Genomic DNA, 143491 nt, shown 5'->3' on the forward strand with positions numbered 1-143491 from the left:
TTGGTGAGTTCAATCAAGACCTCGATCTATAGGTTTCTCCAACAATTAACTAAAATTAAAACTAATTTTTTTATTTAATTTTTCATGAGCAATGCTATATGCAATATTTATGAGTAATGCTATTCGTACATATTAAAAATTATTTTCACCTAATTACAACCAAAAGACTAATTAGAGAGTTCACATATCTCAAAACATGGGATGCTCTGCACTCCTAAAAGAGAGATTGTAAAACCATTAAAATCAACAATAATCGCATAGATAGAGCAATGAGAGATTACAAAGAACAACTTAATGGATCTAAAACAGATTATTTAAATTTGGAAATAGATAGAACCTAAATAAATAGTAACAGTGCTTCCCTTCACTACGAAGAGATGCTGAAATGTCTTTCACTGGTGCGTTTGACACATCTCGCAAGTTACGTTTTCCCAGGAGTTGGCAGATCACAATTCCAATGCTATTTGAAAGTTTGCACCTCTGATAGGCCATTCTCTAATGCTCTAACCAGCTTCTCAAAGTAATTTTTAGTAATTCCTGTTAAGCTCTTCAGCCTTAACTCGAACTCTTCGAAATTTACTGATCCCTCAGGATCTGTGAGAAACTGCCTCACTTCCTTCTCAGCATATCCATGAAGCCTTTCAAGACCAGCTTCTGCTTCCCCTTGCAAAAACTCGAAAAGCAGCTTCTTAGCCTTCTCACCCCTAGGCAGATAGAACCCATATGCATAGGTCCACTTCAACACCCTTCTACATTCAACTATTTGTTGCCAAGCCTCTAATATGAACCCAAGCTGAGATTGGGTTTTGCCATGTATCTCACCAAGCTTCTCAATCTGCTCGGTTAGCACTGTACGCAAGTCTGAAACAGCTTTTTGCCTTGACAAGTTATTAGCTGCCCATCTTTCATAGTAATGATTGTATTTCTTTACATGTCTCTTAGCCTTTTTTACCTCTTTTTCCTTATCTTCCTTATAACCATTACATTTCCTATGATTACGCCAATCACCAAGACATATCCAGCAAAACTGATGATTACAAGGTGGATTGCATGTCATGTGCATACACCCTGCGTTTTTTTCAATTGGTTTTGCACACTTGGGACAAGGCTTTGTTTGAGCCAATAGCCAAGTCTTGGTTTCGGACTCATCATGGTTCTTCGCTATCCAATTAGCCACAGTTTCACAATCCACAGGTCGATGAGCATCCTCAACACAATTCCAACAAAAACTAAAACCACAAGCACAAGTCACATCCCAACCTCGATTATCATCGAACTCAATTGCGAACTCGCAACCCGGACCAGGACACCACTTGATCTTCTTATTCTCCTCGACATAAGACCTGTAAAGATAAGTCGAATACTTCTGCTTATCCTCCTCAAAAACCAAACTATTCACCATGTCTCGATCAACAACCGCAGAACAAGACATGTCGGGGCATCTCAGCATCAAACATCCAGGACCATCGTTGATCGAAGTCCTGATATAATCACGAAAACATTCGACACAATAAGGATGGCCACATGCGGCAGAGACAATTTCATCACGTGTTGGGAACGAATCGAAACATATTCCACATGTGACTTCAGTACTGTCAAATGGAAATTCGATGATGGGTAATAAACCAAGGTTTTTTCTGACTCGATTTTCGTCAGAAAACCATGCCTCGTGAACCTCACCGGCACTCCAATTATAGTGACGGAGCAAAACTGTTGCGACGGCTTTTGATACAGAGAGAACCGTGGCAACTTCTGCAATAGTGTTCTCTTGGCGTTCACGTATATCTGATTGCTTCAACACCGTGTAGTTTTGGTCTGGAGGACCTTCAAGACGAGGCCTTTTAGCAACAGGACTATCGGAATCAGAATCCACGAAGTCCTCTTCTTTGATCAACGAGTCATAGTTACAGTCAGTGTTGTCTGCATCTTCGCCGTAATAATCGTTGACCTCATTATCGCTATAGATGTTGATCTCGTCGCCGGAGTCCATGGCTGAAAAAACAAAGCTTTGAGTGAAAATCGAAAACCCTAACAAAAGAGAGAGTAAAGGTGGGTTTGCGTTTTGGTGTTTTTTTTTTTTTTTTGAGTGTTTGGGCAGTTTGGGCGTGCTTTGTTGAAGAACACTTTACTGATCAACATCACAAAGATAGCAATCCAATAAAAATGAGTTTAGATGCTAATTAGCATCTAAACTCATTAGCATCTAAACTCATTTTGGATTATTGCTACATTACTTATTGGATTATTGCTACATTACTTTTTTGACTAATAAAAATGAGTAAAGTGGCATATTATAAAAATGAGTAAAGTGGCATAATATGGCATATTATAATATGCCACATTATGGATTATTGATTATGATTCCTTTATTAGTCCAAAAAGAATAATAAAAGGTGTCTGTGTCTTAAGAGCTTTACAAGTTGTTGATGATGGCATGTGGAATTGGAGTACTTGGGCAACATTAGGTCAATCACTTGGTTCTATGTTTTCTCAACACATCAATGATTCCTTATGCCTATCTAGTTAAACTCCTAACTACTTTTTGAGGGAGACAAACTTAGTCTCCCTGCTAGATTCAAAACGATGAGCATGATGAGGGACAGCATGTGGAGGCACCTTACTCCACATGATGCCCCAAGGCCATGACGGGCAAAGATGGTTTTGATGATGTTGGGCAAGAACAGGTGGTTTTGACCCAATGAGACAGTGCATGACATTTGTGGCTTGGCTAATGGTTGCTTTGTGTATAGGCTCAGTGGCTAGAGTGCAAGGCAATGCTAGGCTGCTGTAATGATGATATGTTGTGCAAGGCATTGGGCTGGTTGGTGCTGGTAGAATGCATGGACTTGTGTGAGTGGGCTGATAGCAGTTACTTGAGGTGCTGGATATGGGCATACTATGTAGGCTGTGATGCTGATAAGAAGGGCTTGGGCGGGGGCCAAGCTTCTAAAACATGATGGAGCAATTATGTGTGGGCTGCTGGATCATGGGCGAAAGCCCCATGATGTGCTAAGACATGGGCTGACATGTGCAAAGTGTGCAATGGCAGTTATCAATAGTTACTAAGCAATTCCTAGTTTGCTGGATGTTTAGACATGTTGAGTAGGGGCTGGAAACGTGGAGAGCAGGCCAAGACAACATTAGTTGAAGGTGTCCTAAGTTAGAACACATGTGGCAGCAAGTTCTAAACAAGAGGACAGTTACTTGGTAGTAACTGCTGCGACAGTTATTTTTGTGCATATATCATCGGTTGTTGGGATTGTCAACAGCAAGTGTATGTATTTTGGCTTAGAAAATTCCGTGTGTATTCTCCAGACTTCTTTTGTACTTGATATTGAGTAATAAAGGTTGTGATTGGTGCCCTGTAAATACTGTGAGCTATGCGTGTGTGAATTCCCATGATAACTCTATTCTAAGTGTTCCTGCAGTGTGTGTGTGTGATGTATTGGATGAGACTAGGCAAGGCCGGTCCTTCCACTAGGCCAATTAGGTAATTGCCTAAGGCCCCCAAGTGGAAGGGGGCCCCAAAATTTTAAAAAAAAATGGGTAGTAGGGGTATAAAAAAATTATTTTTAGATAAAGTATTATTTTCAGCACATCCTTTTAATTAAAAAACAAAAATGTGGTAGATTCAGTTAAACATTGGTTTTAAACAAAATTATTACCCAAAAATAACATTATTATACTCTAGACAAACCAAAAATCAACAAAATAAACTACAAATCCGGTCTAAGAGATTAACCACAAAACAATCACAAATCAAAACAAATAAAACAACTCAAATCCCTAAAATTTTTAGTTTTACTGCTCCCTTAAATCCCTAAAATTCTCCACCTCTCTGATTCCTAATCCTTCTTAAGTTCTCATCTCAAGCAAGCTTGCCTACGCCTCTGCTCTAGCCTCTGCACCTCTGCTCTGCCTCTAGCCTCTAGCCTCTTCTCTCATCTTTGGTCTGCTATCAGGTATTATTTCTATTTGGGCACATGGCTTCTTTTTTCTTTTTTGATGAATGGGCGCTCGGTTTTAGTAAAGTTTCAAACTTTCTCTAAGATTCTACTTTTTATTTGCTTAATGCTTAGACTTGAGTCTTGACTTAAGATAAAAAAGATTGGGCCGTTGTCTCTGCCTAGATGTTTCATGTTGTTTGGGCCTTCATTTTTTTTTATAAAACCTCCGTTTTATTTTTTTTTTTGGGTTATACTGTTATAGATATTAGATTTGATTTGTTTTGTGTTTTTTTGTAGATGGGTCTTATTAATAAGCCTTGTATTATGGCTGTGCTTAAATTTTTGTTATGCTTGTGCTTAATTTTTTTTTTAATTTTAATCTTGTGTTTATATATATATATATATATATATATATATATATATATATATATTAGTTAGTGGTAATATATTGAATAAGTCTTTATTTATGCAAATTGAGATTGTTAAAAACTTGTTATTGTTCGGTGAAACTACAACAATACTTTTTATATAAATCAAGTTCTATTTCTCATTTGCTTTACACTTGAAAGTTATTTTTTATTTTACTCTTTATAAATATATTGTTTGATTAAAAATGTCTACTAGAAAATATTCATTTGAATATTAAAAAACTTAAAAAAAAAGAAGAAAAAAAAGAAGAAAAATCAATTGAGTCTCAAAAAGGATCAATGGATAAATTTGTTATTATTAATAAACAAAATATAACACAAAATTTAGATGAAAATATCACAAATGAGCAAGAAATTAACCAGAAAGAGTTAGAAGATTAAGTAGATTAGCTATATTATTTGAAAAATAGATGTTAGAAGAATTTGAATACAAAAATTTAATTAGTCAATTTGTATCTCAAAATGCAAAAAAAATAGATTTTAAATGAAATATATTATAATATAAAAATATTAAATAAATATTAATTTAATTAATATATAATTATAAAAAAAAGGCCCCAAAATGTCTAGGGCCAGCCCTAAGACTAGGTCAGGGACTGAGTGCCATCATAGGTAGAAAATTTAAAAGAAAAATTGACCATGTGACACCGTGGAATAAAACCAATAGTAAAAGGTAAAAAAATTTCATAAATATGTTTTTTTTTATAAAAAAGATTAATGCTAAGACCACCGAAATTGGCACAACTTTGTACCACAACTTGCCGCGTAGTAAGTTGTGATTGGTGAAAGTATGTCCTCACATGGCCCACTATCACACCTTTACTAATCACAACTCACCAAGTGGCATGTTGTGGTACAAAGTTGTGCCAATTTCGATGGTCTTAGCATTACTCTAAAAAAAAAAAACCACAATTTTTGTTACAATTGTATATATGGCAAATGGTGAGTGATAGAAAAAAAGTGATGGTTTATGCGAAAGTACAAATAGCTAATCATAGTCTACCACATAAGCTAATTGTGGCAAAAATTATAGTTTATTTATTTATTTAATGTGTACTAGAATTATTTGTAAAAATCATGTAATCCAAACAAACACATTTTACTTATAAATAAAAAAAAGAAGATTAAAGGTAGAGAAAATGTTCTAAAAAAATCTTAGGGTTTATTTAAGTTTTTCTTTTTTATTATAAATAGTTGCAGACCCCTGTGCTTGCCCAAAATATATAATTATTAGGTCATTCGGTATAATTTACAAGATCCTATTTATGGATGCTCTTAGGATAATTGTTAACAAATTATTTTTGAAAAATTTTTAAATTACATTTCTGGGTAATAGAACAAACTGTCAAAAATTAATTAGTTTTTTTTTCCCATAAAACTCTCTTAAAATGATTCAATAACAAATGACTCTAGGACATTCGTTAACATTTCCCTAATTTATATTTTGATATTTGAAAATTGTGAAATACAGGAATCTAATATATTAGGATTCATTGAATGTAATTAATTATTAATGTTAAAGGAATATTTTATGTTAGTTTTATTTTACAAAATTTTTTTTTTTTTTGAGAAGGTTTGATTTTGCAAAACTAATTGACCATAATTAGGTCAAAATTAAACAAAAAGTATTGAATTTAATAATTATATTGATTAACATCAAATGGTTGACTTAAGTTTCATGATATGAATGAGATTTTGGATTTAAAACCTCTTACCAATATCTTGAAGTCCTAAGTGAACATTCCTTGTAATAACTTGGTGTGTATGGGACGGAGGATTTGCATATATCTGTGAAAATAATACTCGAAGAGGTCTGAATACAATCGTTTGTCATATTGATTGACAAATTTTTTTATTATTGGAGAATTTGTTAATTTCTATTGTGAATGTTTAACCATAATATTTTTACTAATTTATACACTCTAAATCAATTGAACAAATATTGCATATTACATGTAATTCTTCATCTTTATTAGGGTAAAAGGGAATTCATGGAACTGTGCTCATTAGAAATGGTAGCCTTTGCTAATCAACTTGAAAAGATTGAATTATTTACTTTGATATTGACTTAGTAGTCCATTATATCATTTACTACAAATGGAAGACTTTAAGGGTCCATTTAGTTAGAGGGAAGAAAAAGTGAGCGGATAGAAAAAATTTATTTCTCTCATATGTATTTGGTTGAGAGAATGGAAAAGTGGAGAAATAGAAAACTATGTAAAATGAAGTTGATATAAATTTATAATTATGTCTCTATTAAATTAAACAAAAGACAACACAATTTTTTAAACACTTTTTATTTAAAAAATTATGTGGACACTTCATTTTTTTTAAGTTGTTATTTTAAAAGGCAGAAGCAGGATCCAAAATTGGTGAAAAAAAAAAAAGAACAAGAAGGTAACCATGGAAGAAATTGATAAAAACAAAAGATAGAAGAAGACAAAAAGTGAGATGAGCACCGAAAAAAAAAAAAAAACAACAACAACAACGAAGTGAACGAACAGTGAATAAAAGAAAGAGAAAAATAAAAAGATGAAAAAGACAAAAGGTGGGATGAAAACAAGAAGAAGAAAAAAGTGATGAACAATGTGAACCAAAAAACAAGAAAATATTATTAAGTTGGTTGAAACAAAGTCAAATGCTAATGGTTACCTGAGATTTTCATGTTCAACATTATAAAAAGAGAAGCAAAAATGTAATTGATTGGATTGAAATAAAATCCCCTAAGATTTCTCTACAAATTGGAGATATAGGATTTTAGTGGACCTCGGGAGAAAACACTTGAGCCCCACCAAAATTTCCTTCCACTCTACCTCTCAACCAAACACCTCTCCCACCTTTTTTTTATTCAAAATTTTTTTTCATCCTCCTATTTCACCTCCAATTAAACAAAGCCTAAAAGTAAAGTCTTTATTCAAAAATGACTTCATGCAGCCAAACTGAGACCAAAGTGTACTTTTTATGGTCCTTTGTATTGGAGTTATCAAGCACCAAGTTTTTCTTGTACCATTCCATGATTGAATGCGTTTGTATCAATGTAAAATATTTTTACTAGGTGAAAATTTTCTTTTATACATCAGGGTGTAGCTTAGTGGTTTGGAGGCTTGGGATGAGTTGTAGACTCAAATATTCTAGGTTCAATCCCCATAAAAAATTTCCTTGGATTAGCAAATACACAATTTTGGCATGTAGGGTCATGTCTTTGTGGTTTACTCTCTAAGCGTACCATCCAAAAGGCTTTACCTTAGTGAGGTTGATCAGTGTCATTAAAAAAAAAAAAAAAAAATCTGTTCTAGTGTTTGCTTGCTTCTTGTTCTTGAAAAGGTTATGGGAAACATTTTTAAGTGTTTGACTTGCATGAAAAATAAGAAAATTATAATAATAAATAACCTTGAAAATACAATAATCTCACAATACACAAAATCAACAGTAACATCAACATAGAATCTTACAAAATTTGAGCCAATTTGAAAACCTACTGATGATGGTGTAACTAGATTAGTGCGGCACATTGGTTTTTCAAACTTAAAACTCGACTTGTGTTCCTCATTTTGGTCTCCACTACATTACTCTCTCTTTTCTTACCCTTAAAACTTTTGTACATAAGCAAAGCCTTGCAAGTTTCACTAATAATTAAGATGATGATTTAATTTGGTGAGTTTAATTAAGACGCTTTCTCCAACAATTATCTAAAATTAAAACAAACCTTTTTAAAGTTTTTATTAAATTTTTCATGAGCAATGCTATATGCACTATTTATGAGTAATGCTATTTGCATATTTGTCCCATAATTGTACACATTATGAGTAATGCTATCTACTTATCTTCGTCCTCATTTCGAAAAATAAAGCTAGGGTCAGAATACTCAGAACAAACAACTTATTAAACAAAATTGTATAATCAGAGCATGGAGTAGATGAGATAAAAATTATTTTCACCAAAAACATATGGGACGATCTCCAAAAGATAAAGATTGTAAAACCATTAATATCAACGATAATCGGATAAATAGAGCAATGAGAGATTACAAAGATGAAAGAACAACTTAATGGATCTAAAATAGATTATTTAATTTGGAAATAGATAAAACCTAAATAAATAGTAATAGTGCTTCCCTTCGGCCTTCACCACAAAGAGATGCTGAAATATCTTTCACTGGTGCATTTGACACATCTCGCAAGTTACGTTTTCCCAGGAATTGGCAAAAGTACACAGATCACAATTCCAATACTCTTTGACAGTTTGCACCTCTGATAGGCCATTCTCTAATGCTCTAACCAGCTTCTCAAAGTAATTTTTAGTAATTCCCGTTAAGCTCTTCAGCTTTAACTCGAACTCTTCGAAATTTACTGATCCCTCAGGATCTTTGAGAAACTGCCTCACTTCCTTCTCAGCATATCCATGAAGCCTTTCAAGACCAGCTTCTGCCTTCCCTTGCAAAATCTCGAAAAGCCGCTTCTTAGCCTTCTCATCCTCAGGCAGATAGTACCCATATGCGTAAGACCACTTCAACACTCTTCTACATTCAACTATTTGTTGCCAAGCCTCTAATATGAACCCAAGCTGAAATTGGGCTTTGTCATGCATCTCACTAAGCTCCTCAATCTGCTTGGTTATCACTGTACGCAAGGTTGAAACAGCTTTTTGCCTTGACAAGTTATTAGCTGCCCATCTTTCATAGTAATGATTGTATTTCTTTATATCTCTCTTTGCCTTTTCTACCTCTTTTTTCTTATCTTCCTTATAACCATTACAGTTCCAATGATTATCCAAATCACCAAGACATATCCAGCAAAACTCATAATTACAAGGTGGATTGCAAGTCATGTGCATACACCCTCCTTTTTTGTCAATTGGTCTTGCACACTTGGGACAAGGCTTTGTTTTAGCCAATACCCAATTCATGGTTTCAGACTCATTATGGTCCTTCGCTATCCAATTAACCACAGTTTCACAATCTACAGGTCGATGAGCATCCTCAACACAATTCCAACAAAACATAAAACCACAAGTACAAGTCACGTCCCAAGCTTGATTATCATTGAACTCAATAGCGTACTCACATCCCGGACCAGGACACCACTTGATCTTCTTGTTCTCCTCGACATAAGACCTATAAAGATAGTTCGAATACTTATTCTTTTCCTCGTCTAAAACCAACTTATTCACCATGTCTCCATCTATAGCCGCACAACAAGTCATGTCGGGGCATCTCAGAATCAAACATCCAGGACCATCGTTGATCGAAGTGCTAATATAGCATCGAAAGCATTCGACACAATAAGGATGACCACATGCGGCTGAGACAATTTCACCACGTGGAAACAAATCGAAACATATTCCACACGTGATTTCACTGTCACACGGAATTTCGATCATGGGTTTATCAAATAAGCCCAGGTTTTTTCTGGCTCGGTCTTCGTCAGCAAACCATGCCTCGTGAACCTTACTAACACTCCAATTATAGTGACGGAGTAAAACTGTTGCGGCGGCTTCTGATACCGAGAGAACCGTGGAAACTTCTGCAATAGTGTTCTCTTGGCGTTCACGTATATCTGATTTCTTCAACACACTGTAGTTTTGGTCTTTAGGCCCTTCAAGACGAGTCTTTTTTGGTATAAGAACCATCGGAATCCATAGAGTCCTCTTCTGTGATCAAGGAGTCGTAGTTGCAGTCAGTGTTGTTTGCATCTTCGCCGTAATTATCGTTGACTTCATTGTCACAATAGATGTTGATTTCGTCGCCGGAGTCCATGGCCGAGAAAAGAAAGTAAAAAAACACTAGAGCGAAATAGAAAACCCTAATAAGAGAGATGGTTGGAGATCGTTTCTAGTTTGTACTAATCGATATCCCTTAAAAACAAGTGAGGGATTACTTCACAGAAATATCAAGCCAGTTAAAAAAGAGTTTAAATGCGATTAGGGTTATGGTTCCTTCACTAGTAAAAACAGAATAGTAAAATAAGGAAATTATTGTGTACTTTCGAAGTACTATAAATGTATATTCCCTCCTCTTACATAAATGATAGGTCTCACTAATTAAATGAATGGTGAGATCCATCATTCATGTGAGAGAAAGGAGTGTGTATTTATGGTACTCCAAGAGTACTTAATAATTTTTCAATAAAAGTTTAGTAAACAAGAACGTAAAAATAAAATTAAGGAGAATTACACTATCTTTTAAAAAAAAAATAATGGAGAAGAATTACACCGTTGATTTGCAATATTGGTCTTTTTTGAAGTTTAAATAGAGAGCACTATTTGAGCCTTATGTTGACTTCCATTAGTTTATTTACTTACCCATGTTTAACAGAAAAATGATATGATAATTTTTTTAAATTATTAAAAAAATTACACTTAAGCATAGGTTTAACCTGACCCAAACAAATGGGTTTTTCCCTTCTTCTCAAGTTGCTTGGGATACCCAACACTAACTACGCAACCCATCTCTGAAACTCAAATTTTAATCTGACCTAGATATCAGTCCAAGTCTTTCAACTTTCTTTACACAATATTTAATAAACCGTTGACATTGTGAAAGCCTTAAAGTAAATAAATAAATAAAAATTAATGAAATTCGTCACGACTCATTAGTCTCTTTTCTAAAACTTTATCTTAACCTTTTCTTGCACTTTCCTATGGTGAAATTGAAACAATGATAAGCGAGATGAACCCCAAAAATTTTGACTTGAAACAATGATAAGCGAGATGAACCCCAAAAATTTTGACTTGAAGGATTTGAAAAACTAAACAGAGGTTTGCAATTTGAAATCAGTTCTCATTTGGAGCTTGGAGGCTTGAAGTTGCGCAAGATCCTCTCTCTCTCTCTCTCTCTCTCTCTCTCTCTCTCTCTCTCTCTCTCTCTCTCTCTCTCTCTCTCTCTCTCTCTCTCTCTCTCTCTCTCTCTCTCTCTCTCTCTCTCTCTCTCTCTCTCTCTCTCTCTCTCTCTCTGTTGAGCCGGATTTGAAATCAAATTTTATTTGGCTTTTGTTGGGCATGTTCTTACTATTGCCATTTGTTACCTTTATGGACTTGAAATTAGATTTCATTTTGCTTTGGCTGAGTTTGTTCATATTATTGCCAATTTTTATCATTAGGGTCTATTTGGTTAGAGGGATGAAAAAGTGGGAGAATAGAAAATGGTGGAAGGATGGAAAAGTAAGAAGATAGAAAAGATTTTAATTTCTTTCCTTTTTATTTGGTTGGGTGTGGACTAGTGGAGAGATGAAAATTTTAAGTTTGGATAAATTTATTCATATACACCTGTTAAAAAATGATATCCAATTAAAACCAAAAAGTGAAAAAAAAAAAAAAAAGCTATCACCCAAATTTTTTTTTTTTTTAAATCATGTAAAAAAAATCACATCTAAACAAAAAAAAAACCAAGAAATCAAAAGAAAAGAAAAGAAAAAGGAAGAGACAACACCTAGGTAAAAAGAAAAAAAGAAGAGGCAACCTCGAACCAAAAAAAAAAAAAAAAAGAGCGACATACTGCCCATGAAATCAAAAGAATTAAAAAAAAAAAAAAAAAAAAAAAAAAAAAAAAAAAAGCAACGGACAAAGCAAGCACATGAGTATTTTTGTTATTTACCTATCAAATTCCTCCCACCCAATTTTCTCTCCACTTTGCTTTTTGGCAAGTCCGATGAGAAAACACCTGAACTCCACAATCATTTTTCCCTCTCCCCTCTTAACCAAACACTCTTCAAAAAGTTTTCTCTCCTCATTTTTTTTTCCATCCTTCCTAAAATCTACTCTCCCAAACACACCCTTAGAGTTGAATAAATAAATTTCATTAGAATGAAGTAAGATTTCAATAAATAGATTTCATTAGAATGAAATAAGATTTCTTCTTGCAACAGGGTAGTTGGTGGATTGAGATTGTTATTGTCCATTGTGTTTGGGCATGCCAAGCAACTAGAGAAGAAGGGAAAAACTCATTAGAACCCCTTTCTATTTGGGTTTGTGCTTACGTGTAATTTTTTAGTAATAGAAATTTGCCACATCTTTTTTATGTTAGACAAATAAAAAATAAAAAAAAAAAAAAAAAAAAAAACCCACCTAAAGTTAACTAAAGGACTAAAAGCGCTATCTTTTTATACTTAAAGGACCAATATCACTCATTTAAAAATAAGAGTGTTTGAAAAGTGCTTAGAGTTGTAGCTTAAACTTGATTTTAACTTATTTTTATTACTATTCATGAATTTCACTGTACTTTTTGATACTATTTATAGGTCTCATTATACTATTTAATTTTTAAAAAAAACTTTTTTTTCTACACTTTTGACAAAAAGTTTTTAACTTCAACTAAATAAACCGTTCTCAAACGGATACTAAAAGCAACAAATATACTTTAGGACCAATAAAGCAATTTCGCCTAAAATTTAAATCTTATGGATTAGTTTGACAATTGAATCAAGGGCCTAAACTGAATTTTAGCCTAAAAGAAAGGAAACAACCATGTCTAACTCGAAATCCAACAGAATGGTGGAAACAGCCAGATACATAAACACAAGAATATTATACAGTGCGATGTGAGAATTGTACACCAGTTTTATTTAACCTATACAGCCAGATAAAAGACACTTGAAAGGCCTGTCCCAAAATCAATTTATATAGAAAAATGGATTAAATGAATGATTACATCGGGCTAAAACACCTATCTACTAAAAACAAACTACTCAGGATTTTACAAAACACTCTACAAGTTGCCCAGAAGCTCTTTCATCTCAGCGACAGAGGGGATGTTCTCTGAGGGGTGGTAAATCTTGGCAACAAGTTGAACAAAACTTTCATACTTGTCTAGAAACTCCTTCTGGAAAAATATAAAACAACCTCCATTAGATATTAAAATCAACAAAAAAATGCTGAGCTCATTAATGGTGTACAGTGTATCCAAAATTTGGCTGTTAAAAACCGAATCCAAAACAGCATCTTAAGTTCAATGAACACCTTATATAGATTTAATTCCTTAAAATCCTTAAACAAATGAAGTGTAATCCAACATCAAAAACTACTTATGCGAATGTAGGATATCTACACTTTTTATAGGTAGATAGTGGGAGGGGAGATGTGGGATTGAAACCACAAATATATGACACCACAAAGAATGTCATTACCAAGGGGTCATTACCACTAGGCCATACTAAATGATCTAAAATATCTACTTAGCGATGATCTTATCCCTTCATGACTACTACATTTATTTTTTCTTAAAAATAAATTTGGACCTGAATCCCTCCATAACTACCTCAAATCATAAGAATCAGCAAAAAAAGGACTAGAAGCTTATTAGGGTTGAAAAACTAGATGAGCATAATAACTTAGCACAACCAAGGGAAGAAGTAAAGGAAATAAAAGTCATTTAGGAGATTCACCACAAAACATGGCTGTAAAACTATTACCATCAAGACAACAATGATTCCTACTTACGATTGAATGTATCTTTGATAGTGTATAGGTCACGAGATTAATGGTTATTGCTAGTAGAAATTTGGTTGGTCAGGAGGTTTTCTTTTGTTCCTTTGGGCCTTCCACATTTTTAGACCAATATTTCCATTTCAAAATTTGGTTCCTCTACACTTTGTCTTCCAGTCAATCAAAATATTAGAGTTTTGAAACATCCAAATATCTATCTGTCATAATGCCAAAGAACTCACAAAAGAGCCTTAAAATACTAAGCCCCGAACGTGCTTTAGAAAAGAAGACATCATTTACCTTGCATTTATCCCATAAAGAAGGCAACAGTTCCTCTGAAGTTAAATTCTTCTGCAACTTCTTATACATAGCACTGATGGACTTGTCAACCTGTATCAAAGAAGCCACAACATTATTACCAAAGCATGTTTGAAACTAAGGAAGGGATAATCTAACAGTAGCCACTTACCCCAGATAAAGTGGATTTTAACATTTTCCGGAGATCCATTTTTGACAACCCAAGCTGGAATGGGATCTGAAATTCATGCAGCCACATGATTTGAGCCATAATATCAGGGAAATTAGTAAACAAGTAGGTAATAGTAAAAATAAAATTTTAAAAAAAAAGCTACTGCCAATTAAAGGGCATAACAACCACCAGAAACAAACAGTTTTTAGTCATAACATCTCTATTTAAAAGAAAACTAGAACGATATTACCTTTGTGGTGGAGCAATAAGTGCTTTCTGATGTAAGTTTTAACATGGAGAATAGTACCATGGACAGTTTTGAAATTCCATTAAATAGAAGAATATGGCAGAAGTGTGTTGAATGACATTTATTACTAACAAGGTCATACCTAGTGCACAAAACACCCACTTTGTGGGATTTGTGAGAGGTGATTGATAGGCAGGCTTACCAGCATTTTTTTCTTTTTTTGGGGGAGATGCTGATTCTGGACTTGAACATGGGACTTGTTAATTTTGGTGGAAGGCACTCACTACCATTGCATCAAGGCCCAACCTTCTAATCTAATTCATGCAACGCTTTTTTTTTCCAGATAATTAAGGGGATTTGACCCCTTGAACTAAACCTTACATAAGGAGGCGAATGCCACTGGGCCATAAGGCCATTGGCATGCCAAACTTGCTCCATAATCCCCTACATTGAAACAATATTCTTGGAGACATGTAATACCCTTTTAAGTTAACTAAGGATCAACTGGTCAGGAAAATTGGATATATATTAACACCAAAAAAAAAGCTTTTAACTTAAACATCCCTTTTAAATTAAATTTATTTTTATAAAAAAGATAACATCACTCAGACCAAGGATTTAGTGGCATTCATATAGTGTTTTGCTTCTATGCAAAGAGCAAGGGATGTTCTACAAAGGAACTAAGAAGCTAACAGATTGAACACGCTTAACAAATTGTGAGCATAGGATGATACAATCACTAACACACTAACCTCTTCTGGCGTGATTGTGTACATCAAATCCTCGATTCTTCTAGCAAACTGGAAAAGGCGTTCAAATTGCTGCAGCATAACCCAAAAGTAAAATATTGCGGATGTGGACATTCCAAATAAAATGTCAAGGAATGCTCAAAAGTGGAAAAACTAGGAAATAAAGGTAATGTAGGCACACTCACAGTGTAAATAATCACGCTGATATGACGAGTGCAAGCTTGCTCATAAGCTTCACTCGCCTGGTGATAAAATTTGGCTAATGTGGGCACCACATTGGCTAGGTCATACAAGCTGCACATAACTGCTTCTAATCAGCTAAATGAACTTGCTAGTGATTCTAAGCATATATTTTGCCCTTGAGAAACACTAGAAGATCAAATTGTAACTGTGCTTGAGGAAAGGTAAACTACCTATTCTGAAAAGCTGCATAGTTTTCTAATAGAAAAATATCAGCATATTTTGGATCTGTTTGTGCAATCTTCTCCAATGTAACAAACATTATGCTAACCTGTAAAAAAAATGCCCAATGTAAGTGAGAACCAAAAATCCCTAACGCAAGAGTTCCATTAGAAAATTAAATCAACGAACCCAACATATTACATGCAATAATATAACAAAATCAAACCAACATGCAAAATATATCATCGGCAGTAATTATCACACAACCAGCAGCTCTAGTTACAGATTTGATTTGGAAAAATAAAAAATAATAAACACTGTATTTCTTGATACAAAAAAAGTCAGGTGGACCAAGGATATTAACAGCACAAAAATTCTTTCATCCATGTCACTTCTTGTCTGGGTGAAGACTTGCAAAGGATAGGTTCAACACCACCTCCCATCATCACTTATCAGCAGAAAGCCACACAAAAAAAAAAAGGGGAAGCCAACAGTTGATAATTAACGAATTAATAATTTAATTCATTACTGTTTTTACTATTATTATTATTTTTTAGCTATGTGATAAAATCAATCATTTTTTGATGCCCTGTAGCACTCTCTGCAACAATAACATGGGTACATGTCTGAGAAGAAAGCACTCACAAATTTTGTGTATGCTTGATCTACCAAATCCCTAGATTGTCCCTGGATGTACTGCTCCATACGCGTTGCAAGAGTTGCAAATCTATGCAAAATAATGAGAACAACATATTAATATAATGCCTCAAAATAATTATTTAATGTATATAAATTGAAAATTGAAATTTACAATGTTATTATACTGTACAGTCATACATGCAAAATCATTTTAATTTCCCCAATCTCTAGATTAATCAATCTGATATGAGCTTTTGGACCACAAGAAAATCCCGGACCCATCAAATAGTAAAGAAACTCGAAGAAACCTCATAACCTTATAAAGAAAGGGTTTTACACCCAAAAGGGAAAATTAATTATAAGTATGCAAAAGCCAAGGACAACTTAATGATCAAGGTAATAAGTCCAGGGGGATGAACAGTCACTTTTTCCAAATTGACACTGCATTCACAAACAGATAAAAGTGCGTCAACATCTAAGTGAACTGTTTTTTTTTTTTTTTTTTTTTTGAACTTCGTTTAATTCAAAGAATATTCATAGAGGGAAACCAATTTAACCTATGGTTTTCATTTTAGAAGCAAATTAACTTTCTTCTACAAAACCATTCTAGCAGGAGTAATATCTTTAATAATTATGTTACACTTTTTTATGTAAAAATTTCAAACTGAGCATCAATAACAATTTAGAACATCTACTTATATAAAAATAAATAAAAATTTAGAATATTTGGGAAATATTTCTGAATCCAGTATGTGCAACCTAAAATATTGACAGGCAACAGATTATTTGAAATAGTTTGGGCGAACATTACCACAAAACATTTCTGCTAAATAAGAATTCCTCACTACTTCATGTATCACGATCCACAGTCAATTAATATGCAGAGATTACCAACCTCAGTAACCATATGTTTTCAGGTTGTCAAATCAAGTTGCAAAGCATAGCTACTCTTAGCTCGTTACTTGGCAACTTTGTGACCTCTTGGTACAAGGATATGTACACAAAGCACACCAAAATTAAGCACAAATCAAGCATCTTGTACACAATAGCAAAAGAAAACAAAGAGTAAGCATTTATCCACTCAAATAACGATTTGAGGAAACAAAGCTTGAGATCTGGAATAGATTTTTCATGTCTCTCAAAAGTCCTATCATTTCGCTAACACCAAAGACACCACATGATACAGAGGGGAATCTTGTTCCAAATCACACTATTGCTGCTTCTACCAAACCTGCCTTGCCAACTGACTAGAAGCTCCTCCACACCCTTTGGCATAACCCACAAGACCCCAAACAAAACAAATAAAATACTCAAAAGTTCTTGATGGGGCAATTAAGAAGCAGGTGGTTTATAGTTTCCCCAGTTGATTTACATATTCAGTATCAGTCTATGACAAGTATGGGTCTCCACAAACTTTTCCAAGTGAAGGAAGACCAGGTCGATGGGTGTAAGAGTTTATAGTAGGATTTGTTACCTATCAAAAAAAAAAAAAGAGAGAGGAGTTTATTAAAGGATTTGACCTCAAAACACTTTTTACCTTTTTTTTTAAAGTAGTAATGTTTGATTGAAATAGAAGATTACTTCATGTTCACAATGATGAACACAAAGTATTTTTAAAAATTACAAGAAATAGAACAAAAATCGAATAGAGTTTGAAAACTCAAAAATGGAAGTACAATGTGTAAAACCCCATGTGCAAGACCAATCAAACAAGGTACGAATCAACAAGGACTTCAATTGACTTAGAGGTCTCACGATGTCCTCAAACATATGGCTATTCCGTTCCTTCCACACTATATCAAATACAATGGAGTAAGATTTCAAACATCCAGATAGTGTTTCCCAAACGAATTTCTCCATCCAAATAACAGGTCTGCTACATTCAATAGCATCCCCCACTGAACCTCAAACATCTTAAATACTTTACTCCACAAAGCATAAGCAATGTTACAATGGAGCAATAAATGATCAACCATTTCACCAATACACTGACACATACAGCATCGCCATCATTTGTAAGAATCTTACTCCAAGCTGATGTCCACACCAAAAAAAAGACACCCCCCTTGGAGCCTTGACATGCCATATACTCTTCCAAGGGAATGAATTTGCATTAGTACCACAAATAGCCTTGTAATAAGCGAAAACATGAAACATACCACTCCCATTCTATCCCACATGGCACTTGTGAGTAAATAAGGTCTAGAAAGGATTCCAATGATGTGTATCCACTCCACTCCGGTCTATCAGACTAGAATATATAAGATCCATAAAGGTTGCCATGAATTCCAGCTCCTAATCCTGAATTGTTTGGGCAAAACTTTTTTTTGATCGGTGAATTGTTTGGACAAAAATGATATCCTAGTGACGAGTTTAGTGGTCTGCCATTGATGCCTCTATATCAAATGCTATTCAAAATAAATAAGGAAACTTCTCCTTTAGCAGTTGTCCCCCACACCAGGAGTCACACCTCCTACAAGTTGACAGCTATTTGAAATCCTATCTTGGAGAAGTTGATCAGAGGCTGACAGGGTGGAGGAAACTCTAACTCTCTAAAGGAAGTCGGTTGACTTTATTGAAAAATATGCTTCTGAGCCTTCCTACTTATTAATCATCTTTGTATACTCTTCCTACAAGTGTGGCTAATAGGATTGAAAAGTTGCAAAGGGGTGTTTTATGGGGTGTTATGGGGGATGAGTTTAAGCATCATTTGATTGGATGGGATAGTGAATCCATCAGGACTGGGACCAGGACCATTAAGAATATTTTTATTAAAAAAAAAAACTTTATCTATCAGCTGAAAGTTACAGAATTTAAACAAATAAATTCAGTACACAGAAGACTGAAAGTTAAACAAATACAATGAAGATATTCCATTGCTTCTACATCTATCAGCTAACCAGAAAATGTAATGTACAAATTTCCAATTGCCATAATCACAAGAAGTTGTTAATTTGCATCAAACAAAATATGGATAAGCAAGATTTCTACTTTACCTTGGGATGTATGAGAGGACACCCATCTGCCTAACATTGCGCTCATTTCTTTCAATCTGGTGACAAGCTTCATCCACAAACTGCAACACAATTCACAAGTTATATAGGTAAAGATCATTCTCTTAATGTATATGGCGATAATCTGTTTCTCCTTGAAAGTTAAATCTTACACGGCTGAACTGCATGGAAATTCTTGACTCTAGGTCACCAAGCAAGAGACGCACAAATCCCGCTGCATCGGCTTTCTGACCTGAGAGATAGCGCTCAGTGATTCCATGCATTGATATGCAACGTAAAGGATCAATCTTGTAAGCCCAGTCTACCACAGCATAAAAGTCATCCTGAAATTCATATATATGGGCATCTTCAGTCAAAACAAAATTATCTTGCAACCTCCAAACAGTGCCAAGTACTAAACAGCAATTTTACAAGTAAAACATAGAAGACAGTAATGAAGAAGTGCAAGCCACTTAACAATCCTCATCCAACAACAACAAAGCCTTAGTCCCAAAACTTTGGGTTTAACAACATTCATCCATGTTATAGAATTTCAGCTTAGAAAAAGAAATATAAAATCTTAAAATTAAGGTGTTATAAAACACATGGGTTACTTCACTCTAATATATTTGGGTTCTTTGCAGTTTTGTCATTTTATATTTTTCTAGCACAGTTCAGAGAATACTCACTTGTCCAACCATCATCCCTTCATCACCCCTTCTATTAAGTTGACAACATGACTATCATATCCAAACATATGACCAGTAGTTAAAATTTGACCATATAAAACCCCCCTAGTGTTTAAACTTCAAAAATAGAATTGCTTATTGACCAAGATACAAAGAAGCATTTAACTTCCCTCCATACACTATTTTCATTACAATCCTAAGACCAACCAGGTACCACCTGTAAACTTAAAATCCCATTGCCAGCAGCAACAACCTTTGCCTGACATGGATCTCCACTGGACACCTATCAAAATTGTGCATATGATGACAAATCACCCTTCCAAAAGTAAGAGTAACCACCCGGGATTACATTCCACTTCTAAGCTCCACAGTGTTCAGTAATACATCAAGATCCTGAACCTGATTGGATGATAATAATAACAGATATAACAGGAAGATTGGCTTCAAGTTTTGGCCAAAGAACAGGATCTGAATTCTAACGTGGCATCCACAAATTAAGGAATTCTTCTCTTTCCAAAGATGCATGGAAGCTTTTTTGAGGGAGTCAACATGTTATAACATAACAAAGCAACTGCAAATAGCCAAAGGCACATGTGGGGACATGAACATAAATAAGCAGTATCTTGTGCACATTACCTGGATTCCATCAAGTAAATCCTGAAGAGATTCATTTAATGCCGCAAGCTCCGCTGAATTTTTACCTACAAAATCAAATAATTTATTTGAAGTCACAGTTTGAAAACTAAGAGCAGCAGATCTTCAGCATACATTAGACAAGCATAAACAGGAGCGACAGCAGATTGGGGGAAAATACCAGTTTTACTGTCGTTGTCATCAATATCCATAATTCCCAAATCATCATCGTTGGCATCATCATCGTTATATCCTGTTTTATTACCATTGACAAGACCTCCTGGAGGAACAAGTGCAGGAACTTCAAAGCACATGAAGTGCGCAAAAAAAGAACTCTGCAGTTTGCACCATAAAATGGATCTTTATACTAGTATAGTTTGGATTTCAAAACATGTGTACAAAATTAGGACTCTGACCTCATCTACAAGGAGTGGGATAAAAATTGTCAGCATTTTGGCATAAGCCTCAGAGACTGTAGAAGTGTCTGCAGCATTCACATTTTGACCAGAACCTGTGGAAGCTTCCAGCCAGACAGTTGGATTTCTCGACGCTTTTGTACTGGCACGAAGCTCATTGGCAAATTCACGAGCCTGTAAATAAATAAGAGAAATTCAAAACCATATATTTAGAACCAATTGAATGAATTAACTGTCAGCTAGTATCAAATCTTAGATCACAAGAAAAGTGTATTAACTTGTATAGAAAACAGTTGTGACCATAATGTCATCCTTTTCCCCATATAGTGTGAAGACAAAAAAGTCACCATATAGCATATCACACTGGTCTGGCTTTTAAATAATTAAGATACAGTAATAATACTGAGTGTACATAGAACCATCTTTTGATACAAACTCACACCAAGTTTCAGAGAAGTCAGTAAATAAACTAAAACCATAAAAGATGCAAGAGACAATTTGATCTGTAATCTTCCTGGTTCCCCAAATAGTAGAATGTTGAAGATAGCAAATGAACATAATAGATTTCTCTTTTCTCGAGGTGCGAGAAGGGAAAATATGGGTTTTTTCCTAAATAACTGTTCAGCTTCTTAAAAATGAATGATCGCCCAAAACACAAAGTTGCAGTTATCAAAGAACTCAGCAAAGTCACTAAACATAAAACCATGGTTACATAGTTGACACAAAAAACCATATCAATAAAGTGTTTATAGACTTATAGGGTATTCGGGAGCCAACTGACAAATTATCTACACAGATAGAGATAGTTGGAAACTTAATTTGCAGATGAGGTGTCTGCATTTGTGTGGAAACTAGCTAAACTTCCTTAACTCCCGCTCATATGCATAGACAGCATGGCAGTTGGAAAGAAGTACAACATACCAGACTACTGTAATATTGGTAGTTTTAAACACATGCAACATTAGCCCAGTTTAAACCATGTTTGATAAATGTTGGCCTGTCACCCAATTTTGTAGACAACATCCGTTACACTATTATACCATTATGGCCAGCCATACTGCACATGTCCTAAATTCTGATAGTGTATTGGTCACGGCATCCACAATAACCAATCCAGGCTATCCAGCTGCTAATATCTTCCTCTAGACAAGACAATACCCAATCTATCTAGTAGGGTTTTGTTTTGAGTAAGATGTTTTCTACAGGTGTATATTTTTTTCTTTCAAAAAACGTTGACATTAAAATCTGTCAGATAAGACTCTTCCAGTTGGGGCAAAGATAGAATAGGTGCAGCAAAGCAGGCAAAATTGTTCCAACATCCAAGGACAGTGTAACTGAAGTTTTGCAGCTGCAAACATAAAAGTTGAAACAACTCTACATGACCAAGCAAGGCTGCTAACTGAACCCAAGGAACCACACTTGGATAGGTTCAATTCTCAAATATTTCAATATTGAACCAGTTGACTGGTGCAGAAACCTAGCCTACCCATGATAAACCATAAGGATTACAAGAAATCATAGCATCTAAGCCTTCACTTGATGAAAAAACATGTCACTGAAACTTCGTTGTACAACCTTCGCACGGATAAATATTTTGATACTAAAAAAAGACAGTAAGATCAAGACGATGTTATAAAAGATTTGTGATCCCTCACCTCCCGACGAAGAAGCAAGTTAAGGGAGCCACAATAAGCTTTTCTCAGTGAACCCAGGCAATTCTTATCAAGACTCTGCACATTCAAACAGGTAAAATAATATGAAAGGAAAAAAAACACTTGACATGGCATTTGAAATTTACAGCAGTGTCTCAAAATGACCTTTAGATGTTGTAGAAGGCGAGCGTATGTCCTGCATTTGTACCTCAAGTCAGCATGATCGGGCCTCTTCAACTGTCCCCGCTGTTCAATAAATCATAGAAGCAATACTTATAATTCCAAATTAATGAAGATTTTGATCATTTCCAAGATTTAAACAACATGAGGGTGGGGGGAAAAAAGAGTACCTGAGAAAAGTAACTCTTGTCACTTATCATGAAATCCACCAAGCTGGCAAAGTAGTTGCTCAAGAACACAGAAGCTGTCCTGACAAATGTACTTTTCAACTTTTCAAGTTCTGCTCGCTTCTCTCTAACCTGTAAGAGTTTCAGCTACTATCATCAAAATGAGCCAGTTTTGCAGAATAAAGATATTCAAAAGACTTTCTATGCTAGAAGTCATAAAGAATGGCATTTACAACGAGAGTAAGAAATTAAGTCATAATTGCACCAATGGGTTCATTCTTGAATCCCACAATCGATATGGTCCATTTACCCGCTAGGCAGCTACTACAAATATGCTGCAAGATGCTAGCAATTGATGCAGGAACCAAGATTAGAGAGAAACTTGAAATAGGGTAAATATTCTTAACTAAAAATTTGAATGATGAAAAAAAAAAAGGTAGGAATTCCTGGGTCTATCTGATGTGGAGTACAGACTTTCTGTAGGTCTAATAAGTTGTCACAGTTTGCCATTCACATAAAGAGTAAACACTTTTTGTTTATAGGTAAATACAATCCATGCACCCATTGACATAAAACAAAGGTCTCTAATACTGAATGATTTCAAAGGGGATGGAAGTAAAGGGAAAGTTGTAGGTTGGGTTGCAGGATTCTCTTCGCAACATGTATCTATAGGACTTTTGACAGGCTAGGATTAGGATTTAATGGTGGAGAAAGATTGATCAAAGTTAGGGATTTAGGGTTTCCACCTAATCAAGGAAAGGGTTTTGGTTTGATGGCAAAACAAGGAACAGAACTAAAGTTTGGGTTTGATGGCAAGAGCTCCTAGGTTCGATCCCTATCTTTAATCAAATTCCCATTTAAAATGTTAAAAATCCCACTTGTTAGGCCCTCACTTATTACGGGTTATGCCAAGATGTGAGGGGGAGTGTTAAATTTTGATTAATTGATTAAATTCGCCATTTCCTAACAACTTAAGCTTTTGGAGGAATTGCTTATTTAACAAAGGGCTTGAGGTGGAGGCTGTCTACTAGTGGTAAGTTCAATGTTCAATTGTATTATGAAACCTTAAGAGGCTCCACTAGAGTAAATTTCCCATGAAAGAGCATTTGGTGCACTAAAACTCCAAAAAGAGTTACCTTTTTTATATGGATAGAGGCATGGGACAGAATTTTAACATGCAACAAGCCTTTTTTTATAGGTAATAAAAACTTTATTGATAAGAAAAGTACAATGAGTTTACAATAGTAAACTCACTGCAAAAAAGCGGATACAAACAAATCATAGGGAAAGGCTAACAGAATTTTAACATGCAACAAGCTTACGAAGAGAGGCGAAATTTTGGAAAATTAGTGTTGTATGTGCAAAAGAAGTGATGAAATGGATCGTTCACTGCTGCATTGTATAGTCACCCATAAGTTGCGGGTTTTTTTATTTTATATTTTTTGTGTTCGGGGTTAATTGAGTAATGCCTGAGAGAGTAGTGAATTTACTGTTTGAGTTGAGGAACTGGTTTGGAAATTACATTAATATTTTACTTGGAATATAGCTCCCTTGAACTTATTGAGGGTAATATGGAGGGAGCGGAACAATAGCATGTTCATTGCAGTGGAGACCTCAGTTATTGAGCTCAAATATGTGTTTTTGAGAATATTATTTGAGTGAGATATGAATGCAGCTGTAGACTTTATAAATTCTCTTTCTTTCATAGTGTAATTTTTAGGGGTGCTTGAGGTTTGTTACTCATATATGTAAATGGATAAACTACATATTTGGTCCCTAACCTTTATGCTATATTTCAATTTAGTCACTAACCTTTTAAATGTATCAATTTAGTCCCTAACCTTTTAGTATTGTGTCAAAGTGGTCCCCGCTATTAAGTGGTGGATGGAAAATACTAACATGGCTAATAGCTCAAATAAAAAAATTGATTTTTAAGCCACTTAGATGCCACATGGACTATTTATTCAAAAAAAAACAGGTTCGATTTCCCAATAGAACTAGATGGGTGTGAATTCATAACCAACAATATCAAGCAACGATCTTGACAAGAAGATCACACAGCTCATGGAGTGCAAGCCACTCTTAGAGCAACTTGTTCCATTCTATTAATTGTTTCTCTGTAAAAAAGAAAAGAAATTTAGGATTTGTTTGGTTACGGAGAAAATACAAGGCAAACGATAACAAATTAGAGTTCATTTGAATCGAAGCAAATTATTAGCAAGATTATAAATCTATGTCAAGATAATGGAAGAAAGCAATGTCCAGGTGGCAATGACTGTCCTTTCTCACACCTTATGGTTTGAAGCTTTTGCAGTGTTTGAGATCCAGTGGGCAATGCCGAGGTCAGTCGGCTCTTTTTTCTTTATCTAGAGAAACTGGTTTGGAAAGCATCTTGCAACCATTTGGAATTTTTTTTTTTTTTTTGATAAGTAACAAAAATTTTATTAAAAAATGAAGAATAGCCAACCCGAGTACATTGGGAATGTACTATGGGGGCATAAATCAATAACCAAGATTACAACGATCAAGTAAAACAGGAAGGGAAGAACAAGAAAAATGACAAAAAACCACACTCCAATCGAGGAGAGTGTGTAGGAAAAAAGACTTAATCTCTAGTATAGAGCGTTCACAGCCCTCGAAGCATCTCTCATTCCTTTCGCGCCAAATACACCATAACAAGCAATGAGGCACAATTCTCCACAACTCTATATTTCTATGTCTTCCAAACTTACCCTGCCAAGACTCAAACAACTCAATAACCTTCTGAGGCATAACCCAATGAATTCCAAAAAGGCAAAACACCAACGACCACAACTCACAAGCAATGGGGCAATGAAGAAGAAGATGATCCACTGACTCCCCACAATTCTTACACATATAGCACCAATCCAGAACTAGCACACGTCATTTGCGAAGATTATCTGTTGTTAAAATCTTACCTAAAAAAGCAGACCATGAAAAGAAAGCTACCCTTGGAGGAACCTTCGATTTCCAAACCAACTTCCAAGGGAAGGGTAAGGTGGTAGGAGGGTAGAAATAAAGATAGAATCCTCTAACCTCAAAACCTCTACTCCTTGCTGGCTTCCAACACAATCGATCCGGACCCAAACCCCGTACTGTCGAAGAGTAGACCATATCCATAAACCGATCAAAGGATTCTTGTTCCTAATCCTGTGGAGGACGACGAAATTTAGCATCCCAATGAATCCTCCCACCAGACCAACACATAACCTCCGCTACTGAAGAATCCTTTGTTCTACTAATACAATAGAGCTCCGGAAAAGCCTCTTGGAAAGTACGATCACCACACCATACATGCTTCCAAAACTTCACTCGAGTACCATCCCCCACATCATACATAAGAAGTTTAGAAAAACGTGTCCAACCACTCCTAATATGTCTCCACAAACTAACACCATAAGCACTGGTCACCTTTTTCGTGCACCAACCACCCCAATCATTCCCATATTTCACTACAATAACCCTCCTCCATAGAGCATCGGTCTCCATGCCATACCTCCATACAACCATTTGGAATATGGTCTTGGCATGTTTAATGTAGTTAGTATGGCAGGAACGCAATACCCGCATTTTTGAAGACAAGGAGAGAACATTAGGGGAGTCTTTGGTAGAGTAGTTTGAGACGAGATTTTTGTAGTTTGAGATAGGATTTTTGTAGTTTTTCCGAAATACGTGTAGGTGAAAAAGTGTGTGGAAATGTGTATACTGTTTTTAAAATGTGAAAATGTGAGTTTGGGATGGGGCACCAAACAAGCCCTAGATCATCTAAAATCTCTCCTCTTTGGTACTCTATTTCATTGGGCTTGTATTTGGAGGTGTACGAATTGTATTTATTTATCTGAATTCTTAGTCTCTATTTCCTTTAGTTCTTGATTATATTGTATTTTTTTTTTGTTCAAAGTGTTCGCCATCGTGAACATAATGTTCAATTTTTTTTTCCAATAAAAGTCTTATTACCTATCAAAAAAAAATGACTATCCTTGCTTTTCAAAACTTTTGCCAATTGTTTCTTTCATTGGCAGACTGTGTGGTGCCATTCTGATAATGCTACAGATCAGCAGTAGCATTGATGATGGGGATGAGCACAGGCAGTAAAGATGATTTTGGCCAAATGGAATTGACCTTCATTTTGTTTGTGACTCACGTGTGCATATCAAGTTATCAACCCAATTGAGTGGTAATGGCCGAGTTTGTGTCTCCTTGTGATTTCAAGGATTTGAATCCCAATTGTACAGGTTTAAATGGACTGAGTTTTTTTTTAATTTATTATTTTAGGTCATGTAGCATCCACGTGGCATCCTAAGCGGAAAAAAAAATTTATTTTTTTATTTTAGTAGTTGGCCACGTCAGCATTTTCGGTCCATCAGTTAACGGCAGAGACCATTTTGACACAATACTAAAATGTTATGGACCAAATTGACACATTTAAAAGGTCAAGAACTAAATTGAAATATAGTATAAAGGTTAGGGACCAAATACGTAATTTACCCTATATAAATCTAACCGTAATTGGACTTTGGACTTTACAGGCTTTGACTAAAAATTCTAAACTAGATAACTGTTTTTTTTTTTTAACTATTAGAAACAAAAAATATAACCTAATGACAAAACTACAACCCATCCAAGAAATCTTAAAATTAAAGAAATACTACATACTCATAAAATTAAATAAGACTAAATTAAAATAAAAGGAGCTTCTAATTACCTAACTCAGCTTATGTTGTTCACAGCCAGTCCCAAGCCCAAAAAAATGAGGGTAGTGGCAGGTTGATGGCTAACATAAAATTTAGTCACTCTATTATGAATGGATTCACAATTAGCCGCACCCAAAAAAAGTTGGGACTAAGGCCTCATTGTTATTGTTCTCATTACCTGCATCACCCATACAAGAGTGAACATGCAACCTCACCTCCACCTTGTTTTATGGGGGGAGGAGATGCCATTTGGTCTAGAGTCTAAAGACCCTTAGCAGCTAAAGTTACCTTTAATTCTAGATTATTACAAATTATTCTCAATATGGATCTTACCATTATATCAATAGCCATGAAAAGATAAAGGCCATCATGTACTAGGTCAATTTCAACTTGTGCATGTTGGAACAAGCATAAATATTAGAAGAATGTTAGTCCTACTTATCTAGAACAAAGTTCAACTGGCCCATAATTTTTTAAAAGAAAAGAGATGATAAACAAAGAAAATGGCAGAGTACATACAGCTCGCATGTTTGCATAGGTAGAATCCAAATTAGGCACTTCAAGGCCACGTAAAGCACCAGTTAACCACTCACATGCTTCAATATTTTGAAGCATGCGGGCTTCATCAAATGAATCTCCCTTCAAACATGCTGCATACTACAACCAAGGAAATGTCATTAGAAAGACCAAAAACAAGTTGTTCAAACTCAAACCAGTAATCCAATTGGAGAAAGTACCTCTGGAGGCACATGCAATCGTTCAAGAAGCTTATCAAGTTCCTCAATGAGAGCTTTGTTATTCACAGATTGCATCTCCAAATTGTTATTGCGGGTTTCTATCTGGACACGAGTTAACAATATTTTCGAAATCATACTAAATACATAAAATTGAGAAGTAAAAACAGAATTTAGGAAAATTAGCCATATAAGTAACATGGTATATAAAACAATCACTTTTTCAACAAACCCTAACAGAATAATAATTTAGCAGCATAACTGCTTTTTTTTATCAACAAAATTACCACCATCTAAGAGTTTTCTGCAACTATAATTGGGAAGTGAAAATAAACACGCATTGGACATAATTAATTTATATTGAGAGAGAGAGAGAGAGAGAGAGAGAGAGAGAAACTAGAAAACATGGAATGATCAACATCCTTATTATTATTTTATTTTTTTTTATAAGTAACGGAAGATATATAGTAGAGAAGAACACAGCCCCGTACATAGAAAATGTACTAGAGGGGCAAAAACATCAAGAAACCAAATTACAATAATCAAGCAAAACAGGAAAGGAAAAACAAGAAAAAGATGGTAAAACTAAACACCATTCGAGAAGAGTAAAAAAGGAAAAAGACTTAAACTCAAGAATGGACTGTTCGCGACCCTCAAAGCTTCTAGAATTTCGTTCCCGCCAAATACACCACAACAAACAATGCAGCACCATCCTCCAAATAACGAAATTATGATGACGCCGGAAATTGCAAGCCCAACAATCCAACAAATCCACTACCCTTAAGGGCATCACCCAACAAATACCAAACAAGCAAAAGACCATACTCCACATCTCATGTTATAGGACAGTGAAGAAGGAGATGATCTATAGATTCCCCACACCTTTTGCACATATAACACCACTCAAGGACAACAAAATTCTTCTTCCGAAGATTATCAATAGTTAGAATCTAGCCTAAAGCAGCAGTCCAAGAGAAAAAGGCAACTTGGGGGGGGGGGGGGAACCTTCAATTGCCACATCATTTTCCATGGGAAAGAAGAGGCAGTAGAGGGGGAAAGGAAGTGATAATACCCACTCACCTCAAAACCTCGACTTCTGGTTAGCTTCCAACAAAGCATGCCAGAACCAACACTCCGCACCTTTGTGGAATATATCAAAACCATACACAAGTCCAAAGATTGTAACTCTTGATCATTCACTAACCAGCGAAATTGTAAGTCCCAAAATATTCTCCCATTTGCAAAGCACATAACCTCAGAGACCGAAGCATCCCTTTTCCCATTGATATTGTATAAATCTGGAAACGCATCCTTAAGAGGGTGATCCCTACACCACACATCATCCCAAAACTTCACATGAGTACCATCACCCACATCATACCAAAGGAAGTTGGAGAAATTCAGCCAGCCACTTCTAATGGATTTCCACATGCAAACACCATATGCCCCAAACACAGATTTTGTACACCAAGCACCCCACTCATTCCCATAAAAACAGCTATATTTTCTGGGAAGAAAGGAGGGGAGGCAAGGAAACCTTTTTAAAAAAAAATAAATAATAAAACTTCATTGAATGAAACTAATCAACTACAAAGAGCCAAATCACACGGGAAGGGTGCTGAGGTAAACATGAAAACAAACAACACTAAGATACATGAAAAGTACAACTATCAAGTAAAGCAGGCAAGGAAGTAAAAGTGAAAACACTCAAAGCCATTGTCCACCCAAGCAAAGTATGGAAAAAGATAGTTTCAGGTCTTGAGTTGAACTTTTGGTTCCTCCATAAATTAGAGCATTCCTCTCCCGCCAAATACCCCACATTTCTATATTTACTTAACTTACCCGACCAGCTAGAGCAAGGAAACATTTTTATTTTTTTTTTATAGATAATCAGGAAATTTTTATAAAAGATAGAAAAAAGAGGAATACAAGAAGTTCATGATGATGAACTTTTTATAACATGTAACAACGAGCTAGACATATAAATAGTGGGCACAATAAGTATGTTGAAGTCCTTACCGATTCAATGTCCTCTCTCATGTGTCTAAGCTTCACATTAAAGATGCCTAACCATTCATCCATATCATCAACACAATTTGTGGCTGACTCAAGCCCGTGCAATACCTGCAAGACCCACAATCAAAATGTAAATCACAACACATATCTGTCACGTTAAAGGACTTAATAAAGGAAAAACATAAACAGCACAACCATTCATCAAATGCTCTAAAAATGAGTACAAAAATTACCTCATCTATCAAAGGTTCACTTTCCAAAATGGCATGCACATTTGCTGCTTCCAAAGCCAGAAGCTCTCGCTTCAGCCTTTCGGAAAATGCCTCCGCCTCACCAATTCCCATGACATAACTGCAAATCATTTTTTAAGAAATATAACTAAAAAGGTGGTGCCACGGTGGCAATTTGTCTTTCTTACTAGTACTAACCACAATTGGCATTTAAGGACAGAAAAGAGTAAAATAATAACACTAAACTCTCAAAAACTTCTTCATCAACCTAGAAAATTTGGTAGCAATCAACTGTTCCTTCTTCAACAAGAACATGAAGCCCAACTCAAGCCCTAGGTCTACCAAGCTTTTTAGACCTTAATGCAATTAAAAGAAAAGAAAATACGATCCTGCAAAGCTTCGATGGAAAAGAAAATGAGATAAAAAAGAATGTGGCCCACTTGGCATTTTCATTAAGTACAAAATGTCTTTGAAATGGATGCATTTTTTTTTATATATAAGAAAATGGATGCTTCTTTAAAACTGCAGGGTCAACCAATGCCAACAGAATCACAAGACAAATTCTATACAAAATCTCTATGGCTAACAATGATTATTCAAATAAAACCTTGCATTGAAAAGAAACATTGAACCCCAAAAATGATATCTGAATTTCAGTGGCCGAACCCCAAGAAATTAGTGCGAATCCATTACAAACAAGAAAGGATGGAGAGAATGCAATCGATGCAGTCTTCCTCCTTTCATGAGACCCTAGGTTGGTGTCAATGCAGACCTTGACTAGCTCACACATGTCTAACCCATTTCCATATATCAGTTGCACGAAATTGTCGAGGACCTTAAAACCTTTTTCTTCTCATATAATGGAATTTCAATAGTCTAATAAAATTAATATATATCTCAACTTGACCAAATAACAATCAATAATAGTCATTCTTTATCAAATATCAATGAGACATCCCAAATTAGCCAAACAACAATAAAGGCCACAATTAAATAGATGCAACTCAGAACAAAGAATGCAAGTAATACATACGTGCCCAAAAGAGCCTCCATATCCTCCTCCTCGGCCTGAGAAACAAGTTCTTTTTCAACGGTCACTTTCAAGTCACTTTCAGTCACTGTTGCCACAACAGGCCCGTCTGTTAGGTTCCTTTGAGTAGTAACTGAGGGTGTGTTTTCCTATTCAGCAAAAAATTATATGAAAGGGTTGTTAGATTGTGAATCCACATAAAAAAAATCTAACACGTAGAACATCATCATACGTACCTTTGCCCAAAGAGCCATCTCCACAACATCTATGCCAACTACTTTAGGAAGACGACCCAGTACATCTTTACAGATGTTTAAGATACAAAGTAAAAGGCGGTTCCTACAAGAAAAGGTCCAAATCAATGATTAGCTGCATTTTTTTCACAAACAGCATGAGAGCATATCAAATCAAAACCCTATGCTATAATTCCAAAATAGTGCAAGAAAATTAATACTTGCATTTTCTAAAGAGAGGGGGGGAAGTAGAGAAAGAGAGGGAATTCACACCTCAATCCAAATTCAAATATAAAATTTTACTATCAATCTATCTTTTTACAATGCATGTACATGGATATTTATAGCCTAGGAGTTAGCTATTGTTGATGACATCATCCATTACTAACTCACATTTATCACATGCTAGAATACAATTATAACATATTAATCACATGCAAGATCTAATAAAGCACATGACTTCTACTTCTAACAACTTCCTAAAATCTAGCTTGTGCTCGTGCCTTTAACTAATTTTCCCTCCAATTTTCAAATACCACAACAAACTTGGCACATGTGGATTTAGCTACACTATGGCACATGTGAAATTCAGCCCTTAGGCTTGGCTGGCCTTGTGCCATGTCACTCCCTCATGCCACATCACCATACCGCATCATCATCATCCATGTTACGAGTTATACTCCTACCTCAATATTTTTAAGAGTGCATTGCTCCCATGATATTTACCTGTCATCAATATTGCGCATGGTCCACTGAGGTGGAGTAACACTTTGGCTTCTGAGGTTATCAAAACCCTATAAGAAGTTTGGTTAGAAGCTAAAGGACAAAAGAATGTGCGTACATAATCAGAATCCAAATGCAATATAGAGCTCTCTCAAAAATACGTAAGAGATTTAACATTACCAGTGTAAACGTACATCCACTGGGATCGTTTGCTATAACCTCCACTTTTGATAGATGTTTTAACTTGTACAACTTTGCAGGCTGCAAATGAAAGAAATTTTTTCAAAAATTATAATAAAAAAGATCATTGGCAACAAAGCAAAATTTTACAGAAAATTATGAATCGGTAGGAAAAGATGCAACTCATTTTCAATAGTTCTATTAACCAACTCATTACTGGTGATTATATTTCCTATCTTTTTCTATTTATTTGAGTCAATCAGAATTGAAATTGCTTGCAAGATTTGTTAGATCACACAAGCCTAGAAATTTCCACAGCCAGCCTCATGTGCCTAAACATACAATCATGCCAGCCAACAAGTCATTGTGGCAATGTTCACACATATACTGGGCTTTGGTGGAGTTTGAGTTCCTATTACTGAATCTCCATTCACTCTTAACCTTATAAATTTTGAAAACATTTTGAAAAATTTCCAAATATAAGAAATTCAATGTTTACCTCAAGAACTCCTCCAGTTGAATACTTCATGACTCGAAGAAAAGCTTTTATCCGCTGACCTTTTGATTTTGCTGCACAAACCACTCACAGTCACTAACAATGCCGCACAAATTAAATACCAGAACCTAATCCTAGGAATCAATTTAATAAGCTGTTAATCATATATGAAAATGTACACCCATGTGGGGGTATATGTATATTACCTAAATCTATAACTTTTCATATATCTAGATAAATTTCAGACCATAACCAAATCTCACCTTAAAGTGCATTGGCAGTATTTAAAGTAACATTAAAGTGCTTTTGTTTAAACTAACCAGTGCCATCATGATCCTCATCAATACCAGCGTTGTGAAAAAATGTTCACTAAAACTTAAAATTTTATCTCTTTACAGAATCATCCAAACAATAAGAACCATGGAAATCTAAAAGAATTACAATCAGGAGTATAATAGTTTATTAATTAAACTCATTCTCGCTTTCGACATTCAAAAACTAATTGAATTTCAACGAATGAGACAATAGCATAGGTCAGAGGCTTTGATAGTATTAAAAGTAACTTTAAAGTGCTTCTGTTTAGTACAAACCGGGGACGATTTCGGTCCAATTCTTATGGTTCCCATTTTGATTAAAATTCTGCAACAAAAGTTACACCTTCACTTGTACACTACGTATATCTAACACTGGTATCGATGTGGAAACCAATCGAAGAGAGTGAGGAACCATAGAAATCTAAAAGAATTACAGCAATTGATAATTTTAACTTCATGATTTTAAGCTAGAGATGAAACTCGATTTCGCTTTTCGACATTCAAAAAACTAATTGAATTTTGGATGAATCAGAGAGAGAGAGAGAGAGAGAGAGAGATACGAACTTGAGAGAGCGAGAACCCTAGGTTTGGCCATTTGGCGGCCGAGTTTGCCGGATTTGCCCCAGATCCCTCGACTCTTGGCGACGCGGATCGACATCACGATCTTCTGCTTGGTGCCTTCGATTGCGGCCTCGCAAGCTCGCCTCAGCTCATCGTCGTCCGCGCTCGATTTCGCCATTTCCTGGTTTTGATTTCAACTTTTCTTCTTCTATATGATTCAGATTTCAGAGAGAGAGAGAGAGAGAGAGAGATAAGACACAACACAGATGATGAAGGTGGAAAATGTCGGTATGAATTTCGATAATGTAATTAACGGGTCGGTGTTTTGTGCCTACGGGTCGATCTATACGTATCAAACCCGGCTGAATTTGTTGCCAAGAAACGATTTTTTTTTTTTATATATAACGGATTAAAATATATATATATATATATATATTTAAAATACACTTTCCCCTTTTGGTTGTTTTTCATCTATATTCTCTTTTTAGGCTTTAAAATTTTTATTTTGATTATTTATGTTTAATTCTACTTTCAAATCATCTCTTCCTTACCTTTCATTTAATTTTTTTTTTTAATTTCATTTAATAAAAATAGGTCAGCTCAACCCTCCTAACCAATCCATTTTTTTTATAAATTTGAATTTAATTTTTTGTATTTTTTTTTTTTGCTCGCCGACACAAGTACAATCAATCTATATAAACAAATTTGTTAGATCGCATCGTTACATCGAAATAAAAGTATTTAATTAATCTAAGTTCATGTAATTTATTAATTATTAAAATTCTCTTCTAGTCCTATATAACAATGACGTAAAAGGGAAATGTTAAATTAAAAGGTTAGTTTTACTATTTTTAAATAGTTTAAAATTTTGATATAATTAATGATTTATTAATATTATAGTTTATTGTTCTTTTATTAAATATTATTTATTACAATATCTACTAAAAAATTATGCAAAAACAAGAAATTTAAAAAAAAAAAAATAGATTTTAGGTGAAAAATGTTAAGATCTAAAAAGTCAAATAAAATCAATATTTTAATATATTAGAATAACTTATTTTGATTGTCTTCAAAATGCATAGAGCATGTCCTCCTTGGCTCTTTTAAGAGGACAATACCTTCTCTCCGAATGACATAAATGGATTATGGAAAATGGACCAACTATTAAATTAAGGGCTAAAAATTGGATACCACCGGGACCAATATTTGGTTTTCATTGCCCCAACACCACCACATCCAAAAAATTTCTCTCTTCCAATCCACTCTTGGTGCAAATTAAATTCCTTTTCTAAATTCAATACTGAATACACCCCATCCCCATGGAGTACCATGTTTGATTTCACCATTTGGTTAGGACATAACTCCCTAGTTTTTAAGTGTCAAAATATCCCTCCTCATATCCTAAGAAATAACTCTCTGTCCCATGCAATCAAATTCTACTTCTTAAGTAATATCCCAGCACAATACATACACATCTAAACTCATATAGATATATTGGACACCAGTACAAATCCCTTTCATTAATATTAACATAGATGGAAGTTCTAAAGGTATAGCTACTATTGAAAATTTGGATTATGTGTAGTCAGTTTGTCTTTTGTTTTGTAAATAAGGGCATAGCAATTCTTGAAAATTTGGATCAAGTCCCATTTGTATTCTATTGTACTAGTGTTTTTTTTTTAATCTAATAAGCATCCCACTTTTATGCACACACATGAAAAAAAAAAAAAAAAAAAAAAGAAAAAGAAGAAGAAGAAGAAGAAGAAGTGGGCCTAACAGTAATTATCAGACCCAATGAGTCATATTGTCTCAACATGTATGTTGTACAAACAGGAATCAAACCTTCCTCTGAAAGAGTTTTTAAGTTCTGGACTTTCTCCTCTCAAGAAAGAACTACAATGTACTACAAACCAAAAAAATTAAAGCAAGGCAGTAACGTTTCCACGGTCAAGCAGAGAAGTATTTGGTATTATTCGGCCTCCAAGACACTGTCAGTCTCTCCTTTTTAAACAAAAAAAAAAAAATGAAAGAAAAGTCATCATGGTATTATCTGTGATCGATTAGGAAATCTAAGTTGAAGTTTTACGTGGTAAGTTGATGCATCCACATCAGTTGGTAATTGGGTATGATCAGCCTGTGCAAAAACAGCAAGCCCACGTGCAAAAGCAAAAGACCCAGTTCCACCAACCACGGTGAGTTCTTCTCTGTCCTTATGAGCAACATGCTTGGCCTCAACACTAAGGCTACCTGAATACTCTTTAGTGTCAAAGCTCAGATATATGATATTGAAAGCCGAGTGTGCAAACTGTTCCACAGGAACTATGAAGCCCTGGGCTTTTCCCACAACCCTGGAAGTGTTTTCTGGTCCCTCTGTTAGCATACGATGGAAAATAAAGGCTTCAGCATCTGATTTTTTCACGGGTTGAGTGCTGGAGCTTGCAACTTGTGGTTGTTGTATGTACAAAGACAAGGCTAGCCAAGGTGGTTTTGTGTTATTCTTTGACGGCTTTTTGTGGGACATGGGAGAGAGCAAAGCCAAGAGAATGACTGCCAGTATGGCTAAGGAAACTGTTGTGCAAAATATGACTCTAGGAAGCATCTTGCACCAACGAGATTGCAGTTGGGGTTTGAATTTGGTTTCTATAAAGATCGCTTTAATACTTCAATAGGTGAGATAAACTTGCTCCTCATTGTTAATGGTTTTGGCCACCTAATCCACTCTTCCAATACCAAAAACTGGTAAACCTAAACCAATTATGAATCTGCATGCTTTCCTGAAGAGTTAGTGGAACCTTATAGCTAAAATCCAAATGCTTTGCTCCTGATACCCACTTGTTATATTTGAACTTACAACTTATGTGGATTTCTCAAAACTATGTAGAATTCACATATTTTGAGATGAACAAAACATATCTGCTCATTTTTTGCCCATTAGAGAAAAACAAAGCAAAACCTCCCCTTAAAAGAAATCTCTCCATCATTATACTACCTTTGAATTCAGGGCACAAAACATTTGTGTTGGGATTCTCCACAGACAGCGTGTATTCTTGAGATTCCCCAGCACCTAAGAACAAATTAAAGATTAGCGTCAAATAATATAAAAAGGAAAAAAAAATGGTTTTTCCCCGTCATATACACTGCATATGTGATGTATAAGTTTTTGAAGAGCCTAACCTCAAGTGATCGATTGAATGGACTGATATGGTTAATCACTTTGCCCCTAGCAAAATCAAACGTCATGTAGAAAAGATTATCCAAAGTCGTGGAAGAAAGCAGCATTGAGACAACGGATGCATTTATCTATGAAATTAAAGTATGCCAATAGGCCATATATACACCCTTTTTTTTGGTGCCAAAATCCTAGCAAGGTAACACCTCAGAATTGCTGAATGAACACAAGGCTATACAAGCCATTTGCATGCCTCATTGATACACAAAGACTTCAAAACACAAGATATTTGACACAAACATTCTACAGTTCACAACTTATAATGAAATATAAAATGGCAGCATCTCGGTGCAAACTGGCACCTCCAGGTACAGGACCCTTTGGGACGTAAATCTTGCTGTGTCTTCTTCAAACTGGCAAGAGAGATTTTCATTAAATCAAACTTAGCCACTTAAGCTGCTAAGCAGCAAAAATAAAATAAAAAAGGTTCCTGAAGACGTGAAGAATAGATTTTTATCATGTGCTAAGAATGCAAAACAATTAATTGAAAAACTACAATATTTCAATGGAATCCAACAATTATAAAGATAAATTATTCGAACTCTGAAATCCCAAGTCCTCTCTATTGCCAAATATTAGGTGACAAGATCTCAATCAGCAACAATCCAAGTTCACAAATTATGACACAAAGTAAATTTATCTTAGAAGCTTGATAAGAAAGTATAAATAAATAAAAAATTCATTTATGCATATAGACCACAAAGTTTGATCAGAAACTATGTTTTTGTTTAAGCTACTTCAGGACACAAATTTTCTCAAGCTCATTAATTCAGGCCACATATTCTCCATACTCTATCCATTCAATAGATGGCTAATTATCACTTCGCACCATTGGTGTGATGGTCATTCCACAAGTACAAAGTTCTCGTGAGGTAGGAGAGTAGGGCAAGGGCCGGGTTCAAGTCTCCAAAAGGCTGCAAGAATCAGAAATAACCAATGAAGTACATGACACCAAGAATCAGAGCATAACTACTATCACATCATGCTTAGCCAAAGAAAGAAGCCTCAATTTAAGAATTCTACAAAAACATTACTATCAGTTAATATAGTAGAACCTAAAAGGAATCTGAAAATAGAAAAAGGAACACCAAATTAATCCTTATCGGACTGATAGTGTAAGAGCACCATTCAATGCAAAGGAGCATAAATCTTCAACCAAAGCAAGTAATTTATCCATGGGAACTGAGATATTATTAGTTCCCTACACTTCAAACAAATTTACACCATTTGCGCATAATGTTTCCTTTTATAATTCAATCTCATAGGACACATGGCACTTAAGTAAAGATCAACCCAACAACAAAATGGCGTCACTTTCCATGAGACTCCAAATGGGATATCCCCACGATCTGGATATATGCCCACCAAAAAAAAAAAAAAACACCAGAAAATAAATAAAGACCGGACAGGATAAAGCAAAAGCCTGTATTATTTTTCCCTGGCAACCATTGGCTACAAACTTCGTTAATTTACCTGTCTCGCAAAAATAAGAGGCATTACCATATTCAGATTGAATGAGCAAAAAATTAAACAAGACAAGACAGAGGAAAAATAAGTGTTAGGGAAATTTCAAACCCTCACCAATTGGGACATCGAATTTATGGCTGCCTAGAAAAGAAAAGCCTAACAAAAACAGGCCCAGGAATTATAAAGAATTAAAAGAGCCAAAAATTGTATAGTTCTTATGATTGCAAGAGAGAACGATGAAAGTGGGACGAAAAGAGAGCTTATCACTATATCAAACTCAGCCACTTTTGCTAAATACCCAAAAAGAAAACACCGGTTCCTGTAGACTTATGAGGAATAGATTTTTAACATGCACTAAGAATGTCAAAACAGCAAATAAAAAGAACTACTATATTTCGGCATAATCCAACAAATATAAAGATAAATATAACACTAAAAGCCTAGCTCTTCCCTATTGCCAGATTTTTGGTGACATGGAAATGAATCAACAACAATCCAACTTAACAAATTATGACGCAAATCCAGAAATATAAAGTGAATTCCATGTAACTCCCAAAAGGTCCAACTGCTGCTAAGAGAAGAGAAAGCAAAACCTGTATTGTTTTACCTCTATAACCAAATTCAGGTCACACATGGCTATATTACTACCCCACACCAATAAGAGGCATCACAGGATTAAACTGAGAATTCTTATAAAATCTATACTACTTTCTATCTGCTACTTTCTGAAACCAATGCCAAGAAATGCATTGTAGGTTGACGAAATTATTATAAAAAAAAAATAAACAAATTAAAAAAAAAAAAACACACACACACACAAGCAAAAATAATATCCTTCAATTTTAAGGATTAGAATGATTAATCAAAAGAGGAAAGAGGTTGCAATCCAGAATGTGCAGGTTAATGATATCAAGTCCTAACAATTTCTGACAAGTGCAAGTAAGAAGCAATAGAAAAAGGGAACAGGATGAACAAGCCAAGTAGTTCTCTAATTAGTTTAAACCATGCAAATGCTGCATCAAATACACCCTATTTCTTTCACAAGGTGAATTTAAATTTTCGGTGTCATAATTACCAAACCACCCAACAATAAGGGAAAGAAAAGTTTACATATTTGTGCTCGAGAGAACAAAATTGAACTAGAAAAACCGACTTTACAGCAACAGAAGCCTGAAAAATGCTCCCAAGGACCAAAACCTATAACATAAGTCAAACAAGCTATAGGAGGAAGTTTGAGGAAATGGTATATTAAAAGATTCATAAGGAAAATATGAGATCAAGAGATAAAGATAACAGTTTTCTTATCTTTGCGGTCAACAAAGCCAAATTATGAGAGAAATTTACAATTTCTCTTTCAATAGACATATCAAGATTTAAATTGTCTTTCTCCTCACCAGCATACAAAGAGCTGCAGGAACTATGAAAGTATTCATCACAAAAGCAAAAAATAAACATCATTCACACGTAAAGAAGCTATGTTACTAAGTGCTAAAATATGATATGAATCCAAAATAGCAAGAGCCTCAGACTAATGACAAAAACTAGTTGAACATGGTCAACATCTGCTCACTTACTTTCCATGGCTAGGAACAATAAGCAACAATCCAAGTAAAAATGAATCAGTGACACAACCAGCAATATTAATAGCCTAACATATATGTAATAATAAAGGGATAAAGAAACAATATGTGTGTTTACATTTTTCCAATGAAGATACTCACCGCCCAGGAAAAAAAAAAGAGAGACTTTAAAGGTGGGGTATTTAAGTAAATCTTTTTGTGGGGTCAATTTTATAATTAATATGATTAAGGGTGTTTTTAGAAAATTAGGTTGAAACCTTAGCTATATATAAGTTAATTAAGTTAGCATATAACTTTAGATATTTTTGAAAGAGGACTTCTCAGTATATTCATGTAGAGAAGGATTGACGGCACATTTGAGGTAAGAAATCTCATCCTTCATCAAATCTAAGCTTCATATGAAATTAGAATATTTTTAGGTGGGTATTTTGGGCCAGTAGTGAGACTGTCTAAATATCCAATGAGTTTCATGATGTAAACAAAGAAAGATTTAGATTAGATTTTCTATAATTTAAATGCTGAGTACCTATTACTGTCTCAGTAACTTAATATTTTTTCTATGCCCATTGTTGGGTGTAAGTGCAGATAGAATTGCAGATTGTTAGGCATGGTAAGTCCGATTTCTACATAGGTTCCTCTTTAAGAAGTACCAAAGTGTTGGATTGGTTGAGAAGAAAAAGTTTACTAGTGTAGGCTTGAAATCTGACAAGCAATCAAATGTAACAAATAGGGTTTTACTAACGTGTGCCCTTAGGGCATACATTAGTAAACCATTTTTAGAAACTTTTTTTTTTATAGGTAATAGATATCTTCATTAAAAAAAGTACGTCATGTTCATGATAATGAACAAAATGTACTAGAAACAAATACAAACAAATCAAACAGAGATAGAATGCACGAAATCAAAAATAGAAATACATTGTGTAAAACCCCAAACAATGTCCCAACTAGCAAGGACTTCAAAGAATCCACAGATTTCTCAATGTCTTCAAAAGTGCGGGTATTTCATTCCCTCCAAATTAGCCACATCAAACAGGCTGGAACCATATTCCAAACTGAAGAAGAGTGTAACCCCAAATAATTCTCCCATGCAAAAAGAAGATAAACAACTGTCTTTGGCATCACCTATTACAAACCAAACATCAAAAACACTTCACTCCATAAGGCGTGTGCGAACTTGCAATGAAGTAAAAGATGATCCACTGTTTCTCCATTGCAACGGCACAAGCAACACCAATTAACCAAAGACAAGTTCCTTTTTACAAGGTTGTCAATAGTAAGAATACTATCTCGAGCTACAGTCCACAAAAAGAAAGACACTCTTTTAGGTACCTTACCACTCCAAATACATTTCCACGAGAAAGGAAAGGTAGGAAGAACAGATAATGAATTATAGAAAGGGCGCACATCAAAAACACCATTCAGGATTAACTTCCAAAACAACCTATTAGTCCCCTCACCCTTCACCCCATAAAATATTTCCAAAAATAGATGATTAATGTGTGCCCTTAGCGCATACATTAACCGAACCCATATATATATTGACAAAATGATATAAATTTATGAGATCAAAATATTTCACATATGTCAAAGTTATAATATACTATGGGTTTTCAAAAAATAAACTTAAGACCTTCCCTTTTTCTTTTTCTTTTTGTTTGTTTTTGTTACATCTGATTGCTTGTCAGACTTCAAGCCTACACTAGTAAACTTTTCCTATTCAATCAATCCAACACTTCAATACAACTTTTAAGAGAGAAACCTGTGCAGAAACTGGACTTACCATGCCTAACAATCTACAATTCGATCTACACTTACACGCAACAATGGGCACAGAAAAAATACTAAATTACTGAGAAGGTGACAGATACTTAGCGTCCAAATTACAGAAAATCTAATCTAAATCTTTCCTGGTTTACATCATAAAACTCATTGGATATTTAGATAGTCTCACTACTGACCAAAAAAAACACATCTAAAAATATTCTAATTTCATATAAAACTTGAATCCAACGAAGGATGAGATTTTTGACCTCAAGTGTGCTGTCAATCCTTTTCTACATACTAAGAAGTCCTCCTTCAAAAATATCTATAGTTATACGCTGACTTAATAAGCTTATATATAGCTAGGCTTTCAACCTAATTTTCTAAAAACTCCCTTAATAATATTAATTATAAATTGACTCCACAAAAAGATTTACTTAAATAAATCACCTTTAAAGTCTCTCTCTTTTTTTTTTTTTCTGGGTGGTTAGTATCTTCGCTAGAAAAATGTGAACACACAGATTGTTCCTTTATCCCTTTATTATTACATATATGTTAGGCTATTACAATAAGTAACCATACTCAAGTCACAAGCACTATCTGATTACTGCTCCAAACAAATGCACAGCCAAATTAAAATCCAAATTGGATATGGGGTTGCCAATACAAGATGAAAAAGTGGCACTAAAAGAGCAAGAAAATAAAAAGAATGTACAAGCATGTATGGAAGTGCAAACCCACGGTGCAGGAACTGATTTCCAGTAAGAGCAAACTGAAAATACAAACAATCCAAGCTCCTACTTAGACAAGAATAAATTGCAAGAAGAAGGAAGAGTACTACAAAAAAGGATGTATGATTGAGAAGCAAGAAAAAATAAAAATCAGCCTAGTTTAAAAACCCAGAATTGCATCACATCATGCAAGGATGTAGGAATTATACGAAACCAAAAAATGTAACCTGACAAATCACAGACAATCCAAGCTTCTATTATAAAAATATAAATTAAAAAATAAGCAATTATTTGTTTAAAAATAAACAAGTGATTAAGGAGTAAGAAAGAACACAAAGAGAAAGAGAATATCAATGAATAAGCTCAAGCAATGGCAAAAAATACCAAACATCAGACGTTTACACTATGATTATAATTGTGGACTACAACAATAATAAGCATTGCCAGATTAAACAGTGAATTCATTATTGAGATTGCCAACACATAATGACCAAAAATAAAATAAGATAGTAAGACAAAGGAAGGAGAATTGCAATAGAAATTTCAAACCCTCACTTTGCAAGACTCGGAATTATAATCCTTCTCGAAAATGAAACCTAAGAAATTAAATCACAAACCCAAGTGTTAGACGGAATTAAAACAACAAAAATGTATCCTTAAAATTCTTATGCTTGAAGGAGAGAGAAACAAAAGGAAAGAAAAAGAGAGTTTATCGCCAAACTCAGATGCTTAAGCTGTGAAGCACCCAAAAAAGATTCCTGCTACTCAAATGCGTAAGCTGTGAAGCACCCAAAAAAGATTCTTGCTTCCTGCTTACAGACAATTCGAAACGGAAAGAAAAAGAGAGTTTATCGCCAAACTCAGATGCTTAAGCTGTGAAGCACCCAAAAAATATTCCTGCTACTCAAATGCTTAAGCCGTGAAGCACCCAGAAAAGATTATTGCTTCCTGCATACAGACAACGCAAAAATCCAAACTAGAAATAGAGCTGCTAACACAATATAACCAGGTTCCACTAGAAGCAAGAAAACATTAATAGAAACAAGACAAGAAGACAAACATACAAGAAAGCAAACTGAAAAACATAATTCCAGCTACATAGTTTAGGGTAACTTTAAATTATAAGATTATATTATAAAGAGCAATACTACTCAAAAACATGTTTCATCAAGAAGCAACAAAACAAAATCGCCCTAGCTAAAGTACCATAAATGCATCACCACTTAAATTTTTTTTTAAATGACAATGCAGACAAGCAAGACATCCAATCTCCAATACTAAAGATGTAGATTAAAATAATTAGTGTTTTTTTTTAAGATTACAAAGAAAGAAAATAAAATATATAGCAGAAAACCAAAAACCTCTGAAGGGTCAAGCAAGTAGTTAAGGATCAAAAGCATAAGCAATAGAAGTCTATTCTGAACCCAAAATGCCAGTCCAACAAATTGGTTTTCTAACTCATACATATCTTACTCCACTCCAGTGTTTAGCACAAACTAAAGAAACATTCAAGCATAAATTAACCACAATAGTCGGTTTGTGAACTCAGAGAGTGAGAGAGTCCCATAAATACTACTTCGTCTATATTTGTCAAAAACAATCAATGAAACAACTTATTTGATGAAAGAAACCCTAATAATTTGCAAAGGGATAAACAAAAATCCATCAATGTAACCCTAATTTTCTACAAGATAGCATGCACAAAATCAAATCATCAAACTCTGATTCGTTATCATTATCGTAATAGGTAACGGCATAAAATTTAAATGCATTAAAGAAAATCTTACCGTTGGGATCCTATCGAGAATTACCTGAGAAGAAGAAAGAAAAAAAAAAAAAAGAGCTAGTAATGAAATATGAGGAGGGTTGGGTATCTATTTCGATAAGAATGAAAAATTAAAATTATTTTACAGCTTATTTTTGTTATTATACTTTTTACTTTTATTTGTAGTGTTTTTAATAATAAGTTTTCAATTTCAGCAAAATAAACGTTATTCAAACAGAACTTAGGGAGGCCACAGAGTGGATCTTTTTTACGCTTTTCCGACTCGGACTCATTGGCTTAAAACCAACGCTAATTTAAAAATAAATTTTAAAAAGTTTTTAAATTATATTTATATATAATATTTTTTTTTTTTGCTGAACATATTTATATATCATAATTGTGTATTTTAATATAATATAAAACATGCTCACTTAATGTATTTTTTTCTATATTGGCTCATTAATTAAAAAAAATTATTAACATAGTTAACTTATTTTAGATAAAAGTCAGTAAAATTTTCAAGGGACTCATATAATTTTGATATTATTAAAAAAAATATTATATATTTTATTTACATTAGTTTAAATAATATTAATAAAATATTATCTTCATCTATATATATATAATTTGTAATTAATCTATGGCATACTATGGACATATTATCAAGAAACAAATAAAATTATTGAATACTAACCACATATTATCTCGGCTTTTTTTAGTACGTTCCCAAAAGCAATTGTTTAAACCAATAAATCAATATCCTTATAAAGAGTATTCCATTATAGTACATGTCTTGATTATTAGTATTACTATTGGTATTATATATTTTTTTGTATTTTTATATTGGTATTATTATTTTTGTTTTGTGCAGCAATTGTTTTTAGCAACATAAAAAGTTCCAATATTTCGTTTGAGATGCAATTTATTGTAGATTTCCTAAAGTCCGCTGAGGACAAGTGATGGAACTAAAGCCCACTTCCATATTCCCATTCTTGGGGAGATACACCTGAGTAAGAGCATCCACAGCAGTGGAGCTAAAAATTTAGCAATTTAGCTCTACCAAAAGTTACTTTATCTATTTTACCTACACACATGCTGCAGCAGTGGATCTATTTTAGCTTTCAACACAATAAAATAATATAAACATCACAATAAAATAATATATCTACCACAATAAAATAATATATCTCACTACAATAAAAATACCACAATAAAAAAGTAATGTGAATGCAAAATAAAAAATTAATTAATTTTTAGCTCTCATGAACAGTGCACATCTATCTATAGATGTGCACTGTAGCAATGAGCTAAAAAAAATAGATTTAGCTCCACTGCTGCATGCTTCTTTTTGGTGTTTTGGTAAAACTAAAATAGCTATATAGCTATTTAGCTCCACTGCTGCAAGTGCTCTAAGTATAAATAGTAAATACCCACAAGAAGAGGAACCAGAAAAATAGAGAGAGAAAGGATAGAAAAAAAGGAAGAATGTCCAACACTAGAAAAACCAAGGAACTGTGGGGAGAAGAAGGGACACAATAGATAAGTTGATTTTTTGAGTTCCTCACCCAGATCAAATTAAATTAATAGTACCTTTGAAGCACCAAAAATTAGAGAGAAAGGATAGAAAAAAGGAAGAATGTCCAACACTGGAAAAACAAGGAACTGTAGGGAGAAGAAGGGACACAATAGATAAGTTATTTTTTGAGTTTCTCACCCAAATCAAATTAAATTAACAGTACCTTTGAGTTTTTCTCAATTTTACCCACTACACTCACATTTAGTGGATTTTATATTCTTTTGAGTTGAAGCAAATCTTTATGTATAGGACATGGAGAAATAACAATTAAAATAAACCATTTATTGGTGTATAAACAAATGTGTGTGTATATATATATAAAATATAAAAGTATCTACGTTCATAATCACTGTGTATAAACAAATGTATACACCTTCATTTTGAGATGCATATGATTCTAAGGTGAATTTACTCTTTTCTTTTCTTTTTTCCTTTTTATTGGCATCTTTTGAGTTGTTCTGTCAAATTATTCACTTTTTGAAATGAAATTCATCATTTATTTTCTTCATTCATTACAATATCTTCCCTTTCATCAATTTTGTATTGATCCTCCATAAAAATACAAAAGGTCAAAGTTTACATACATAGACCCCCTAACATTTCTGCTCAGAAATATTAGTTAAGAAGCACATGATTTGTAACAATTGTGTGCATCCAAAGATTTGATAAGAGTGATGATAAAGTGGATTACACCTAGTGCAAACGTAGAAACCTAAAATTTTCGGGGGCCAATTTTTTACACCGTCGGCAAAATCCCTTGGTGCAGGACCAGTCAACAGTAGGTCCTCCATAAGAAGGAATTAAGCTGGATCCTTTTTTTCTCTAATGGCTGAATAAAATCTAGCCATTAACATGTCTGGACCCAAAAATAATAAACAGAAAGGAAAAAAAAAAAAAGCCCTCAAAACAGGGGGGAAATATAAACAGCAGTTGCAGACGAATGCCACCAATGCTTTCATTTGATAATGAATAAAAAGAATAGATACTGTTGATTGCCAATAGGCCCGAATGCTCTTAAGAATGAAGAAGATGAACTAATTTGTATAGCACAAAATCATCTTATCAAAGGCTTAGCCTTGCGTAAGTGGCCCATGCTATTGACAAGATCTTTGCGGATGCAGACAGGAAACAAATGGATGTTCTTGGGGACTTTCAGCCGCCATAAAACATATGGGAAGCTTAGCTGATCCCGAGAAGTGAAACGGACAACCTCATTAAACCATAGGCACATAAACAAATTCGACAATGGCGTATGCTCCCTCACGATGACAGAAGCCTCAGCTAGAGCTGTACAAGACAATAATTTGAGAAGTGAATGGGAAAATTAATTATCTATCAAATTTCCAAAGTCTAAAGTTCTGATCCCAAGAATTCAGAAATTGAATATGGTTTTCTCCCAGTCAATGTTCATGTCTTAGAGTAGGCCCCCATGCTAGGGTTTTAAAACTGTCTTTCATCAATTCTCAGATTATAGGAAAAGGAGAAAAGGGTGGAGGCAAGAAGACCAATAAAACTTCAAAAATTTTCTATAGAACCAACATCATGCCTATACAATGCATGTATTAATTAAAATTCATTTATAGATTAAAGAAAAGATCACAAATATCACCAAAGTCAAAAAATAAAAGTAAGATAAAAAAATTTGCCTTAGTTACATGACAAAGGCCTATCATGTAATATTAATTTTCCGCCTTATTTATTAGGTGAATAAATAAGGAAATTTAATTTCTTTTAAATTTTTTTACAAACTTTTAATAATGAAAATTTAAACTGATTGTAATTTAAATTATCGGAATTTTGGCAACAGATTTTTATCTAAAGTAGAATTAACATAATATTTTGATTAAGGAAATTATAGTGTGGTAACTAGTAAGGACTCTAGTTAGTCTAGTATAGCTCTCATATGTCGTAATTTTTTGTTATATATGCGACTTAAGTGGGAGGACATCCAGTTGTCACAATCATAACTTTTAAGACAACTTTTATTATATAGTAAGCATATGATATATCCCTACCATCTTCGGGAGCAGTTGTAAATACCCGTCATCTTTTAGAATATGGTATGTTGGTTATGATGTGGCCCTGTAAGAACAAAAACAAGAAATAGGAACACACCTTTCTTTCCATTAAATCTCTTGTCCTCTGGTAAGCCATCATGGCGGTACTGAGTCAACTGCACCTCAACTTCTTCTGGAGTGGCTTTATGTTTATTGACAACAGCCTTAGCCTCATCATAGACACTGCTGCGAGCTCCATGTTCTGAAATTGCAAGTACCGAATTTGAACGCCAAAGAAGGGCTTCCAGCACACCTAAAGGGTCCCTCCTAAATTGGGACTTTGAGTCTACCCAAATGGAGTACTTTGCATGAGGAAAAAGACGATGACTTAACATCTGAAGACAACAGAAATAAATAAATAAATAAATAAAAATTTAAGAAACAGACACAAAAATACATGCACGTGGAGGGAATTTCCTATAACCATATACCAGTAACAATGCAAGGCTAGGTGGTAGGCAATGGTGCAAACAGACAACTGTGAATTTATTCTTTGTATTTGCAGAAAATCATGCGAACAGAGAGAGGGCATATATTTCTAATTTATGGAAATAAATCTAAAGTAATACAGATAAAAATGAGGAAACAGGCACACACCTTCATGCAAAACCAATGGTAATCATGATGCTCAAAGGATTCTACTGACCAAAATTGAGATGCCCCAGACAACAGTTTAGCATTGTCACTAAAATCCTTCTATGGATTTTATCAAGACCCCATAATTATTGACCTATATCATTCTCACAAACCATTTATTAAGGAAATAAATATCAAAATTAAAAGAAACTTGAGATGAATTAACCATCATTGGCCAAACCAAGAAAGGGTATCAGTGAAATTTGAAATTGGACAAATCTCCTTTTTCCTTGGAAATCATTTATTCAACTTCATATGTTACAATCTAAATTAATTTTTAGAACCATTTCCATAAAAATTTATCAAAGTGTCTTGCAAGTTGCAGCTGATACAAAAGAATACACAGCCAACCAATGAGAGGGTTATCAAGATCAAAAAATGGAATTACCCAATCACTCAATGACTAAATTAACTAGATGATTGCCAGGCTACGAAAGCAAGAATGCATGATGAAATGGACTTAAACATTCGTATACAACTGCTTCTAGCAGGTGGGGTCAGTTGCCCGTAAGTTTTACTAGCTAGAGGCAAGTCCAAGTGGCTCTTCTTTAGAAAGGTTCCCTACGTTATCCAAAATAAATGTATAGCCACAAAATTGGTTCCTACTTAGCGACTACCACATAATTAGCCACATGAAAGTCAACTGATTAAACATACATATATCAGCTCTACAAATAGATAGGAAGGGAATAAAAGGCTTTACATGGAAAGAGATAATATGTAACACCTACAATAAGGAAGATAGCTATATGTAAATGTATGTGCATTTGTGTGTATCTGTGTCTTTGTGTGTATAGCCTAAAAACCCTAAGAAACAAAGAGATTTCAATTAAAACAGCTTGAGGGATAAGCACCTGGTCACAGGTAGTATCAACAAAGAATGCACCAATTTACACAATATTTTCAGTAAAAATTCAGGGCCAATGTTCGCAATTCCTACCTTTGGGATTTTACCATTCAATCTTTGATCTGTGAAAGGAAGTTCCTTAACAACCACAATACGCCATTTCCCAATAAATCCATCCTCACCAATTGTCTGCTTCGCATATTCCTGAGCACTCAGAGTGATATCATCCCAGAAAGCAACAAAGCAAACCTGCATCCATTCAAAACATTCTGCATATAAGTTAAATGAAATTGCAAGCTACATAGCTATTAATTAAGACTACTAGACAATAGATGTAACCTTTCTAACTGATGCTCCTGACATTCCAATAGGTTGATAAAGATCATCTCCACCACCAAATGCACAGGTAGAGACAACTACTTCACAACGTTCCATGTAATTTTTGTCTTCATTAGAAATTTTAAACCCTCCATTGTCACTGTAAAAACCACAATGTACCATAGCAGTTTCATTCACCTGTAAGTAACAAAATTCTAATGAAATGAGCAATGCCTAGCATACAAAGAAGCTAATTTCAGTGTAAGTATAGGGTTCAAAATTCATCAGTTTTATGGTTGAAGGAGTTTCCGCATAAAATTCAAGAGAGACCTATATTTCAAATTTTCAATTCAGATTTTAAATGAGAACGAGCACCTATTGCCCTAGACCAAGTCAAATATGTTAAGATGAAGCTTATAACCTCGAAACTTTTCTCTCTTTGATCAAGAGTTTGATTTCCAGTAAATAAATTAAATCTTGTAGTTTCTGTGAGCTGCGAAGACAGGACAGTGCTTCCTTCTAAATCCAATGAATCTCTCTCGGATATGTATAACACTTTATTCACAGGACCAGTGGAACCTTCATCCACAGGAATATCCAGATACTCAAGTTCTTCTTGAGGCAGGAGCTTTAAACAACCTGGTATGATGCACAAATTCATGTCATATGTAGAATTGCTTTTAACATTATGTTATATGGGGAATAAAATAAAGGATACCATAGAGAACTCATGTTCATTTCTAATAAGCAGTAAATTGATTGTCTCAATAGCGCCAACTGACCCAAGTCAAATTGTAATTTAGATGCTCCACACATTCAAAATTAATAATTTTAAAATATATATATATATATATATATATATATATATAAATATAAATTGAGGCAATCAAAACCCCAATAACAAATTGAGGAGGGAAAGGGGGAAAAAAGCTTCTGCTACTGGTTTCCACAACTTCTATTCACTGTACTAAGAGAAGATGCTCTTATCTTAGGTTTCTTCCTCAAATAATGAAAGTAGACAATAGACACCACTAGCTTCACTGTCCTCTCAGACCCTTTTGTGAACAAAACTCCTTTCCAAGTTTACTCTTGTCATCTCTCTGCCACTCATTTAACAAACAACTGGAACTCTGTGTGTGCATGTGCACACATTTTTGAGGAAGAAGTAACAAGTAAAATTTCACTAGATATTGAGCACTTTTCTTACAAGTCACAATTATATTAAAATGAGAACTTAAATCCAAGATGTCAATTAATGACTGGTAAACTTGTACTATGAAGGGATACTGGCAACATCGAGAAAAAACGAATAGTAGCCAGTTGTACAAAAACAATGCCACCCAGACCCAGTGTGCAAGCATTCCAACCTACAGTCATTGAATTTAAATGAACCAAAGAAAGAGGAAAGCACATATAACACTTAAAATGGGTCTAAGATAAAACACCCACATAGTTGATTTTAGTACAACACTTAAAAAATTGTACCTAAATTTGCACTTATTTTTAACGTTTAAAAAAAAAAAAAAACAAATTCCAAACAAAATAAATAGGTAAGAAATAAAATCTATTCAATCTATTTGATTTTCTGAGAGACTCTAAAGTTTATGCAAATCAAAGAAAAACATAAAATATTTCAAAATTTCAGAACCGACTTACGCTCTCTAACGCCATGAACGAACCGGTACTTAGGGTCAAGTCGATTCAAATTCATCATGGGTCTCCTCTCCACGCGTGAGCTGTGCTTCGAGTCGATTTCCGGACTCGTCTTCCTCCCAACCCTCGAGGCCTCGTATAGAAGCAACACGGTAGCCGGGACAAAGACCAGGAACAACCAGTACTTCACCAGCCACCGAATGACTCGCTGAGCCAACTCGCTCTTCGCTCGGTAACTCGGCTTCTTTCGCTTCCGCCTGACTCGGGCTCGCGTTCGGCCCAGCTCGTCGCACTCTTCCTCGTCGGAGACCGTGATTGATACGCCGTTGCTGCCGGCCATTGACATTTCAGAATAGCCGAAATCAATTTGGGAAATTAGGGTTTTTGATTTCAACGTAAAATTTTTTTTTCCTCAAAAGTTTGAAAGAGTGTATGTGGTGTCAGTTGCTATTATAAATTCTAATCTTGGGTTAAAAAATAAATATTTACTATATGTTTTTACTTCATATATTAAAAAAATTATTAAATAATATATTAATAATTAATTAATTATTAAGAATAAAACTAGCTTGAAATAGTAATGTGTAAAGATAGAGAGCACTTGAAAATTGTGATATGGTAGCTGACAAGTTCAAATGTGGCTATTTATAATGTTAGTCTTGAGACTGAAATTTCATCTAGAAGTGAAGGTTTTTGAAGATCAGATTTTGCCTTCGAAATATGATGTTTAAAAGTGAGATTTCAACCAAAGAAGAGTGAAATCTCATTTTCAAGATACAATTTCACACTGGTTTGAAAACTTCACAATATCTCCTTTTCTCTCTCTTTCCTTTTTTCTGGCACTGACTAATTAGCTCTATCTTAGCATATGACAATGACCTTCCTGCTTGTAATAAGTAGTAGTAAAATTGTGTATATCAAACTTTTTTGTGGTATTTTAGGATAAGCATGGAAGTGTACTCAATGTCCATTTGCCATGGAATTTTTTTTTTTTTTAAATCTTTTATCTGGATAAACTTATTCCATATTTGTTTATCGACAATTTTTTATAACCTCACTTTTTTTTTTTTTTTTTGAAAAACAAGTATAATTTAGCTAACTTTTAGCAAAATGTCAAATAAATTATGTCAAATGAAAACTGAGTTTAGAAAGAATCATATGCGGTAATTTTGTCAAGAATCTTGACGAAGTAAGATGCCCCATGTTCTAAGTATGTAAAAAACAGTTTTCGTCTCTTTTTAGTGTGTCTAAAATAATTATATTGTTTCATTTTTGTTTTAAATAATGTAAGAAGAAGTAGAAACTAAGGCGAATTGGTTAATTATCTTACCCTTAGCCCATAATGTCTGTAGCACCCGCTCAAATTGAAGGTAGAAACTTGATTATAGATGTAATTCTATTGCCAAAATGGCCCACTGTGAAATGGAATGTGTGAAATAGGTGTTGGCAAGATAGTTGTTGTGGCGAGAGACACTGTTTGACTTAAAAATGACCCACACCATTTTGTGCATATCTTTGTAAATTTACAAGGTTGATACAGTCAAATGATTAGCATTTAATTTCTACAAAAATATATTATTTTACCCTCTCAAAGGCTATTTTATATATTAATACCATACAATTTTACAACACATCTAACATTTTAACTTTTATATTTCTATACAACACATTAAAATAATATATTTACTCAATAAAATATATAACCCAAAACAATAAAAAACAATATTTTAATTTTGTGGTGAGTCAAGGAAAGAGAGAAAGAGGAGATGTTTTTGAGGTGAATAAATAAAAAATATTATTTTAATTTTGCAAGTGAACTATAATACCATCATAAATTTAGGATGGTACTGTAACACAATTGCACATTTGTTTACAATTGCAAGACTAGGTAATGGGCTATTGTTGTGCTTTGATGCTAAAATATAGCACATGCAAGACCGAGTATTGATGCTTATGTGTAAATTTACACTAACACTATTTATTCTGCATTTAGTTTTTTATTCTTTTTTTTACGTATCTTAAGAATGAAAGAAGATAGTAAATGGTAATTGTTATATGCGAAAAAGAGAAATAATTAAAAAAAAAAAAAAAAAATTTTAATGAAAAATATTACATTATCCTCTCCTCTCTTATGTGGCGTGCTTCCCCCACCAAAAAAATATAACACATTATTCTTTTTATATAAATTTAGGCCTCTTTGATCGTAATATCTCTAGGGCAGCCCCACCTTAAGACCAAGGTCGTCTCAGGACTATCCTGACTTGAAATTTTTTTTATTTTTTTATGTATAATAATTTAAAATTTTTTATTTATCTACCCTTCAAAAAAAAATTTGGGAACATCCTCAAAAATTTTTTTTATGCCAATAAAATTAAATTTTGCTCCATAATTTGTTCTACATTCAATGGATGAATGATTACTTGGTTGTGTACATTAAAAGAGATGTAACTTGTAACATTGATAATGAAATTATCATGCACAATTTCAAAATATAAAAACTCGTAGAAGGCAATTGTAAATTTTATATATTTGTGTGTATTTTTTATTGTTGTTGTTGTCAATATATGAATTTATCTTTTTATTAAATTGTATAATTTATGCTTCTTAAAGAACACCCTGAGAAAAATTTCTAGAGCCGTGATTGACAGGAGCGGTGCCGCCTTAAGACTAGGGTTGTCCCAAGACCACCCTAACCTAATGTAAATTTTTTATATTTGCGTGTAACATTGATAATGAAATTATCATGCACAATTTCAAAATATAAAAACTCGTAGAAGGCAATTGTAAATTTTATATATTTGCGTGTATTTTTTATTGTTGTTGTTGTCAATATATGAATTTATCTTTTTATTAAATCGTATAATTTATGCTTCTTAAAAAACACCCTGAAAAAAATTTCTAGAGCCGTGATTGACAGGAGCGATGCCGCCTTAAGGCTAGGGTTGTCCCAAGACCACCCTAACCTAATTTTTTTTTTTTTTATGTATAATAATTTAAAATTTTTTATTTGTCTACTCTTCAAAAAAAAATTTGAGAACACCCTCAGTTTTTTTTTTAATACCTACAAAATTAAATTTTGTTTCAAAATTTGTTCTACATTCAGTGGATGAATAATTGCTTAGTTGTGTACATTGAAAGAAATGTAACTTATAACATTAATAATGAGTCTATTATGCAACGATTTCAAAATATGAAAACTCGTAGAAGGTAACTGTAAATTTTAGTTTTTTTTTTTTTATTGTTATTGTTGTCAATATATGAATTTCTCTTTTTATTAAATTGTATAATTTATGCTTCTTAAGAAATACCACGAGAAAAATTCTTGAAGCCGCCACTGTTGATAATGTTACAAAAAAAAAAAATAGTCTAAGAATCTTTAGTCAACATAAAAAGTAAAAAGTAAGACTTATTTTTATAAATTATTTTTTACTAAATTTGTTGAAATACGACTCTATCTCACAACAATTTAAATAAGAAAAGTTGAAAGATTATTTTTAAACTCATTTAAGATTGTCACCAAACATAATAAAATGAGATAGTTTTATAAAAAAAATGTTTTTCTTTTTACAAAATGACTTATATTCTAGAAAATATTATCGCTAAAAAGCTAAAGGTCTGTTTGGTAACAATTTTCAAGTATTGTTGTTCAAAATGATGTGAATACTATGGTTTAAAAAGTATTGTGTAAATACGTGTTTCAAGTACTCGTAATACAAAAAATGTGTTTGGTACTATGTTTCAAACAACATAATTTAAAAGAAAAAACATATTTTCGTGTTTCATAAGTGTGTGTTTTTTTTAAGTGATGACATGCACAGCAAAATTACTCATTTTTTATTTGATGAGAGAGAAACTCTCACTCAATTCTGTTGCTCTTGTTATTTTCTAACTCTGTTATTTGAACTTATTTCCTTCTTCTCTATTATAGGTTCTTTTTTTCCCCTGTTTGTTGAGGTTCTTCAGGGTCTTCTTTGAAGAGGTCCCAGTTGAGAGCATAAAAAACCCAAAACCTTAGATCAATTGAAATAAACCTCATTTGAAATCAACCCAAAACCATAAATCAAGACCCACACACAACAGCAAAATCCCCAATTTCCATTTAGAAAAATAAACCTCATTTGAAATCAACCCAAAACCTTAAATCAAAACCCATACACAGCAGCAACAAAATCCCCACAAACCTATTTGAAATCAACCCCAAAACCTAAATCAAAACCCACACGCAACAACAAAATCCCCAATTTCCAAACCCACACAATAGAAATAGCAAAATCCCTATTTTCTAAACCCACACAAACCAATTTCAAAATCAAGCCCCAAACCCTAAATCAATCATATCAACAAAACAAAACAAGAAAACCTTCAGTGGGTGTTGCGAATAAAGAGGAAGATTAGAGCCGGTGAAGAGAGTGAGAGAGAGAGAGATGAGCATCAATAGAGGAGAGAGATGACTCCAGTCGGTGTCACGGTGGTTCTAATGGGAGCTTGCGGTGGTGGCTCGCAGTGGTGACTCACGATGGTGGCTCGTGGTGGATCAGGCGAAGAGACAGAGATGAGTTTTTGTTCTATTGTGAGAGACGAAAAGGATGAATTTGAGAGAGAGAGAGAGAGAGAGAGAACTGAAGAGAAAACGTGAAAGGGAGAGAGAATTTTAATTAATATTTGTCAAATCAGTGGGTAATGTTATTGGAAAATTGTAAACTGAAAACTAGTAAGAGAAGTTTTCTAAATTTAGTATTCAAACACCCTAAAATGAGAAATGTAACTCAGATACTCCTAAAAAAATCTCTTACCCGTGTTTTTTTTTTCTTTGGCCCACAATTTTTAGTGTTTAAACACTGAAAACTATTGTTTGGATTACCTTACCAAACAGGCTCTCAACTTCTCAAAAGAGAGGGAGATAATGTTGTTTTCAGGGCAGTCCTTGTTCTGTACTTAAATAATAATAAAAATAGCAGTAAATGGCTTTGATTTTAGCTGATAGATTTAAACCTCTTTTAACTATTTGGGTGGTTATTTTTGGTGTTGTACTGTTGTGCTTTAACTGATTGCAGATCTGTCTCTCTAGAAATAAAATTGCTCATTCATTAAAAAGAGAAAAAAAAAATTACATTAACCATTCTCACTCTCACTCCCCCATAAAGCAAATTGAAAATGTTCCAAAAAACAAATCTCCCCTGGACTGACTTATGCTGCAGATGAGGGTCAAAGGGTCATTAGGAGGGAGGATACTTGCTGTTTTATGAATTTTGAGTTATTTGCCAAATTAACCCTGGCAATGATTCTATGGACACAATTTTCACAACTTGCTAAGATGTCAAATATGATCAGAGTAACATCATTTTCTGATTTTCACAATGATCCATCATGACACTACTTTTATTATGAACCAATCATGCAATGCCACATTATCAGTTGTGAAAAAAATTCACTTCTTACTAGATTTATTGTTAACACGGCCAACCAAATCCAAAGGACATGTTAGTTGCAGCCAAACCTCATCAGTCATCACTAGTTTGAATCTCGCAGACACCCTTTCTATTTTCCTTGAGCCAAAACTCACTCATCCAAAAAACAAAAAAAAAATCCGGTCAACAAGATTTGGTCCCGACCAAATTTGCCAAAACCAGGTCTAGAAGCAATACAAACATTATATATCAGCACAATATATTGCCAAGACGTAAAGTTCTTCATAAATATGATGTGTAGCCCTATATGTATATAAGATATGACGTGTAGCCCTATTTATAAATTTTTGAACAAGAAGTATACACATCTTCCTGCTTATGAGCCACTTTATAGGATATGTACATTGATAAAGATAATTCAAAAAACTGTAAAAGATAGACAATGAGGTTAAAAATTATAACTCAGAGTGAAGAGAACACTGATTCTCATGGAAACAGGTCATCCAAAGTAATAAAAATGGATCAGTTAAAAGTTACAGATGCAGATATATAGGCCCCATAAGAAATTACCTCCTATCAGTAACATGAGCACAGGCGAGCTGAGATCAATGAGAAAGTTACCAAGAGTTAATTTTCTAGCATGCTTCTCAGAAGAGCGTCTGAATTCGAACTATCAAAGCCAGATGAAGGTTATTATTGAGATACCATTGTTCTTCCTACATATGTATGTGTCAATAGCTTTGGAAAAGCATTTTCGTCTTATTTATATCTTCCAATCCTCCTCCAGTAAAACTATAATTGAAAGAAAAATGTTAATAAAGAATAAATTATAACATAGATGAGATTATCACATAGGTTGTGATATATATTATAAATAAATAAAAATTGTTACCATGAGAGAGAATTGACATCCATTGCATTCAGGCCTCATTTTCCCAACAAATAGAAAGTTCTGATGCTTTCTCCACGCCCATTGACATGTAAGGAGCAATACTGTGATGAGCATGCTGGATGGAACCCAGCAAATCATTCTCAATGCATTCATACCTGCAAATAGAGAACACAAACAAAAGAGATATGAACAAACTTACAGTTTTTAGGATCATTCAACAGAAGAATTCAAGGTCTAAAGTAAACTTACAATTTTCTGCAGATTCCATCAATCATTACAGAAAGATTAATGACCTTCATTCTTAGCTCCTCAACTTTATTCTCTGGATATTTATCAAAAGGCTCGCCTATGAACAATGAAAGCTTCTCAACATTTGCATGAAGCTGCTGCTGCTGTTCCTCAAACAAGTTCTGTTTTATTTCTTTTTCTTTTTTTGTCATTTCATGTTTGAACAAGTCATCACCGAACATGTAATATGCAAATGGGTATGAATATGAAAGAACCCGCCTAGATCTGAAAAGTCTGCAGAGTCCATTTGTTACCCAACTGAAATCTTTAAATGTTGATTGGTTGTCTTCCAGAATTGATATCTTTTCTTGTATGGTTTCCTTCAACTCAGCTTCACGCTGAAAAGAATCTGTATGAGCTTTGAATGAGTTGTGGAAGTGAATGTATCGGAGTAGGTCCCTCTTTGCACGCTCAGTTTTCTTCTCCTGGTCTTCTTTGTATTGCCCACAACTGTGACCGCTGATGCTGGTCCACGTGTGTTCCCTACCAGTTGGGCCACCACAAAGCCAACTACATAGCAACAAAAAAAAAAACTACTATTAATTGATTTAATTACATATATTTCATGAGTAATGCAACAGGCACAATAGTTTTCACAGTTGACAAGTTGTCAGGTTATTATTGAGAGAGAGAGAGAGAGAGAGAGAGAAGGCACCAATGGGAAATCAGAACTGCAGCTAGGGCTGTCCATACACCCGCCAAACCCAAGCCACGTGATTGACAGGACTACCCAGACAGCTCCAAATGTCCAGGCAGTTGAGTAGTGGGTCTTTAAGTATAATAACAATAATAATAAATTATAAATGTTTTCAGTTTGAGTTTGGGTCCCATGATTTCTGACTTGTCGAGACTGACCCAACCAGACATAATTTTTTTTTTAAAAAAACAAATTACATTTTTTTTTTGGCACTCTCTCTCTCTCTCTCTCTCTCTCTCAAATCCCTAACCCTAGCCTCCGTCTTACTATTGCCATCACCAAGTTCATCCTACTACCGTCACTGCCTCCGGCGCTGACTCACAGTCATCATTGCACTCGCCATCATGGGTCTAGTCTTGCTCAAACCCCACTCTCTTGAAGCCCCCTCTGATCATAATAGCTTTGAGTTCTTGAAAGCAAACTAGATGAGTTCAAATCTTCTGCAATTCGCAAGGTATGATTTTTGTTTGATTCACCTCTCTCTCTCTCTCTCTCAACTTGAAATGTTGTTGTTGCAAAACCAACAACTTCGACCCACCCAACCTAAGACCCAAAAGATCTAGTTTCAACCGACCATTTGGTCGACTGTAGGTCAGAGATCCAGTCACCCTACTTGATCAGGTCAGGTGACTGGTTGACCCCAAACCCAATCCAAACTGTGGACAGCCCTAACTGCAGCCCGAAGGACATGGAAGGTATTAACATCAATTCATTATCCCCATACACTAGATAGTTTGGCAACATATGTCTATTCTGCCAAATTCATGTTCATGGCATTTATTAAGCCCAAAAGAAAGGGGAAGAAAATGATAAAGATTTTAGAGCGAGGCCAATTGAACTTCAAGTATGAATAAAAATTATTTACAAGTCCAATGGAAATGAAGTTGGTCCATTTGTTTTTGTTATTATATTGCAGATGCAATTCACCCCCTACAGAGTTGCAAATACAAGGCAGACAAAAATGAAAAACCTAGAATAATTTGCAGTGATACGAAAATATGATATGTTTTTAGAACATTTCATCTCTCAAGATCCTAAAACTGATGAAATCTAAACATGGAAAAAAGTCGTTCCAGAAAAGCTACAGGAAAAATAGATTAACATTAAATAAAGTTATTGTAGCATAATTAAATGAAATCAATTAAAGGACACATCCAAAAGAGCCCCTAAGTGAAGAAGTTGGTCATCCACATAAGTAAGAAAACATGCAATGTGTCTGCCCCAGAATATTACCATTAATCCAAGATTCCTAAGATTGCGCACAATAAGTTGAAGCCAAAAAAAAAACTACTAGCTTGCAATAGGCTATAAGTTTTTACAAGTACCACCTAGGTTGTAGAGATTTAGGATCCATTAGAGTTCTTAGGGTAACTCAACCATATAATTCCTAAAATCATATCCATCCATTGTGATATCAGTGAATCAGATTGCACATATCAATCTACATTTAAACAAATATTGACTAGTACTATTTTGATATTTATTTAAATTATTGAAGTCATGGCAAAATCCAATCCACTCATATCATAATGAACGGAAATAATATTAAGAAATCAGTGGTGGAGTTACCCTTAGAGCTCTAGAGGATCTTACTCTGGCAGTAGACATGATCAAATATCATTTGCTCTCATATTTGACAATCCATTTATGCAGAAAAGACTGACTGAATAAAATTACTTATAAAATGATTAAAATTTTTAAAAAGACTGACAAAAGTAAAAAGAACACCCCTAAGTTCTAACAGGAAAATAGAGTTCACTAGAAAATAGATGACCTATTGTACACAATTAACACATTGTCTTTGAAAACAATTTTAGCTTTAAATGACATCCAAGACTCATGTTTCATACAAACTTGTGTTATATTGTTGTTCTCTTAGGACTCAATGTTATAACTACTAAGGGTCAAGTATAGAGAATTCATATTGCTATTCTATCTTTATCAAAAGCTACTTAAAAGTTCAATTAAGAGATAATATGTAAAATCTCTTCCTACCGTTTCTATTCATAGTCATAGACATCCACTCTCCTCCACCCCGTTAAGCACCTTAAAACCACACTAACTCTTCTTCGTTCTAGTTATCAACATTGTGATATTTGTAAATCTTTACCCCTTTAAAATCAATTATGACATTTTGAGTTGAATACAGAACAAACACAAATATATGAATATCCTTCCAGGAAATATATGAGACCACAATCTGTTTAAACAACATAGCGCAATATCTAGTTTACAATATCTCAAATCCCCTTCAACTTAATAACCGTGTATTATCGACAAAGTAACCACAGACACTTACAGCATTCAACATGCAAATAACTTTACATTAAAAATGAGACCTGCTTGGGACTATTGGCATCATGCGCTGATTGATTTAGACACATACATGGGCTACAGCATGTGCAATTGATGATCCCGGCTGGAGACATGTGGCCTAATCAGTCAGTGACATTGTTAAGTGCAACTCGCCATAGCATTTTCCAACCTATCATAAACAAGGATTTTCCCTGTATGCTTTTTGATTGTCTTAAAATCAAACTCCAGATGGGCTTCAGTGCATACAGATTTTAAAATACTATGGATCCATTCCCAACAGCTCCGTCAGCTCAGAAATGATCAAATCACAGCAAAAGCTGGTGTTTCTAGAGAATAGATTCTTCCGATACAGTCACATGACATTAATTGCAAACTGGTACCAAAACGTATTTACCAAAACAAGCCAATGAGAGATATAGCTCAACTGGCACCTCCTCCCCTTATAAAGGGTAGGTGGAGGGTGAGGTCATGGGTTCAAGATCCAATGTTTACGTATGTGATTTACCAATAAATAAATATATAAATGTATTCACCAAAAGAAGAAAATCTTCAATGATAAATGTAATACCTTACCAGCCAGTCAACAATTTAACATATATTCCAACCAGCCCTCAGGAAACAGCAAGCTAAATAAACAGGACAAGCAGAAGTACAAATGAATAACCACGAAAAGGTCAAAAACTAATTATTGACTGAAAAAATGTATTAAACAAACAACTATCAAGTGAAATCTACATCCAAATAGATGTAAGTTATGCTTTCTACCTGCCAAGAAGAAAATCCAAGAATAAAGCCTAAAAACAGCTAATATAAAGACATGCAGATTAGAAAACTCACCAAAATGCTTGCCCACAAATACAGCATACTAAGTTGCATCCTCCACTCTTCTCAACCAGCTTGTGACATTTGGGGCATGGCTTTGTGTGGACTGTCATCCAATTAACTGTCTCTGATTCATCGTGGCATTTCTTGGTCCAGAGTTCCCACATTAGACATGAGCAAGGTGAGTGTGCTTCAGATAAGCAACTAAAACAAAATTGTAGACCACAGGTACATTCAACCTCACATAACTCATCATACTTAATTCGTATGGCATTTCCACAGTGGGGAACACTTGGGCACCACTTAACCTGTTTATTATCTTCAATATATGATTCCAATAGAAAACGATCAAATTTCTCTGACAGGTTAGGATCCCTTGCACTAACTAGACTTCTGATTTTTGCTTCATCACAAATAGCATGGCACTGGTGTGCCATGCATCTAATACGCCTACTCAGACCGTCATTTATCTTCACAATAAAATGCTCTGTCCAACCTAGGCACAAAGGAACTCAACTGTCACAATATTTCCAACAATTGGAGCAGAGTTACATTAGTGACACACTATTGCTATATATCTAAACAATATAACAAGAGGGGAACATCTTGTATAACAACAAAGATTCCAACCATGGATGCAAGACTCAAATTAACCACCCATTAGAGAAGTCAACAAAAATTACTAAATTGTTCACCATGTTAATCTCTCCATTTTACTCCATACTTATGCAAACCATCAATGTCAAGTCCATGGTGCCATCATGGTCACTACCTATTAAGAAAATAAAAGAAACATACCCCAAGAAAGGATCTCATTTATAGCTCCAATAATGTTTTAACAAAATCATTGAGGACAATAGCAGTGCAAGTAGGTTTTTAACTTCTTTTCATGGGTTCTCTCTTGTACGGTGCAAGATTTTCTTTTAAGTTGGTGGAATTGGTTGGGAAAGCATTCATCTTACATTTGGAACCTAGCTCCGCTGTGTTTGATGTAGTGTATTTGGAGGAACGCAATCGGCGGACGTTTGAGGATTTGGATAGATCTAAGGACCAATTGCTTGCTCTCTTTTTTGGTTCCCTGTTTGACTGGGATAGGGCTTGGAAACTCACATCTAGTAACTCTATTCCTTTATTCCTTAGCTCTCTTCTTCCTTGTATTTAATTTTTTTTGTCTTTGTTTTTTCTTCTTTCTTTGTATTGTTCTCTTTTCTTTTTCAATGAAGTTATTTACTTATAAAACAAAAAACAAAAGGAAGAAGTACTGACACAGTTAGATGAGAACATATATTCTGCTAATAGCCGCTAGATCCTTCAATAGTCTTTTATTATTATTATTATTATTATTATTATTATTATTACAAATGACTGGCCAATAAAGAAAAATAATAATGAAGTGTATCTAAATATTTAGGTAAGTTAAAAATTTATTAGGTAACATGCTAGCCCCTCATTTGTGATCAAGAAAATCCACCTCGTCTTTCACGATTTTAATCCAACCACTGATCCAACTGTCTATATTAAGTCCACGGGAGGCATCATGGTTGTTACCAAGTAATAAAATAAAACAATAGTATCCAAACAGATAACTGTAAGAACCTTATTTAGGCATCCAACAGTTTTGTAAGTCCCTTTCTTTTTCTTTCAATTGGCAAGTGGAGAAATAATAGTTCAGACAAACAAGAAAAATCAGTTTGCTTATCCATGCTATATTCATCAATAATACTTTTCTTTTTTTCGAATTTCATATGAAATGTCAGGGCATGAAAGAAAAATCAAATAAAATGAAGTGTTCCTATCATAGTCAACAAGAGTTGCAAGACACACCATCTGTTTTCTAAGAATGCCATTGGATTTGTTGTTCTTGTTTGCATAATCACAAAAGTTAGTAACAACGAATCTTTACTTAAGCAGAAAAAACTGAATGAATGTAAAAGTGGATCATGATATCACATTTCAAAGTGTTAAGTGGACCATCTTAAACCAATTTGGTTCCATTTTGGACCAATTTAGAGGCGAGGGAAAAAGGTTCGATTATTCTTCAATTTCAAAAAGATCAGAATGATTAACTAAATAAACTTCTTTACCTGTGTTTATGCATTCAAGTGGGATACAGATTATTTTAAAGTGTTTTGGCCAACCCCAAGAAAAGAGAAATTTAATATTTGTGCAGTCAAATTTAGAACATGAACAAAATCACCCAAATGGTACTCACAAGGGTTGCAAAAGTGGTGACCACAATCCATGGTTGTCACGTCACTTGCAGATACTTCCTCCATGCAAATAAGGCACATAACTGTTGATGAAAGCTCAGATGATAGATTGTCGTGTTCCAAAACTGTCAGACCTGCTGCCGCATACAATTTATCTTTCCCCTTCTCTACAAACACCGCAATCACCTTGTCAACATCCCAACGATAATGAATGAGTAGGGTCCGTGCATGGTGTTCCTTCAATGAAAGGACATCCATTATCCTGCGCAAGTCCCCTCTCTACACCATTCAATACCACCAATTTCCATTAAAGCGCATCATTCATAAACAAATACTTAAAATAAGAAAAAGAATGTAACAAACTGTTACTATTACAATCACAGTAACTATACCTGCGCAATCAAAAGGGATTCTTTTGTGATTACCTGCACACACAGGTTAAAAACCATAAATTTTGCCAGAAAATATACCCTTTGAATCTCAAAGCATAATGAATTGAGCTAGATTTTAACAGAAAAATTGTTGATGAAAAATTCACTAAAGACTTCACAATAATTTACCACAAAGAATTATCAAAGCAGATTACTGGCAGTTTTTCACTGTTCACTTCAATAAAAACAAAAAAAATCTGGACTCCAAAATCTCAAACAGCATTACAACAACCATATAATTATCAAAACGTAAACAAATCAAAACAAGTATTGAGCTAGATTTTGACAGAAATTGTTGATGAAAACTCACCAACAATTAGCAAAGTACATTACTGACACTGTTTTCACTGTTTATACTGTTCACTCAAACAAAAACCAACAATTTTCTGAAACTTCACAAGAGCATTACTGCTAAATATTTATCAAAACATAAACAAAGCAAAACTATTCAAAACCAGCAAATTCTATCAGCCCACAACACAACATCACACAGTTGTCCCAAACAAAAATTCTAGAAATCACAACAACAAAAAAAAACTTTTTTTTTTCCTTTAAATTTCTCATAATTGTTTTGTCCACCCCAAAAAAAAAAGGATTTTTTTTTCTGGGTTCTCATTATTTGTGCCATAAAACTCGTTACAGTTCCGCAGCCAAACAAAGTGGTAGTAAAGAAAAAAAAAACTTTTGTTAGTGAAAACCGAGACGCAAAAATCAAAGCTACACTTTAGTTTTAGTTTTACCTCACTGGACGGAGACTTAGTAGAAGGCAGTGAGACCTCAGTTTCAAGGTCTGGTAAGCCATCGGAAGCGTCTTGATCATCATCGTCGTCGTAATAGTAGCGTTCCTCGTCGCTACTATAATAGTCCCCCATTGCCAATTACCACTCAGAATTACAGACACAGTTTTGATCAACGATGATTTCAGATATATACTAAAAAAAATACTATATATATATCTGGGAAAGTAAAAACCCAAAAAGTCGGGTTTTTTTTTTTTTTTTTTTTGGGTTTCCGAGGTTGTGAGAGACAGAGAGAGTACAGTCTTAGTAAAGTGGTCTTATGCGATGGAGGTTAAACAGAAACTCTGGATTAACGGCGATAAGTCCGACTACCACTCCTCTTTTTCCTTTCTTTTTTTCTTTTTTTGCTGAGAGAGTACCACTCTATTGTATTGTGTGTGTCTATATATATATATATATATATATATATATAAAAGAGATAGTAACACTCTATTGTATTGTGTGTGTCTCTATATATATACATATATATATATATATATATATTAGTTTAAATAATAATAATAAAAAATATTCTTCCTAAACTAGTTTTCCTCGTAGAGAAAGTTTCCTTAAAACTCTAGGTCAAAATCAACTCGTAAAGTCTCTTATAGTTAAAAATAAGAGATTCGAGATTAGATATGCAATTCTCGCCTATTAGTATCTTGATATAATGATAAAAAACTATTAGAAGAACTGGACATCGTTAATCTTAGGATCGTTGAAACTATCTCAAAAACATTAAAAAAAAAAAAAAAAAAAACTCAAAACAAATTTAATAATAAACCCTAGGATTGAGAACTGTTTTTTTAGTAAAACTTAACGAATGGACTTAAGGCGTTGGTTTAATAAAATATTTTTAGAAACTTTTTATATAAGAAAAAAATAGATATACACGTATAATCCTTGAAGTTTACCCAATGATTTTAGTTATTAAAAATTAAAGTTGTCACTTTTAGGCCTTATCTAAGGTTGTTTGTTCCATACTTGTCACTTGTAGATAGGTATGGAAATTTTTTTATTCTTTTAGGATGGATGTGGTGTAAAATCCATATCTATACTACCTAATAAGAGAATGTCACATCAATTTTTTATTTAAAAATTAATACATTCTACCATACATAATAACATTATAATAAACTCATAGTTAACTTGGATTTCAAATTGATATTATAATTGATTGGGTGTAGTTGTGTCTGTTTTTCAATATGTAATATGGTAATATGTCATGTTAGGATTTGAAGGTATAAAACTTGAATTTTACACCACATTTTTATAGAATTTAATCTCCTAGTCAAATAGTTACAACAATATGAGAATTAACTAGACTTGAATTATGATTCCCCTCGTATAAAAAGAAGAGGTAACGTTATTGACTTTCAGAACTCTTAACAATTATTATGTTAAAACCTTAAACTTTATAAAATGTGACGATTTACTACATTTTTATATGTTAAAATCACTAATTATTCAATTTATTTTATTGGGAGAAAAATTTTCAACTCAATTGTCAATAGATAGAACAATATTGGTAGAGAGATAATTTTTATAAAAAAAAAAAAAAAGAATGAAAACAATATTTAGAAGAGAGGAATTAAATATTGATAATTTTGACTGTCATGAATTATAAAGTTTTTGGATTAAAAACTATTCAAAATTTTATTAGTAGCTTTTGACTTTTGAGGGGTTTTATTCGGGAATTTCTCTTCTTCTTCTTTTTTACTATTAAGGAGGGGTGAGTAGAGCTCAAGTGTGGAATTAAAGAGGAGAGAGAAAATAAAGTGACGGGTAGGTGAGGATGAGCTTGAGTATTGCTACTGTTTTGTCGACTTGTCATGTGGACACTGGACACAATAGTATACTGGTTCAGCGGTTTGGTTTGAAAGTCAAATAGTCTTTGTCGTACTATGTTAAACGACAGAACTGGTACGATATTGGATTCTGACTGTTTTTTTTTTGTTGCTAGAAATGAACAGCACAATTCAAAGAAACCAACACGTGGCTCAAAAGCACTGGTTTATATGTCAGGCCCGGTGTTGTGTCTTGCATGCGAGTCCAAATCTTCTGTCCCACTTTTCTTGCTCTACTCTATACTCTACCAATAAAAACTTTTCATGTGTTTACCTAATTAATTAAATACTATTATTATTAACTTACTAATGCTACCGTTATTAATTAATAGTAGTATTTAATTAATTAGGTGAACACGTGACAAAGTTTTATTGGTGGAATATAAAGTGGAGCAGGAAAAATGGGACAGAAAATTTAGACTCCATGGCGCTTGCATTTTACTATTTTAGGCTTCAAATATTATCGTTTAGTGTGAGTTTAGATTTTTTTATTTATTTAAAGTTTAAGCATACTTTGCCCTTTTTTTTTTTCAGTCTTACCATTTTCTTAATCATAATTAATTAATTATACTTTCAGAAAAAAATAAATAAACAAAAAAAATTTCAAAAAACAAAATATCTGAACAAACACAAGCATTCTTTCCATTTAATTTTTCATTGAACATGTAAACTTAGGATGAATTTTACTTCTTCTTTTTTTTATTTAGAGTTTTAACATATAACATCTACTCTTGATAATAGCATTCTAGTATTGTTTTTTTTTTTTTAAATTGATAGTTTGAGTTGATATGAAATTATGGTTTATTTAAATTTTATTAAATAGTATAAAAAATTAAATAAAAAATACTATTATGCATTTATTTTTTCTAATTGTAAGATTTATTTATTTATTTATTTATAATTCAATAATTACAATAACGAGCAATGAGATATTTGATAGAATTTTTATGCCATTAAGTTATAAGACTCTTGACAATCATAAGATAAATTGTTCTATATATATATATATATATAAAAGCTCATGGATTGATAGTGTGGTCTTATGGTGGATGAAACTTGAGGTCTCTATACTTTAAATTTATTAAGCCCACCACCTAAGTATCCCTAAAATAACACTTTTATTATCACATTAATATAGAGAGATGCCATTTTGTTATAAATCTAACGAGATGTTGTTAATGTGGGGAGTAAAAAGATTCTGATGGGAACGTGGGCCTTTTGGGCCGTGTTAAGGAAGGCCGACCTGACCCTGGGTTTAGAAGTTGTTAGTACTATGGGTCGGCCCATACGCCGAGGATCCGAGGATCCAGCCGAGGGTGAACTTACCCTCGGATGAGCACCGAAAAACTTGGGATTTCATAGTAAAGGTTAGGGGATGACACAATTAAGGCCAATGGTTAAAAGGGGTGAACCCTAGAACGCCCCAGAAGCACCAGTGTTGAAGAAATGTCAAAGATAAAGGCTGCTACCTCCACATTAAAAACCCTGCACCTACCACCCTGGCCGCATTTATGGGGAAGTTGACACCGAACAAGGAAGAGAAACTTCTGGTTACTATTTAAAGGCACTGAGAAAAGAAATATCTAGTCTAAGGGGGACGTGAGGCAACACGTGTACAAAGCATTCAAAAGAGTAATATATAAAGAGCAATTTAAGACAGAAAGAGGGGACGGACTTTTGTAACCTAAAAAGAAAAGAAACAAGGAGAGAGATAATATAAGAACAACTCGTGGCTTATGTCCGAGGAGGCTGATTGACTATACTCCTTGTTGTTTCCAAGCATTTGCAATCTTTAGTTTGTCATTTAATCCTCATACGCTTCTAACCTGGGTTTCAAGCCCACACTCTACAAATTCATATTGTTTAAGGCTCACGCCTCGAGCCCATAATCGTTCTTCGGGATCGTGCGGTGCGCTTACAATTGGTGCCGTCTGTGGGAAATCTAGTCTAGAAGAAGTAGGGATATTATGGCAGGCTTAGGCTCTCACCATGCAGAGTCACAAGGATCACAACCGGAAGATCACTTTGAACGTCTTGAACATCGTAGGGATCGTGAGGGAAGCGTCCATACAATACCCTGTGGGCTAGCCATACTCATGGAGGAGGTAGCACTACTCACGATGCAGGGTTCTAAATCCATGCAGAAGGAAATCAATCGTTTGAAGAGGAAGTTACGCCGTGCTAAACGTAAGGTTTCCCGTCCTCGGTCTAGTTCTTCCTCGTAGAAAGATAGGGGGTTGTCTACGCTCAAGGTCACGTTCCCCCACCCGCCGCAACATCCTCCGGTGAAGAGGACGATCAACCAACAAGCGTACGTAAGAAGTTTCGTTCTAGGGGCTTAGGCAACGATACCATGAGTAGGCGTTGCACCAACTTCTAAATCTCCGTTTTCACTCGAGGATCGAGGGGGAGGCTTCCTGTGAGGTTCACCCACCCACGTTTACCATCTATAATGGCCGACTGATCCGTGAGCACGTGAGTCACTTCAACCAAAGGATGGCAAGCGTGCACTCTCACAACGAGCCTTTGATGTGTAAAGTCTTCCCCTCCAAACTGGGACCCGTGGCTAGCGAGATGGTTTAATCTGCCTCAAATCGATCCGTAGGCTCATTCGGGGAGCTAACCTGTGGCATTTGCTTCGCGGTTCATTACGTGTAGCAGAGAGTCCCCCGCCATTGGACTCGTTACTATCCATGGCCATGAAGGAAGCGGGAGACACCGAAAGCATACTCCGACCGATACTAGGAGATGTTTAATGAAATAGATGGCGACTTTGATGAGGTGGCGCTTAATACCTTTAAGGTGGGTCTCCCTACTGATCACGACCTAAGAAAGTCTTTGACGAAAAAGCCCGTCCGTAACGTACGCCGTCTTATGGATCGTATTGATGAATACAAGAGGGTAGAGGAAGACCAGCAACAGGGAAAAGGAAAGGAGAAGGTTATCCCACAGAGAGAAGCGGATTTCAGGCCTGACAGATATCACAACAACAAACCGAGGAGGATTACTTCGACAATCCGGTTCCTCAAGAAGCACTGAAGTCGTAAATACTATCTTCCGGAACCAAGGCATCGCTATTAGAAAAAGTTCGTAAAGAGCCCTTCTTCGATGGCCCGCAAGCATGGCAGGGACCCCGCGAGAAGAAATCAAAACTCGTTTTGTCGCATCATCAGATGTGGGTCACACTACCGAGAAATGCCTGACTGTGGGAACCATCTGAGTACTGTCCGTTGAGGGAAAGTTGAAGAAGATTTGTGTCACCCCCACCGCAGGTGTCACTAAGTCAGGTCAAACAACCAGAGGAATGGGGCTCATCTCGGCCAAAGATTGGGAACACAATTAATGTTATCTTCGCCGCACCTCGGTAGGACCGGCTCAGTCCCACCAGGTGATGGCGGTTTCCCATCCGCAAAGCCGAGGATGTAGGTAGTGTGGCCGAAGAGATTAAAGTGTACTTTACCCGTTCTTGGGTTTCTCTTAGGAGGATAAAGTAGGGACTATCCAGCCCCATGACGATGCTCTTGTGGTTACCCTCGTGATAGGGAACTGGGCGATGTGAAGAGGGGTGATGATAGATCGTGGCCAAGTGCGTATATCATGTACCCCGATCTATTTAAAGGGCTGAGATTGGAGTTGGAAGATTTAACCCCTTACGACTCCCCACTTATAAGCTTCGAAGGGAGGGGCCGTTGTGCCGAAGGGACATCCGTTACCCGTCCAATCCGGCACGTAAACGGCCGAGGTGGATTTCATTGTGGCTGACGCGTACTCTCCATATACAGCCATCCTCGCCAGCCATGGCCGCACGCTCTCGGGAGCCGTCTCCTCTACCTTACATGTTAAAGTGAAATTCCCTCGGGAGCATGTCGAGGAAATCCTCGGCAGCCGTGCAAGTGGCTAGGCAATGCATATCGGCCGCGGTGCTTCGTCGGGCCGGAAATCGAGTCATCAACCTTGCCCATCCGAGTCATAGCAATTAACAGCTCCGGAGGCACCCGGAGCGATGACAGGAGACGAGGCTATTTGTGAGGAGTTAGAGAAGTTTGTCATAATAGATGATCCAGAGAGGTTCTTCCAAGTTGGCATACTTTTGCCACCCCAAAAGAAGATAGAATTGTTGAAATTTCTGAAGGATAATTTAGATGTCTTTGCGTGGGACCCCTATGAGGCTCCAGGCGTAGATCCGAACTTTATTTGTCATCGTCTAAACGTCAATCCTGCCGTTGTTCCGAGGAGGCAGCCACCTCGGCGATCTTCCCGAGAACATTCTGAGGCTGTGAAGGAAGAGGTTCTTAAACTCAAAAGGGCGGGGGCTATCAAAGAAGTTTTCTACCCTGAATGGTTGGCTCATACTGTTGTTGTTAAAAAGAAGAGCGGTAATTGGAGAGTATGTGTGGACTTTACTGATCTGAACAAGGCCTGTCCTAAAGATTCGTTCCCAATGCCACGGATTGATCAACCGGTAGATGCTACTCGTTGGACATCCCTCGGATGAGTTTCTTGGACGCCTTCCGTGGTTACCACCAAATTCCCTTGGCGTTGGAGGATCAGAGAAGATCGCTTTCATTACTCCAACCGGAACTATCATTATAAGGTCATGCCATTTGATTAAAAAACGCCGGGGCTACTTATCAAAGAATGATGACCCGAATGTTTGAACAAGAATCGGGGAAAACCATCGAAGTGTACGTGGATGATATGGTGGTGAAGAGTAAGGCAAGACCATCACACATGACAGATCCGGGCCGACACCTTCCGCATGCTAAGGAAGTATAAGTTGCGCCTTAACGCCTCCAAGTGTTCTTTTGGCGTGGGATCCTGAAAGTTCTTGGGATATATGATTACTCATAGGGCACAGAGGTAAACCTTGTGGCAAGTTAAGGCTATTCGAATTTGTACCGCCTAGGAACCCAAAAGAGATTCAAATTGACCGGAATGGTGGCTGCGTTGAATAGATTTATTTCTGGCCACCGACCTGCCGTCCTTTCTTTCAACTTGTTCACGCGGAAAGGGTTTCAATGGACCGAGGACTACGAGTTAGCTTTCCAATGCCTTAAGCAATATCTTTCTCGGCCACCTATTTTATCTCGCCCCGAGGTGGACGAGGTTTTATTCGCTTATCCGGCCGTGGCTATTCACGCGGTGAGCTTAGTCCTTATAAGGAATGAAAGCGGAGTACGTAGACCGATCTACTACGTTAGTAAGTCCTTGAATGATGCCGAGGTGCGCTATCTCGCCCTTGGAAAAGGCACTTCTCCGTCGTAGTCCACGCCACGCGCAAACTTCCCCATTATTTCCAATCTCATACCGTGGTTGTTTTGACGTCTGCCTCTTAAGGCCGTGCCGCGTAGTGCCGATTATTCTCGTGGGTGGCAAAATGGGGAACCATTTTTGGGAGCCTTTGATGTTAAATACAAGCCTCGCACTTCGGAGAAGGGACAGTCCTCGCTGATTCGTGCGCAGCTTTACCGAACCATTGCTAGAAGAAGCTTCAAAAGAAGCACACATGGGTGAAAAATCGCTGGTGTGATTATGCCCGTATCGCCCTCGGCTTGGAGAGTTTATGTGGACGGGGCCGCTAATCAAAAAGGGTCCGGTGTTGGACTTGTTCTAATGTCCCCCGAAGGAATTGTCTTCGAAAAATCTTTTGAGATTGGCTTTCTCGGCTACTAACAATGAGGCCGAGTATGAAGGCCTAGTAGGCATGAAAATGGTACATAAGATGGGTGGCAAGGAAATCCATGTGTTCTCGCACTCTCGCTGGTGGTCGGCTGTGTCATGGGAACCATGGAGGCTAGAGACCCTGCACGTGTGAATATTTGGCCCAGTCAAACGCCAGCTGAATTCGACTCCTTTTCCTTAGCTCACATTTCTAGGAGTGGAAACACTGCGGCATTCCTTGGCTACGTTGGCAACATCCTCGCCTCAAGGGTTACCAAGGGTTATCCTCGTTCAGATTTGGTAGAACCTTCTCTTGTAACTGCTAACGCACCTCGCATCCATCTAATAAGGCTCGGTCCTAGTTGGATGGATTCGATCATATCTTTTCTTAAAAATGACATTCTTCCCGAAGCCAAGGTTGAAGCGTAAAAGATACGTCGAAAGGCGCCGCGTTTCGGTTGTCCGAGGACCGTAAGTTATACAAACGATCCTTCTCGTGACCGTATTTGTTATGTGTACACCCCGAATCAACAGAGGCATTACCGGAGGAATTGTAATATGGGAATTTGTGGGAGCCACACCGGAAGGTCTTTAGCCCATGCAGCCCCGACTCAGTGGTTATTGGTGGTGGTCCGAGGACCTGCACTTAACCAAGTTCTCGTTTGATTCTTAAAAATTGTAACTTCAAATGTTAATTTTCCCAAAGTAGGAGGTCCGAAGACCCGCATAACTAAGGTTCCGTTTAACAAATGACAAGACATCAATTTCCACAAGGTTTCAGGGTCCGAGGACCGCACTTAACCAAGTTTCGTTTGATTCTTAAAAATTGTAACTTCAAATGTTAATTTTCCCAAAGTAGGAGGTCCGAAGACCCGCATAACTAAGGTTCGTTTAACAAATGACAAGACATCAATTTCCACAAGGTTCGTGGTCCGAGGACCGCACTTAACCAAGTTTCGTTTGATTCTTAAAAATTGTAACTTCAAATGTTAATTTTCCAAAAGTAATAACTAAGGTTCTGTTTAACAAATGACAAGACATCAATTTCCACAAGGTTTGTGGTCACTTAACCAAGTTTCTGTTTGATTCTTAAAAATTGTAACTTCAAATGCGAGAGCTAGCCATAACTTTGAAACATTACTTGACAAAAGCTTATTTGATTAGTAATAATACCTTCTAAGATTATTTACATTCCATGGACGTGGTACAACTCGTTCATCCGGGTCAACTAGCCTATACGACCCTATGCTGCTATTGAAACAATGCGGTAGGGGCCTTCCCGATTAGGTCCTAGCTTACCCCCATGCTGGGTTCTTAGAAGTGCCTACAACTTTCCTTAATACAAGATCACCGGCGCAAGTGGCCTTAGCTTCACGTGGGCATCATGTCCTTGTTTTAGCTTCGCCGATAATAGGCCATTTGGACCCATAGCGTCTCACGCCGTTCTTAGTAAATCAAGATCTCTCCCTAGAAGTCCCTCGTTATTCTGCGGGCTAAACGAACTTGTCTTCGAGTAGGAAAACCGCATTCCAAAGGTATCACCGCCTCGGCTCCATAAGTCATGGAGAATGGCGTTTCTCCGGTGGATGCTCGCGCGGTGTGGTCCGATACGTCCAAGGACATGAGGGAGCTCTTCTACCCATCGCCTTTCGCATCATCCAACCTCTTCTTGAGCCCGTTGACTATGACCTTGTTAACGGCCTCGGCACATCCATTTCCTCGAGGATAAGGCGGGGTAGAGTATCTATTTGTGATGCCCATGTCACCACAAGATCTTGCCCTAAAGGCGTTGTTGTCAAATTGAACGCCATTGTCCGAGATAAGAGTATGTGGTATACCAAATCTAGTAACAATATTCTTCCAAATAAACTTCTTGGAATCAACATCTCGGATATTGACTAAGGGCTCGGCTTCGACCCATTTAGTGAAGTAGTCCGTCCCTACGAGCGGCCATCTTTTGTTTTTCCGGCGGCTCTCGGGAATGGCCCTACAATGTCCAAGCCCCATTGCGCGAAAGGCCAAGAGGCGGAGAGAGGGTTAAGAACCCTCCGGGTTGGTGGATATTAGGGCGAATCTCTCGACATTGATCACATTTTCCGGCATAGTCACGAGCCTCCCTCTCGCATATTAGGCCACCCACAGCACGAGTCGTGGGCTCTATGGGCTAAGGACCTTCCCCAAAGTGTGACTCCCACAAATTCCTTCATGCAATTCCTCCGGCAATGATTCTGTCGATTCGGGGTGTACACACGACAAATACGGTCACGAAAATGATCGTTTGTATAACCGGTCCTCGACAACCGAACGCGGCGCCTTTCGACGTACCTTTTACGCTTCGACCTTGTCTTCGGGAAGGATGTCATTTTTAAGAAAAGATATGATTAAATCCATCCGGCTAGGACCGGGCCTTATTAGATGGATGCGAGGTGCATTAGCAATTACAAGAGAAGGTTCTACCGGATCCTCGACGAGAATAACCCTTGGTAGACCTTGAGCCGAGGATGTGGCCAATGTAGCCAAGGAATGCATGAGTGTTTCCAGCTCCTATAGAGACATGAGCTAAGACAAAGGAGTCGATTCGGCTTGCGACGTTTAACACCGGGCCAAATAGTCTGCGTTAGGTCTCTAGCCTCCATGGTCCCCATGACTTGGCCAGGCCACTAACGGAGAGTCGAGAACACATGGATTTCCTTGCCACCCATCTTATGTACCATTCGCATGCCTACCAAGATCTGCTTCATACTCGGCCTCATTATTAGTAGCCGAGAAGGCCAATCTCGAAAGATTTTTCAAAGACAATCCCTTCGGGGACTTTAGAACAAGTCCAACCCCCGGACCACTTTATGATTAGCGACCCCATCCACATAAACTTTCCAAGCCGAGGCGATACGGGTGATCACACCAACCGATTTTTCACCCATGTGTGCTTCCTTTGAAGTATCTTCTAACAATGGTTCGGCAAACTCTTGCCACCAAATCGGCGAGGACGACCTTTCACCGGAGTGCGAGGCTTGTATTTAACATCAAAGGCTCCCAAAATGGTTCCCCATTTTGCCACTGCGCCGAATAATCAGACCTTTGCGCAACACACCTTGAGAGGCAAGCCGGGTCGAAACAACCACGATGTAAGGCGGAAATAGTGAGGGAGTTTACGCGTGGCGTGGACTACGCCGGAAAGCGCTTTTTCCAAGGGCGGATAGCGCACCTCGGCCTCATTCAAGGACTTACTAACATAGTAGACCGGCCTCGCACTCCATTTTCATTCCTTATAAGAACTAGACTCACCGCATGAATAGCCACGGCCGGATAAGCAAATAAAACCTCGTCCACCTCGGGCGAGATAAAATGGGTGGCCGAGAAAGATATTGCTTAAGGCCGTTGGAAAGGCCGACTCACAATCCTCGGTCCATTGAAACCCTTTCCACTTGTTCAACAAGGCAGAAAGGACGGCACGGTCGGTGATCGAGAAATAAATACGTTCAACGCGGCAATCATTCCGGTCAATTTCGAATCTCCTTTTGGGTTCCGAGGCGGCCGCAAATTACGAATAGCCTTAACACCTTTGCAGGTTCACCTCTATGCCCCTATGAGTGATCATATATCCTAGGAACTTTCCGGATCACGCCGAAAAAGAACACTTGGAGGCGTTAAGGCGCAACTTATACTTCCTCGGCATACGGAAGGTGTCGGCCAAATCATCATGTGCGAAGGTACGTCTTCTCTTCACCACCATATCATCCATGTATACTTCTATATTTTTTCCCGATTCTTTGCTCAAACATTCGGTCATCATTCTTTGGTAAGTAGCCCCCGCATTTTTTAACCCAAATGGCATGACCTTATAATGATAGTTCCGGTTGGTGTAATGAAAGCGGTCTTCTACGATCTTCGAGCGCCAAGGGAATTTGGTGGTAACCACGGAAGGCATCCAAAAAACTCATCGAGGATGTCGCGATGCAGCATCTACCGATTTGATCAATCCGTGGCATTGGGAACGAATCTTTAGGACGAGCCTTGTTCGGATCAAGAAAGTCTACGCATACTCTCCACTTGCCGTTCTTCTTCTTAACGACAACAATATGAGCCAACCATTCGGGGTAGAAAACTTCTTTGATAGCCCCGCCTTTCGAGTTTAAGAACCTCTTCCTTCACGGCCTCGAATGTTCTCGGGATGATCGAGGTGGCTGCCTCCTCGGAACGATGGCCGGATTGACGTTTAAACGATGACAAATAAAGCTCGGATCTACGCACCGGAGCCTCATAAGGGTCCCACGCAAAGACATCTATATTGTCCTTCGGGAATTCCAACAACTCCATCTTCTCTTGGTATGGCAAAAGTATGCCAACTTGGAAGAACCTCTCCGGATCATCTGCTATTACAAACTTCTCTAACTCCTCGCGTACGGCCATCTTTCGTCATCGCTCCCGGGTGCCTGCGGAGCCGCACATTAGTGCTATGACTCTGGATGGGCAAGGTTGATGACTCCATTTCGGCCAGACGAAGCACGCGGCCGATATGCATTGCCTAGCAACTACTCCGTCGCCGAGGATTTCCTCAACATGCTCCCCCGAGGGGAATTTCACTTTAACATGTAAGGTGGAAGAAACGGCTCCCAAGCGTGCGGCCATGGCAGCAGGGATGGGCGTATATGGAGAAAGTACGCGTCAACCACAATGAAATCTACCTCAACCGTTTCGTGCCGGATTGAACGGGTAGACGGATTGTCCCTTCGGCACAACGGCCCTTCCTTCAAAGCTTATAAGTGGAGAATCATAAGGAGTTAAATCTTCCAACTCCAACCTCGGTCCTTTAAATAGATCGGGGTACATGATATACTGCACCGCCCTTGATCTATCATCACCCTTCTCACATCATAATTCCCTATCCGAGGGTAACCACAAGAGCATCGTCATGGGGGCTGGATAGTCCCTATTTTATCCTCCTCGGAGAAACCCAAGACAGTAAAGTGCTCTTTAATCTCTTCGGCCTGCCACCCACATCCTCGGCACGAGGTTGGGAAACCGCCATGACCCTAGTGGGACTGAGCCGGTCCTACAGTGCGGCAAAGATAACATTAATTGTTCCCAATCTTTGGCCGAGATGAGCTGTTCCTCTGGTTGTTTGAACCAACTTACCGACCCGCCCGCAGGGCCGACACAAATGCGCTTCAACTTTCCCTCACCGACGAGTCGCTCTAAATGGTTCCACGAGGGTCCGACAGTTCTCGGTAGTGTGGCCCACATCACGATGGTATGCGACGAGAAAAGGTTTTGATTTCTTCTCGCAAGTCCCGCCATCTTGCGGGCCATCCGAAAAAGGGCTCTTTACGAACTTTTCTAATAAGCCGATGCTTGGTTCTCGAACCACGATTTACTGACTGGGTGCCGCCCGAGCCGGATTGTCCGGCAGAAGTAATCCTCCTCGGTTTGTTGTTGTGATATCTGTCCAGGCCCCGAAATCCCTTCTCTCCGGCGGATAACCTTCTCCTTTCCTTTTCCTTCTTTGCCGGTCTTCCTCTACCCTTTTATATTCATCAATACGATCCATAAGACGGCGTACGCGCGGACGGGCTTTCGTCAAGGACTTTCTTAGGTCGTGATCAGTAGGGAGGCCTACCTTAAAGGTATTAAGCGCCACCTCATCAAAGTCGCCGTCTATTTCATTAAACATCTCCCAGTATCTGTCGGAGTATGCTTTCAGTGTCTCCCCTTCCTTCATGACCATGGATAGCAACGAGTCCAATGGGCGGGGACTCGCTACACGTAATGAACCGCGAAACAAATGCCCTAGTTAGTTCCCCAAACGAGCCTGGAGACCCCGATCCGAGACCGTTGAACCATCTCATAGCCACGGGTCCCGAAGCTAGAAGGAATACTTTACACATCGAGTCTCGTTGTGAGAGTGCCTTGCCATCCTTTGGTTGAAGTGACTCACGTGCTCTACCGGATCAGTCCGGCCATTATAGATGGTAAAGGTGGGGCTGGGTGAACCTCCGGGAAGCCTCCCCTACTCAATCCTCAGTGAAAACGGAGATTTGAGAGTTGGCGCAGCTACTCATGGTATCGTTGCCTGGCCCCTAGAACGAAGCTTCTTACGTCCGGAGTTGATTGGTCATCCTCCTCGCCGGAGGATGTTGCGCTAGTGGGGGAATATGACCTTGAACCGTAGCCAACTCCTATCCTTCTCGAGGAAGAACTAGATGAGGACGGGGAAACCTTACGTTTAGCACGGCGTAACTTCCTCTTCAAACGATTAATTTCTTTCTGCATGGATTTAGAGCCCTCATTGTGGGTAGTGCTACCCCCTCCTTGAGTATGGCTAGCCCCTGGGTATTCTGTATGGACGCTTCCCTCACGATCCCTAAGATGTTCAAGACGTTCGAAATGATCTTCCGGTTGTGATCCTTGTGACTCTCCATGGTGAGAGCCTAAACCTGCCATAATATCCCTACTACTTCTAGACTAGGTCCCCACAGACGGCGCCAATTGTAAGTGCACAATTGCACCTGGACCCAAGAACAGTTATGGGCTCAGGCCCAATGAGCCTTAAACAATAATAATTTGTAGAGTGTGGGCTTAAAACCCAGATTAGAAGTTTGTGAGGATTAAATGAAAAACTAAAGATTGCAAGTAATTGAAAACAACAAGGAATATTGTAACTGGGACTCCTCGGACGTAAGCCGAGAGCTGTTCTTATATTATATCCTTCTCTCTTGTCTTTTTCTTTTAGGTTACAAAAAGTCCATCCTCATTTTCATTCCGATTCCCCCTTAAATACTCTTCTTTTTAGTACTTTATACACGTGTTACCCCAACTCCTCCCTACCTGATATTTCTTTTCTTAGTGCCTTTGAACGATGGCCCAGAAGTTTCCTTCCATTTTGTTCAAGTGTCACTCCCATTAATGCGCGGCCGGGGTGGTAGGTGCAGGGTCTTTAATGTGGAGGTAGCGGCCTTGACTTTTGACACTTTCCCAATATCGGTGCTCTAGGACATTCAAGGGTTCACCCCTTTAACCATTGGTCTTGGCCAGGTGCCATTAACCCTTGTATCATGAAGTCCCGGGTTCTCTGGTGTCGATCAGAGAGGAAAAACATCCTCATTTGGATCCTCAGATCCTCGGCGCATGAGCCGACCTAAAGTACCAACAAGCCCTAAACCCAAGAGCAGGTCGGCCTTCCTTAGCAAGGCCCAACGGCCCATATCCCTATTAAGATCTTTTTACCCCCCACAGTATTTATTTGGGCATCCCATAGTTTTCAATAGTTTATTTTCATGTATTTTATCAATATATAGTTTTTAATTATTTTATATTAAATGTGTGACAAAACGCTAAAGATAACTTATTTTCAAAAGGCTATATTTGTATTTATTTGGTAACTATTTTTTCCCCATATTTTCTGTATCTAAAAACAATTTTATATTTTTCAGACTAAAAAGCTTGTTTGGCAACCCAAAATGGACAGAAAACAAAAACTGTTCTCAAAACTCAATTTGTGAAAGAAACTGAAAACATGCAAAATGCTGTTTTCAATTTCTAATTTTCAAAAGTCAATGAAAATACGCATTTAATTTAATAAATCTGTTTCATTTAATGAGTCAGCATTAGAGTTTAAACTAGGGGTGGCAATACATGTTCGCGTGTTGGGTTCGTGTCGTGTCAACTTATAAGTATCCGACTATATAGGTCAACACTAACTTGACATGTTTATTAAATGGATCAAGATTCCTCAACCTTAACACGACCCATTTATTAAACGGGTTAATTGTGTCAACATATTTATCAGATTTTATCAAAATTAAAAAAAATTAATAGTATTAACCAAATTGAGTTATGAAAAAAATAGTTTAGTATAAAATTCAAAACTAATGAGTAACTGCATCACAAATAATCATTTAAAACTAAAACATCTCTAAATATCACAAGTAATCAATCATAATATGTTAAAGAAAATAAACCACAACAACTAATAAGTTTATATACCTATGATTTGAAGGGTATATTGGTAAATTTTTATTTAATTAAACGGGTTAGACAAGTCAAATGGGTTCTATTTATTGGACACTAACCCAAGCCATTTATTAAACGGGTCAGTAATGTCAACCCGAATATGACACTAACCCATTAAGTTTCAACCCATAACCTGCTAATTTCATATCGTGTCGTGTCGGGTTCACGAGTTGTGTCCAATTTTGCCACCCTTAGTTTAAATCCTAGTAACAACATATTTTAGTATTTTCTATTTTTTTCTTCAAAAAACTATTTTTTTTTTTAATTTCAACTAACCAAACATGTTTTCTATTTCAAAAATACAAGAAAATTATTTTTTATTCATATCCTCAAAAACAAGTTTTTGAAAATAGAAAACAAAAATAGTTACCAAAAGGTTTTGTGCCAAATAGACATGTAACAATCTTATCTCCATACTTAATTACAAAATTAAATATAATATATAAAAATTTTATATCACTCTTACCTAACACTTATTGGTTTATTAGTTACTTAAATAAATAATTAAAATAAAATAAAAACCCATAAAGCCCTCTTTCTATCACAATCATCTCAATCAAACAATTGATCTCATGCCTATGTATTCCTCTTGCAAAAAGATAAGGTTTTTGGAGGAGAGAAGTCCTAGTTGTATTAATGCCAATGGTGTGGATTTTCAAAATTTGACCTACTTGAGGTAAAGTTACTACACAAGTTACTAATTCCTATGAATTCTTCGTGCATATGCAGCAAATAAAGAGAAAGCTTTATGCCTTCTTCTATTTCTTAGAACACTATCCAAGAAAGCTTGGCACCTAGTATGGAAAAGCAAAGTTTATTTTTTTATTTTAATCCAAGAAAGCTTCCTGCCTTTTTTTTTCTTTTTTCTTTTTTCTTTTGTTAAGTGATGCAATACCATTACCAATTCGGCAAGACAAATGCAGGTGGAGAGTGGGGACTAGTTTTGGCGAGGGAGAGGGGAATTGGTCAGTTCCATATTTACATTTTATGCTTTGGTTTTCTTCATTTTAACATTCTCACTTGGACTTTCAAATTTCCATAATGTCTACTTTTTATTCTTCTTCTTCTTTTTTTTGGGGTAACATGTCTAAATCTTATTGATCTAGAATACAGATATGCGTCCCTTAAAAAAATGAAAGAAAAAAAAAATCTTACATATGCGAAAGCTGCATTATTAGACCCTAATGTAACATGATGCTAGCTAGTCAATCTTTTAAATCACAAACTTCTAAGATGAATTATATAGGGTGGATAACAAATCCAATATATATAATACATTCGATCAATTATTTGAATGTTTGTCAAGAGTTTTGTAACTTAATTAATTAGTATATTTTAGTGTTTTCAACGAAGATATCTAAAGTTCAAATCATCTCTTCTCATCTTGCATTATAACTATTAAATTATTAAAATTAAATAAAATTACATGGATAAGGAAAAAGCTAAGAAGGAAAAAACCCATTAATTTTGGAAAGTACTATCTTCTTTTTATATCTGTTGTCTTTTTTCTTTCTTATTAATTTTTCATTGGACTTTTTTTGGTTCTTCATTTATTTGTTCACGGACCTTCTGCAAATTTGGTCTTAAGTTTGACCTATGGTACCGCAAATTCCACACCACCATAGGTTCTTTTGTCTTTCAATAGAGCTTTTATGATTTGTTTGATCTCATCAGTTGCTCTTTTTTCTACTGCTCTGTGGTACATGTGCAAACAGAGATATTGCCTAGAAAAGCGTAGCTCAATAGGCCTTACACGGCTTGGCTTTGATTGAAGGCCATGGCCTTTAATTATTAAAGTTCAGAATCCATTAGTCAGGAATAATATGGAAAGAATTTTAGTTGTAAGGGCCCATAACCCAAAATCAATTAGGGCTGTAAATTAATATAAGTATTTTTTTTTTTGAGAAACTAAATTAATATAAGTATTGATAAACAACTCTAGCTTATTTAGCCAACAAGTCAAGTTTAAGCTCAGATTAGATTTAACTATGAAATAAGCTAAGCTCAAATATTAAAATGTGTTTGTGAATATAAGGCTTGATTTAATTATATATAATATTATATTTTTATATGCATACTGTGGGGGGTAAAAGGACCCAAATGGACATATGGGCCTTTGGACTGTAGCATGGAGGGCCGACCTGCTCCAGAATTAAACTCTACGAATTGGCCCATACGCCGAGGATCTGAGGGTACAGCCGAGAACGAGCTTCTCCTCGGACAAATCCAAGAGAACTCAAAACTTCATTATGAAGGTCAAGGCATAACTCTGGAAAGACTAATGGTTAAAGGGGAACACCCTGAACCTTCTAGATGCACCAGTTTTAAAGAAAATATCAAGTGCAAAGGCTGCCACCTCCGCATTAAAGGCTCTACACCTACTTCCCTGGCCGCATTAATGGGAAAGTGACCCCTGAACAGTAGGGCTGAAACTTCTAGTCACTGTCCAAAAAGTATCAGGGAAGGAAGTATTTAAGGGGGTGGAGGTCAGAGAAAAAGGGGGGGATCGGGAACAAAGAAAGAAACTAAGAATTGTAACTTTTAAGGAAGAAATAGCAGTAATACAGAAGTGGTCCTCAGCTTACGTCCGAGGAGGCCTATTTTCAGTCATCTTTTGTTATCTACATGTGTTTGTAACTCTTAGCCCGTTATCAAGTTCTCAGCACTTCTAATATAGGTTTCAAGCCCACGCTCTACAAATTTTATTGTCTAAGGCTCATTGGGCCTGAGCCCGTAGTTGTCTTTGGGTCCAGGTGCAATTGTGCACTTACACATACTTGCCTAAAAATATTATTACTTAAGATTGAATTGTATAAGTTTGTAAATAAATTTATATTATATCAAATTATTATTTGTACTTTATTGATTATATAAATAGGTCCATTCATGATTCTCAAAAAATAAAATAAAAAGAGGTCTATTTATAGTAAAAAATAAAATTTGAGTGAGGTAAAAAATTTTAGTCGTGATTTTATTATATCTGAGAAAAAAAAAGTTAATCAAGTAGTTTGTAAACATGCTCAAGCATGTTTGACAAGAAAATAAATTAAACTTGAACATGTAATTTTATTTAGTGATGAGCTTGAGCTCAATTCATAATAAAATTAAATGAACTTGGATTTTTAACTTTTAATACTTGACTTGTCTACAATCTTGACTTGTCTACAATCTTAAAACCAATCACATCAAAGTCCAATGACATCTAAGTCATCAACCACTTTGTTGACGTTTATAGAATGTATCTGAAACATGTATCAAGCATCTTAAATGAAAAATCCACAATTCAATAATATCTGAGCCAAAAATAGAAAGGTTTTTTTTTTTTTTTTAAGTTAAAAAAAATTGCGGTACAGATATCAACAAACAAAAGCCAAGATCTTCTGATAAATTGAAAATGTCCAAGCTTCTCAAAAGAAACTAATGGTAAAAAATATGGACAAATGTTTACACCCAATAATCTCAACCTTAACGTTTGGAGAACTGTGGGGCTTTGCGAGCTTTCTTGAGACCAACTTTCTTCCTCTCAACAACTCTCGAGTCCCTAGTCAGAAGCCCTTCCCTTCTCAGAGGCACTCTGTGGTCCTCACTCACCTTTAGCAGTGCGCGAGCAATGCCCAGGGAGATTGCCTGAGCCTGACCAGAGAGGCCACCCCCATGAGCTTTGACAAACACATCGTAATTACTTTCATATCCCAAGGCTACTAATGGGACTTTAACATACTGAAGCCACAATGGATTGCCTTGAAGATATTCCTGCACAGCATTAATACGCAGAATCACAAAGATCACGTGAATAATTCAATGAAACTGCTCGGAGAACAGAATAGCTATTGCAATTCACTAAGACATATCCATCATACAAGAATTTGCTCCAAAAGAAAAACCAAAATTAGTTACCCTATAGGGTTTAAAGGCCATCCTTGGACCATGCGCAATTTCAGAAGGCTTGTAGTTCACATATCATACTCAAGTCCATGGGATCATCACTCTATCACAACACAACTGAAATATTTCATGGATATGATTACAATATGGCATCTCATTCATGATTGGGGGGACAACAAAAAAAATTATTGGCACATTTAACCAGCTAGAGATTAGAAAACTGATTTTTTTTTTTTTTTTGGGGTGATAAACAAGGGTATTCAGACCTCTTTGAGTATTTGACTATTCTCCTAGGTATGTGTAGTCCCCCCATCCCACACGCACACTATGTTATTATAGGAAGTAATCCCATGAGATGGCCCCAAGATGCTGTCAAGAGGTTTTGAATCCAAGATCTCATAGATATAATGATGCCATAGCAACCACTAAACCAACCCTTGGAGTTAGAAAACTGAACTTTAACAGTCAGGAGTTAGAAAACTGAACTTTAACAGTCAGTATACTATGTCACTTATTGGTTTGTTTCAAAACAATATGATACAAGTGCTAGTGCCACCAACCAACAATCTCAGTTTTATCATCAAATAAGATCATGCAATTAAGTAACTATCAACAAACAGAAACACAGAATTTAGCAAAGCACTAGAAAGGTGAGCGAGTAAAATTCAGTTCATCCCATTTGGAAAATTGTAGTGCAACTACGCGACTAATGGTCATGGTTTTAAAAACTTGACCGGACCGGCTGGTCCGACCGGTTCAGCCGGGAACAGGCCTTCAATCCGGTCTGGTTATGGTAAAAAAACCACAAATAGCTTTAACACCGGTAAATAGTGAAAACCGACTGGTTCAACCTGAGAACTGGAAACCAGCATGGTCGAACCAGTTGGTCATTTTTTTCCTTTCCCAGCCTAAAACTATGTAGTTTTGGCCAGGAACTTAAAAACTAACCCTAACTCCTAAACACAAAACACTCTCCTCTCACACCTCAATCCTCATCTCAAGCTCTCTGCCTCACTCTCACAGTCTCACCTCACACACGCCTCTGAATTTTTTTTTTCCAATCTTTTTTTTGATAAGTAAGAATGATATATATACGAAGGGTTACTCTATGCCTGAAAAAACACAGAGCAACCTAGGAGATACAAGAAAAAGAAAACAAAGAGAAACAAAGACAACAAGAAAATTAGGAAGGGAAAAGGGAGCAAAGAAAAGAAGGGAGGGAATCTCAAGCCTAAGGTTTGGTTTTTATGTGAAATTCTATGGTTTTGTGGTTGATTTGTTATTGGGTTTGCTTTGTTTTTTATTTATTTTTGTGCTTAGAAATATTTTGGTGGTGTTTTAGTATTGTGCTTGGGAATTTTGTTGGGATCTGGTTGTTGTTTCCAGCGTCAACGGATGAGTCCTCAAACACGATAATTGCTGGAACTTTGGCACCAGTTCTGGCAACTAGTATTAGAAGAAATAGGGTTAAAAGGAACCATTTGATATACAAAGTTTGTACTACATGTCTGAAACAACCTTTAACATTGAAGTAGAATAGGGCCGCTGTGATAAATAAATATCGGTTGGAAAATAAATGAGTCAGCCTGATTCAAAGTTTAGGGCAGATAGGTGGTTGGGAATTTTAATTGCTACACAAGCATGAAGATAATTAGTACTTACACTATGCTACTTGTCTTATAGAGTGGAAATTAAGTCTAATACAGTTATACCAATACGCCCTCAATTAACTGGTATAGATAATATATGGATTTTGGTGGTGTTTTAGTATTGCGCTTGGGAATTTTGAGTGCTGCTTCAATCTAAGATTAAAAAGTTTAATACTTGGGTTTTAAATTATTTATAACATCACCAGTTTGATCGGTCGGACCTCAGTCTGACCATAAAACTGGTGATTAGTTCCTTTTTCGGTTCTTTCACCGTACGGGTTTTTAAAACCATGCTAATGGTAGGCAATATAAACATACAAAAACTTAAACAACTAAACCTTAATCCCAATGGTATCAGCTATGGATCCTCAACAGACTAGTCAGAGCCGGCCACAGTAAGCTAACATATTGTACAAAAAATAACCATCTCACGAGAAAAGATCCTATTTTGCCTACTTCCATGAAATCTAATTTTTGTAAATTCGATAGATACAATGGGAAGGGGTATTTGAACCATGAATATGCCAGTTGAGCTACAAGATTCTCGGATTCTTTTTTAACTGGAGATTAGATAATTCATTAGTTAACAAACTCTAAGCATTACAAATTTACGAACTTTTATCATGATAATCAAAATTTATTATTGGTTAAAAGTTAAAACCATAAAATCAAAGGTAAAATTGAGATATTAATTTTTTACCTTGGCGTCGCGGTAATTGATGATAAGCTTGCCAGTGCCTTCTTGGAGGACAACACGAGCGATGGCACATTTTCTCCGGCCAGTGCCGATGATAGTTTGGGCGGCGAACCCACCCGGCAGCCTCGATTTCACGTACTTCTTTAGGTCCGCCGTCTCCGCCTCTTGAGGCGAAGCCACCGTGGCGAGCACCACCGTGAGAGGACGAGAAGGAGTCCTGGTCGAGAGCGAGAGTGAGTTGGGTCGAGCCAAAGAGAGGCCGTTAGGTTTGTGGGAGATTTGGGACGAAAATGAGAGAGAAGAGAAAGAGGAGGTCAGTGAAGATAATAACGTAATTGTTGACATTTTCTTCTCTGAGATTTGAGTCTCGGAGAATTGAGCAGAGAAGGGTACTCCTACTACAGTCTACTAGGGGACTGGGGGGAGCCCTGTGACAATCACTTCAGATAATGTGATCTGTTTGTACACGGTCTACCAAACGACGTCGATTTGGATATTAAATGGTAGACGTTTTATTTATTTATTTGTTTTTTTTTTTTTGGATAGGATTTATTTATTTGTTAATCCTCAAGACAAGACAACCTCTTTTGGTATCAACCTATTTATTTTTTTATTAATTAAAATGTTGACATGGCATTTAAAAATGCAAAATAATCTTTTTTAATAGTTACATCAGCACTATATCAGAACAATGATTTTTTTGTTGGTTGGTTGACAGCAATGACCATTTTAAAAACTTTTTTTTTATTTTATTTTAGGGATGACATTAGTAACAAAATCAATTTTTGGACCAAAATAAAAATTGGCCCAAAATGTAGGGATTAATAGTGTATTTTCGCCTAGAATCAATCGAGGGTCTAAAAGGCTACAGTTTACCTTGAAGCAAATAGGACCCAATTTTTCCGATTCAACAATTTGATCTATGATTTATTATTTATGGACATTGATAAAATCCTTCCATTTAATAATTGCTAAAATGCTTTTTAAGTTGTTACTCCTTGTTATTGTAAAATAGTCGCCATAGTAAGTCTCAATAGTCTCTAACTTTGTTTTCATTTTTCAAAAGGAAATTGTAGTTTTGGTTTCTCAAATTAGATGTTTTCTTATTCAATCTTTCATTTCAATGATGCCAAGGGGGGCAGGGTAAGGAAGGATAATGGGTGTTCCGCAGGGCCGGCTCAAGGTATTGTGGCGCCTAAGGCGACAACTTTAAGTGGGATCTATTATTATACTTTGAATATTAATAGAATATTTATTTAACTTTTATTTTTTTTTCATTTAAAATCTATTTTTTTAGAAAAAAAATTACAAATTAAAACAAACCCATCGCATTACTCAATGACTATACAACTAAAATAAACACTATTTATTGAATGAAGTAACTAAATACTAAAAAAATATGATTGAAAAGTTTAATAAAGCTATATATTTGATATTTTTAAATAGAATTTGAGTATAAATTTATTTACTTGTGTAAGATTAATGAGTTATTTTAACATTTATGTGTGAGAGATTAAATGATTGACCTATCCAATGAAAATATTTTTCTTTAACTGGTTTTTCTTTGATAAAAAAACTACTATATTTTATTTATTAGTGAATATTTAGAACTTAGTTAATACTTCTATTGGTACAAGAATATCTTTATTGGTAAAAATTTAGGGGGTCTTTTTTCATTGGGGGCCTTAGGCGGTTGCCTATTTGGCTCAAAGGTTGAGTCGGCAGTGGTGTTCCGCCCTCCATATCTTATCCACTCTTTTAAGGTGAAGACAACTTGTGTCAAGTAGGAGCAACATAAGTGAAGGGTAAAGTTAGTTGAAGTATGGTGAGTAGTGCCCTTCTCTACCCCCCATCACCTTCACCTTTTTAGAGCGAGAAAAAACCACAAGCAGTAGAGCAGTGCATTTTTAGCATTGTTTGATGTAGCAGTGAACATGATAGGGATAGAGTTAGTTGAAGTAAGGTTAGCAAAACTCATCACCTCTCTTCTTCTTCTTTTTTCTTTTTTTTTTTGAGGGAAAACTCATCACCTCTTTAGAGTAGGAAAAATTCATGTGAGATAGAATAATGAAAGACGAAACAATTTTACCATTTTTACCCTAACTAAAATTTCCTATTGATTGAGCATTAAAAAAAGAAGAAGAAGAAGAAGTGATCTACTTATTTCCACTTTTTAAAATTACTTTAAATGCCTTCGCTCTATAGTAAAAAAAAAAAATAGAAATTAATATAACTTCGTTGAATTTTTACGGATAATTGATAACTAATATGCCATTGGTGAATGATCACACTATTAGATCAATAATTATCTTATGCTTTGGCAATTTGGCATATGCATCATCTCTCTTATGATATGTAAATTTTATAATTGTGTAAGATACAAAGATTTATATTGTGAGAGAGATTATGCATATATATGAGATACATAAAACACATTCTTCTATTAGATTTTTCACATAAAGTAGAACTCCTCTCCTTTCCCTCCAAATTTTCCCTGCATGGGAAATTAAAATGAAGGGCTTAAGGCAAAGATAGCCCACCAAATCCTCTCCTTTTCTCATTACCTTTATTAAAAAAAAAAAGTATCAAGGCTAATTAATTGCATTTGTTGGTAGACGGGTAGTCCCAATTGATTGCATTTGTAGCCATCGAAGACTGTCCACACCACAGGGCTGTTCGGCCCAATATTGAGGTCCAAGGAGGTGATGAAGGAGATGGAGGCTGAGGGGGTTGAGCTTCCTTAAGATAAATTGAATACTGCAAAGCGCATAATATTCGGCAAGTGTGCCTTTACTTTTGAGTTTATAATTTTTTTTTTCCTAGAACAAGGTCTGTTGATTATTTAAGAATAACTTTATTTACGCCCGCAATATCCATTTCTGGTTGTGATTGCAAAGCTTGAGCATGCGTAGAATTGCTTCAAATAGCAGAGAGAATTGACTAAAAAGTAAAAAAGTGGACACAATTTCATCAGAATGAGATATCCATGCACCCAAGATTTGAAGGATCTGATTACATTATTGGTCAGAAATTCGTTAATCAACAACTTATTGTCTCAAAATAGCTGAAATGTGCAAATCACTCCTGAGAATACAAAATTGATCATGACCAAATCCAATCCTAAATATTAGTAGAATAAAGACTATTTTAGCTTGTTGCCAACTAATCGATCAAAGGGATTTTCTTGCTCAAGAGTACAACCCATGGGTAACATTTTGAGTAGTTCCATGATATAATTCACTGCTTTCTAAACATCTGCATAGAATTGACAAAAATTTCTTGATACAACATTGGTTCAATCTTCCAATGGTTTCCACAACAATGTTGCGCTTGTGAATTTAGATCACTATTCACTATATGTTCCTCCTCCTCCCCATTTCTTCACACGGCTGTCTGCTTCTTCAGCCTGCAAATTTGACGAGTGACGATTAATATTTTTTAGTTACAACAATGAATAAATTTAGGCTCCAAAAATCAACAGAGAATGCTTTATAGTAAAAATACTCACTTCTTTTCTCCAGTTTGTTATTGAAGTGACCACAATCAAGATTATAGTTTGCAAAACAATGCCTCCAATCATACCTGACCATATACCCTGCAACTCAGAACCAGTAAAATGTTAGGCGATGAAAATAAAAGAAGGGTCTCTAATAAATAAAATGGTGTACCAAAATAAGATGGTTGATGCATTCAAGAAGTCCATGATAATAGATTAACAGTATTAGTATCGTACCTCAGCTCCAAAACCAAATGTGAATCCCAATAGTATTCCAGCTGGCAATCCAACAATGTAGTAGCAGCCAATGTTGATGTATGCGACAAGAGATTGCCATCCGGCTCCAACAGCAACACCTTAACCAACAGAGGCAGCAAGAAAAATTAAGTACTAAGAATGAAACTTTGAATGAACTAATATTATACAAGAGTATCTTCGTCTGGATACAAGATTATGTTTTTCTTGTACTTACCAGATAACACTGGTTGAAGGCTGTTTAGAAGCACTGTGATTCCCAGCAAGAGAGCAAGTTGGGTAGTTTCCTCAGCAACGGCCTCACTAGAGGTGAAAAGGTATGGGAAATAATCCCTTGTTGCATATACTATGGCCATGCAAACAACCCCTATGGAAACAGATGTCATAGAAACCACTAGCACTGCAAATTTTGCAGTCCGAGCCTTGCCAGCTCCAAGTTCATTTGATACTCTCACACTGTTAATATCAATAGTAAGTTCATCATATTTTCTCTATTTACTTACTGAGAAGACAAGGGAAAAAAACAAGGAAATGGAATATAAAATTTTGAATGGTAGTTGTAAGATACCAAATTTTTATACAATCTTGTAAGAAATAAATTGAACAGCACAGGAATTTTCATTTTGAACAAAATTCTTGATTGACTTGCAAGTGGTTTACAAATAATTTAAAAAATAAAAAATAAAAGAAGAAGAAGGGCAAAGCATGTAGGGTACATTACCTTATTGCAGCATTGAACCCAAGTGCAATCATCGCATCCCATCCTTGTATGTTCATGCTACAAAATTATAATAATAAGGTTTAGGAAACAACTTATTCTTACTGTATCTTCCTAAGATAGAAAATTTAGATGATATATGGAGACTTTATGAAAATGAAAGATTTACTTAAACTCATTTTGTTGAGTATACTCGTATGGGTGGAAATCTCACATGGAGAGAAAGAAAAGAAGTTGGGAAATTAATACAACATAATTGGGTTCAAACCCATAAGCTTAACTTTTGGGTTAAGTGGTATCCTTATATGTTATATTAATACCTCAATTGGCATTAAAAGACATGCTGGTGATACAACAGTTTGAAGTGAACATAAAACTCAGTGATTTTTGAAGTATGAATTATTAAGCATGCAAATGGCAATATATGGAGGTGATGGTGAAGCACCATACCAAATAGAGATGGCATCAACTGGTATAAGAGGATTTGGCAGGCGACCTGTTATAACTACCAGTATCATCAGGTACCAAAACTCCAAGCTGCAAATCAATTTACAGAACAAACTCAGTATCAACCAATGTAGTATGACTCACTACGTAAAAAAGGAGGAGAGTAGCATACCATAACATTACAGCAGAAGCCAATGAAAGCTTCACAAAGCCCCACAAGTCTGCAAATGCTAGCCATGAGAATCCGGCCCAAGCACCATCGGACTTGGTATAGAAAATGTAAGCCAATTGACCAAGAACAATGAGCCACCATGATGTATTCAAAGTGATTGCCGCTCCAATTAAGCCCCACCCAAGATGCAATATTAGCAACCAACTAAAAAATGTATGTAGCACCAGTACCCCAACCGATATATATGTAATGACTAGGACTTTCCTCTGTGCTTGTAGAAACTTTTGGATTGGAAAATTGAGTGCGTATGCGAACAACTGTGGAAGCATCCATAAAGCAAATCCCCCTGCAGCAGAAAGTCCAGTCAAACTCAGAAGTATCCACAACCCATTGAAGCTCAAACTTTAGCAGTTTTTTTTTTAGAAAAAAAGTTCATACGTATTTAACAACAAACCACAAACAAAACAAGCAGCAAGCTGCAAAGAGTTACAAACACCAGGACAAATTAGCAGCGGAATTTGTACTACATTAGCAGCAGTTCAAACTAACAGGAAGCTCCAAAAAAAACCACCACAAGGTTAAATTACCAAGTAAAAACAGAAAGGGGAGTCCCCCTTATGCAGCCTATTTATCAAATTGGGACCAGCCCATTTATCAAAGACCCCCAAAGCCCATCTATCAAAGTTGTTTAAAAATAATTATTAAAAAAATGAAAAAGTTGAAAATATTTTTTCTACAACTAATTAAAAAGAAAGTTCTAAACATAAATTTTATACTATTAACTTAACTATAAAAAATAAATAAAATAAAAGTAGTGTTAATAGTGAGTGTTCACTGTTCATCGCTCACAATTTATCACTTTAACAAATTGAAAAAAAAAGTTGTGAAATAAACTGTGTTCATAACAAAGTTGTTAACTCAAACTTAAGCAAGTACTACTTGGTTCATTGCATGGTTTCTAAATGTGGGTATGATCAACGAAATGTAGATAATCTATACAGGTTTAATAACTGTAATGATCATGTAGATATAATAAGAGCAGAGCAATGAAGACTGACCAGCTGCCTCAGATATCTCGGTTGTCTCTCCAATGAGCTCAAGGATAGGAGGAGACCAAACATAGATTGGAACCAAAAGTAAAGCCGTAGTCAACAAAATGACCCATGATCTTTGCATGTACACTCCCAACATCCTGATTTGCCCTGCACCATATGCTTGCCCGCAAAGTGTCTCCAATGCACTTCCCATTCCCAACTGATTTCAACCAAAAATTCCAAAAAGAAGAGAGAGAGAGAGAGAGAGAGAGAGAGAGAGAGAAGATCATCAGGTTCTGCATTTAACATTCTCAATGTTGCTATGGCTAAAGCTCATTAAGCATATGAGTTATGACATTCTGCGATTGGAAAAACTTTGTGTGTTACAAATGCAAGTTCTGTTTCACATTTTTCTTACATAATCTTGTATTTGCAGTTAAGTGGCAAAAGCCAAATGGTAACATGGAACAAGAGTATATTTAGATTCTAATAGTCTTCTTAACGAGTGCCAACATAGACATCAAAGCTTAAAAAATAATAAATATTCAATTATAAGTTGCAATACACATTTTTTATTATTATTGAAAAATACATTTGTCAATGTTCATTAGTTTACACGCACAAGTTCAATGTGGTTGTATGTTCTTTCTTTCCCTTGATACTTGCATATAGTTTGACTTTATTTTTTCAAAGAAAGGTTCTAAAGTTAGTTATTGATTTACTACAAAATGCTTATAAACTAATGTTAGTTTATAAGGCTTATGTATTAAAATTTATAGTAACTCTAATATCACTTTTTAAAAAAAAATATATTATAAAAACACCACTCAACAAAATATTAAATATACCTTAACTTGTGTCTTGAGGACTCCTTTTAATAAAAGTCTTCTAAATATGGAAGAACTTTTGTTAATAATTGTCCTAAGGGTACAAGTTAAGGTGCATTTAATATTTCATTAAATGATGTTTACAAATTTTTCAAGAAATAAAGTCAAACCATATACAAATATTAAGAAGAAACAAGAACAATCACAATGGATATGTAAATGCAAACCATTAAATTATTGATATGTGTATTTTTGTTTTTGAAAATGTGCATTACAACTTATAATTAAATATTTATTATTCTTTAACTTTAAATTGCATTCTTTTTGGTACTGTTAACGACAATAGTAGATTCCAAATAGATTTTTTTTTTTTTTTTTGAGTTCAATTCCAAATAGATTTAATTAATCAAACTTATTACTATATGTGAAAGAAGTGAGCATAATTGTAGACTACCAGTAAAAATAACCAACTTGTAATTATGACATAATCTCACATATAAATGGAAACTATAATTATGACAGTCTCGCATATAAATGGAAACTAAGTACTTTTTAAATATATTTTTTTATATACAATATAAAAATTCTAGTCTAGCCTAATCTCTAAGGGTATATGTGTGTAAAACTCACCCTTAGAGACTTGGACCTTAACCCATGCTCCTCACACCCAATAACCACTTATACTCGGAGGATCATTATCCAAGGTGCACAGTGATAGAAACTAAGTAGGGAGTCCTAACTCCTATGTACAGGTAAGAAAAGTGTTTGTATCTAAAAAAAAAAGTGTTTGAAAAAATCCACAATTATTGCCATAATTCTAACATATTTTATTATAAATAATAGGTATATGTGAAAATAATGGTTTACAAATCATAATAACACATATTATCATACAAGCATGTTATAGTTTTTGGCTTTTGCCTCACTCATTACTCATGAGACCAACTAACAGTGTCACGGATTCATACTTGACTTCGCCTAACATTTTGCACTGAACTCGTGACTTAAAGTCACAACTTCCCACGAGTTTAGTGCAAAAAGGTGCTTGTATGTATATTATGTGCAAGACAAATACTTGTTTTAAGAACACAGTAAAGCATTGATAGTTTGATAGCCAAAAAAGCAAGACAAATACTTAAAAATATATATATTTACCATGACACCAAAGGCAAGCCCAGCAATGACCGAGTTTTCAACAGACACAGCTGCGAGCTCGATCTCTCCGACGAGACCCGCAAAAGTCTGAGTGAGTGCACCCAGTGAGTACTGACATATTGCAGTGAAGATTGCTGGCCCAGCAAGCTTCCATAGCTTCTTCGACTCTACACCAAAGTCCTTAACAAAACCCAATTGCTTTTCTTCTTCAAGGTCGCTGTGGTTATTGGTAAGAAGTGGTGTGTCTACGGCCATGGCTTCCACAACCTTTACTACACAGCCACTGGTTTAGCTAGTGCTATAATGTATTTTTGATATTTATGCATAGACTAGAGTCTCTCCTTATCTTATATGCAAGATTTTTAAGATTAGGGGTTTGAACTAGTTTAGTTAAGGTAACGATCTGTGATTCCTGGTCTAACCAGGTAGGGTAGGTATGGCTGGGACTAAGACCTGTTCGTGGTTGAAAGGTTGTTATAACTTATTTATACGTTTGAATGTGAGACCTTTTGTGAGAATGGAGAGTGGAGACTAAACTATTTAATGTGTTCAATTGCCTATTGGACATAGCTTCCCGGCCTCACAAACTTTTAATTAATTATATGAATTATGTATGTTAACTTTTTCAAAAAAAATTTAAGAGTTTGGCTTTCAAAAAAAAAGAATTGGTCCCTAAAAGAATTGATCTAAATGAGCAAATTATCTAGGTGGGCACCAAAATAATTTAAGAAAAATGAATGTGCTTAAGATATTGGTTAATAATTTATTTTAAGAAAGTTTTATGGGAAAAAAAGTTAATGTTTGACAATTTTTTTTTTCATTTTTTATAAAAGTTGTATCAAAATTTTCTTAAAATGAATTATTAACCAATATTTTAAGAGCAATTATTAGCATGACTATTATTTAATATTCACCTAAAAAGATACGCAAATTAATACTAATTAGTACTTGTCTTGTTGTGGAAAATTGTGGCTGTTGACTATTACTGTAAAAGAATATACTACTACCTAACAGATGGGTTAGCTTCAATGCTTCTAGTAATGTTTTTGGAACCGAAGTTGCCTTCAAAGAGTTCAAAGATTACTGGGAACCAAACTGTTAGGTGGCCTCGTTACTGTTGTACCAAAACTACTTCATGATCATCATTTTTCTTTTTTCTTTTTTTGGCTGAATTACAGAAAAGATAAATAGGAGTTGGGTCCCAAGATAACAATTAGGGAAGAAACAGATGTGAAACTTTCTATATATACACAATAGGCTAGGCCCCATTCCCCATTCGACAATATCATGGGGTCCCAAATTACAAATTTATATCCAAAATTCATAATTTGTGTGTTTATATACATACGTATGTACACACACACACATATATATATATATATATATATATATATATATATATAAAATTTAATATATATATATATATATATCTTATTTATAATTTATTGATTTTGTAATATTCTATTATCATTTCCCAAAACACTTGTTTTCTCTCTCTTTTGATATTTTTAAGATTGATCACCACTTTTTTCTCTCATTTCTGTCTTATTAATGTCAAAGTCATCTTATTAGAGATAGAAAAATACCTCTAATTCACTTTACCTTTAACTTTTTGTCCCACTTTTCTCCCGCACGAGTTTTTCTTGCCCTGGGAGGAGATGGCTACCCTTAATCTAACTCTGCCCTGCCTTCCCATATCGCTCACATCTCATTACTTATGAGCAGTATGTTAGTGTAATGCAAAATTAAATGAAAATTATGTTTAAATTACAAATTCACAAAAATAACATTTAATTGATCTGTATACATTTGATCTTTTCTGAAACTATTATTAATATTCTAATGTGTAATATTTAATTCATTCAACAAAAAATGTTGATTTAAAATGTTTAAAAAATATTATTTATGATTAATATAATTTAAGGATAATTAAAAATTATTTAATGAAAAAAATATTAGTGTTATTTTATGGTTTAAAAATGATTTATATTTAGCTTTGTCACCCTAAAAAGAGGTTACAACTTTGTCACCATACATATTACAGAGTGAATTCATGCGTTAATTTTTTGGCAAATAAGGTAACACTTCAACGAAATTGAGAGGGTGTACATTCAATTTGCTTTCCTCTTTTTTGCCCAAAATCCAAAAATTGCGTCATTTAAATTTGGATAAATTGTTATTTTCGTACCTAAATGTTTAGTCAATTTAGTCATTAAACTTTAACATTCTTGGCAAATTAGTTCTTCCATACTGTATATTAGACTCCCATTAAGTCCAATAAAAGAACACTGCATCATAATCTGATTATGGGTTTTAATAGGTGTTTATTGCTTAGAATATTTAATTAATTAAAAAAATAGAACTCAAATAAATAAATGAATGCGTACACAATTTGATTCGTTCTAATGATTCGTTCCAATAAAAATGAAAAACTTGAAAGAAAGGTATTTATTTGGTTTTTGTTTTTTGGGTTGACTTAAAAGAAAGTTTAGAGTCGGTAGCTGATATCCTCGGATATTTTGGTTGAAATTGAACTACGTGAACGTCTTCAATTAGCTTCACACACAAATACTATTTTTGTTAAGTAAGAAGATCTGATGAGTTCCAATCGTTTTCCTCCTAATTGTTCATTGTCTAATTGGTTTCAAAACTTTCTCTAAGCTAAAAGAAATTCAGGTAGAAAAAATAAAATAAAATAAAGACGTACTAGAGATGAAGAGTGGCCATCAAAAAAAAAAAAAAAAAAAAAAATATATCACATTCATTGAATATTTGTATTTGTATTTTTTTAATCTCAGAGTGTATGGATCTTATATGGTTATGAAGTTCATAATAAAACTATCCATTTTCATATTTTGAATTGAAATGTAATAATAAAAGTCTGTAGCCTATGTGGAACCCTCAGACAATGAAATTATACATTGACACAATCAGATATAAATATTATTAAATATCATGTAAACGTATTATTTTTTTACCATTCCATTGGAGGAGAATACTTCACGGACCATGGTTCATACAACGAAACTATAGTGTCTATCTAGATTCTATCGGTTTGAAAGAACCGGGATTTCTTTAAATTTGTTCATGTTCTTTTCAAGGGGCAAAAGTCCAAAACAATTGGTACAACTGTAACTATAAGATCTTGTTGCAGCTTGGCCCTTCTAACTTTCAGCTCGGGTTTGACTAGAAAGGTAGGTTCCTAAATAAATCTACGTAAAAAATTATGATTTTGTCAAACTAACTTCCAAGGCAAATCTCTCATTCAATTCGACAATCACAAATCCCTTAAATCCAAGATCTTGAAATTAATTTCTTATACACATTTTTGTAATATAATACCAAAAAAGAAAGACGTGCTTTTGAAAAAAGCTGCTTCAAGAATTGGCCACATTCTCAATATAACTGGGTCCAACTTGTTTTGAGCCAACCATACAAGTAATGAGAAAATTCCGCTTCTTTCATGGAATCAACAAACTTATTTTAATGTGGGCTATACCAAGATTTGGTGACAACCACCTTTCCGAATGCGTGAGAACCTTTCTAAATGTTCGTTACACTCATTTTATAAGAAAGATTTGCTTTTCTGCAGCTATATCGAATATGTGCATCCAAATTTTTATTTTATTTTATTTGCTTAATATATCCAAAATTTATTTGATTTTAGTTAATTACTCTGTACCATCGAGTTCCATTGCATCCTTCCTCTTTTGCTTTAATGCCGCCAACAAATCCAAGAACACAAGTTTTTCACAATTTGTTGTTTTACCATTGTTAATTTGGTCTGTTCATAAAATCGGGTCCATATAAAATGATGGTGCATCGAACAGAACTTGCCACCGTTTCAAATTATGGAAAAAAATGATCTTAGTATTGCTACTATAATTTTGGAACCTCAACTCCTATGCCATTATTATGCATGTTGCTACAAGATTTACTGCTGTATCGAGCCTCGATGATTAGTACCAACGTCTCATCTAGCTGTGTGCCATTAACAAATGAACAGAGCAGAATACAAGGAGTGAAGCAATTAATTTGGTTTATTAGTAGACATTTCCATGTAGCCCAATTTGATATACTCTTTAAGGTTGTTGCAGGACGTACCTTGCACAGCTGGAGTTCCTTGCTCTGAATGTTGATGACTAAGGCACCAAAGGTTATGATCCCTTAAGATGGCATTTTACGCCACAGGCCATAGTTTCCTTTTCATATTTCATCAATCCGAGTAGGTGCCCTAAACACCTATACAATATCAATGCAGCAATTAAATGCACTGTAAGCACTAGTAAGTTCCTAAAATTTTCATTTTACATACAAATTAGTTTGAGACTTATAGTGAAAAACACAGAACATGAATACATGGCCAAGTTAAATGATTTCTACTATGGTATGGCAGCTTGGAGGTCCAAAAGAATACTCCCTAATTTGTGTACCACTATAAATGTCATCATAAAGTTCTGCCAGTATGACAATTTTCTGAACATAAATAAATTGCAGAGACTAATATCCTTTTTTTTTTTTGGCATGTAAGCTTTCAGCTGCCACAGTGATAAATTATGGATCCATGTAAATGATTTCTGCTTGTACAGAGGCTCGCCTGAATCGCAGCAAATCTTTTAGCAATTCCCATCCTCCATTGTTGGAAGCAGGCTTAACAGTCATTTTTTCAAGCCCAGGGGAAGTTGATAGCAGAAGGTTGATGAAATTTAACTCAGGTTTGATACCAGAAATGCCAAGTATTTTCACTAGTCGCAGTTGGTGACAACTCCAATGGTTGTCTTCTTTTATGTTAGTTACTGTTCCCACAGCAGCCTGCTCCTCTGGACGAGCCTACATAAATTCCATGGCATTAAAACCTTTAAAAGTTCCCAATAGTAGATAACTAGATACCAAGTAAAAGATATTATATAACCAGTTGATGTGTGCGTATGTGAGTGCATAAGGGATCGAACCCTGCAAGTATACTGACCATAAGGGTAGAGAAGGGCCACTGGTTATAAACAATTTAGTCATTAGCAGAAGAAACAGGTGTGAAGTATCAACATGACATACAAATCAAGTGTCAGTGTGCACGTGTGATGTTGGTTTACATAAAACTAAGGTAATAATCAAGAGAAAGAACTCACCAAAACTTCTAGTTCTTGCAGATTAGGGGAACTTCTTAAGATGCATAGAGCAGTTAAAACCTCGTCCACATCATTGAAGTTTATGCGTATAGAAAGATAATTGAGATTGAAACATGGATTAGGCAACTTTCCTGGCACAAAGCCAATGGACAAATACTGGAACAAAAAGAAGATAGAACAATGGTATAAATTAACCTCAAATTAATGCAGTAACATCGTGGACCTCCCCTGAAAATTGAATCAGTTCATTGGGATTTACATGACATTATAAGCAACCAAGTTTTGTGGTGCAAATGCTAAGAAATCAGTACAATGACCAAGTAAACATAGAAATGAGATCCTAAACAACCTCGTGCAAAAAAGTGTTGAAAGAAGGAAACTCATTTCAGATTTTTTGTAATTTGTAAGGCCAATGAACACATCCACTTTCCAGAGGGCATCTAGGGGTACCTTATATTATACTAACAGAAATATTACCTTCAAAAAGTAACTCTGAATCTCCAACCTTCGGATATGGGGCAGATGAACAAAAAATTTGAGCAAATTGCTAGAGTTGGCATGAGATTGCCTTTTGTCATATAATCCAATGGAAACAACAGCTAATTGGAAGGCATTTTCAAAACTAATGTCGTTAAAAACACCTCCAATGTCAAAAAACTGGAGATTTGGTGCCTCAATGTTGAGATAAGTGAAACCATCAAAGTTCATCAATGTCAATCTCTCAAGTAGAGGGCAACTAGAAATTAGATTTTCGAACACATCTTGAGCCAAGGTCACATGCTGAAGATCAAGGCTCTTCAAACTCTTGAAGCCTTTAAATGTCGATGGAGGTTTTAGCAAACAATTAAATAACTCTAAATGTATCAAATGTTGGCAAGAAAATAAACAAGAAGGCATCTTGTAGCGTTGCCCTTTCCAAATTTCAAGTATGAATTCTTGAATAGAGTGCCTTGATAGATGAAGAATCCACCGATCAATGTCACTAATACCTTGAAGATCTCGATGTGATAGCTTGAACTTGTATATTGGGCCATTATGAAGTAAGAGAACATGATCAACAATATTCACAAGTTTACTCTTGACGACAGTTTGATCTAATGAAGAAAATGGGTAACACTCATTATCAAACACAAGATTTGGAAGGGTAGCCCATTTATATCTCCACTTGCTTGACAAAACACTTGTCCTTACCGCCTCCCTAATTGACAACTGTGAAAGAATTTGATCTACAACATGCCCTGGTAAGTTGCTGATTTCATCTAGTTCCATTTCCCTCTAGCACAGGGACTATGGTGCTTCTCTTAGTCTCTGAAATATTTGAAGAAAAAATAAATAAAAATTAGATACAAAGACCAGGGGTTCCTAGGTCATGTTAGTCACAGAGAGAGAGAGCATAAGGATGCGATAAAGCAAGTAATTCAAGAGCGATAGATGGAAAGCAGAAAGTTATGGTTCATCCTTTCAGTTCCTTCAAACAAAGTTTATAATTTCAATCAAGTAAGTTATCCCTATATTTAGTTCCATAACAAATTTCACAACAAAAAGAAGACACAAACTTGTATCCCGTCAACTTTATACTTTGTAAAAAATTTATTTGCTTATTTAAAAAGAGTGCATTTCAAGTTGCTTCAATTTCTGAAACACATGTTTCCACTTGAACAGGACCATTACAGATAGAATTCTACTTACATCAAGCCAATGAGCTCTAGCTTAAATGGCAACTCCTCTCCTTGTAAGAACAAGGTGGGGGGTAAATATCTTAGGTTCAGAGCTCATTGGGTGCATGTGTAATTACTAATGGAGAAAAAGAAAAAAAGAAAAAAAAAAGAATTATATATTAATCAATCATTTGCTAGGGCCAAAGGGATACGGCTTGAGGCACATACGAAAGAAAATGAGCCATCTTCTTGATTTTTGGTTAGATAAACCCCAGTCTATGCTGGTCCAATTTTCAAGGTTGATTGTTGCCTCCCTTCATTGGTTAAACAAAAAATCCATAGAACAGGAGGAAGAAAGAATTTGAACAGCACTGTAAATTCGTTGACAATATGTCTATGCTGGTTCAAATCCAGCTCAAAATAGCAGTGTTCTAACTGAAAGTTCTTTCTTCATACATTATTCTGGAATCGGAGACAAAGATGAATAACTGACAGTAGATCATAATACCATAAACACATGATCCTTGCACCAAGATGTCAAGTCAAATGCATCTGATTTTACCTGTTCCTCTCCTTCTCAAAAAAAAAAAAAAAAGTGATACTAGGCTTCAGAAGTCACATACATTCTTTAAGGAATCCTGTCTGGTGTTACCACAGGCAGAATATGGAAACTAGCCTATTCCAATACAATAGGAAAACCAAGGACCCACCCACTAATATACTCCCCCTGCTGAGCATTTGATACATACACGTACACACACACATATATAATATATATATATATATATATATATATATATACATATATATATTACGTAAGTTCATAAGATGGTGCGTGCAGATTAATGTCTTACCAAAGAAGAGTCCGCTCAGAAATTTAAGTGGGAGGTTCAGAGCCAATGGCCTATCCTTGGAACCTTTTCCAAAACCATAAAGAGAATATTGTGTGTGTGTGTGTGTGTGTGTGTGTGTATGTATCACTAAAGAAACCCCGAATGCCCAAAAGGAAAACAATGGATATCCCAGAATCCTAATTTGCAAGACTGCAAGCTGGAACCACCAGCTCCATAACCATGTCCAGAACTTCCAATTAGCAAAGGTTGTACCCAATGCACACTGCTCCCACTTTGCAGGGTCTGGGAGAGGTGATTGGTAGGTAGCCTACATTCTATCATCCTGTTCCTATGGAATACCTCGTTATTTTGCTACGATATGTAGGTATTCAATCCTATAAAACAAAGGGTCCCCCTAACTCTAATCAAATCAAACTTCAAATGGCAATTAGTAGCTACAAAATTTCTCAATACGTATTCCTTTTTTAATTGCACCATCAAATGCAAACAGAAACCATCTCAAATATAACAAATCATTACCAATTCTAATCAATGTAACTTGAAAGAATGAAAGTAAATTCACAAACACCATGCCATATCAAAACCTCACAACAAACAATGTCTACGCAAAATTAAAACTTGAACTAGTACAATAATGGCAATGAAAATTAAACAATTTCAAATGCTAATATTGTCAAATAATACGATCAAAGAAGAAAAGCTAAAAAGCAAAACCATTTAATATGAATTAAAAGCAAAAGATTAGATCGAAAAACGGTACTTTGGAGAATTGGAATCGAATAATGATAAGGTTTCTTTATTTGTTGGTACCTGAAAAAGGAAAGGAAATGGATTCCGGTAGAAGCTCAGACCAAACTGACAAACAGAGAAAAGAGTCAAAAAGATGAGAAGTCATAGTCCTACATTAATTTACTACTAGTACATAAAAAATGTGTCTTTTTGTTCGTAGCAACTTTCATTTGAAGTTGGGGAAAAGTGGAGATGTCAATTTCCGATGCTGGGATTTGGACCCGGGTTGCTGGGTGAAAGACAGGTATCTATCCTCTAATTGGACTAGAGTTGAAAATGGATCATTTTGCAAAATGTAGTAAATGGGCTTTTACCATAATGGCCTAATTATTTGGTTTTTATATGTGGGTCAGTGAGGTGAAGTAGGAGAGGAAAGGAGACAAAGAAATGCTATAAACACAATAAATATAAATATAAAAATAAAAAAAGTTGGCAAGTTTTTATTAGTTTTTATCTTGACACGCTATTGATATCTTTTTTTACTTACAATTAACAATCTGTCACATTAGCTAGGTGTGGAGTTTTTTGTGTCTACAAACTTTCTCAAAGAGTATTTTGTTTTTTGTGTGACTAAACGTTTACTTATTTATTTTTGGCCTACTAATTTCAATGAGAAGAAAAAATCAATTAAACTTGCAAGATGGAATAGAGTGTCAATTGCAATGTTTTGTATTTTGTTTTGAACAATATTTCTATTTGGCCAACCGAAATAAAATATTTTAATACCAAAGTATATGGTGTACCGTTTTAAGATTATCCCAATGAATAAAATATAAAGAACTTAATATTATAATAAGTTCACAGAACTTGAGATATGAAAAAAAAAAGCGTGCATTTGTGTTTTGTTTGTTTCTAAAAAAACAAAGATGGGTAATCGTCTTATATAAATATTGTCTAAGAGAGTGTGTTATATAAATTGAATAGATCAATGGACCCAAGTGCTAGACCAAATAAGTCGAAATAGACTGAAATGTTATACTAATGTAACTCAAAATGAGCATACTAACAAAAAATGTTATATTTTAACTTTTAAATATTATTATTTATAAAAATAGATGTCTTTAATGCTTTTATTAACGTGGAGCTTAATTGAAATAATGTAACAGTTAAGAGCTTTTTGTTGTGAATGTGGGTTTTTAAGACCAAATCACACATTAATTCCTTGTGTTAAATCTCTTTATCTTGCTTTTCCTCTATATGTATCATAGTTTTGTTTAATCTTTTATATTTTTTTTATACAAAATAGAAATTCTACACTAGCCTAATCTAAAATGTATATGTGTGTGAAGCTCCCTTTTAAAGACTTAAACCTTGACTTTTGCTCCCACATCTCACAAGCACTTATATTTGTAGAGTAAACATTGCGTGTAAGGTGCGTGATGGTAATCTTTTATAAATTATAACAACTGGTTTCTTGGACCAAAAGCGTTGTAATTCATTGACATAGTCTACTTTCCTATACTAGGAGAACCAAAGTTAAACTCCCACCTTACCTATTGAAAAAGCCTCTTGGGGTTTGTTTGGGATTCGTTTATTTTACTGAAACTGAAAACTTTTTACTAAAAGTACTATAAATAAAGGTAAAAGTTAGTTGAAATAGTACAGTGAAACTCATGATTAGTACCAAAAAGTGTAATGAGGCTCATGAATAGTACCAAAAATAAATTGAAGAGTAAAATAAGCCGACAAATTTCATTCACGGTGAATGCACACCTGGGTGGGCTAGGGATTAGGCCAACACATTTTGGGTTTGTGCATTGGCATCACACCGATTGCTGAAGTAATATCATGTGGAATTTACAAGTGGGATGGTCCTTTTCAACTTTGTTTTAACTTCTTTGTATTGTCAATTTAGCCAACTAACTTGTAGAGAAAGAAGTATTCAAAAAAGAGAGACATATCTCTGTAGTTTTGATATTTGACTTTTTATCCAATATCTTCACCGCCAAAAGCCAAATTTTCCAATATCTATATCATACTAGGTTGGAGTCAATGGGTTTAAATGCTATCTATCTCCCTCTCTCTACCATAGTCGATTGTTTTTGTTCAACTGTATTCTGGCATTTTACACTTGAAGAAACTTCTGGCTTTGGAGCTCCTACCATGCAAGAGAAACCAGAATGAGAAATTTGAATTGTATTTGTTCCTGTAAAGGCCTAAAGGGTATAAAGCGGTTGGTTCTTTGGTTCTTTCTTCTTTTACAATGTTATGATATGTTCATATTGTTTAATATTTCAAGTTGTGAAATGGGATTTGGGTTTTTAAGATTTTGCAGAGCAAAATCCAATTTGAAGAGAGAGCCAATGAGTTTTATGAACCCCCACACAGCAAGTCATGAAGGAATAAAGACCGTTGGTGTGGATAATCTATGTGACTTCTCAAGCAATTCGGATCTGTGCATTTGCATTGTCACTTGGAACATGAATGGACAGGTGAGATCAACTTCATCTTCATGCATGAGAAACGTTACAAACTTATCCAAACTAAGTAATATAAACTAGTCTTTATAATTATTATTATTATATACTAATTTTAGATTTCAATTTTTCTCGTGATAATTATTTTCTGATTGACATTTATAATTTATTTGCTATATATGAAGGTCTCTTATGAAGATATTGCAGAACTAGTTGGAAGCAGCAGAAAATTTGATCTTTTCATTGTAGGTTTGCAAGAGGCTCCACGAAACAATATTTTAAGGCTGCTGCAGATAGCTTTGGTAGAAACCCACATGTAAGAGACTAAGACTATTCTTTAGTTAAATCTTTCTCTCTCACTTTTACTATAAAATATTTATAAACTGACTTAAACATAAATGTGATTGATGCTATTTCAAGAACATAATAAATTAGTTTATAAGATTTAGTAATAATTAAAATTGATAGCATCATTCATTTGCTATCATTATCTACTGCATGCCATGACTCTTGGGGCGTTGAATCTTTTGGATGCTATAGCTACGTTAAGTAGCTTGGTACAGAGCTTGTTATATAGTCAAAATATATGGTTCATTTTCTTCTGTGTATTTCACGCGTACAAGAAATTTGATGTGTACAACTGTACACAGAGTCACACACTGACAAAGACAATTACCCAATTATCGATAGCCATAAGTACAATCCCAGAAGGTCATATATCCTTTTGTTCCCAAATTTTCAGATTTTTTTTTTTTTTGGCAAGGCCTCATAACTTAAGTCATAACATTGCCACGCAAATATGATGTCTCTTACTTGCTTAATAATTGGCTTTATATACAAGAGAAAAGAGGATGTCAATTAGCTAGTACAAGTGTACAACAAAATTTTGTTACTCGCTTAATAATTGGCTTTATATAGGATTTGTTACATTAATTTTTTAGCAGATTTCATTTCACCTTTAAAACTGAATAGACTTTTATTTGTGGGCAAAGCTTATAAATAATCATGTGACTGAACTATTAATGCAAAACAAAATGTGTTATCTTATAAGTGCTTGTCACTCCACTAGTATAAAGGTTAAATTCAAGACTATTCAAGACGTCAAGTCTTCAGTAGCGAGTTTCACATACACATACATTTAAATTATAAGTTAGAGTGAAATTTATATCTTGTATAAATAAATAAATAAAAATTATTAATTACGTAGCTCAATAATCAATACAGACAAGTGGTTGAATTTAATTAGATGACTCAAAAGTACAATGAATTGTAAATAAGTTTTGTCATTTATTTTTCTCTTTTAAATTATTCTCTCTATCCGTCTTATTGTTCATGCCTTTTGTTCCTATAAGCTATTTATTGATTTTATTTTGTAATCAAAGTCTGTTAGGGAAAGCCACTATGCAATCGTTGCAGCTGTATGTGTTTGGACCAAAGGACTCAGATTTGTTCATCAAAGGTAAGTTTTGGTCTGGTTCCAATCGACAAGTCCAATATTTTCTCCTCAACCTCAATCTTCTTTGAGATCATTGCTAAGATTTCATAATTTCTTATTTTGAAATACTGCATTATAGAATTGCAGGTAGATAAGCATTCCATTGGCGGCTTGGGGGGATTAATTGGTAGAAAGAAAGGGGCTGTGGCAATCCGCATCAACTACAAAGACATTCAAATGGTGTTCATATCATGCCATCTTTCTGGTAAAGCTTATTAGTTTTATTAACAGGGGCGGAGCTGCACTTACCAGTGGGGGGGCCATGGCACCCCCAAAATTTTTTAAAAACTTCATAATGTATATGTGTTTTGCAATTTTTTAAAAATATTAGACCTTAAACTTAATAGATAACCCCTCCAAAAAATAAAAGTTGGCCCCTACAAAAAATAATTGAACAACTAATTGTGGGTTCCAAAAATTATTGGTTAATAACAACAAACTATCCATCTTGTAAGCAAAAAAAAGTACTTCTTTTTAGTTTTTTCTTCTCTTAATTGGTAAGTTTTAGTTGCTGAGTTCAAATAGTAAGTTTTTTATAAAAGAAACTTCTACTTAGAGTTATTTTGTTTTATTTGGATTAAGTCTTTCAATGTTGTTGTTAAGTTTCGGGTTGTTTTTCAATACTTGATTTAGTCATAAAATGTTGAATGAAAAAAACTACACCGAAAATATGTAATGTTTGAAGGTGACAATACTTAAAAAGCGGTTTTCTTGGACATACACACACATGCGTATATGTGTGTGTGAACATATTAATATGAAGTTGTGTAAATGAATGTATATATAAATATGTAATTCGGCCCCTCCAAACCAAAATTTATGGCTCCGCCCCTGGTTTTATATAATTTGCTTTGAAGTTTTGCTTAATTTCTCCTCTAAAGTGGGAGTGTGGGGCAGCTTTAGCTTGTATGATTTGATTTACCTTGCTGATTCTACATGATTACCCAAGGTTTTAAGAAACCCAAAATTGATTTATATGTTTTTCTACGCATTAATTAATTCTTGTAGCTCACAAAAAACCCAGGAGCCCCAAAAGAAAATTTATAACCTTTTTTTCCCTTTTTTCTTTACTTAAAATATGTAACATGGTAAATTATGCATTTTATTTCTTTGGTGTAGAACGGTTTGATCCTTCAAATTTAACAATTTTGGATTTGGTCCTTGAAATTTTAAAAAATGAACTTTATTGATCTTTATTTATATATATTTAGCTTACATAACTAACGGGATTCTGAGACACCCTATTTTCTAGGGACCGAATCAAACCTATCTCATATTTAATGGATCAAAATCAAACCAACTTTATATTTAGGAGACTAATCAAATTGACCTCATAGAAAAAGGGATGAAATTGTTCGCTTTTGAAATTCCGGATACCAAATCCGAACATTTTAAATTTGATGGACCAAAATCAAACTTTAACCCAAAATTTTGAGGACTCCTACATAATATCTACCCATAAAATTGTTCACTTTATTGATTCTTTTTTTTCTTGGCATGCAGCTCATGCTCATAAAGTAGACGAAAGAAATTATGAGTGCATGCACATATCACATTCCCTATTCTCAAAGAACTGGAATCCTTATGCCAGACCTACTCATATCACTATATGGTTAGGAGATCTCAACTACCGTATACACGGAATTGATACACAACCAGCAAGAAATTTAATACGGAAAGACCTTCATGAAGTAAGTTGCCAACACGTTCTATTTAAATTATTGTCTTTAATATAGTAGAACTCTATATCACTAATATAGTTTTATCTGAGATTCTGAGTACACCCACATAATCCATCTTGCAACTGCTTTTTGGTGGACCATTGCTTGTATATTTAGAATTAATTTAAAGGTATTGTGAGTCTTAAAGTTAATATATTTATTATGCAGAAGCTCACAAGCAAAGACCAACTCTTACAAGAGGCTGAGAGAGGTCATATCTTCAATGGCTATTGCGAGGGGACATTGACATTCAAGCCCACATATAAATATAATAGTGGAAGTAGCAACTATGATACTAGTTACAAGGTATCAGCTTTCTTGTGTCTCAGAATGACTCAATTTTCTAAATTGAATAATCACAACTTGTATAATATGCATGAAAGTCTGATAAGTGGACACGTTTATAATATATTTTTTAAAAGACAAATTGCGCTATCCTCTTTAAATATGGTGCACTTTTAATGTCTCTTCAAACTATGAAATTTATTCATATTTCCCCTTAACTATTGGTAATTAAGACCTCTACTCCTATGTTAGGATTTCTATTAAATTAATTAACGGAAATTTCAAATTCCTCTTACACTTCTTTCCTCTATTTTTTTTTTTATTACTTAAAAAAACGGACTCTTCCGTTAAATTTGACCGTAATTCTGACGGCATAGGGTAAAGTGCTTATTACCAATAGTTTAGGGACACATTTTAATTACACAATAATTAAAGGAGAAATGTAAATAACCCTATATTTTTGTATATTATAACTTGGAATTTGATAAAGTCAATAGTGGGTAGGTATAAATTATGAAACATGAATCATGAAATGGATAATGTAGATTTCAATATTCGACATTCATTAAAAAAAATTTTATAAAAAAGAAAAAACTTTTCATAATTTTGATTTTTGACAGTTCGAATAGCGTGTATGTACATCTCTCTATGGGATTGGGATTTACGTTTTCTATTCCTCTAAAATTTTCATTCTTGTCTCTTCTTTACAGGTAAGAGTGCCATCTTGGACAGACCGGGTCTTATTCAAGATAGAAGATACAGAGAAAATCAAGGCGACTTTACATTCTTACCAATCAATGGATGATATTCTGAGCTCTGATCATAAACCAGTGAAAGCTCACCTTTGCTTAAAACTTAACAAACTATCATCACCCATGCACCAGCAGGAACACCGTTTTCTAAGTCCATGAATTGTAAAAAGTATATTGTTCATCTCTTCTTTGTTCCATCCATTTTGGATGCTTGAAGGAATAAGATTTTGTATAGTTCTTATGGTAATTCTAACATAAAATTTCAAATATCCTATCCGTCACTTTTGAAATTAATAAATTAAATTTTACTGCATTATCAATGTTTTAAAAAATAGTAGTAACTATTATCATTTTAGTATCTTTTTAAATTATTGTTAATGTAATAAAATCTAATCTACTTATTTCAAAATGGACATATAATTTTAATTAAGGACAGTAGAGCTTGTAAACTATGTTAACTAGTGTGTAACTTATGTATATATACGTATGGTACAATTAAAAACAATCAAGCTCAAATTATACTTGGTGTAAGAATTATATATTTTTTAAGTCATAAATGAGTTTTACTCTCTCTTTCTCTCTCTTTATTTTTTATTTTATTTTAGCTTTTTTAATATACATATGAGTTTACTTTTTTTATTATAGTTTATTGGGTTTTTTTATAGTTTATTTATATTAGACTTTCCGTCTTTTGCACATCATTAACTCACTTAAAAAAAAAAAAAAAGACACATAACGCAAAATTAAACAACAATTTAAAATTTAATTGAATTTTCTCTCTATTTTGACTTTAATTATATATATATATCCCTAGCTTTATTCTTGTTAATTAGATTCTATCTTCTCTCTTTATTTTTTTATTTTAGTTTTTTTAATATACATATGAGTTTACTCTCTTTTTTAGTTTATCGGGTTTTTGATAATTTATTTATACTAGACTCTTTGTCTTTTGCATAGCATTAACTCACTTAGAAAAAAAAAAAAAAGGACACATGGCACAAAATTAAATAACAATTGAAATTCAATTTAGATTTTAATTGAATTTTCTCTCTATTTTGACTTTAATTATATATATAGATTAATCCCTAGCTTTATTCTTGTAAATTAGACTCTATATTTCATATTAATTAAACTGCAAACACCTATATTACCTTTTATTTTTATTTTAATTTTTTTCCATTTTGGCTTTGACCTATATTACATAATCACAACCTTCGTAAGAATATCGTAACCAAAGCGTCACGAGTCACGACAACTTGATCGCATGTGACTGAGTCGGGAGAGGAGGTCTTTCTGGCATTAGCTAAGCCAAAGGCCCCCATGTATTGAACTACAACTATTTTTTTTGTGAAGATATTGAACTACTACTAGGTTAATTTTAGAACATACGATAAACCACACGACAATATTAAATTAAAGAAATTTAGTGATAATTACTTCATTTTAGTAGTCTTTTTTTTTTTTGCCTTTAATTTTAGTAATCATTGAGTTGAAGAAAGCTTTGTCATTAAGTTTATCCTAACTATTCCCCCCCCCCCCCCTCAAAAAATCGACTATAGTCAATATAAAATATTATTTGCATTGGATGAATGTAAAAAGATTCTAACCAATATATATAAAATTTTATTTTAACATAAGATGTTTATGGAAAAAATAACAACCTAATTTTTGGGAGAAAAAAAAAAATCTTCGTGTGAAACCCCCCCAATTTGGAAACCTTCCTTTTCGCGTGGAATTCCCATATTCCCACTGGCACGAGCACGACACGTTAATTTGTTTTTTTTTTGTTTGACCAATTGTTCAGTTCACGTTATAAAAGAACAGTCGTCAATCTTGCGTATGTTTTCAAACTACGAGTACAAAATTGGCAATCATTCAAATTTCAAAGGTAGCTTCTATGTGTTATTCTGGGGTGAGTAACTTCTAAGTGTTAACAAAAGATTAGCACTATTTATAGGTGTTCAATAGTGTTCCATTCCCTCAGAAATTAATTAGTGTGTATTAATTTTAAATTATCACTAATTTGTGTGACTTGTGAGAATTTTTTGTAAAAAATATTTATATAATACTTTAATAAAATAAAATTCCAAATATAAATTGTAGATAGATCAGGTGTCGTTTAAATTATAAAAAAAATTATAGATAATACCCAACAAATATAATGATAATTTGCTTATTTTGAGTTGCTTATATGTAGTTTAATTAATAAAATTCATTATAAGTGAGTTTTAATTGATTCAACTAACATTTAACAATCATCATAAGAAAATCTAACACTTCCTTTATATCATATTTAATGAATTTGTATTGCTGATATGTTTTTAGAGATTGTGATTTAAGAAAATAATTTTTTAACTTTTTTTAAATCCAATTTTTAAACTATTTAAATGGTGCAAAAATAATTTTAATAGTTCTATTTCCATATATCATAAATTGATAATATTATACAAAGGTAGCTTCTATGTGTTTTCCTGTGTAGGGTGAGTAACTTCTAAGTGTAACACTATTTATAGATGTTCTATAGTGTTCCTTTCCCTTATAAATTAATTAGTGTTTATTAATTTTAAATTATCACTAATTTGTGTGACCTGTGAGAAAGTTTTGTAAAAAATATTTATATAATACATTAATAAAATAAAAATCCTAATAATAAAAATTGTAGAAAGATTAGGTGCAGTTTAAATAAATAAATAAAATTAGATAATACCCAACAATTTAATGATAATTTGCTTATCTTGGGTTACTTATGTAGTCTAATAAAATTCATAATAAGTGAGTTTCAATTGATTCAGCTAACATTTAACAATCATCATAAGAAAATCTAACACTTCCTTTATATCATATTTAATGAATTTAATTTTATATTGCTGTTATGTTTTTAGAGATTGTGTTTTAAGAAATAATTTTTTAACTTTTTTTAATCTAATTTTCAAACTATTTAAATGGTGCAAAACTAATTTTAATAGTTCAATTTCCAGATATAATAGGGCATTCAGGATTGAATGATTAGTGGGAACTTTAGGACACTTTTTCGGCATTCTCTCTCATAATGTGTTGTTCCTTTAAACTAATCACCGGAAAATGATTTTTGGAATATATTTTGACTTGAGAACGTGTTGCTTTCACGAAAAATTATTTAATTAAAAATGATTTTTAAGAATATGTTTGGTTTTATACTATTTTTTGTTTTTGTAAATTTAAAAATAGGAACCAAAAGACTGAGTTTCATAGCTTGAGGTGAGATTATATCAATCCTAAACAAAGCCATGATACTAAAAGGGTTGAGATTGTGTTGGCAAAATTTGTGTCGGCAAAATTTGTGTCAAATTTTCAAATGAAATTGGAATAATTTTTCATGTATTCATTTCATTTGAGTTGTAATTCTAACAAGTCTTTATGGTTGAAGAGTTGAAAGAAGAAGTTTAAAGTGCCGCATTGAAAATCTCGGTTAAGCAAGATTAGATGTATCGAGCAAGTTTTCAAGCAAAATCATCAAGATCCAAATTTCAGTTACGTAGAGAGGTTCGCCCAAAATTCGCTAAACACTCAGTCAAGTGAGATTTCTCTAAATTTTCCATTATTTAATTTTTCTAATTATTCGCATAGCCAACCAACCCTTCATTGTAATTAATAAAGGAACAAAAATAAAACTTTGTTTTCATAAGAGGGAGAGTCTACTTAAACCTTAGAGAGGATGTCACCATCTAAACACCGAATGCAACTTAAGTGTCTTTCAATTGTTAGAAACCACAAAGACCCTTTCAAAAAAAGAAAAAGAAACCACAAAGACCTTAAGCAAATCTTCAGGTAGAAGTATCTGGGAGATCGATTGATAGTTGGTATCTCGACTTGCATCCCAAAGACCATCATCAAAGAGAAACTATTGGTGTGGTTTGCTGCTAACAGGAGTTGGGAGCTTGAGTACAAGAACATTATAGCAATTGGAGGTTTTGTAAATTGTTATGTACCACAACTATCCTCATAGTGAAATTCATTTACTAGGATAAGGGTCTGTTTAAAATCTGCTTATTTTGTTGAAATTAAAATTTTTTTGCTGAAAATACTATAGATAAAGGTAAAAGTTAGTTGAAATAGTACACTGAGACCCATGAATAGTACCAAAAAGTGCAGTGAGTCTCATGAATAGTAGCAAAAAGTGCAGTGAGTCTCATGAATAGCATCAAAAATTAGCTGACTTTTTAAATTGGAGCCAAACGCCCACTAAGGGTCTATTTAAGATCCGCTTATTTTACTGAAATTGAAAACTTTTTAATAAAAGTACGGTGGATAAATGTAAAAGTTAACTGAAATAGGACAGTGAGACCCATGAATAGTACCAAAAAGTGCAGTGGGGCCATGAATAGTAGCAAAAATAAGTTGAATAGTAAAATAAATTGGCAAAATTAATCATGCCAAATGAACACCAAGTCTTAGAGAGTTTTTTCCTTTATGGGTTTTCTTTTCATCAACATATTTTATCTGTGCTGTGTATCTAAGAGTTAAGCCCTTTTAGATATACACCACTGTAAGTTTCTTTAAAAAATCTTCTCCCATTTTCTTGTGTGTGTGTGTTAAAAAATACTTAGTATTCTAAAAAAAAAAAAAAACAGTGGTTAATCCCACATTGGAAAATGAGTGTGAGTTAAAGATGTTTAAAACTTGTGCTGTGTATCCAAAAATTAGGCCCTTTTGGATATAAACTAAGTTTCTTTATAAAATTTTATTCCCTCTCCCTGTGTATTAAAAAATACTTAGTAGTCTAAAAAAAAAAAAAAAATCTATCTGTGTTTGTTGTTGAATTACTTGTGTTGTTGCTTATTTATGATGCTTGAACATTGAATCTTGATCAATTAACCACTTGGTTAGAGCATCCATAGCCGGCATTGGAAATGTCAAATTTAAGCAACATTTGGCATTTAGGCCTCAAATGTGCTCAGCAGTTGGAAGGCTAAAAGTGAAAAATCGTAAATTTTTTTGGCATAGTGCTACAGTGCCATCTTACATGTAAGATGGCACTGTAGCACTATGCCAAAAATAATACTAATATTTAATTCCACATTTTTTCTCTCTCATCTCTCTCTGCCTTTCTCTGTCTCTCACACTTTCCTCTTGTTCTCCCTCTTCTCTATCACACTTTCAATCCATCTCTGATGCAAGGCCAGACGTCGTGGATTTTGGTCCGTCACCGCCGTTGAGTCTGTGCCACCGCTGGTGTCAAAAAGCGCCGCCGAAGTGGGATGCGATCCGATTCTTCACCAACATAAAAATACTTTTTTTTTTTTTTCGATCTGACTCAGTTCTTTCACTCTTTTTACTCATCCTCTCTCTTCTCTATTTTCTCTCCATCTCCCTCTTCTCTGTCCGTTGGCGTGGTGGCTTTGCTGCCATGGTTGATGGATTTCTAGATCAACAACACCAAGATCGGCGGTGGTTTTTTGTGGGTTTTTCTTGGTGGTTGTCGGCGTGGGTTTCTCTTGGTGGTCGTTGGCGTGGGTTTCTCTTGGTGGCCGGCGTGGGTTTCTCTTGGTGGTTGTTGGCGTGGGTTTCATTGTAGGTTGTTGGCATGGGTTTCTCTTGGTGGTTCTTGCGGTGGTTGCTTTTTTGTGGTTTTTTTTTTTTTTGGAGAAACTTTTGTGGTTGTTGTTAGTGGTGGGTTTGGTGGTTTTTTTAATGGGTTTTGGTGGTGGCTACTGTGATTATGGTGGTGGTTGCTGGCCGGTGTTGTGGTGGGTTTGCTTGGTGGTGGCTGGGTTTTATTCCTTAATGCCGTGGCTGGGTTTGTTTGGTGCCGTGGTGGGTTGGTGGTGGTGTGTGGTGGGTAATTTGGTGGTGGTGTGGGTAGGGTTGGGTGAGGGTTTTGCAGTGGCCGGTGGTGGTGGTGGGTTGGGTTGTGATTGGTTTTGTATTTTAATGGATATATTATTTTATTGAGTAGAATAGGAAAATAAAAATTGAGTTGTCGGGTGAATTGTAAAATAGTATTGTATAGTTAATAAAGTAGCTTTTTAAAATGGTAAAATAAGATGTGATAGGATTCCCATCTATGGATGCTCTTAAGGTAAAATATGCTAAAATCAGTAGCAAGACATACTAGGATCTAAAGACGTCACTTTCACTTTAATTATTTTTGTCTTTAATTTAAATTGTGATTTACACTTCTATATGATTCTGAATATTTGATATATTTTCTGGCAAAAAGCTTGGCCCATGTGTGTGTGAATATGGAACCCACCTACGTACATTGCAAGTATCGAGACAAAAATAACTAAATAAATGAGATAAATATAAATTGGAAGGTAAAATTTTTCACCAACCCATAAACATCCAACCGAGATGGGGGGATTTGTGTGGAAAATGGAAATAATTTCGATTTATTTTTGGGAATAGAGTTTGACTTTTATTTTTATTTTTGAAACAAACAAACACAAGGGTTGTGAATCTTTGTTATTATTATTAGTCTTTTTTTGATAATCTTGTTATTATTATTATTTGATAATCTTGTTATTATTATTATTAGTCAGTTGTTGATTAGTTTTCACACTTCAACTAAAGCCCTCATTATTGACATTGTCTGTATATATTCATCCAAAACAATTGAGTATAAAAGAATATGCATGAGTGCATGACATATGGATGAGGTTTTAATACCATTCAAAGTTTCAAACAGTAGTATAAATTTAAAAAGAATAAAAAAAAAAGCCATCCAAACAAAACGAGTAGCTATAAAACGTGTCGGCTGACTCGGCTCTATGAAGTTAATGCCAGTCTTTCTCGTTTCAAAAGAGAATGTCTGACAAAAGCATGGAATAAATTTTAGCTACTCCATTTTCTGGAACAAAAATAGATAGTAATAAATTCACTAATAAAAAATGCAAAAATACTTATGTACAAAAAATGTGTGCATGAAAACAATTAATGTAGCAAAATTTGACTTGATGAGTAGCGTAGTAGTAAATGGCGTAGTCTTAACCTTTAAGCAAAAAAGAAGAAAATACCTGGCTAGCCTTAAAAAGATCTAGTTGATCACAGGCGTACTCAAATTAGCAAAACATGCACAATTTTGTTAGTACCAACTGCGCGTGAATTTGTGATTTGTTTATTTGAAAATAACACTTCCCTTTTTTTCTTTTTTCTTTTAAAAAAAAAAAAATTTCAGAGCAAGTCCATTCAAAGTTTATTATTGGGTTTTTTTTTAATAAAAAAAATTAACACGCTCCTACCAATTAAAACATAGCAAGTTCATTAGATACATCATTAAACATTGGCGTGTGTATATATATATATCCTCATGCTAATAAATTTATATACTACAACAATATCAAAGTTTTAATTTTATTTTTTTAGATGGTTATGGATATTCAACAAATTAGTCAAATGACTCAAATCACCACGCTATAAGTGCTCGTGAGTGTGGGAGATAAGGGCCGAAATTCGAGTGTCCAAGAGAGAGCTTCACACACATATACACTTAGATTATGTCAGAGTAGAATTTTTATCTTATATAAAATAAAAAAATCAAGGTGGGTCACATGAATTATTTTTATCCATTCTATTTCATTTAAAATCATACTCTTTATCACATTCTTAATTTATATGTCTTTTTTATATATTTTTATTATTACTTTTACTATTATTGATATTTTTAGTTTTCCTATATACCCTTTAACTTTCATCAACTCCACAAATAAATAAATTTAAAATAGCAATGATTAAATAATGCATTTTGACACTCACATATAAATAATCTCAAAAAATAAAATAAAAGGAGATAATTATTGTGAGGATACTTCCCCAATTAATCGGATTTATCCGCTTTGGGGAGCCAGTCCCTCACGGTTTATCGGCTCAGTACCGAGTGTGGAGAGCGTACGGATTTTCACCCTCTGGGGGCTTGACACCGCAGTCCCACATCGCCAAGAGTTCCCTCCCACATATGGTTTATAAGCTTCTGGAGCAACCATATGTGTACCATTACTAGCACTCAGGTGGTAGTAATGGTACACATATGGTTGCTCCAGAAACTTATAAACCATATGTGGGAGGGAACTCTTGCCGATGTGGGACTGCGGTGTCAAGCCCCCAGAGGGTGAAAATCCGTACGCTCTCCACACTCGGTACTGAGCCGATAAACCGTGAGGGACTGGCTCCCCAAAGCGGATAAATCCGATTAATTGGGGAAGTATCCTCACAATTATTTTAAATATTATGGAGTGAACTATTTATTTTATTTTTCATGAGTGTCAATCAACTTAAATTAATGGTGCCTATTTGGTTTACTTGTTTTAACTTTTTCTTTTTTACTTATTAAATTTATTTGCTTATATATGATTTTTTAAAAACTCATTTTTTTTTAGTTACAACTATATTTTTACTTGGCTTATGTACATCTTATTTTTAAATATATTAAGCAACAAAAAAAATTAAGTTATACTAAAGTTATATAGGCTTAACAATAAGTAAGAATTATATTATCTTTTTTTTTTTGTTTTTATAGGAAGAATTATATTATCTATTTGAAGCTACATCTACTATTGAATTAAAAAAAAAAAACTATCTTTTTATAATTTCTTTGGATCCATCAAACTATATATATATATATATATATATATATATTTCTGTTGCTTTTGGTAAGTGGTGGGCTTGGAATCTTTATCCCACTGTCAATTTATCAGATTCTTGCCTTTTCTTTTCTCTTTTCTCTTTTCTCTTTTCTCTTTTCTCTTTTGACATTATATAACATTTTTTCCTCCTCATAATTGTTCAAAAAATTTAACTTTTGAGTTCTCTCTCACTGTCTTAAAAAAAATAAACTTTATGTAAATAATTATTCTCACAATAACATTAATGATAAATTTTCTTTACTCAAAACAGTACACCAAAATATAAAAATTTGTTTTTAAAAAACCTCCCCGTTTAGTATAATAATTTAACAACATGTTTTCAGTTTTTAAATAACATTACACGTATTTTTACATATTTTTTTATCTACATGTATTTCAAAAAAAATACAAACAACCTTAATAGAACAACATTATCAAATGGTTCCTTAACTTACCCATTTACCCTTTTTTAAACAACCTTTTAATTCAGTCAAAAAGAAAAAAAAAAAAAAACCTTTTTATGAAGGTCTTATCATCGGTACAACCTTATTATTAAACTTTTAACGTGTGTAATTACAGAAGACTCCAAAATATAATAAACATAATAGTAATAAATCGTGCTAATTGAATTCATAATAATATAATGAGAGAGGATGGAGTAGTATTTTGTATTATTGGGGAATTTTATAATTCTATAATTGAGAGTTATTAATATTATTTTAATATAAAATATATATATATATATATATATATATATATATATATATATATATATATATTATTAAAGAACCAAACCGCACATGCAATAATATATATATTGCATTGCAGTTTTGCAGACAAAGAATACTAGGAAAAACCGAAAAAAAAAAAAAAAAAATTCTATTCCCAACTGGGTTTGATGAATTTTCGTCAAGCCCTTTTGGGTTGTTATGTCCTGTCCTACTAATGATATATCATATGAAAGCCTCACCTAGCCCTCTCTCCAAATTTGACTTTGAAATTGCGTACAATCCAAGTACTCTTTCATTCTTTCTCTGCATATAATTATTGGGGGAATTTGCTTGTACATGTGAAAAAATCAAAAGTTTCAATTTTTTTCCTTTGGAACAATCTTTTTTGGTCTGTCAGATACAGCTTCAGATTACGAGAGATAAAAGGCTGTCTTTTGTTTTTTCTTTGGTTCTTTATTTATTTTTAAAAAAAAAAATTTTTTTGAATAGATTGAACACAAAGAGAAAGAGAAAGAGAAAGAAAAGGGTGCGAGTCAGAAACAATCTTTAAATTTGTTCAATTGTTTATGTTTGTACAATCTCTGTGTTTGTAATATCGACTTTTGAGCCAATTGGGATCTTAGCTGATCTGGGTCTCTTCTGCTTCAACCATCTTGATTTTTTTTTTTGAGGTGAGTCATGACTCCACTATTTGATTCTCTGAACTCTTTTTTTGCTTTAACCTGAAATTAAGCTCTTGTACGTTATGAATTCAAGCATGTTGAGCTGGAGGAATCTCTTTTTTATGTCTGTCTTCTATTATTATTATTATTTTTAATGTTATATTGAGTAGTGGTGGCGTGAATTTTTGTTGTTCTGTCATTCATGTTGTAGCTGGAAACGTTCTGGGTCATCAAGATGTTTGGTGGGTTTTTTCTCTGATTTTCTTTGGTGGGGTTTTTCTCTAATTTTCATATCGAAGAGAAATAGATGAATTTGACAGCTATTGGTGGAATGGGGGTGTGCATGCAAGAAAAAAATAGATAGTAAATATATTGTGCTAGTTTGTATGGAGACATGATCAGAGTTTGGCATGCAATTTTATTAATTCTAGTTTCTTATGGATTGCTTTGAACCCATTTGACCTTTTCCTTTTGCCAATGGGATTGACCTTGATCGAGTCATTGAAGAAATTTTTTTTTTCTCCATTGTTTTTGGTTTATCATCAAATTAAGAACTGCCGGCTCAAACAGAATTGCTTATAATATCTCCATACTTGAGAAGCATAAACTTGTGAATGCTTCACTTTGAAAATTGGCTTTTGCAGCTTATTTTTTGTGGATATCATTAGCTATAGAAATCCACGCAGACTAATCAGAAATATCAGAAGCTTCTGTTGCATCTTTTATTTAATTTTGAGTTTTCTTTGCTTAAATAGATGCTTTATGAGCAGGTATAAACCTCTTTGACCATGAGCAGATAACATTTGGCATTATGGGTTGGCTTAGCAAGATTTTTAAGGGCTCAAGCCATAAATTTTCGGAAGGGCATTATGATTCGAGTTATGCAGAAGATCCAAATCATTATGGACCTTCTACGTCAGGGGTAATTACATCTGTCACTCCTTGCCATCCTCTTTTATTGTTATCATTGCCATCTTGTATTATTGAAATGGGACATGCATTATATCTCTTCTTAGTTTTTGTTTAGTCATGTAATTTGACATCTTTGCAGTTGATGCAATAAACATTGCTCTTATTATATAATTAAAATTTGTTTCCCTGATGTTAATATACTACTTAGAGTCCTTGTTTATGGCTTTTTTGAATATGTTCTTTATATGGTTCTCCTTTAACATGTTTCAATGGGAACTTGAATCAATGTAGGATGTGTGGTCAGAGAATGATGAAGAAATAGATCGTGCTATTGCAGAATCTCTTTTAGAAGAAAGTCAAAGAGGAAATAGAGTGATTGGTGCGTGATGCTTTCAGATGCTACCACCTCCTGCCATTGTATATTGTCTGTGCACTCAAAGGCATTGCATTATTTTTGCACACCAGTGTTTTCATATAATTTTTTTCTAGATATTATGTTTTTTGGCCAGTTATTTTTTGAAGTTCCCTACACGATATCTTAAAGTAATTTTGAATATTTGTTACCAAAAAAAAAAAAAAAAACTTTTTAGTTTCTGGGCATGTGTATTTCAGCCATTTTTGTATTCATTGGTAGCTTGCTCTTTCAATTTTGGGCCTGCATCTGTTCTGGGTCTTTTAGAGTCAGTATTAGGTTGAAGTCATACTTCAACAGTTTGACTAATGCTCCTAATTTATTTGGTCCCCTAATATGCTTGCCCAGACAGGCAAATGCAGCCCATATAAGTGATACGTTGACTTATTTTGAAGCACATGAAGAAACTTTCATAGAGCCAATTGCTGTTTCATGAGGTGCGATGCGCTTTCTCTATATTGTGAATATGTAACCTAGCCTCCAATCTGTACTCCAACCTCTAATATAACCTTTACTTGATTCTTAAATGTCCTGCATTGCTCTTAGACCATCTTTGAACATCTTCATATTCCTATTAAATTGGTGCTGATATATGAAATGATGCTTCAGTTTCTGGTCTCTGACCTGCTATCCCACACATTGCATTTGTTTCTTGGGGTCAATTTCATGAAATTAAGCACTTGTTAATTTAAGTGATGGAGCATATTCATCTCTTTTTTTTTTTTTTGCACTGGGGGTGGGGGTGGGGGTGGTGGTTTCTATGTTATGTTTTTTATAGTGCATTTATATAACAAAATTCTACAGTTTGAATTAATAAGTTTCTCAAAATTTTGGGTAGATTGTGATTCTCAATTGGAAGAAGATGAACAACTTGCCCGAGCTCTACAAGAAAGCTTAAATGTGGCAAATGTGGAATCTCCTCCTCATTCCCGATATGGACATGGGAATATATATCAACCCATGCCAATGTATAACCCTTTGGGGTCAAGGTATTTTAGCTTTGAGTTAAAGCAATGCATCATCTCAATTTCTGGCCCTAGTTTAGCCCGCACATGTACAGAATGTTTTTTTACAACAATAAACTTTAGCTGTTGGGTGCAATTATCATGCCCCATCTATTTTAAAGGTTATAATTTTTTAAATTTATTACTCCCTCTCTCTCTCTCTTGTTCTTTTTTATTAATTTTTTGTTTTCCTGTAGGATTTGTGCTCGTTGCTACACTGAGATTGGTTACGGAAGATTTCTGAATTGCCTTAATGCAGTTTGGCATCCTGAATGCTTCCGATGCCATTCTTGCAACCTACCAATTTCTGATAATGAGGTGCAAAATTTTATTCCTAATCAGCTCCCAAATCACTCTAGTTTGTTGCTGATTCGAGTCTTGGCATCTGTGGTTCTTTTATTAGAAGTTTTGTTTGAATTACCTGTAATCTTTCTTTTCCCTCTCTTTTTCTTGTTTGTAGTTCTCTACATCTGGGAATTATCCATATCATAAAGCTTGCTACAAGGAGAATTACCACCCAAAATGTGATGTTTGCAAGCACTTTGTAAGTATCTCTTGAATGAACTATATATGTCTTAATTCTAATTTTGCATAAACTGGCATGCTTCACTTTTTTGTATTCATGGTGAAGGAGAAAACAAGGGTGTTAATAGATAAGGATGGATTTTGAGATATGGTGCATCTTTAAATTTGATGCAGAGCTAATTTTAGAAATGATGCATCTCATTTTAAATCTGAAGGAATGTAAATACCATTACAATGCATGTGCATATGAAGGATAATCAGAGAGCAAACTCTAGCTAATAAATCGGCTTGAACACCCACGTTTGAGTCCCTAGAGAAGGAGAAGACAAGCTGCAACGTCAAATTGCTTAAATATATAAGAGGGGTTTCCCTACTAAAGATGCAATCTCAGCTGTTAAATTATTATTATTATTTTTTAATAAGTATCTCAGAACTTAAAACGTAATCTAATCCATTGGCTTGAAAATATTTTATAGAAAGGTCAGTAGGTCACATGACTCATTTAAGAGGTCTCATGACTTATTAATTGACTTAAGCTTAGACAAGTGACTCACATAAGACTCTTATAGAGATAAAGGGGTATATGCACACAAGGTGCTCCTGACATCTGTGATATGTCAATTTTTCTCCCCTTGCCGGTGTGCCCTAGCTCAAATGACACCTCATTTTCCCTATAAGAAAGGGTGAAGGATAAGTCATGGATTCAAAACCCACTGGGGGTGTGTGTGTGATAAACTTACCAATAATTTTTTTTTAAATTTAAAAAAGCGTCATGTTTTAAAGATCAAATTTGGAACATTTAAAAAAAAACTGACACATTCCAATTGAATTTCTTCTTTCTTGGATATATTACTCATTGCAGTTGTTGTTGGGCTTTTCAAATATATGTATCTTTTCAACAGATTCCAACAAATCCTGCTGGTCTAATTGAATATAGGGCACATCCCTTTTGGATCCAGAAATACTGCCCTTTTCATGAACATGACAATACTCCTCGGTGTTGCAGCTGTGAGAGGATGGAGGTAGGGGATTAAATCACTTTTATCTGCCAAGAAATTCCTATAAATTGATCAAGCATCTTGTCAAAATGTTAATTGCATGATATATTTGTTCATTACATGCAGCCACTAGACACAAAATATGTTTCCCTTAATGATGGTCGGAGGCTCTGTCTGGAATGTCTGGACACTGCAGTCATGGATACCTATGAATGCCAACCTCTATATCTTGATATACAAGAATTTTATGAAGGTTTGAATATGAAAGTGGAGCAGCAAGTTCCGTTACTCTTGGTCGAAAGACAAGCTTTAAATGAAGCAAGAGAGGGAGAAAGGAATGTAAGGGAAAATGCAATTAAATCATTTTACAGCTGTTATATGCAAGGTTTTTATTGTTTTGTTCTTCCTTAGTGACAATTGGCATGCCAGACATGAAAATTCATAGGATTTATTTATTTTTTGATATAGTAGATTGAGGGAAGCATGTCTATACATGTCCTTACACTAGATCTCAAAGAATTTCTAAAAGCTCCAGTTATGTGTCCGAATGTAATATTTCCATCAGTGTCCAGAGATTGTCGTATATTTATTTTGTCTGGTAATTCTTCCTCATTTCTTAGAGCCACAAAATTGAGTTTTTATTTCTCATCTTGGCCAGGGACATTATCACATGCCTGAGACCAGAGGGCTCTGCCTTTCTGAGGAGCAAACCATCAGCACTGTAAGAGTGGTTTTTTTGTTTTATCTTTTTTTCCCCAGAAGATTCTTTAAGTTTATTCACTGGGATATATGGAGCTCTGTTATGATTATTTGTTTATGGCTTACAATTTGTCTCATTTTGACCCTCAAAATCAACAGGTAAGGCGACGGAATGGGGGAAAGAGAAACATGAACATGGTAACAGAGCCCTTCAAACTAAGCCGTCGTTGTGAGGTGACTGCAATTCTCATCTTGTATGGTCTTCCAAGGTATTGTATCTTTATCTCTCATTGCTTTTACAACTTGTTCTAGAAGGGAACCTATTCAACACTTAATAAAATCAGCAAGTCTAGGGAAGTTAACTGGCTTGTTGTGATTGCTGCATGATTAAAGTAGCATGATGTGTTTGGTGCATAATAAAAGTAGTGGCAGTGGTGGACCCAGATGAAAATGATATTGCTCTAATCACAACAGGCCATGTCAGCAGTTGTGAAAAATTGTGTCCTAGTATTACTCTAAAATCAATGGATTTGGAAATACATTTGTTCACAATTATAAATATATATATATATATATATATATATGATGTGTGCGTGCACACATGCGCGCATACATGAAGTAATATTCTACATATAAAAACAGACGCACACATGATTTTTTAAAATGTTTTGCAAGTACTTGTTTTTTGTAAATAGGATCTCTTTTTCATGATTTTCTTACATCTATATCTCCTTGCACACACGTATCAAAGATCAATGTAGCATATGTAAATAAATTTTACACACTAACAAGATGTGAAAATATTTCTAGATCAAACAATTTTACAATACCTAGTTTTTGCCGTTATTGATAAGAGGCTCTGAAAATAGTATGTCAAATGCCTTTTTTTTTTTTTTTTTTTTTATAAAAAAAAACTGTAAATGAACCTGGATGTTGCTTGGTAAGGTAAAATAAGAATACACTTTAGCAAGTGCTTCGAATATTTCTTTCGTTATAACCTGAATGTTGCTTTTTTTTGGGTTCTGTGTGTGGTGGTGGTGGGGTGGTGGGGGGGGGGCGGTGAAGAAATGAGCATGACGCATGAAAATTTGAAACTGATGCAACAATAAACTGAAGAACTGGGAAAAAAATAACATACAAATTAGCACCTAGTCTATTTATGCACACTAAATTGATAACATGAAGACAAGTTAGACAGTTTGCTTGATTAATAACATTTCAAGCACACAGTTAGTCTACTGGAACTAAACTCTAATTATAATTGAATTTGAAAAACTCAATTATTGAGCTACAAAAACAATGTCAACACTAGGAAATTAAATAAAATACTAATAACCTGCTTAACTTATTAAGACCTAAAATAAAATCCAATGGACAAACAAGTACAATTAACTTCTAAATTAAATAGGAATAAAATTATCTTTCCATTTTCTGCATTAGAGCAATTCTTATCAAAGATACTGTCATCGAGTACTTTCTTTCTTTCCAAGTTCCAAGAACACTGGTGAACCTTTGAAAATCAACTTAAATTGAAAAAAAAAAAAAAAACTGTAATTTTGTAATTGAAGAAAAGCAGTTGACAAAAATGACAAATGAGTTTTCAACAATCAGAAAAATACTGCAGAAATTACTCTCTTTCTCTCTCTATTAGCAATAATTAACCTAAGTTGCCAACAAAACCCTTCCTTTTTACCACCTGAGCTGAGGCACAGCAGCCTTGTGGACATTGCTTAAAAACAACACGTTTCTTTTTAATTTTTGTTAATATTTTATAATACGTGCATGATCAACAAGAGACATATGATTTGCATGTTATAGAGTTTCTTCCAATGAACTGGAAAAGATGGGAGTTGGGGGCAAGTATGCTGACTGAAATTCCTTAACCTGGAATCAAGTTACATGTTATTCTTGGTGTAAAACCACTTATGTTTTTGCTTAAATTTTATATAGTGAAGCTCTGATGAGAGATCATGATTGCAATGATATTATTCTTGAGGGCTGATCCATCCTTGTAAATGTAAATATGCAATTCTATGAGTAGGAGAAAAGAAACGTAGTTGCATGATTTTCTGATTCTATGAGACTACAGGTAGATATTCAGGGTTATATCATTTTTGTAAAACCAGCTGTATCATGTGGAAGTGTATCATGGAGATTCAATATTCTATATCTAGAAAATGCATTTATATTTCCTTCCTTATACAATTTAGATATGTAGGGAAAATGAAGTTCAATCACTCCCAGACATGCACACAGACAAATCAAACTAAGATTATCGAGAGAATTGATTAAGAGAATTAATTATTAATTATAGTGATTTTTTATGAAGTCCAGAGTCTATTAGGCCTCTCGTATTCTACCTTGTTTCCTTTGTAAAAGAAATTTTTTTTTCTTAAAAGAGAGAAGCGAATAATTAGTAACCATGCTGTGTAACTGGTGGTCTCTGTCTTAGTTCTGCTAGTGTACTTCTTGTCTGAAATGTTTTATGCATGACTGGGGTTCTCTTTTCATATAGGTTGCTTACTGGATCAATCCTAGCTCATGAGATGATGCATGCATGGCTGCGACTTAAAGGTACTTCTATATTTCATGGCACATGTCATGTTAAGTGGGCACTGTAAAACATATAACTTATTTCGCTCCTCAGTGAAATTAAGTCTCCCATGCTTACAGTATATGACACGTATCAATTTCTTCCTCAAAGGTCACACCAAGGTTTCAAGGAATGACCACCGAGCCCTGCCTTTTGCTCAAGGCTACCTCTGGCTCTCCCATTGGGGAGGGTATAGAAATGATCACAGGAGGGCTTAGTCCCCCTTAAACAACAACAACAACCAAGTCTTAGTCTTAAATTTCTGGGGTTGGCCATGAATCCTCAACCAAGCCTTAGTCCCCCGTCACTTGTAGCAAAAAAAAAAAAAAGCTTTCTGGGAATGACCTTTATTTATTACACTGTGATCGCTTGAACTCTATGTTGGAGTTTGCTCAATCCATTATTCAGTGACACTAAACTTTCAATTGTTACTTTTCTTGGTCATGAGTCATTCTTTTCTTTTCTCTTATTTATTTATTTATTTATTTTTACTTAGGAAATAAAAAAGAAATGATTGCTAACATATTTGCTGTATATGTGAAAGGTTACCGGACTCTCAGTCAAGACGTTGAGGAAGGTATCTGTCAGGTTCTAGCTCACATGTGGTTGAGTTCCAAGCTCATGTCAGGCAGCAATGTTGCATCAAGCTCTTCGTCTGCTTCCTCTGTATTGAAAAGGGGTACGGGGTCTCAATACGAAAAGAAGCTCGGGGAGTTCTTTAAACATCAGATTGAATCAGACATATCCCATGTGTATGGAGATGGATTCAGAGCCGGCCAACAGGCAGTGCATAAATATGGTCTTCTAAGCACCCTTAACCATATACAGATGACAGGGTGCTTTCCTCCTTGATGAAAAGTCTGTCTAGGTCCTTTGTTTTTTTGTTTTTTTTTTTTTTTTTTTTTTTTTTCATAGGGTGCTTCCTCTTTCAATTTACTGAGTTTCAATCTTGGCCTTTTCATATTAGAGCCTAAAGGCCAAAACTTGTAAGAACAAGTCTTTATAGAATAGTTTTGACAAGTGCTAATTTTTATGCCATGTGTAATGGAAACAATTACTTGTTTTTTTCAATTAATAAATTAGTTAGTTAATAATTTTTATTTTATCTTCCAGTATCAGTTTTCTCGTTTCTCTCTGTTCTATTGACATTAATTATGCCTGCACCTATGTATGTATTTGTCTTTCTCTTGTGAGTTGTCACTAGTTTGGGGGGCTAGTCAATTAACAGCTGAGAGGTTTGACATGGCATCCAGGCTATTGGCTTCTTCAAGACCATTTGAGCATTTATCCTCTGGTAAACTGGTAATTAGCCTGCATCTATGGAAAAATGACATGAAGCTTTTCTCTCTAGTCCTTTTTATTTATTTATTTTTAGAATTAACGGATTGAACCTATGATGATTGTTCCATTATGGTTGTTCTTTATCATGGTAAGATGTTATTTGGTGTAAACGAGATTTGAATTCATATTATTTATTCGGCAATAAGAGATTTTACTAGTAGTATTTGAACCTCTTTTTTTCAAGTCTAAACATTGGCTTTATGATCCAAATAAAACTTTATGGATCTAAAGGTGTATGTGGTATCATGTGATTAAAACTGCACATAATTGCCGGCTTGAGCCATAAAATGTAGTGCCTTGTAGAAATTGTTATTCATTAAATTCTAAAAGACATGGTACTAAGTATACCAATAATATAATAATAATAAAAGAAGTAAAAACAACAATAAAAAAAAAAAACGAAATCCTAATTATGAAATGGGGCCGAAAGATTCAACCAGGTAAAAACCCAAATTAGGTTGCCAAATCTCAAGGTTGACAATGAGTACCGGTATAAATATTGTGGGAATAAAAAATTTTAATGCTAAAAAGATGAAATAGTCTTTTCTACACTAAAAACGTCTCTCCATCTCTTGAAAGGCCAACTTCATAGTAATATGAATTCGTCTAAAATTGAAATTGCTTTGTGGAGACACAATTCATTGTTAGCGATTAAAATTTGTGTTTTAAAAATCCTTCAATTCTTAACATTGAAATGAATTCTAGGAATTCTAAGGTTTTGGGTTCTGAGAGTATAAGAGCATCAGCATTGAATGGGCCAAATCCCAAATGTAGGCCTAATCCCAATTTAGTTTACAATTCAGGCCTAAGAGAGACCTCCATTAGAAGTTGTAAAATACAACTATTGCATAAAAAAAAAACAACTAAGCTACAGTGCGACTCTAAATGTAGAATCGCATTGTAGCTCAATGGTAAAAGCAAAAAAATATTTTTTAATCGGTTTGATCTTCTCTCTCCTCTCTTTGCAGATCACATTATCTTTCTGTCTCCTTCTTTCTACTCTCTCTTCTTCCTGCTCTCTCTTCTTCAACGGCATGAAGGCAACGGCGTGGAGGCTCAATCGGCTTCTGTGGTGGAGGCGTGGAGGTTGTGAGTTTGTTCGTGGGTTTCTGGCGTGGGTTTGTTCATGGGTTTCCAGCATTTGGGTCGGATTTGGGTGGCGTTGGGGTTGGGGTTTGGCGTTTGGGGGATTTGTTCTGATGGGTTTGTTGGGTTTAATGATGGATTTTGATTTGGTTGGATTTTGCTTAGCGAAGGTGGGTTGTGTGACTAAGAACGGTGGAGATCGGCGTGGTGGAGATCGGTGGGTGGTGAGATCGGTGGACCTGTGGTGGTTGTGGCGTTGTGATCGGCGTGGGTGTTAATGGTTTTTTTTTTTTTTTCCCAGTTTCGCCGATTTGGGTTGATATGGATGATTGAGGAGTTAGGTTGATTTGGATAATGGAGGAGGAGTAGTCTGGAAGAAGGTGAAAGGTAAAGTAATGGTTGATTTTTTTTTTTGATGGGAAGTAATGGTTGATTATGGAAGGTACATGTGTGGAGGATAAAATTGGGAAAAAACAAAAAAATGAAAATATATATTTTATTGTGAAGATATATTATTTTAATGAGTAGAATAGAAAAATAAAATTTAGGATATTGGGTGTATTGAAAAATGGTATTGTATAACTGATAAAATAGGTTTTTGAATAGTAAACTAGTGTAAAATTGAAATAAATCATTGCTGATACTCTAAAAGAGTGAAAATGGGGAGGGATGACTGATGAGTGAATATAGAAGAAAAATGTCAGATTGAGATGATTGCAATGGTAGCGGTGTTCACGGTATTGGGATTTGTATAGTTTTATTGGGATTTCATTGTTGAGTTATTGGTAATGGAAGCCACTGGTGATAGCTGGGAGGGAATTTTTTTATTTATTTAATATTTCTGGTTTTTTTAATTAATGTTTTATAAATAAATAAATAATTAATTAATTAAAATTAATCCAAAACAACTTTATTGGGGATATTAATAGCAGAAATGGATGGCTTTTTTTAACAAAGGACTGAATTGAGTAATTTTGAAACTTGGATTGAAATAATCAAATACAAATTTAAAGAACTGAAATGAAGAGTGATAAAACTTAAAAGGTCGAGTTTTGCATTTTCACATTAAAAAAAAATAAAAAAAACCCCACTCCCCAACCAGTAATGTCTTTTGATAATATATATATATATATATATATATATATATATATATTTTGATAGTCTTTTGATAATATTAAATTTCCTTGTAAGCAATTTATGCTTTGTTTGGATGTTAGGGAAGGGGGGAGAGTAGAGTAAAGGGAGGGAGAATTTTAAGAAAAGAGGGGAGATGTTTTAATTACTTTTAACCCCTCATTTTTAATTCCCCAAATTGAAAAGATTTGGAGGGAGAGTAGAGTACATGAATTATTGACAAAGTGAATTACCCGATTTACCCTTTTTATATTAACAAAATTACAAACCCATTATCTATCTATTAGCCTCATCACACGCGCTTTGCGCGTGCGATGAGGCTTTTTTTTGTTAATGGTCCTATTTTGTAGGAAAATAACTGTGTTTTTTATTTTATATATATATATATATAATTTTTATTTTAAAAATCTAATTTATAAGTGAATAAATCAATTTGAAAATTAATAGGAGAGTGGTCCTATTTTTTAGACAATATTTTAGTTGGAGTTAGAGTTGCATTTTTATCGGATTGTTCTTTAGTTTTGTTTCTACTTAAACATAGAGGTATAGGGGCATTTTCGAACTAAAAAATGAGGAATCCAAACCGAGGAAGCCCCTTAAATAATAGTATAGATACTGTGGGGAGTAAAATGGCCCAAGTGGGCATATGGGCCTTTGGACTGTAGCATGGAGGGCCGACCTGCTCCAGAATTGAACTTTTCGAATTGGCCCATACGCCGAGGGTCCGAGAGTACAGCCGAGGACGAGCTTCTCCTCGGACAGGCCCAAGAGAACTCAAAGCTTCATTATGAAGGTCAAAGCACAACTCTGGAAAGACTAATGGTTAAAGGGGGAAACCCTGAACCTTCTCGATGCACCAGTGTTAAGGAAAATATCTAGAGTAAAGGCTGCCACCTCCGCATTAAAGACTCTGCATCTATCTTCCTGGTCGCATTAATGGAGAAGTGACTCCTGAATAGTAGGGCTGAAACTTCTAGTCACTAGCCAAAAGGCATCAAGGAAGGAAGTATTTAAAGGGGTGAAGGCCAAAGGGAGGGGGGATCGAGGAACAAAAGAAAAAAAGAAGAATTGTAACCTTTAAGAAAGAAAGAGAAATAATACAGAAGTAGTCCTCGGCTCACGTCCGAGGAGGTCTATTTGCCATTATCGTTTATTATTTACAAGTGTTTGTAACTTTTAGTCTGTTATCAAGTTCCCAGTATTTCTAATCTAGATTTCAAGCCCACACTCTACAAATTTCATTATTTAAGGCTCATTGGGCCTGAGCCTGTGATTGTCTTTGGGTCCAGGTGCAATTGTGCCCCTACAGATACTATGGTGAGAATATAGAAAATATAACAACATTTCTAGATAAGAAAATATATGTTAATTTAATCTAAGTTTGTCCCGGCCCTTCATACATCTTTGCTTTGCAAATCTAGTTTAGAATGATTTAATGTGTGGTAGCGTGCATATATTAGTCTTAAACCGGCCACTCAATCCAGTTGATTAGTTTGCTTTCTTTTCTTTTTTTCCTTTTCCTTTTTGATCATTGACAAATCAAATTATTGACATGCTGAATTCCACATTGTTTCAAACCCAACACCTTGCCTTGGTTGATAGACATATTGTCATTACGTAGACATAATTTTTGTAAGATGAGGATTGATCAGTTTGTAATTATGTATTTCAGTTTGATAATGTTTGGACATCTGTAATAACTAGTACCATGTGACTTACGTGACAATCAATCAGCTGCATATATTTTAAAGAGTTGACCACATAATTAGTTAATACAAAAGGACAAAGGGTTTGTCAAATTTAACCTGTAAACTGTCTTCAAGAAGATAAAGAGTTTTACTTTTACTATGAAATTTAAAGCTTAAGAATGTTAGGGTCTGTGCATTAAAATTTAATTTATTGACATGTCATAATTAATTAAATTGTATAATTATATGAGACTATTTATAAATGTACTAATGAGACATTATCATAGTTCATGAGATGCATTGTATGTGATTTATGTGATTTAGTCATAGAAGATGTAAATCACAAGTTCCTTATAAACTCAAAATGTAGTTCGTAGTCGGTGATGAAATTGGGCGTTTCATCTGCGAAAACTATAACACATCAACTAAGATGATTTGTCTTGATTATGGGAGGAGAGACTTCTAGTTGATGTGTTGATCTGTCTTAAGAGTTAAAACATATTGAACTGGACCGCTGTAAGATTAATTATTCAATTAACAACTGTCACTTGAATAATTAATCTCACGACTTCTAATTTCATAGACTCTCAATCCTGAGAGGATAGTGAACCTGATCATGAAATATAGGTTATTTTGATATATCAGGAGTGAGATCTAATATTCACGGTCAAAATCTCAATATGTTGGGTAACCACACGTAGTGTTGAGGGAACACATATTCTCAAGATGGAATCCATAATCTCTTTTTATAGAGACACGAAATATCCCCTTGAGATAAGTTTAATGAGAACTGGTTATTCAGGGCGCCCACTTTAGTAAGAAGTTACTGAAATTTATATTTATTGAAATTGGATTTCAATAAATGTGAATAACTAAAAGATTAAATTGAGTATTCAAGGATAAAATAGTTGTTTACAAAGTGACAGTTTATTATGATTTTGTTCACTATGGATATTTCATGGAGGGGTCAAATGATATTATTAGAGTCTTGGAATATAATTTATGAATAAGGCCTAGAGTGCAATTATATTTATATAGTGGTATTAAATATAATTAATGGTAACTTTGGACTTGTCAAGAGTTGACAGAAAAGTCCAAGGCCCATTGGAGCTAGAGTCTTATTTGTTCCTTTTGGTCCCATCTCAAGCCACAAAAAAAAAAAAAAAAAAAACCCAATTGAGTAGGCCCAAAAGGCTAACCCAATTAGATAATCAGTTTTTATTTAATAAGAGTTATTAAATAAAGTAACTACCAAGGCAATTAGAATGTACGTACGATAAAAAGAAAGAAAACAATTTTTTTCTACAAGGAGAGGAAGAATGATTTTTCTTTGAGAATCAACGTTCATAAAAACTGATTGAGAGACTACACATCTTGGGCACCATGTGGAATTGAGATGAAGATTAGAGGTATTCTTAAGTCTTGGTTTTGAATTTTACAATATCAATGTACGCTTTCTATTCTTTGTTCTAAAATTCAATGTTGCATGTTATCTCTCATGAATGAAGTAGATCTGTGATTGTTGCTTTCGCTGTGTGTTTTGTATGAGATGCAAAACCAATTTTTCCAATCAAGAATACTTTCACCATCAAGCCAAGTGTTAAGTGTGTATGAATTCATTGCCATATACCAATAAAATAGGAATTATCCCATCATACTAACTTAGCATTCCCATCAAATCTAACATTTGTATGTTTGATGTAATGTCAAGAGCCTTGTCGTGCATATATATATATATATATATATGTGTGTGTGTGTGTGTGTGTGAGAGTGTGTGTATGACAGTTTTAACTTTTCATAGATTATCAAACTAAAAATATTACAGTTTTCATGGTCATCGAGATGAGGCAAAGACCCCGAAAATATACGTGGGTCATAACTCATATGATATTAGGCGAACATGGTCTAAATTGTTGCCTAGTACATGATCACTGGCGGCGTTTTATTTTTATTTTTGGCCGGCTTGATATTGATGTGTGTTATACAGAAAGAGCCTGCACTGGATTCATGACGTTCGACCTTATTCGGAATCTAATAATAATATTTATGTTTCAGAGATGACTTTTTGATGCAGCCTATAATATAAACTAGCTTTTCTTAAAAAAAAAAAGAAAAAAAAGAAAAAGGAGCCTGACAAAATAGAGTAAAAAATCACTGAACCCTGCGAGCTACATTAAGAGGCACTTCTTCTTGTATTATCGAAAGCTTCATAATTTGTTCGAAGGCACTGAACTCCTCCAAAAAGATATCATATTGTAGCACCAATATGGCATATAATACAATATATATATATATATATATATATATATATATATATATATATATATATATATATATATATATATGGTGTCATCACTTGAGGGGGCGTGATTTAGTGGTAAGAAACCCTTGTGACTCATTACACCTGTGAGTCGAAGAGTTGTGGGTTCGAATAATAACAAGTCCCATTATTGCTTATGTGATCTTAGGACCTACATGACAAGGGCAATGACCACGCATGAGCTCTCTTTTAGTGTGACTTATACCAGTGTTAACCACATTAAATATCAAATTAGTGAACATTAAATTTTTTTATATTTATATTTTCCTTTGTTATTGGTATTACAATAGTCCCAAAATCACACAATACATGGAAAAATATAAATATAATAATTGTAATAGGATTGAATTGGACTAAATGAACTGAAATGTTGCACTGACATAGCTTAATAGGAACGTAACAATAATAAATATTATCATATTTCAACTTTTAGATATTATTATATAAATATATTTTTTCTTTAAGTCCCTTTTTTGTTATACAATGAACCATCTTGAAGTTTTTTGTTATTACACTCACCTCCCCTAAAATGTAACATATTTATACAAATGACTGAAAATAAAAGTTAAAAAACCCAAATTTTGTTTTGTTTTTTTGTTTTTTTTTAAAATCTCGAATATAGAGAGTATGTGGATTGCACATTTTAAACAAGTATTGTGTTTAGAGGCATTCTTCCAATTTTTTGAAGCCTACACCATATATATATATATATATATATATATATATATATTTAGTTTCAAAATATGGTATAAGGTGTAACAATCTGGATATTCCTAGCCACCTTCAGTTTCAACCTACCTTTTTAGTTTAAGTAATAAAATATTTCAAGGTTCAAACCAACACGTATTTAGTGGAATTGACTAAAAGGGACTAAATGAGTTAAAATTTAGAATGAAATAGAATAAAAGAGTGATTCAATTTTCAAGGATGTACCTAAGACTTCGTTTGGGAGTTCATAAGAGAATGATATGGAATGGAATGAAGTGATCATAAGGGAATGAAAAGGAATTTAATGGAATGTATTTAAGCAAGAGAAATTAATAGAAAAGAATGGAATAAAATAAAATTAAGTAACCTTGATCGGATGTTTCAAGATGAAAGAATAGAAATGAATGGAATGTAAGTAATCTTGTTTGGGAGTAATATAAAGGAAATATAATTGAATCATTTTATGACAATATTACTATTAGACCTATTAGACTCCCATTTTAAAATAAATAATTGAATATATAGGGGTATTTTGAGAGTTTTAGTAAAAAAATTCTTTAAATCTAATTTCATTCTTTCCCATTTCTCCCAATTTCGGGGAGAATGAAAATTTAAAGTTTTAAGGGAATAGAGAGGAATGAGTGTTCCCTTGTAACTATTCTGTTCCCTACCACTTTAACTCCCAAATAAGGGAATTGACTTTTCATTCTCTCCATTAAAACTCTCAAACAAGAGAAGTGAAGAATATTCTAAAATTATTCTTTTTACTTTATTCCATTACATTCCCTCCTCTCAAACGATGGCTAATAGTAATGTAGAGTTGTCTATACTACTATTTAAGGGCTTTTCCTGTTTGGATCAGATTTTTTTTGTTCTAAAATATCCCTACATTCCTATGTTTAAGTAGAGACAAAAGTAAAGAACAATCCAGTAAAAATACAACCCTAACTTCCACTAAAACATTGCCTAAAAAATTAAGTCACTCTTCTTTTTATTTTCAAATTTATTTATCTACTTATAAATTAGATTCTCAAAATAAAAATTATATATATATAATAAAAAATAATGATTTTTTTTTTTTGCTATTACCACTAAAAAAAAAAAAAAAGTCTCATCACACGTGCTTTGCGATGAGACTTTTTTGAAACCTTGTTGGACATTAAAGTGATTGAATCTCTTTTGAAATTGCCGATGTGGGATCACTACGATGTGATTGAGATCTGGTGCAATAGTTAAGGCTATTGCATCATGCAATCTCTCTCACATCATTTCCACTTTTAAAAATTTTTAAACTGTTTTTTTAACTCTAAACTTTTATTATGTTTTTAACTTCTTTGATCTAATGATTGATATTAAAAAGTAACTTTTTAACTTTTGATTTGAAGAAGGTATTGCATGGTGCATGGTTGATCCCCATATGTGGCTGGCCTACTGGTTTGTGTCCGAAATCTTAAATCCCCCATCAAGCATGGGTGGGTAGCATGAAAAGTACAAAGCCCAAACTGAGGCCCAGGCCACACCCAAAATAATCTAAAGGCCCAAAACTCAAAAAATAACCAACAACAGAATAAATCAAAAAAATTCCCAAAAAGGGAAACGAACACATCCGACAGCTCTACTCATCACCGACTCACATTCAGTCACACTCACAAACACTTCTACTACTTCTCCTAAAAATGCAAAACACAAACCTAGTCCAAGTCGAAGAGTTGTGATTTTCGAAGCCTACTATGATGGTACGGACACAACAGCAACTCTCTTTGCAAACCAAAACCCACATCATCGGATCATTCTCCTCCTCCTCCAATGCTCAGGTACTCCACTCCTCTCCTGCTCTCTCCTCTCCACCCAATCAGATTCCTCCACGTGTCCCGTCCCCTTCACCGGAGCGAATCCAAGCTAACCCGACCCGAACTAACCGATCGGATCTCCCGCCTCCTCGTTCTCCAACGACTCGACGCCCTATCCAACCACTCCTTCGACTTCTCCGACGGACTCGTCGACTCCGTTCTCCGAAAACTCCGTTTAAACCCTAGCGCTTGTTTAGGGTTTTTCGAATTGGCCTCTAAGCAAAAAACGTTCAGACTCAACGTTAAATCTTATTGTAAGATTGTTCACATCTTGTCTAGAGCTCGAATGTACGATGAAACGAGGTCGTATTTGAATGAATTGGTTGGTTTTTGTAAGAATAACTACACTGCGCTTTTTGTTTGGGACGAGCTCGTTAGGGTTTATAGGGAGTTCACGTTTTCGCCACTTGTTTTCGATATGGTTTTGAAAATTTATGCTGAGAAAGGTATGATAAGGAATGCACTACATGTGTTTGATAATATGCCTAAGTATGGTTGCGTGCCGAGTTTGCGGTCTTGTAATTGTTTGTTGAGTAGTTTGGTTAGGAAAGGCGAATGTCACACCGCGGTGTTGGTTTATGATCAGATGATTAGGATGGGGATTGTGCAGGATGTTTTTACTTGCACGATAATGGTGAACGCGTATTGTAAGGAGGGGAGAGTGAATTTAGCTGTGGAGTTTTTGAAAGAAATGGAGAGTTCGGGTTTTGAGACGAATGTAGTGACGTACAATTGTTTGATTGATGGGTATGTTGGTGTTGGGGATGTGGCAGGAGTGGAAAGGGTGTTGAGGTTGATGTCTGAAAAGGGGATCTTGAGGAATGTTGTGACTTACACAATGTTGATTAAGGGTTATTGCAAGCAAGGTAAGATGGGGGAAGCAGAGAAGATGTTTCGGGAAATGAAGGAGGAGGAAAAGGAAGGGTTGGTGGTTGTGGATGAGCGTGCTTATGGAGTGTTGGTAGATGGGTATTGTCAAGCTGGCAAAATGGATGATGCCATTAGGGTTCGGAATGAGATGTTGGAGATAGGCTTGAAGATCAATATATTCATTTGTAACTCGTTAATCAATGGGTATTGTAAGCTTGGTCAGGTTCATGAAGCAGAGGGAGTTTTAATGCGTATGGTGGAGTGGAACTTAAAGCCAGATTCTTATAGTTATAATACTCTCTTGGATGGGTACTGTAGGGAAGGTCATATGAGCAAGGCTTTCAAGTTTTGTGACAAGATGCTATATGAAGGAGTTGAACCAACTGTTGTAACTTACAATACTCTTCTCAAGGGTTTATGTCATGTAGGTGCCTTTGATGATGCTCTACGCCTTTGGCATTTAATGCTGAATAGAGGGGTGGATCCAAACGACATTGGCTATTGTACTCTTCTTGATGGGCTGTTCAAGATGGGGGATTTTGACAGGGCTTTTGTGGTGTGGAAAGATATTTTAGCACGGGGATTTACTAAGAGCAGGGTTGCTTACAATACAATGATAAATGGATTATGTAAATTGGGGAAATTAGTTGAAGCAGAGGAGATTTTTGACAGAATGAAAGAGCTAGGATGTTCACCTGATGGAATAACATATCGAACCCTGGTTGATGGATATTGTAAAGTTGGAAAAGTTGAAGAAGCTTTAAAACTTAAAGAGAGAATGGAAAGAGAAGCTATTGTTTCTTCCATTGAAATGTATAATTCTCTTATTTGTGGTGTTTTTAAGTGTAGGAAATTAAGTAAAGCGATGGATCTTCTTGCTGAGATGCAGACTAAAGGATTATCCCCAAATGTTGTTACTTATGGCATCTTTATTGCTGGTTGGTGCAATGAAGGGATGCTGGATAAAGCCTTTAGTGCATATTTTGAGATGATTGAAAAGGGTTTTGTGCCCAACGTAATCATTTGCAGCAAAATTGTGAGCAGCCTGTATAGGCTTGGTAGGATTGATGAAGCAAGTTTGCTTTTGCAGAAGATGGTGGATTTCAATATTGTTTCACATGAAAGATGTCTTAATAAGTTTCTCAAGGATGATGTTAGACATCTAAACATATTGAAAATTGCTGATTCATTTGAAGAAAGTGCTAAATTTTTTTCTCTACCCAACAAAATTGTGAACAATATAGCTATTTTTGGGCTATGCAAGTCTGGGAAGGTAGATGATGCAAGAAGATTATTGTCAGAAATGTTGCTTAGAGGCTTTGGTCCTGATAATTTTACTTATTGTACCCTAATTCATGGCTGTTCAACCACTGGCAATGTGAATGAAGCTTTCAACTTAAGGGATGAGATGCTGAAGCAGGGTATTGTTCCAAACATTACTACATACAATGCTCTTATTAATTGCTTGTGTGAGTCAGGAAATATGGATCGAGCACGGAGGCTTTTCTATAAACTTCACCGTAAGGGGTTAACTCCTAATGTAGTTACTTATAATATTTTGATTGATCAGTACTGTAAAATTGGTAATACTAGTGAAGCCCTTAGATTGAAAGATAGAATGGAAGAAGAAGGGGTTGCTCCATCTATTATTACCTACTCTGTGTTGATCAATGGTTTTTGCAAGCTGGGAGATATGGAAGAATCTATGAAGCTTTTGGATCAAATGATCAAGGCCGGTGTGCACACAGACATGAAGAAATTCTCCAAGCTTCAAAATATGACTCAGATGAGATTCCCCTCTTCTGGTATTGTTTCTCCTGAGCCAGTGATTTTAGACGATTGCTCAGATGCTGAAGCAATGCCTGATAATTACTACATGTCTGAAGCTGTGAGTTGATGCACTCTGTGAACTGAGAACTTTTTGTGAGGAACATTCTATCATTGAAATGATTTTGAGTTTGCTATGGCGTTGTGTTCACAAGTGCATCCTTATGCATTAACATGCAAATTGTGGAGTTGTGGGTTGTAACCGCTGTATTAAGGAGGGCTATGTTCTAGTCTCTTAGAAACCCAGGTAATTTTCTTTGCAAATGGTGATCTGTTTCCTTCTTTGTTGTAAGATTGTGCTAGTAAAGGTGGTTTCAGGTGCAGGACACATTTAGTCAGAGTCATCCCAAAGCATATGTTCCTCTGTAGTTTCTTTGTCATCAAACTACATGTCACTTCTTCATTCCAGAAGTTGCACAGTTAACTGCTTGAATTTTTTCATGAAGCAGTTCCCTGGAGGTCCTCTATTTGGAACCAAGGTGATCATTATTATTGCAGACAAATTGCTGATGGGTCAAAATCCAAACCAGTTATTTCTAGGAGAAATTCCTGTTATCTAATTCTCGCATTCTGTCTCTAGTGCAAAGATTTTGCAGACTAACATGCTGGTCCTCTATGTTGTTTAGATTGTCTGGCAATTTTCCTGCTCAATAGCTCTTAGTTGGCATAAATGGTTTCTTTGTAGTGAAAAAAGCACAACATATGCTGAATGTCTTAAATGTCATAAGGTGGCGGTACATGGAACCCAGGGAATCTACAGAAAAGGGGATGTATTACTATTATATGTGCAGCTCCTTACTGAAGATCTTGTCCAAAATGAAGCTGGAGTTGCATTTTTTCTCCATCAGGTACTCTTAAATTGTTGTGCAACTATCTGACCCATGCAAATTTTGTATATGGTTTGAACTTTTGAAGCCTAATTATTTTCGTCATGCATCTGAATTCTTATGGAAGTGTACTTAGAAACTTGTCATGGGAATATAGAGATATGTATAGGTTTGCATTATTCAATCAAACTACACAATTTATGGTCCATATTTTGTCACCTAGTTAGATATGGAAAGTTTGAAACCTATACACAGTCTGATTGTTCGATTTTTCTTTAATGTTCTTGGGGAATGAAATTCTAGTAAATATCCGAATAAGTTCTTGTTTTTCTAATCGTCCTCCTTTGTCAATGTTACACACTTATTCCAGGTTATTTTTTTTGTGCTTTGAGAAGCCCTCTCAATATTTCATTATTACTTGACTCATCTTATAGGCCAAGATTGGAGCCTGAATGCTTGTTTGCAGGTTCACCGCCTTTTCAAGCTTGCAATAGAACTTTTGCTTCATGGTTATCCACTTGATCATGCTTGCAATAGAAATGTTGCCTGATCGTTGTCCAACTATAACCTCAATAGCTTGTCTTTTGGGGATAGGCTGAGCCAAGAAGTACAATTTTTGGAAAACAGATCTCAAAGGATGTTAAATTTATATATTAAGAGAAACTATGGGGATATAAAAAATGTAGATAATTAGTCAAAAAAAAGGGAAAGGAAGGGCCCGAAGTACATCTAGTATGTGCAAGAGATCCCCCAAGGGAGATGTATTCGCAACACTACTCATGTTTGTTGCATATTCTATGAATTTGTTTTAAGTGCTTAAAACAAATTTCTTAGTGAAGTGTATTTCTAAAAATTAAGCATACCGGTTTACTTTCTACAAACACCTTGACTCCCTGCTTTCAACCTTTTTCCCTTTGGATGGGTTTTACCAGTATAAATATAATTGAGTAAAAAGAACACAAAGGAAATTATTATCTTAGTATAAGGATTAAAATTGAAGGATTTTTGTTCCTGTTTATCAACTGAAACTTTTCCCTGAACTCAATATTGGATGTTCTATGATGACTGGCATGCTTTCTGAACCATAATTCATCGAGATCAATACCTTGTTAGACTTCCATTCCATATATGATATACCTGCTTCATCTTTCAAAGTGAGAAATCCCACTATTATGTTCATAATGCCTTTATGTAACAGTGTGTTTGGATGGTGGTAGAGGGGAAGGGGGTGTGGGGCCTGTGGGCCGTGCGGCTCTATACTTTCTCATGTTTGGATCTTTATTTTTTATTTTTTATTTTTAAGGGGAGGGAGAATGGATCTGAGTGGGTTTGAAGGTGTATCAAACCCTTCAAGTTCCTTTTTTTTTTTCTTTTCAATTCCCTGAAATTGGGGGAATTTGGAGAGGGAGAGATTCCAAATTTAGGACACTTTTTGGGGATTTTCATTTTTACCCTTAATTAAACTCTCAAAATAATAATATTATCCTACATCTAACATGATCAAATTTCCAATCAGTCAACAGTAATAATGGAGTCCTCTTGCACCCGGCCACCCACACCTCTCACTCTCTCAACAAATCTCAAACATTCAGCTTTTTTTCCGCTTAACCTATTCTTCTTCTTCTTCTTTTGTCTATTTAGTCAAGGTTGTAATTGTCTCAATAAAATTCACACAAATTCAGTTTTAATACAATCTGTAAAAGAAACTAGGATTTGTTTCGGTGACTGCTGAGATTTTTCGGGGCAAAATTTTTAGGCTATTTCAGAACTTAAACCATAAGAGAGGTTTAAATTTGAGTATTAGGAACTTAAAAGTAGTAGATGGATTGGGATATGAAGAATTAGGTTTTGGGTCTTGATTTTTGTTATTGAAGAATTTAGTCTGGGTTTGAAACTCCTAAGCCCTAGCCAACATCTTGGGGCCACCCCCAAGGGAGTCCTCCCTGTAATTACCAACATCTTGGGGCCACCCCCAAGAGAGTCCTCCCTGTAATTAGTAATCATTTTGAACTCTTTACTCTTTTGTTT

At 34.8% G+C, this 143491-nt stretch overlaps 10 protein-coding genes and 2 pseudogenes across 22 annotated transcripts; 3 read left to right on the plus strand and 9 right to left on the minus strand.

The window, feature by feature from the left end:
- Positions 1–246: 246 nt before the first annotated feature.
- Positions 247–2211, minus strand: LOC142640210 (putative E3 ubiquitin-protein ligase ARI8). Its single transcript, XM_075814295.1, has one exon. It carries the CDS (start codon positions 1988–1990, stop codon positions 461–463), a length of 1530 nt encoding a protein of 509 aa, XP_075670410.1. The 5' UTR covers positions 1991–2211; the 3' UTR covers positions 247–460.
- Positions 2212–8527: 6316 nt separating this feature from the next.
- On the minus strand, positions 8528–10130 carry LOC142639610 (putative E3 ubiquitin-protein ligase ARI8; annotated as a pseudogene).
- Positions 10131–12860: 2730 nt separating this feature from the next.
- On the minus strand, positions 12861–34561 carry LOC142614752 (exocyst complex component SEC3A). 2 transcript variants are annotated; one of them, XM_075787343.1, is made up of 25 exons: positions 34264–34558; positions 33389–33459; positions 32890–32970; positions 32713–32780; positions 31990–32092; positions 31757–31902; positions 30727–30844; positions 30497–30601; positions 28481–28582; positions 28263–28400; positions 23032–23160; positions 22847–22927; positions 22685–22759; positions 21030–21203; positions 20795–20948; positions 20617–20681; positions 19465–19635; positions 19295–19374; positions 16305–16386; positions 15671–15768; positions 15443–15551; positions 15261–15329; positions 14262–14327; positions 14093–14182; positions 12861–13190 (listed from the first exon to the last, which is right to left on the minus strand). In XM_075787343.1, the coding sequence occupies exons 1-25, from the start codon at positions 34436–34438 to the stop codon at positions 13077–13079; spliced, it is 2664 nt and encodes an 887-aa protein (XP_075643458.1). In that variant the 5' UTR covers positions 34439–34558; the 3' UTR covers positions 12861–13076. The 2 variants fall into 2 exon arrangements, 1 of the variants encoding a protein (XP_075643458.1); XR_012840573.1 differs by lacking the exons at positions 12861–13190; positions 14093–14182; positions 14262–14327 and having other exon boundaries at positions 15289–15329; positions 15443–15561; positions 34264–34561.
- A 1500-nt stretch (positions 34562–36061) lies between these two features.
- Positions 36062–38742, minus strand: LOC142622477 (dirigent protein 22). Of its 3 annotated transcripts, none has more exons than XM_075795949.1 (2): positions 38545–38742; positions 36062–38403 (listed from the first exon to the last, which is right to left on the minus strand). In XM_075795949.1, exon 2 carries the CDS (start codon positions 36857–36859, stop codon positions 36299–36301), a length of 561 nt encoding a protein of 186 aa, XP_075652064.1. In that variant the 5' UTR covers positions 36860–38403; positions 38545–38742; the 3' UTR covers positions 36062–36298. The 3 variants fall into 3 exon arrangements, with proteins under 3 accessions (XP_075652064.1, XP_075652063.1, XP_075652062.1); XM_075795948.1 differs by lacking the exon at positions 38545–38742 and having other exon boundaries at positions 36062–37842; positions 38319–38520; XM_075795947.1 differs by lacking the exon at positions 38545–38742 and having other exon boundaries at positions 36062–37324; positions 37435–38520.
- Positions 38743–47302: 8560 nt separating this feature from the next.
- LOC142625590 (putative hexosyltransferase MUCI70) lies at positions 47303–52363 on the minus strand. Its single transcript, XM_075799238.1, has 6 exons — positions 51887–52363; positions 50652–50869; positions 50252–50428; positions 50006–50161; positions 48488–48764; positions 47303–47659 (listed from the first exon to the last, which is right to left on the minus strand). Exons 1-6 carry the CDS (start codon positions 52227–52229, stop codon positions 47427–47429), a joined length of 1404 nt encoding a protein of 467 aa, XP_075655353.1. The 5' UTR covers positions 52230–52363; the 3' UTR covers positions 47303–47426.
- Positions 52364–57607: 5244 nt separating this feature from the next.
- On the minus strand, positions 57608–66112 carry LOC142622877 (putative E3 ubiquitin-protein ligase ARI1). Its single transcript, XM_075796437.1, has 7 exons — positions 65688–66112; positions 64909–64941; positions 64519–64795; positions 62322–62802; positions 58433–58981; positions 58184–58338; positions 57608–58083 (listed from the first exon to the last, which is right to left on the minus strand). The coding sequence occupies exons 1-6, from the start codon at positions 65817–65819 to the stop codon at positions 58212–58214; spliced, it is 1599 nt and encodes a 532-aa protein (XP_075652552.1). The 5' UTR covers positions 65820–66112; the 3' UTR covers positions 57608–58083; positions 58184–58211.
- An 18426-nt stretch (positions 66113–84538) lies between these two features.
- On the minus strand, positions 84539–87961 carry LOC142621873 (small ribosomal subunit protein uS9c). Its single transcript, XM_075795242.1, has 2 exons — positions 87479–87961; positions 84539–84997 (listed from the first exon to the last, which is right to left on the minus strand). The coding sequence occupies exons 1-2, from the start codon at positions 87818–87820 to the stop codon at positions 84710–84712; spliced, it is 630 nt and encodes a 209-aa protein (XP_075651357.1). The 5' UTR covers positions 87821–87961; the 3' UTR covers positions 84539–84709.
- Positions 87962–90440: 2479 nt separating this feature from the next.
- Positions 90441–96038, minus strand: LOC142629266 (protein DETOXIFICATION 33). The gene is made up of 9 exons (XM_075803220.1): positions 95580–96038; positions 93622–93817; positions 92564–92909; positions 92395–92481; positions 91948–92004; positions 91444–91682; positions 91209–91327; positions 90984–91070; positions 90441–90881 (listed from the first exon to the last, which is right to left on the minus strand). The coding sequence occupies exons 1-9, from the start codon at positions 95832–95834 to the stop codon at positions 90822–90824; spliced, it is 1446 nt and encodes a 481-aa protein (XP_075659335.1). The 5' UTR covers positions 95835–96038; the 3' UTR covers positions 90441–90821.
- A 3334-nt stretch (positions 96039–99372) lies between these two features.
- Positions 99373–104217, minus strand: LOC142606171 (F-box/FBD/LRR-repeat protein At1g13570-like). Of its 6 annotated transcripts, XR_012839121.1 has the most exons (6): positions 104028–104217; positions 101183–102013; positions 100706–100861; positions 100177–100409; positions 99684–99821; positions 99373–99560 (listed from the first exon to the last, which is right to left on the minus strand). XR_012839121.1 is itself a non-coding variant. In XM_075777566.1 (5 exons), the coding sequence occupies exons 2-5, from the start codon at positions 101972–101974 to the stop codon at positions 99737–99739; spliced, it is 1266 nt and encodes a 421-aa protein (XP_075633681.1). In that variant the 5' UTR covers positions 101975–102013; positions 104028–104217; the 3' UTR covers positions 99373–99736. The 6 variants fall into 6 exon arrangements, 5 of the variants coding, with proteins under 5 accessions (XP_075633681.1, XP_075633691.1, XP_075633686.1 ...); XM_075777566.1 differs by having other exon boundaries at positions 99373–99821; XM_075777576.1 differs by lacking the exon at positions 104028–104217 and adding an exon at positions 103218–103298 and having other exon boundaries at positions 99373–99821.
- Positions 104218–106004: 1787 nt separating this feature from the next.
- Positions 106005–111016, plus strand: LOC142621958 (type IV inositol polyphosphate 5-phosphatase 11). 3 transcript variants are annotated; one of them, XM_075795349.1, is made up of 8 exons: positions 106005–106179; positions 106273–106438; positions 106609–106739; positions 107806–107882; positions 107998–108123; positions 109422–109609; positions 109811–109945; positions 110635–111016. In XM_075795349.1, exons 1-8 carry the CDS (start codon positions 106127–106129, stop codon positions 110833–110835), a joined length of 1077 nt encoding a protein of 358 aa, XP_075651464.1. In that variant the 5' UTR covers positions 106005–106126; the 3' UTR covers positions 110836–111016. The 3 variants fall into 3 exon arrangements, with proteins under 3 accessions (XP_075651464.1, XP_075651463.1, XP_075651465.1); XM_075795348.1 differs by having other exon boundaries at positions 109808–109945; positions 110635–111005; XM_075795350.1 differs by having other exon boundaries at positions 106037–106169; positions 109808–109945; positions 110635–111004.
- Positions 111017–120119: 9103 nt separating this feature from the next.
- LOC142616686 (protein DA1) lies at positions 120120–128924 on the plus strand. Of its 3 annotated transcripts, none has more exons than XM_075789482.1 (12): positions 120120–120678; positions 121440–121591; positions 121873–121960; positions 122832–122982; positions 123195–123315; positions 123458–123541; positions 124425–124544; positions 124647–124859; positions 125179–125241; positions 125379–125488; positions 127735–127793; positions 128357–128924. In XM_075789482.1, exons 2-12 carry the CDS (start codon positions 121481–121483, stop codon positions 128662–128664), a joined length of 1428 nt encoding a protein of 475 aa, XP_075645597.1. In that variant the 5' UTR covers positions 120120–120678; positions 121440–121480; the 3' UTR covers positions 128665–128924. The 3 variants fall into 3 exon arrangements, with proteins under 3 accessions (XP_075645597.1, XP_075645605.1, XP_075645612.1); XM_075789490.1 differs by having other exon boundaries at positions 121466–121591; XM_075789497.1 differs by lacking the exons at positions 120120–120678; positions 121440–121591 and having other exon boundaries at positions 121953–121998.
- Positions 128925–137705: 8781 nt separating this feature from the next.
- Positions 137706–143491, plus strand: part of LOC142621974 (uncharacterized) — a 7211-nt pseudogene continuing 1425 nt past the window's right edge.

This window comes from Castanea sativa, chromosome 1 (assembly GCF_040712315.1).
Source record: "Castanea sativa cultivar Marrone di Chiusa Pesio chromosome 1, ASM4071231v1".
In the NCBI taxonomy this organism is placed as follows: Eukaryota; Viridiplantae; Streptophyta; class Magnoliopsida; order Fagales; family Fagaceae; genus Castanea; species Castanea sativa.

Coding starts and splice junctions, on each gene's coding strand:
- LOC142640210 (XM_075814295.1), bottom strand. CDS start 1,990: ATGGACTCCGGCGACGAGATCAACATCTATAGCGATAATGAGGTCAAC.
- LOC142621958 (XM_075795348.1), top strand. CDS start 106,127: ATGAGAAATTTGAATTGTATTTGTTCCTGTAAAGGCCTAAAGGGTATA. Junction 108,124..109,421: donor CATATCATGCCATCTTTCTG/GTAAAGCTTATT, acceptor CTTGGCATGCAG/CTCATGCTCATAAAGTAGAC. Junction 109,610..109,807: donor TACGGAAAGACCTTCATGAA/GTAAGTTGCCAA, acceptor TTTATTATGCAG/AAGCTCACAAGCAAAGACCA.
- LOC142621873 (XM_075795242.1), bottom strand. CDS start 87,820: ATGTCAACAATTACGTTATTATCTTCACTGACCTCCTCTTTCTCTTCT. Junction 84,998..87,478: donor TCAATTACCGCGACGCCAAG/GTAAAAAATTAA, acceptor AATGCTGTGCAG/GAATATCTTCAAGGCAATCC.
- LOC142606171 (XM_075777566.1), bottom strand. CDS start 101,974: ATGGAACTAGATGAAATCAGCAACTTACCAGGGCATGTTGTAGATCAA. Junction 100,862..101,182: donor TTCAGAGTTACTTTTTGAAG/GTAATATTTCTG, acceptor TTTTTGTTCCAG/TATTTGTCCATTGGCTTTGT. Junction 99,822..100,176: donor AAAGATTTGCTGCGATTCAG/GCGAGCCTCTGT, acceptor GATATTGTATAG/GTGTTTAGGGCACCTACTCG.
- LOC142629266 (XM_075803220.1), bottom strand. CDS start 95,834: ATGGCCGTAGACACACCACTTCTTACCAATAACCACAGCGACCTTGAA. Junction 91,328..91,443: donor CCTTCAACCAGTGTTATCTG/GTAAGTACAAGA, acceptor CTGTTGGTTAAG/GTGTTGCTGTTGGAGCCGGA. Junction 91,071..91,208: donor CATTTGGTTTTGGAGCTGAG/GTACGATACTAA, acceptor TCTGAGTTGCAG/GGTATATGGTCAGGTATGAT.
- LOC142614752 (XM_075787343.1), bottom strand. CDS start 34,438: ATGGCGAAATCGAGCGCGGACGACGATGAGCTGAGGCGAGCTTGCGAG. Junction 14,328..15,260: donor ACACAATCACGCCAGAAGAG/GTTAGTGTGTTA, acceptor CATGAATTTCAG/ATCCCATTCCAGCTTGGGTT. Junction 13,191..14,092: donor CTTTATGGGATAAATGCAAG/GTAAATGATGTC, acceptor ATATTTTTCCAG/AAGGAGTTTCTAGACAAGTA.
- LOC142622477 (XM_075795949.1), bottom strand. CDS start 36,859: ATGCTTCCTAGAGTCATATTTTGCACAACAGTTTCCTTAGCCATACTG.
- LOC142625590 (XM_075799238.1), bottom strand. CDS start 52,229: ATGTCAATGGCCGGCAGCAACGGCGTATCAATCACGGTCTCCGACGAG. Junction 50,429..50,651: donor AAAGAGAGAAAAGTTTCGAG/GTTATAAGCTTC, acceptor TGTTACTTACAG/GTGAATGAAACTGCTATGGT. Junction 50,162..50,251: donor CAGGAGCATCAGTTAGAAAG/GTTACATCTATT, acceptor GAATGGATGCAG/GTTTGCTTTGTTGCTTTCTG.
- LOC142622877 (XM_075796437.1), bottom strand. CDS start 65,819: ATGGGGGACTATTATAGTAGCGACGAGGAACGCTACTATTACGACGAC. Junction 64,796..64,908: donor AATCCCTTTTGATTGCGCAG/GTATAGTTACTG, acceptor TGAATGGTGTAG/AGAGGGGACTTGCGCAGGAT. Junction 62,803..64,518: donor TCACCACTTTTGCAACCCTT/GTGAGTACCATT, acceptor CTTTGTGCCTAG/GTTGGACAGAGCATTTTATT.
- LOC142616686 (XM_075789482.1), top strand. CDS start 121,481: ATGGGTTGGCTTAGCAAGATTTTTAAGGGCTCAAGCCATAAATTTTCG. Junction 122,983..123,194: donor TATAACCCTTTGGGGTCAAG/GTATTTTAGCTT, acceptor GTTTTCCTGTAG/GATTTGTGCTCGTTGCTACA. Junction 125,489..127,734: donor ATCTTGTATGGTCTTCCAAG/GTATTGTATCTT, acceptor CTTTTCATATAG/GTTGCTTACTGGATCAATCC.